This window comes from Syngnathus typhle, linkage group LG2, assembly GCF_033458585.1.
Source record: "Syngnathus typhle isolate RoL2023-S1 ecotype Sweden linkage group LG2, RoL_Styp_1.0, whole genome shotgun sequence".
Classification (NCBI taxonomy): Eukaryota; Metazoa; Chordata; class Actinopteri; order Syngnathiformes; family Syngnathidae; genus Syngnathus; species Syngnathus typhle.
Genome location: NC_083739.1, coordinates 5,751,073 through 5,883,600, shown reverse-complemented (window position 1 = coordinate 5,883,600; position 132,528 = coordinate 5,751,073). Strand labels below are relative to the sequence as shown.

The following is a 132,528-nucleotide window of genomic DNA, read 5'->3' as shown; positions in this document are numbered from 1 at the left end:
AAATTTTTATTCGTGCAAATCATAATAATAATCAGCCCGGTCACATTTTGCCAAGATGGATAGATATGGTTGAAAACAAAATGGAGCCTCACTGGAAAGTCAACTTTACAGCCAGCAGTGTAATCTATCCAAGCATTCCTTCCAGGCTATGCCAAACAGCCTGCTGAATATGAGCCGAGCACCCATTAGATCTCTGTGTTCTATCTCTCAAACCACACACACACACACGCATACACACAGCTGCCAAATTCATTAGTGCAAAATGTCGTGCTTGCCATATGAGAACCTCTTTGCAGTGACATTGCTTCCACAACCAGGCATCTGTATTTCACACACACATGGACACGCACACCCTCTATTAAGGAAAGTCAGTTTGCTTAAACTGAAGCAGGTTACACACTTAGCTCTATTTGGGAAAATTGTATTCACCCCCCCCCCCCCCTTCCTGGTCAGTTACTTGAGGCCTGATTATTGATCATGTGTTGAGGTTTTTTTTTTCCCCCCTTGACCAATCTGCTCAGAAAGCCGTCAAGAGTGACAATCCTATTTGTTGAACCTGTTCAATATTTACAATGGCAAATCCTTATGTGTGTGGTCACTACCAAGGTCATAGCCTAGCGTCTTCTATTTATTCTTCTCCTACAACGTCTTTTTTTTTTTGCAGTCCTTATTTCTTACAAATCGATTCATATGTATTTAAAAAAAAAAAAATGGTCGTACTTGTACTGAAGTGACGTTGGCAAGTAAAGAACCTCTTCAACTTGTAACGTTAAAAAGCAAGGTGAATACATGAATAATGAATTCATCTAAATGACAAAACTCCATGCAGGAGGTATTTCGTTCAATTTATTGTCAAACTGCAGCCTTGGATATAAGAGGCATTTTGTTTGATTCTTTTTCCAGACACATGATTTTACAATTTTATGCATGCACACTCACACACAAATAATGCTGCCATTCCTCCTTGGGCCTCTTGAAAGATGCTAAAAAACATTAAATTATCATCATGATTAGGGATTAAGGTAAAAAAAAAAAAATCGTGCATGTAGCTGCCGCTTCACATCTTTCCCTCTGGGCGCGACCTTCATCCGTTACCCTCTGCCACCTTTTTCCATTGGCTTATTCACATTCACTCTCCCAGATGAGCACTAATAGGAAGGAAATGAGAGCCACATACATGCACACACATACAGCACAAGTCATAAGAAATGTATTTTATTTTTTTTCAAATGTGCAAGCTGTAACTCTTCCTGACTTTTAGTCACCCCGCTGACCTCTTCCCTTTATTAAAATTCACACTCCCTGGCAGTCACAGTATGCAGTCACCTTGGGAGTCGCACAGTCTTTCCCTGCAGATAAAAATGATGACTCGTCTCTCTCTCGCACACATACACAGGCTAGCGCTGTCCTCGTGCCCACTCACACTGTGGATTTCCCCTGTAAACAGCAGTACTGATGACCTGCTCACCCGACCTCCCGCTGAGCTCATGTGTTTGTGTAACTGTCCCACTTCAGTCTACAGAGCCCGGCAAGAAATTCCCTGTGCCAAGCCTGTCCGGAAAGGAATGAAAGTTACATGGAAATAAAAATAATATATATATATAATAAATAATTAATTCATTCATTCATAAAAGTGAAATAAAAACCAAATACTAAAAAATCTAAATAAAAGATTACATTCATAAAGATATGCACACAAATAAATTCCCCATAGGTGGATTTCAGGGTAAACAAAAAGTTAAATGGACCCTTGCAGATTTCATTGTAATATATAATAACCTGTGAATAATTCAACTCACAAAAAGCCTCTCGCATATCCCAGTAACTTATAAAACTAAAAAAAAAAAAAAAAAACAGACAGATGTGACAGAAACGGCACTTTAGCCTCTGCGTAAATGTTTCGAGACAAATAAAGCCACAATTAATTCAAATTTGTGGTAAATGTACTTTAACTTGTTTTGCGCTTTTCCACCGACAAGGTCACCGAAATGCTTCAGCACTGTTTCATCGCTCACCTTCTCGTGACACAACATCAGGAGCAATGTTCAATATCTCACTTAAGGACACTTTGACCCTGTCGCAACGGGCAGGGATCAAACTCACAACCTCTGGGTTAGGAGACGACCACTCTCGCCCTGAGCAACACAACCAATGTGTTAGCTCCAGCACTGATCAAATTGAATGTAAAATTAGTCATTTTTCATGATTCGGCAAACATCCCAATCCAACCTCTTTGCTGAAAATAACTCCAGCACTGGTGTGTCTACACAGATGAATTTTAATGGGTATGATGCTTGAAACTCATCATGCATGCGCTCTCCTCATCCCGCAGCGGCCCCGCCTCTCTGGCGGTGGCGGCATATTGATGTGGCGCGTGAAGGTTAAGCCGACGGTTTAGTGTCCAGGCGTCCGTGACATTCCGCCTCGCCGGGCCGTAATTGACTCGTCAGCGTGAGTATCGGTTCAACCTCGGCTCACCTGCTCCTCTCGTGTCCGTTGGGCTCGTGATTGACAAGTTGCTCTTTTAGTCCAACTCGAGAGTTTTGCTGGTGTTTCTTCCTCTCTTCTTTTCATCTAGTTTGTCTTCAGAGCTCCGTCATTTTCCGTAGTTTCATCATCCTCAGATGGGACTTCCTCTGTTCTGTGTCGGAGCGTCACGTCACGTTAGCGGTACAGGCGTTACACAACTCTGCGGAAGGCAGCTGGAGTTCTCAGGAAAGTTTGCTGCTCATGCTCCAGGCATGCCGTTCTGCATTTGGCTCGATTTCAAGCGTCTACTCCCGCACATTCACCCTGGTATGGAAGCATAGTCTTTCTAAAACGGATGTCGATGGGGTTTCTTCGTGGCCACTCTGGAGTCAAAAACCCGATTCAGCAGCGAGCACATCCCATCATGACCTCACTCAAAACACTCATTACATTTTAATCAGCTTTCTCCACGTCCTTTCTAAGGCGCCGTCTCCAAAAACTGTCTCCGACTGATCTAAGAAGCAGATTAAATCATGTTCGTGGTCATTTGAGACATTTTAGCAGCTTTTGTTTCAATAACGGGTAGAAATTCAACGTTTGCTTTCCTTGGCCTTTCTGACTAAATCCGAAGCAAGCTTGACATTGATTTGTTGTCTCCTCAATGTCTGATGTTGTCACACCTCAACCACTTTGGTGTAATGATGTTGGACCATTTGCTATTCTGGGCTCCCGTTTTGTGTTTGTTCCTATCATGGAAGCGGCGCTGCGGAACAGGAATAATGAAGCGGGCCTGTAAATAATGAATCAAAGGATGCGCCGCTTCAATTAAGAGCCATTTACAGCCTGGTGTTCATGGCATCTTTGGGAAACATGGCGTATATCCTTGAAGGAATCACTCATGACAGCATAACATCATCTCTGATATGAAAATGAGCTGGCTATAAACCACACTGACATGTCACGCTAATTGCTCTTTGACAGCTACACACACACACACACACATATATGATCGTGCCTCCAAAATGTCTGTGTTGCAGAGATAATAGCATGGGACCGGCACACTAATAGCATCTCTATTTTTAGCGTGCCACATAGCATGACAGCAACTGGTGTGCTCTGCTGTAAAGTTATGTGGCTGGATGCAGGTCATTAAAAAAGGCAATGTGGAGCGGAGTAAAGCAAAGTGTTTTTTTTTTTCTCAATCAGCAGTGGATTTTGTTTCTGCCAGTTGCATGTTTTATTGTGTACTGTGTTTGACTATGCATGATGGTTAACAATGTCCAGCATGACGTTAGGGTTAGGATTAGGGTTAGGGTTGCGTGTTCTGTTTACCATTAATAAAGAATGGAAAAAAAGATTGTAGTCAAGAATGTTGCATTTCCATCACTGTGGGAAAAAAATATTCTAAATCAGAGTGTCTTGGAAAAAAAAATTGCATTCCACCTTAAATCTCACTGCATTGGACTGCATGTGAACTCATTTCCTAAAGCTCTCCCATAATCGTCCCCAGTCTCCGGTGTGTCAATGCAAGGCCTTTCAACTCCGAGCCCGTCGATTTGAATTTTTATCATCCCAACTTTGTCTTTACGCACAATGCTCGCTTTGCTTTTATCTGTGAGGAGCTAGCGCAAAGGATTTTGTCTTTAAAACATTTCCAGAGATGCAAATATTCACATTTTGAAAGCTTGGACAGAAAAGCAGCCTGCTCATGAGGATGACCTCGCTATTGTTTACAGCAGCTGCCAGCTCATTGTGTATGCATCGTCTGTGTGCATTGTTGATCAGCTCACTTGCACACAGCAGAAAATGGCAATTCCGGTTCTATAGTCTCCTTATCCGACCTTATTAATTGTCGTGCCACTAAAGCTTCCCTAAAAAGCCGAATGTGGATGCAAGAAGCATTTGTCCTCCCGGACCTGCAGATTGTATCGTAAATGGTTCTGTCTCCGCGGCAAATGCGACAATCAATGGGGATGCCAGTGTGTTGGGCTTTCTCTCTAGCGGCAAAGTAACACAAAAAAAATGAAATTAACCAAAATTGTTTTCTGCCCGGCAGCAGCTGAAACAATTATTTACATTTGGGCTGACAGGAGGACAACCACAGATGAGAAATCCAGGTCTAGAAAATAAAAATGACCTTCCGGGTGAGGAGAGGTCAAACTGCGTCATGCTTTTTACTTTCCCATCTCTGATGACGACAAACTGCGTTTCCAGAAAGTGTGTGTATGTGTGACACCGCAAGTGTGATGGGGACACTTGCAAGTTGGAAAGTTGTTGTCACGAGTCAGCAATGTAACCTCATTGTTGACATTACAACACTGCATGACCAACTGGGCTCCGGCTATATTTGGGAGTCCTATAAAAAGAACCTTGAACTATTCCGTGTGTGCACGTGCATGAGCATGCCATGTTATTTATCATTTTTGTTATGCGCCTGTCTGTCACAGGATGAGACGAGCCAACCATAGTCGTGCTTTTAGCACAATGGTTGTGGTTTGTGACAGCATCCGATGGACTGGGAGCGTATCGAGCTGAATCTAAGCCCCCTGGCACTAACCATGAGGTCATCGTTGATAATGAGCATAACATCGGAACATCTTGTTTAGCAAAACAGGCCTCTCCAAACAATTAGAAGGTACCACCGTGTGACCTTTGGACCCTTGGTGCCCTGGTGCTGGGGATTGGAAATAATGAGTACAGCTGGAGCCGTAACATCAACTGTACGATTTCGGTGCAGTTCATCTGTCTCGACAATTCAATTTAGTTCTGTTCATCTTGTGAAATGGATGATTCTATTATTATATTCTAAGTAACATTTCGGTATTTTCAACTGCCTTAGCAGTTTAATGAGAAGTTTGGGTTAGGGTTGATTGTTGGGTTTTTTCAAAGGCTTTTTACATTCAGCAATCCGGTTGGTTAGCCAGCAAGTATGACGCATTCAAGGCACAGTTTTGACTCATCGTAAAGTCGCTCGCCACATATTGATTGGGCTTTGTGTGAGGGAATCACTTCTTGCGTCTATTCATATTTCAAGTGCATCTTTCTTCTTAGTATTGTCTGTGAAATGTAGCTTTTTTTTCTTGGGTATAGGCTCATGTGTTGAATCGTAACATGGCAAAAAGAAAACTTTCCAAAGACGGCTGGTTCTTAAACTCATTTTGTTAGATTGTGACTTTAATACGAGAGACACATAACCGAAACAACTTTTTATGTGTGAAGCTCGAGTCACGGAGAATTCGGTCACTTTTCAAAATAAAAACATTTTCAGCCTTACGTGATAAATAAAACATATTTGATCGCTTTTTTAATGAATGAATCACCAAACGTGCATTTAGTCATTAGCAACACATTCTGATTGAATTGCTAAAACTTGACTTATTTCAAATATCATAAAAAAACATGCTCTGCTTCTGAATTGTATATGTTAGGGTGATGTGCGGCTCCCACAATTTTAAGGTATTTTTATATTTTCAAAGGGGTTTAAATAAAATTCACAAGGCTCGGGACTACTCCACGCCTGAATCATTATTATTCTTGCTGTATTGGTAACAACTTGTAAGTTCCGCATCATGTTTTTTTTTTTTTTTACCTTGCTCCTTTTGTCTAAATCCTTGTCTTTAAAGTCTATTTGTGTCATGATGCTCTCTGCTTTCCACAAATCTCGCATCACACACTTGTTTTTGCGACAATGCAGATGTTCTGGTTAAAGCTTCCGCATCGACACACACCTCTCAACATTTGCGATGAACAACTCAGAGGCACAATTACAGTACGTGCACACAAATAAATCATGCGCTGTGTTCCAGCCATTGCCATGGCAACTCCAAGCAGTCATCCAAAAACAGCATCAATGTGACAGTTCTTGTCGTTGGGCTGGCTGTCATCCCTTCTTTGGTGTTACTTATCTTCTTCAGCAACCTCTTTTTGCGTCCCAGCTGTGCGTGTCATTGCCAGGAGTATTTGATATTGTTCCTCGTGCACCCACTTCAAGATTTAAAAGAAAATTTCGGTTAAACGGTGGTTTGGAATTGTCTTCTGTCTGTCCTTGTTTTTGACCCCACTTGGTTGCACGCCCACTCCATCTGTCCATTACAGACCGAGGTTCCTTTTCCACGTTGTGGCCCCTGATTTACATGGCAATTGTGTTTTCGAGCCTTAAAGCCCGTGTCCCACTGAGCGACAAACAATTGCGAGTGTTTTCCATTGCAGCGAACGCTGTGACCTTGTCCCAGTTCGTATTGAACATTTGTGAAAGGAGTTGAAAGGTGCCGATCTGGAGAAAGCAGCCTTCAAACTCGAGACACCTGGAGCTCATAAAGAGTGAGGTCCAGAGGTTCCATTGAAAGTTACAAAAATAGTTTGCCATTGCCTCAAACGATTGCAAAGGAAAATATGAAAGAAAAATGAGACTCAAGTGAAGAAAAGCGATTCTTTTAATCAAATTGGCTTTCGCGTCTGTCGGACTATCACTTTTTGTTCTTTTGCACGAGGGGACATTTATTTTCCCAATAAGGATGGTAGGACAAGGACAAAAGGGTGCCCAGGTCTCTAACGAAGGACAGAGAATGGACTGGCAAAGTTTGCGTTCGACAAATCTTTGTTGAAGGAGGGTATGAATGCTTCCCCTCCCCCAAACTTCTGTAGCTAATTTTGTTAAAGACAATTTAAAGGCCATTCAAATCAAAGACAACCCCCCCCCCCCCCCAGACCGTCATTGTTGTTCCTATTGAAAAGAGACAAAGATAAGGGGTGGTGACTGAGACAAGAAGATAAAGTGAAATCAGTTAAGAGATCAGGGCTCATCACTCCATCATTCCATACACAGAAACAGACCAAAGGCTGGGATTTCATTTCACATATCTGCAAAGAGGAGCAGTGTTAATGGGCAACTGTGTGAAGGTCTGGAAGTCTTGCGTCTCTGTTGAGTGCGCGTCAGCACAATCGTGTATCGCTAACTATACCTGTAAACAATTCAAATGTACCAGGTTAATTCAGAAACTAAATTTAGGAACGAAATCCACAAATCGTTTTAGTGAGGAATCAAATTTCTCATCACTGTCTGATTATTAGGTCAGCCAACCAATGTCTGGGGAGGAGCAATAATTTGCTAATTAATTGATAATTCATCCCCCCAAAAAATGTATACAATTATTTGTCTAGACTTTTGCCCGAAGGGGAGAATCCCATTGTGTCAAGTTAGCGGCAAGGGGGTTTAATTTTGGTGTAATCAGATTTATCCTTAACCTCATTTAGTGTAACTCTGCTGGTGGGAGAATGATGTTGAAAATGTGTGCAACCAGTGAGGGAGAATATTCTCTATTTAAATCATTCAAAATTGGGAGAAAAAAAATCATGAATTGTTTCTGGTGGTGATTTAACAGAATTCAGAGGAAAAAATAGTCTTGGACATATTTAAGTATTGTGCTCATCTGGAAATGTATAGCCTCAATACTTCAGAAAAATAGTTTTTAATAGTCAGAGGCCTTAATTGTTGTAATTTCCAAATTTTCATATTATCTTGAATTGTACAAAATGCTTGGATGGAAAATGAAAACACCCCAAGCCACGGAAGCCAAGGAATAAAGTAAATAATAAATAATAAAGACAATAAAGTAACATGCATTTCTTGAGCCCCATTAGAGAAGTATGTGCACACACACACACACACACACACCTGCGCTCAGGCACACACATGTGCAAACACGTGCACACAAACACATTTCCGCTCCGATGGGCAGTAGCTCATTAGGTCGGGTAGTGCAGGTGTGTTCGAGGTGATATTAATTAAGCAGTAAATTAGCTTCACTTTAGCTCAGCTACTTTATTTACAAGATTTGAACCTGCATGCGAGCGCTAATGTGAATGAATGCATTTAACAATGTGTTTCCTCGCTGGCGTACCTTTTGCTAATGAATGCAGTTTGAAACGTGTGGCGAGGAAGATCGGCTGAGGCTGCAGTGTCCAATTGTAGATTGCGTCAATAATAGTAAGACTAAAACAGGTGTGAATACTTGCACAATCTAGTCCCATGAAAGTGTGAGATGACCTCAACTGCTCCTCTCAGATAAACTTGTTTGTTGTGTTTACCCTGTCACCCATTGATCTTCATCCATCTTCACTTTGGTTACACTCGGCTTCACCTGAGGTCACTGCAGGTTCGATAACATATCTCCTCATTCCGTCAACTTCATCTGCATACCTAGGATAGCATGTCATTCTTCCCCTAACCGTTGCGTAGACTCGTGACAATTTACCCAACTTATTGACCATTACTGTATCGTATTAAAACCCAAAAATTTTCTCCAAAGCCGACAGTGCGCCTTATAGTCCGGTGCGCCTTATATATGGACCAAATTCCTAAATTTAAACTGGCCCGAAGCATTGTGTCATGAAATCAATCATAAGTGGCCGGCTGAAGACTATAAATCATGAATCAAAAAGACTATGGATCATTATTTTGTGATTATAAAGTAATTTATTGCGTCTGAAGTTGAAATAAAAAAGATAAAATGGAGAATGATTTGATTTAGATTAAAAATCTGACATGATGCATTAATGGTGCGCCTTATAGTCCGGTGCGCCTTATATAAGGACAAAGTTTTAAAATGGGCCCTTCATTGAAGGTGCGCCTTATAGTCCGGTGCGCCTTATAGTCCGGAAAATACGGTATTTGCTTTTCTGCCGCCAATGATTTAACCATGAGGAAACTCGGAAGACTTTATTGGATTACAGTTCGGCAAGATGGAGTGTCATTCTCCATCAGATTCCATGTGTCTTACATCTCTCTCCCTCCCGTCAGAATATATTAGGCCCCTTGACGCCATTTGATATTCTATATCCATGGCTAAATAATGATGGATCTGTGGCCCGTCTCGTTCACCTGTCTCCTTTTAGTCACGCGTCTTACAACCCAGTCTGGTGTCTAAGATGCTCCACCATCTTTGTCTCCCCCCCATCTTGCCCCAAGGAGACCAAGATGCGCTCCATTTTCCATCCAGTGGTGCATATCAAGGTCAATCAGTGCCAAAGGAGGCACACAAACGCGTGCGGATGCGCGTGCGCTGGCGAGTCACTTAGTCGGCCGACACAGATGTTACCTTTGTGGTCAAAAGGCAGCGAGTGGATTTGGTTCCACTAATGGAGCTGAGCGCATAGCCGTCTCATATTGATAAGATTACCATGGTAATGTGAACACAGCTGGGTTAAAACCTCCCTTCCTCCAAGATTCTTCCGTTTTTGTAATTGTCGTACTAAGTGGCGTCCTCTGGTGCTGCTTGCTTCTTTGCCATCTCTTTTAATATGACTTTTCTTCTTGCATGCCCTTCGCCTTGCCCTCATCTTCCTCCGTAGAAAATCTCTGCCTTTTTTTATCTTCACATCATCCTTATCTCCCTTCTTTTAATTGGCTGACTTTAGTGGAATAATTCCATTGTCGCAAATTCTGCACTTTCCATTTGACTTTGTCATTAGTTTCTCTTCGTGATGTTTCTTTTCTGCTTTAATTTAATGCTCAAGTATTTTGTGATATTTGATCGCTTGTTTTATGGTTTTTTTTGTCTTGTATGTAAAATACTGAGTTTGTGTCATGCTTTGATTGCACTGACATGTTCAATGACACAATTTTTTATTTGGGAGTAAGAAAATGGCTTTTGCAGGGGAACAATTATGTTTTGCTATTTTGCAAATTGTTTTGCAAATTTCTTCTTTCTTTCTCTTCAACTTGGACGCACTCTAACTTGCTGCTTGAGCGAAACTAAAATGTGATCATCCCTTCAGTGACCACCTAGGATGGGCTCCAGCTAAGATGTGATTTTGCTACTTGCTCAAAAGATATGACATAGCTTAGAGCCTTGCTATCTTGCTGACTAATGTCCCATCATCCCGCACAAAAAAAGATATCAGAAGGGTGAAACCATAGCAGCTAGCCATGCGGTGAAAGTTTGACACCCCTGGCTTCAACCCTTCCTTCTCCCCTCCCCCTCGATGAAACAATAAAATCTCACTTTCTCATTAGCATACACTTGTTCTTGAGTGCTCTGCTCTGTGCTTAAGCTTGCTCGAAGCACGATAAAAGCCGCTCGCAGTAAACAAGGCGTGGAGAATGGCATCTTTTCTCTTTGTTATGCACAGCTCACTCCAATGACATCAATTGAGCAGGCCTGAGGGACACTTCAAAATGTTGCTAACACGAGGATATCCTTTTCAACTGGTGCAGGAAACATCTTTTTTTTGTTTTGGTGGCGGTTTAATTTGAAAACCACTCCTGTCTGGTATTGGATCGCCATCTGGAATGTGTGTGTTGCATGCTAAAGTAAAGTAAAGGCTGCGGTGAGGAGAGAAAATGAGTGTTGAAGGTCACTTTGATGTGCCAATAAAGGCACGCAGCGGGCCAGTGGAAGGAGATGAAAAGAGGTCGAACAGACGTAAAATGGGTCCTGGTGGAGAAAGTGAGGAAGATGCGTCCTCTCATCTCTCCCATAGCACACGGTGGATAATGATGCTGCATCATAAAGGAGACTGACTGTCCCTTGCATCCTCGTGCTGTTGCCTGCCCCCATTAGGCCAACTTGTGCATTGCAAATGGACATAGACAGACAGACAGGCAGGCAGATCCAACTATTTGCTTTTTTCCAACTTCAAGCAGCATTTTCAGAAAAATGGAGGATAACATCCAGATGTTTCCATCCAGGCTGTCCAGCAGACGTGGAACCATTGTGCGTCATGTTAGAAAATGCTACAAAGTGCGGTGACAGTGTCACAGTGAAACTGGAGATGTGGATTCACATGCGCATGGGCTGATGAGATCAGAATGAGCTGAAATTTTTATGATCCTACATGGAATCTGGGCCACCACAGACAAAGGCAAAACGACACTAAATATAACGGCTCTGGGATTTCTTCCCCCTCCTTGAACGATACTTAAAATGAGTGAAAGAAATAATCTATAAATATATTTTAGAATATCAAATAACAATTCTGGAGGGTCTTATTTGGGGCTAGACTGACTTTTGGGGGCTGAGAAAATAATTTATAAATATATTTTAATCAGATTCTGGGGGGGGGGTCTAATTTGGGGATAGACGTATTTCTGACCCCGCTACGGAACCCCCACCCCCACCCCTGGTGTAGCGCCATCCTGGGAGACATTTTAGTCTTCATTTAATGGAGCAGTAATAAAAAGGAATGGAAAGTTCTGCACCACTGTCCACTGTAGGAAATCACCACCCTTGCTGTACTTCCAGACACAGTCCCCTTACCCCTATCGTCACTCTCTTTAAATGCTGATAGGGTCAAACCACCACTACTTGAACTAATTTTGAATCTCTCTTGAGTCTGCAATGAACCACTCAAAAACACTTGAACCTTAGCATGCTGACTGGCAAAACCCAATCTTATGATTCTTGTGGCGTGGTGGGCGTCTTGAAGCTGAGCGAGTGAAATGTAAAGGTGGCGGTGTTATCGGTCATGCTGTCAGTCTTCGGGCCAACTTTGTGATAAGAGGCAACATAGCGGCTTGGGTTCTCCTCAGGCTCCCATGAGCGAGTGCAGCTGTGATGAGGTGGGCGACGGGGACAGGCATCTGAATTCTGCAAATTTTCTGTAGTTTCAATTTCTGCCTCTCTTTTGGACTTCAAAAATTTGGATGATTAATAACTTTTTTTCCCCCCAAGTCCTTCAGTGGACTGTTGCCCTCCATTAGCCTGACCTAATGTTAGAGGAGAGCGCATGTGGGGGGGGGCAAAGATGTTGACAAATGGCCGCGAGGGGTATCACATGACCCCTGAGGAATGAGAGTGGGGGTAGCTGTGGTAGAGCATGGAGGTTTTACACTGTCTTACTCTTTATCTCTTTATCAGTGAGAGGGGGGTCAACGCTGAGGTTAAATAAAGGGGTCCCTACCAGCGCCGAGCACATTTCATATTGGTTAAGTGACAAAATCAGGACAAATGATTGGATATTTTATGCCCCGCATAGAGCAAGGAAGGTCCCAATCAGAGTGACAGCTCCCTCGAACCACAGGTGGTCTTACAAAATCAGTGACATGCTGCAAGAAGGCTATAAGTTGATGGCATCTAGTCAACTATAGGTTGGGGTGGGGGAGGGGGCGTAAATATGCCCACACGTGCAGACACACTTGTCATGCAGCCTTCAATCAAGGGCACTGGATTATTTTTATTCCTGCAGGGAATTCGATATCCTCTCTTTCAATAAAGTAGAGAGGAGTTCCTATTGTAGTTTATTCATTCAATTTTGCAATTGCCATGTTGTGAGTTTGTTTAGGATGACCACAAACATCCATCCATCAATTCCCTGAACTGATTATGAACAATTTATTTCTTTTTTTTTTTTACTCTATTTTTAATTTATATTCTGGAAATAAATGAGCAATTTCAACCTCCCCTTTGGTAGCCGGCTGGACTTGATGGTTGTGCTTCTCGGTAATGTGTGCAGCAAAAAAAAAAAGCCAACAAAAAAGCACAGCACACATCAAGTTTATATTTCAATGAGGTCTTTATAGTAACTTTTGTCTGACATCATGCATGACAGCAGCTCGGAATAAAGTTTTGTGGGAAGCGACATATTTTCCAGAACTTTTGAGTCTGTGATGAATCATCCAACCTCAGTGGCATTGGTATGCAATCTTTCAGTGCCTCCCAAAGCTTCTTCTTCCTTTTAAGAATGCACCTAGCCAACTGAAATAAAGATGCCAACGAGGCCTCATTATGTCGAGCCCTTCCATTACATAGTAACTCAAACCATGGGCAAGGCACACGGGTAGGACTTTCTCAGCAGATTATTTTGGGCTCGCTAGTTTGTCATTAGACCGCCGCTGCTCTGAATTTAGCCCCACTGATTGCAGGGCAAAAACTGGGCTGGGCTGAGATGGGTTCCGCTGCGCCAATGAGTCAAGGTCTGTGACAATGGCAAACTTCTTTCATATGCTCTATGGTTAAAAGCCACCATGTGCCATTTGTTGTGCACCCCTCCCCGTAGCCCAGATAGTACCCCACCTTCACACTTTTTCTGGTCTCCTCCTCCGGCTCTTTGCAAACAGCCTTGGGAGGTGTTTGCTTTATTGCATGGCGTGTCTTATCTGTGTGGAGAGCGTCCTATCCGTACTCTGATCGTCTCACGTCTGTTTGTGTGTGGGGAGTGGGGGGGCGCGTGCAACCTATCGCCCCCGATTATCCGGAGCCCGCCCTTCCCCTCTCTCTCGCTCCCCTAAATTCAGCCTGCAGGGGGCGGGGCCAAGGCGCAACGTCTGTAATGCTGCTCCGCTAAAGAACTCTCTCTCTCTCTCTCTCTCTCTCTCGCTCTCGCTCTCGCTCTCTCTCTCTCACATTGACACACGCACAGGACTGTTACGCACACAAGACGCACGCTGGGGACGAAGCAGATCTCAGCTGCTCGTAGAGACGCTCACACATTCTGCTCCGTGCGCTTCACTCTAGTGTGAGACTGCCGCAGACCAGTCCACTTCTGGAAAGGCGACCTCCGTGCGCGTAAATCACGCTTGGACTAAAAGGCGCACCCCGACGCCAGACTGCACGCTCCGCGGATCCTCCCGAGTCCCCCACGCCCGGAGTCAGCCCCCCTTTTTTTGTTTGTTTTTGGGACATTATTTTGACATTTCCTTGAATGTGCTGTCAGAGCATGTTATGAGGCAAATTATAGACGCTTTTATTTGTTTCGTGACATGTAGTTGTCATGTTGATTGAACACGCACTGTGGGATTATTGAAGTCATACCCGTTTAAACACGAAGGGATGTGGAGCACAATTTAGCGACTACGAGTGGAAAGATTGAAACATTGACACCAGCTTTGCGTCTTCCAAGATGGATTTGGTGTGCTCGCTGTTTGGATGGATATTGGCACTGTGTCATGTGGTGCTGCAGGTCAGGGGAGAAGACGGTGAGTTTGACTTACGCTCCTTGTAACATCATTGATGGATTCAAAAGTTCATTTATGTATCCCAAGTTCTCAGTAACTTGTTTTCTATAACATTTAATAAAAAGAATCCAAATAAACTCCAGATTAGAAAACACGCATTGGTGTCCAGAAAACGCGCATGGGGTGTAGTTGATGATCATCGACACCACTGTAATCTTCATCGGGAGGTAAATAAAAGTATTTATCCTTCATTATCGGCTGGCTCGGATGTCTGCCGACCCCCGCAAGCAAGAACGCACCGGAACGCAGGACGAAAAAAAACAACTAACTGCTATCAAATAACATTCAAGTTACCCTTTTACAAAAAAAATATTCTAAATACGCCAAACACATAGTTTTAAATCCTTTGGGGTGTGGAATAACAGCAAATGATACTTTCGGAATTATTTTGAGTCAGCCCAAAACAGATTAATATTCTAATTTAATTCATTTTAGTTGAAATGTGTGAAGCTGTTAAGATTGTAGATTGTCCATGACAAATTATTTAATCATTCTAAAAATGTGAAAAGTTTCTCTTTGTTAAATGATGATTACGAATCATCATCGGAATATAAGCAAATGCAGGCCTAAACTATATATTAAGATAAAATCTGTAGATCTAAATTTTTGTTTTGTTGTTTGCTCTTAGTCATAGGAAGGAGTGGGCAGTATATGACTTCACTGATGATTCTGTTGCCTTTATTGCTTCCTCTTTTTGGCTACCTGTTTCATCAGAGCTCCTCTGGCTGTGTGTGCGTACGTGCGCATGTGTGCTGTGTCTGTTTACTGGCTGTCTATGCACCGCTGATGCTACACAGATGTGGAGCTCTTGGCAGGAACGGCCCAAGAAGCTCCATCCCCTCCTTTTGTGTCTCCCTGCCAAGAGGCTGCCTCAAGAGCCACATTAGAGTCAGCGGCAGAGGCAGGAAGGGAGCAGCCTGAAGGCCGAGCAGGCAGCCTCGGGGAGCCAGTGGAGAGGATGAGGAGTGCAGCACGCAGAGACAGAGTGGGGTGTGGAGATGTGCCGTATCCGCCAAAGCATAACGTGAAGGAGGGAGACTTGACCCCGGGGGATGGACTGTTCGTGCCAGAGGGCAACATCAAAGCACGCTGGGTCATTGAGTTAAAATGGACAGAGGCCGAGCAGATCAGGATTCAAGAAGTGAGAGTGAATTCACAGACAGTGGTTCCCTTGTGATTTGATGCTCCCATGCATATTAGGGCCCCTTTAAAAAGTCATTTTAGCAAGTGGTCTCACATAATAGGAGGGAAGCAAGAAACTGGAGCGGCAACTGAATGACTTTTATGACCATGCAGAAATGTGCTTGGATGTGCACATGTCCATTTTCAAGCCTGCTCACCACTTGGGATGCAGAGAAACTTTGATTCCACACTTGTGCTGTAATCACAATAGCTTGACTCGCTGACATGTACATTAATTACCAGAACCACCAGGATTAATATTGCCTCCATTAAGAAGCTCATTTGCATGTTTATTGAGTGGGCGGTTGTGCAGCGCCTCCACCTATGATATCGGTTTCTCCCAGAGTTGGCTCTGCTCATTTAATCATTTGGAGTTTTTTTGTCAAAGACTCACTTCAGGTTGCTTCTCATTTCCCTTCCTCGTGTTTTCTGCTTTGTTTGTTGTTTGTCTCACGTCTTCCCCAGAGCTGCCCTTCAAATCTTTAAATCTCAGAGGTATCAGTTGTGAAAACAAGGTCACGTCTTAGCGTTACTTGGCCAAGCGGCTTGTTCGATATGAGTCAGGTATGTGCAAGCAAACAGCCTGCCTGCCTCCAGAAATAGACCAGAGCTGACTCTTTCACATGGCTTTATTTTAATGGGGTGGGGGGTGGGAGGGCAGGCTTAGTAGTTGAGAGCACCAAGTTTGCCAGAGCATATAGAATTAATTGTTATTCAAAAGTGGTCTTGAAGCATTAGCGTTGTGAGCCTGGGAGAAAATGAAGCATTCAAAACAGGGGTGGCAACAAATCACCAGAGATTCATGCAGGAAAATATTAATTCTCGAAGAGTGTCCCCGTCTTGTTGTTTGGACACCCTCGCGTGAGGAAAGAGAGCGCCAGGGAGGCTTGGAGACATGATACTGCAGTCAGGTAGTGTTTAGGATTAGGTCCCCGCAATGAACCCCCCCCCTCCTGCAGGCACTGCAGCAACCATCTGTTTACCCGATTGATCCATTGAACCATCGATCACAATGGGCAGCACTGTGCATTTAGCTGATTAGCATGGGGCACTTATCCTGTTAGGAAGGGAAGTGTAGAAAGGAAGAAGTAAAAAACAGGCGGGGGGTTGACATTATCTCTCTTTAATGAGGCTTTTGTTAGTTCCTTAAGGGCGCGAAATGCCGTTTAAAAGTGACAAAAAAAAGAAAACGATTCTATCGTCGTTTCCGGGAGATGATCAGCAGCAGCAAGTGTTGAAAATGTGCAAAGTCGTGTAATGCGCTCCATCCATCCATCCATTCTCCGCAACCTTTTACGGAGTCCAGTTTACTGGTTGAGATTAAAGCTCCGCTGAGCTCTGGACTGAATGGATGAGCGCCGCTCGTTCCCCCGCTCGCTGGGTGATAGCACTTTTTAATTAAGGTGGGGTGGGAAGAGACGAGGGGGTGCTTACACTGGGAATGATGGAGGGATTTATCAGCCTCCCCTCACATTCGCTGCTCATGCCAGAGCGTTACAGCACCCTTCCCAGATAAGGAAGCTAATAGAAATGAGCTCTATATGCAGACATGTGCACATTTTCACAGATAATGAAGATAAGGCGATGGCTCCTTTTGTGCAGAGATGTCTGGATCTGACTGGATGTGGGCGCGCGCACACACAGAGCAGTTCACAATTGAAACGTTGCAATTAAGTCCGTCCATGCGTGTAGAAAGTTTTGTGAGGATTAATTTATGCAGAGACACAGTTGCCCTTGTGCACTGTAAACAGGGAAGGCCAGTTAATTGAGATCAGACTGCTCAGTTTGCAAATGATGCAACTCTAGGAAATGATTGTGAGTCTTTGTTGTGTCCACAAGTGACATGACTAAATGTGGATGTCATTTTTGGATTTAACCAAGCTGAATCACTCACGGGTCAGTGTCGTCCACACTTGTTTGAGTGTGTGTGGTTGTGCGTGTGTACGTACACTTTTCAATCTTCCAATCATCATGAAACTGAGAGTTACTTGGTGGGCAGCTTTTTAAAAAGGCTTCTGCGCCAGGAAGACGTGCACAATACTACACGTGCGCGTCTCTCCTCAAAGGAAGTCATTGCAGCGCTTTCAAATGTCAAAGAATCTTAAGTGTGCCTTTTAAGCACAATAGGAGGTGGAAATGTCAACGCTTGAAGGGTCTATTACACTTCAAGCCTGTGGAGTACCTTTTTTCCCTCCCTTTATTGTTGTTATAGCTGTTTTTTTTTTTTAGAGACATGCAAGAATATCAACCCATTTATGTCAAGAATAAGACTCACTATTTGTCACCATATACTTTTAGAGTTCTCTTGTTTAGGGAATCATCTTGTGATACCCTCTGCATCTCTTGAATGCAATTCAGCGGTTGGCTAGACCAATAGCCGGGACACCTGGGAGTTGTTTCCGGGCTGCATATGGCCCGCAAGCCGCTAATTGAATACCGCAGCTTTACAGTCATGGCCGTATCATTTGCGTATCAAATTTATAGGAGCCGCATACAGGTTTAAACCAAACCTTTGGCCACCACTTGATGATGCCTCTTGGTCTGGCTCCAATAAAAACTAATGTCTGTAAATCTAAGGCAAGGAAAACCTAATTAAAGATCCACAAAGCATGTGGAAGGACTTTATGCATGTTTGTTTTGAATGTGTGTTGACGTGTTTTTCGGGAGATAAGAGCGGCATGTGGCTGAGAAAAGAAACCCTACTTATTACAGAGTTGGGGTGACCACCCAGCTCCACCCCCCGAGCCCCCCGAGACAGACAGTCTGCGTGTCACTTCCTGTCTAAGCCTACAGAGCCATGCCATTGGCAGGCTATTGTTCCTGGGAGAGCGTGATAGGATCGGAGAATGTGTTCTAATGTTTGCAGATTGGCTTGCTGGTGCAACAATTATAGTCGGAGAATGCTCCCCAAGGGGGAATGGGGCGATAAGAGCCTGGGTGTGGAAGGGGCTGAGTGCGAGCGAACGTGCATGTGTGTGTGTGAGGGGACAGCAATTGTGTCGGTGATGATGCTGTATTGTTTTATTAGCCACTTGGACAAAGAATCCACAATGGAGAGGTTTTTACAATTTCCTCCAAACTGACAGGCTAAATTGCTTTCTTTCTTTTACTGTTCATCTGTTGCAGCACATCTTTACTGAGAAGAAACGAGATAATGACTATAGCGTTTATAATCCATTTATGCAAAGCACACAAAGAAATCGCTCCCATAAAGCGTCATAATATCTCGCTAATCAACAGTTACAATTGTTTGCTGCTTTTTAATGTCGCCTTTGTGTTTCTTTTTTGCCAGCGAGCGAGTGTAAGGGCATTTTTGACGCCAGCGAGGCCGGATACATCACCTCCCCCGGATACCCTCTGGAATACCCACCTCACCAGAACTGCCAGTGGGTCATCACGGCGCCGGAGCCCTCGCAACGCATCGTCCTCAACTTCAACCCTCACTTTGAGATCGAGAGGCTGGATTGCAAGTAAGACAGGGAGTGTGTTGACATGTTTGGCCCGTTAACGGTTCTGGCTGCTTTGATCCGAACATTCTGGTCAGTCGTGTAGGAAACTTCAATTGTACTTACAAGCTCTGTGTAAGATGAAGGCCATTAAGTGGACTGTGGTTTTGTTATTGAGAGAACGGAGTACAAACAGCATCGCGCGCATTTGATGGGGTGGATGCGGCCCAAGCTCAACCACAAACATCTTGGCCTCTCCAGCGCTTCTCCGGGGGCAATTATTGGGTAGAGTTCCTTGCTCTCGGGGGCACGTCAGCTGCTCGCAACCAGCTTCGTTTGGCGGTTAAAACAAATGAGGATCACAATAGTAAAGGCTGAATGGAAGGAATTATTTAAAATGATTAAAGTTTGCTGGGGAGGGGGGGCGGTGTCAGAGAGAAGGCAAGAAGGGGAGGGAAGGACAAGAAGCAGAGAATAAGGTCCAGCTGTTTGGATGTGACTGTTGGTTAATTTTCCCAGAGATGTGAGTAATCCAAATCATCTGTTTTTTTTCCCTCAACGAGCGCAAAAACACTTCTTTGTAATCCGCTTTCAAAACTTGGATGGTAATATTGTCTCAGTGTTGGAGAAGGTTCAAATTGAAATCAAAAGAATATGCAAAAATTAATTCTTTGCTGATTTGAAAAATATGTTGCACATTAAATGTAAATTGATAGCTGAGTGAGCTACAACAAAGTCCAATTTAATGTCAACCCAAGCGAAATCTTCCCTGAAAATTCTTTCAAGATGAAAAAAAACCCCAATATTTTGACCAAATAAAGTAATGGAACATATTTAAAAAAAAAAAAAAAAACCTCCCCCTTTTAACTTTTGTGGCTTTTCACCACCAACAACAGATTGGTAGCAGTTGCAGTTTTTCCTTATGCAATGAAGTACGCAAAAAAATGTTAAGCCAGTTGCGTATGGACATATCGCTCACCCCGAGCCTCGACATTCTAAACAGACACAACTATTATCTTTCCCCTTACTTCTGCCTCATTTCTCTGTAAACTATGAACAGATGATGTTACAAACCACCAAAAGCAGCTACGCCAGATCGTTTTATGCTGTCAGATTTTGTTTTTTTCTGATATGAACCCAGCACGGATTTCCCAATCACAGCACGGCACGTTAGCAAAACTACCGTATTTTCCGGACTATAAGGCGCACTAGACTATAAGGCGCACCTTCAATCAATGGCCCTTTTTAAAACTTTGTCCTTATATAAGGCGCACCGGACTATAAGGTGCACCATTATTGCATCATGTCAGGTTTTTCAACCAAATCATTCTCCATCTTATCTTTTTTATTTCAACTTCAGACGCAACAAGTTACTTTATAATCGAAAAATAATGATCCATACTTTTTTTGATTCATTCTTCATAGTCTTCAGCGGGCCACTTATGATTGATTTCATGACACAATGCTTTGGGCCAGTTTAAATTTAGGAATTTGGTCCATATATAAGGCGCACCGGACTATAAGGCGCACTGTCGGCTTTTGAGAAAATTTTTGGTTTTTAGGTGCGCCTTATAGTCCAGAAAATACGGTATTCCGTTTCAAGATGCTTCTCACTGGCTAAAAGTTGGGACAACCAGCACGATGAGAAACTTAAAATATTCGTATTTACTTCTCAACGTAAGTTTTATGAGGGATTCTATCCTGTACGCTCGCCTGAAGGGACGCAGGCCTCGACCTCTGACACACGCCCACTCAGTCTCTGAATGTGTTTGCATGTGAGCGTGGGTGGCAAACGGTGCGAGCGTGTGAGTAAGTCTGCAAGCATGTGAATTTTAGTCAGAGTTCCTGCTCCCTCCATTCGTCTCCTTAGAGTTAGTATGTATTTATATGAAAAATAATTGAAACCTGCTCTCTACCTCGAGGTGCATGTACGCCCACGCGAGCGTCGTCACGGCTAGCTTCCTCGCTTTGCCGGGTCGATTATCAACAGCACTTCCAGTGAGCAGAGGAGTTGATTCGTGCATGTTTGCACGTTCCTCTGTGAGGTTAAGGCGCCGGTGGGGTACAGAGGCTCAAGGCTTCCCCGTCTCAGTGGGGCCTGAGAAATCTGCATGACAGCTGGAAGTTACCTAAAACGCGCGCGGCTATCCTAGCTACCCTTGAACTTGCTGGTAGCGAATGTACACCGCGAGAAGTGCTTGGTCAGCCGTGACCAAAAATCTTTCCGCCTAACATCCCTGCTGGCTAGTTTCCCTCAGCGGGTTCAGACTGCACCCAAGCCACCACGCTGTTGCGGCAATCAAATCTGTAGTCGTATAAAGTAGAGGCATTCCACGTCTGAGGTGGCACTTTAATCCAGGATTTCATTTTACGAGGAGTTTGGCCACATGCCAAAAAGCTATTACCTCCAGCCGATTGATGTGAACTAAATGTAATAAAGGTTAGATGAAATATCAGGCCCCATATCTTTAATGCAATCGGCAATCGGCTCGCCCCGGGATGCACCAGGAGCTTCTTCTGAGCTCCCTCCTCCTTCTTTTGCTCCTCTTCGTCAAAGGAGGGGAGGCTGTGTTATTTTTACCCACCTGAATTAAACATGAAATCTTCCGGAATGACAATACACACACATACACACAGATGTGTGTGTTTTATTTAGTCCCTTTGTGGAATTAAATTAGCCAATTTGCTGCTGCATTTAGCCTGAGGTGTAAACAGTTGTCAATGTATGTTACCTGGTAGTGTGTGCGTGTATGCATGATTACACGTTCCCTGTGGAGGGAAATCTCAGATTCAATAAGTGTATTCTGCTTGAAATGGACAGTCAATAGATAATCACTCACAGATGGATGAAGCAACGCCTGGCTAACAAAGACGGTGAGGAAGAAGAGTCACCAAAGGGACTTGTGGAAATTCAATATCAGACCAGCATTGCAATACCTGTCGTCCTACGACGTTGACGTTTCCTGTCTGAGTCGGTCAAAGATGTAATCAATTATTCGTCTCCCAACGACAAAGATTTGCTGACAAACCCACATCACAGTCTAATTTCGCCATTCTAAAGTCATAGTCAAAACCGCCTCTGCAAACGGCCTGACCCAGGTCATCCTGTCCCTGTGATGAGTGGTGAGATGGGGAGCCGAGACATGAGGACATAGGGAGGAAAAGAGCTGTTTGGTTTGGGCTGGATTGAAGATGGCAGGCCCCCGGGTTCTTTTGGGATTTCGCTCCCAGCATCTTGTTAATATTTCAGAGGCACTTATGGTTTATTAGAGGGGCGGGTGAAGTGTGTGTACGTGTGTTTCTACTTTACACACTCCCCCTCCCCTTATTTAATTCCTGCTTGCGAAAGGCAGAAGCGAAAAATAAATGAAAATAAAAAAAGATGACAGTGCTCTGATTGTTAGCAGACTGTGTTCTCATTTGTTCTGTTGTGGGAGAACAAGAGGAAGTATACAATAGAGCAGAGGCAACTCAAAAATCGACTATTTACTGACACTCATACGCAGCTCGAGCAAGCTGAACCGGAATAAACATAAGCAACAGTAAGTTATGTCTTCAGGAAGTTCAAAAACAACACGGTCAGCCATTTTTAATCCCTTCCTTGGATAGAAAAAATTACACTATACTGCACTGATGTCCAACTCAAGACCCGGGGGCCAGATGTGGCCCGCCTCATCATTTTATGTGGCCCGCTAAGACAAATTGTGCCTCAAATTCGAGTGTCATTACTAGAATTGCAAATTGTCTTCACTTTTAATAATACTATATTTGACCGGTTTTTACTCGTCTGATTTGAAAACGAGTTATTTGTCAGTTTGTTTTGTAGCTTTTACTGTCTATAATATGAGGTGCTCATTTATTTGGGTTGACAGTCATAATGGCCCTCCGAGAGAAGCTATGACTACAATGCAGCCCGTAAAGAAAATGAGTTTGACACCCCTGCTATACTGTGTTAAGTCACCGCTCATGATTCCTAAAGATGGACATGCTCACTCACAATAGTGAGGAGCATTGTCTATACTGGAGAAAAGGTCCCTGGACACCAACAAACAGCTAAAGGCAATTAGTTGTTATGAGCCGAGTGTACATCTGCTGGTCTTTAAGCTGCCCTCCACCCCGTCCAGCCATTAAAAAGACTAGCGGAACTTTTGGACCTGTTAGAAGAACGGGTCCTGGAATGCGGTCAGGTGTGTGCCGGAGACGTGTCAGACGCTCATGCATGTATTCATCAGAGGCTGAGCGCACCGGTCAATAATCGCATCTGAGAAACACTCACTCACTGACGCTAATCCATGACAGAAGAGCGTGAGACAGAGGGAGGGGAAGTGGGAAACTAACATAGAGACCCACTCCAAAATCAATTAAAACCTAATTAGGCTCTCAGATTCTTCACAGGCCTTTTATCCTCACAAAATGGTGCTGCGAACATGAGCGCTCTCCTGTCTTTGTCTGTATGTGCTTGCGTGTTCTACCCAAGAGTGTTTTGCCCTTACATAGCGGAGCAATGGTTATTCATTCTTGGTGCTTTTAGGTTCAGATCGTTTCATCTCAATTCCAGTTCACGTTGAACTCAGCATCATTTTCGTGAGGCTCACTTTTTGTTGAAGTGTGACTTGAATCACAGAATTGAAACCTTAACCTTGTGGGACTTTATTCAAAAAGTAGGCCAAAATCTTTCTTTTCAAAAGGGCGAAATTTACACCAGTGATCAGTGAAAGAACAACAGTCCAGTTGTTTTTGGTGGCGTCATCACATGAGCCCATTGAGAGACGAGCTATTATGTCCAAAAGTTATTTCTCACAGTTTGCAACCATTGCAAGAGCGGTTGAGAGGATTTCCCCTCTTGGCGAGAAATAGAAAATGATTCCTCTGACTGGCCTGTGCAATATTTGCATAATTCAAACATGAACTCATGACTGCATCTGAGTGAGGGTCATATAATCCTGCTTGTGTGTGTTTGTGTATGCGTGTGTCTATGTGTGTGTGTCTGCGTGTAATTGTCTTTATGCAATCACAGGCAGAAGCCAAAGAGAGCTAACTAATTTGAGACGGTCCAGGTGGACTCTGTCTTGACCCCTCAGAATTAGCTTTTTTTGTTCAGGGTCAACTGGCAGGTCAAAGATCACAGTGAACTGTGAGCCCAAACATGTGAAGCATCTTTAGCTTTATTCATCCTAATTTTTCCTTTGCTTAATCCCCTTTGCTGATAATGCCCCTACCCATTTTCTTTCCTAAGCATCAACCACCACCCATTTTAACGAATTACCCAACATGCATCAGTTCACTCAAACTCTGTCCACAAGTAAAATGGCTGTTTTTCCTCACTCTAGGAAAAAAAAAAAATAATAATAATAAATAAATGAATGAATGAATTTATAAAAAAATCTAAAGAAAAAATAATAAAATAAAATGTATAAATAGTATAAAATAAGAATAAATGAATGAATAAATAAATAAATAAATAAATAAATAAATAAATAAATAAATAAATAAATAAATAAATAAATAAATAAATAAATAAATAAATAAATAAATAAATAAATAAATAGAACAACGCAATCACAAAAACAACCTTGGAGGGTTTGTGCCGCAAGCCAAAGCAACAGGTGACCCTAAGGGCATTTTTGATGAGCACGAGCATTAATAAAGTCATTTAAGTTAAATGTACCAAAAACGAAAGCTTTACTAGTGTAGCCTAATTCCGTCTATCCCAGGCAGACATAGTACTTCAGCATTCAGTAAGTTACTCCCCTCACTTTTAATCAAAGTCAGAAAAAGTGCTATCCTGTGTTATCTAAAACAGAGTGGAGTGGAAGGGTTAATAAAAGGATTCCAGTTACTTGTTTTTCCACCATGGGGCTTTCCAGGGTTGTCTGGTACGACTTGAAGAATAAAATGAAGGCAGCGCATCTGAAGCAGCTGATTGACCAAGAGCCGAGGCCGTGGCTAATATAATTACTTCTATCTTGCTCTGCTTGTCGTGCTCCTGAATGTTTTTTCTCAATTCTGCCTGAAGGCTGAAGCCCAGACTGTAAATTTTTCCTGTCTATGTTTTATCACCACTGTTCATTCCATAACTCAATAATTTCTTTGTCTCTTCTTCACAGTCCTCATCTTCTTCCTGTCTTAATAATGCTGTGTCCCAGGTCAAGAAAACAATTAACCTCTCCTCTTTTTCGCTCCAACCCCTCTTTTTTCAACTCAGGTACGACTTCATCGAAATCCGAGACGGGACTTCGGAAAATGCCGACGTCTTGGGTCGGCACTGCAGCAACATCGCCCCGGCGCCAATCATATCCTCGGGTCCCTCCCTCCAGATACGATTTGTGTCAGACTACGCTCACCAAGGAGCTGGTTTCTCTCTGCGCTATGAAATCTTTAAAACAGGTGAGAGGTCCGCTGTCACTAATGTGTGTGGGGGGGGATGCTTTTAAAAATCCAAAGACAACTTGATGGTCCGGAACCAAATCCAGAGAAGTGGCCAAGCATATAGAACATAAGAATAAAACTATGTAAGGAATGCTTGCTTAATTGAAGCGAAATCCATTTCCTTTTGGGGAATGGGGAAGTGGGAGGAGTGAGGGCAGCCTCTTGGAGGCGGACCTCCTCAGGTCAAAGGTTTATGGGAAAAGGCTGAGGCAAGGAAATTGATGGGGACGAGCAGGCGGTTAAATGGAATTTGGTTGAGGCAGCTCAAGTGCACAAGGTGAAGTGCAGTTTGAGTGTGTGCTTTTGTGGGGTTTGTGTGTGTGTGTGTGTGTGCGAGGAGGTGAAATGGCCAGGTGGCCTTGAGGCAGCTGAAGGATTTATGTTCAAGTGAGTTGATTTGACTTGACGTTTTAGGTGGTGCCATTTGAACCAAATATTTCCTCCCTGGAAGCGGTCATGAATTCTAAAAGCCTGTCAGGATTAAAGTAGCCAGCACAAACTTCAAAATGCAGAATTTAGTTGTCACCTCGTACATGTTTTAAGCTTTTGAGACGTGTCACTGAGCCAGATGCCTGAAATGGTACTTTGCTCACAAGCAGGCTTGTAATGTAGCTTAGTGCAAATATTTGACGAATACAACACAGAAGTAAATCAAATTAAATTTAAATGAAAAAAATATAAATCACTTTTGGGATATTTTGAAGAACATTTAAAATAAAGAAAAATACATTTAGGTCCTGCAAATTTCACATAGCTACTTTGAAACTTCTACTCAATTTATATTCTCCAGGGTGACTTTAAATTCTACTAAAGTATTTTTTCTGTCACTATACATGTACTTATGCTCAAGTATTACTTTTTGGTACTTTAACAACATGGTTTAAATGTCATTGTTCAAATGTTATTGCTTTCCAATGTCACAATTGCCACAAGGTTAATCGGATCGGAAATTAGATCTTTTCCAATTGTGAAGAAAAATCCATTGTGTATTTGCGTGTAAACCCACAAATTGCATGTAAACCATCATTACTATGAGAAAAAAAATACACAAATTAAGTTAAAAAATACCAGCTGAAAATCTAAACAAAACCAAAGACGATTAAAATTACAGTAAATGAAAGCTGTGTTGGAAATGTAGTCAACAAAATAATTGCCTATGGCGGTCTATGGAATAACGTTCAGGTTAGCCTTAATTAATTATTCCAAAAATCAGGTCAGGCCAACTAAACAGTATCTTAAGTGTTTATATTATTAATGTATTATTGTTTTCTTCTGTGTTGTCAGTGCTTGGGGATAAATAGGATTCGTGCAAGGGCGTCTGCACATTCACATTCTTTCATGTGGTTCGTCAGCCATATGAAATCATGTGTGACTTGAAATGTACAGGGAAATATCCATGAAAATGGAAATAGGTCCTTGAACGTGTCAATCCAGTCTTAAACACTGACATACTATTTCCATGCTTGTACCAAGATTGTAGCATACATTTGTAGCATTCAGCAGATGTGCGTCATACGAGTTGCACGCGTGGGTCTTTCCACTCAGCATGATACGAGCCTCATACGTGAGCGGAGTGACAGATAAATGCGTAACAATAGAAATTCCGAGGAGTGAAATTGACAGACTGTTGGATGAATAGTCATGAAGGATGTTATGATGACTGACTGATGATGATTATAATGATGAGGAGGAGTGAGGATGTGTTTAATTGCAGCACTTTCATCATCATAGGTGTTTGTCTTCCAGCAGCAGGATGAGGCAGCAAACATACGCAAACACACACACACCATTTCCCAACTGACTTGTTTATTGACCAGGGTGAAAGTAATCATATTTCATTGTCCCCCTTATGTGATTACAGTTATCTTCTGCAACATTACCTTTTTAGAACCTGCAATTGCGAGTGAGGCATATTTGAAAAAAAAAAAAAAAAAAAAAAAAAAAAAAAGGAAAATTTTGAATCACTCTGTAATCGTTTTTTAGGCTCTTTGATGTGCCTGTGTTGTTAAAGGGCGTGTCTTTGTACAGATCAAGATCTCAGTAGACAAATAAATGTGTTTCAGAATGTGTGTGTGTTGACATCCAGACAGCGCCGCTCAGGGCTCAGGCTGACCTCGCCGCATTGCTTCCAAGGACCAGACACTCACATGTGTGAGTGTTTGAGCACACATGTGCCCGTGCTTGTGTGTTGAGCTAGTTGGGACAACTGACTTGTTTTTGTTTGGCTCATTCAACCTTGTTACATAAGCGATGAGTGTAACTACTCCAGGGAGCGTTGGATTGTTTGTGTCAACATGTGCATGCATGTTTGTGGGGATGTTTGTGCTTTCCATGTAGGAGGTGTGGGAGTGCCCACCTCCACCATGACACCCACAAATTTGACCACTTCCACAAATATGCAACCCAAAAACATCCCCACTGTCTTCACCTAAATGGTATACAGTGAAAGCGTACGTTCCCGCCCCCTCACCCCCAAGCCCCCGTGCCCATATTGTTGTGGCCTACTTTACTCTCACTGGTGCGTGCTTAACCCTTTATTCATCTGAGACGACCCCCTCCCCCAACACCCCATCATCATTCGTCCATCCTCACTCAGTCACGTGCCGTTGATGCTGTTACCGTGGCTACTGGAGGCAGACTTACCAGTAAAGCCCGATTTTCCCGCTTCCCCGAAGCCCAACTACTAGAGTAGTATGGGGCCATACATGTCACAGCCAATCCTGAGTTGAAGGCAAAGCGGGGGGCACTTGAGGGCACGAGGTCCCGTCTGTGACCATTGGCTGCCGAGACATGTGTGGGGTGTCGGTGGGAGTGCTGCCAGAGGCTGGAAACCCCCCATTCGCCCTAACACATCATGTGAATGTATTTCTGATGCCTTCACATTGATTGGAGGTCATCCCCTCCGACAATAATGCTGTGCTGCAACAATATATGACTGACTGACTCTTGACTTTTTCCTCATTCCCAGAGACACAATAAGGCACATTTTTAAAGACAAACAAATAAACAGCTCAGAAGAAGAACTAAAATGTTCAATTTAGTTGGAAAAGCTTTTGAGTATAAATTACTGACATTTAGCGGAACAAAGCAAAGAGATATCCATCCTTTCATTTTTTTGTTGTTGTTGTTGTGAAGTGTACGAAAGTCGATCTTCACAACAGCAAAACATAAAACATTTACCGTATTTTCCGGACTATAAGGCGCACCTAAAAACTTACAATTTTCTCAAAAGCCGACAGTGCACCTTATAATCCGGTGCGCCTTAAATATGGACTAAATTCCTAAATTTAAACTGGCCCAAAGCATTGTGTCATGAAATCAATCATAAGTGGCCCGCTGAAGACTATGAATAATGAATCAAAAAGACTATGGATCATTATTTTGTGATTATAAAGTAATTTGTTGCGTCTAAAGTTGAAATAAAAAAGATAAAACGGAGAAGGATTTGATTTGGATTAAAAATCTGACAACAATCAGTCAATGATGCATTAATGATGCGCCTTATAGTCCGGTGCACCTTATAGTCCGGAAAATACGGTAGTTAAATTGCCCAATTGAAAATCTTACGGAAGTTCACCTGACATGTTTTTACAGTGAATGAGCTCTTGTAGGTTAGGCAGGGTTACATGAGAAATAGACTGTCTGAGTGATTGACAAGTGTCAGACAAGCAGGCAGAGGCAGTTACGATACACACAAGACACTGAGGCGAGCATGTCGGTGAATCCTCGGCAGGATCTTTGCGCTGAGGCGGCGAGACGCCAGACAGAAGCCAAGACGGCGAGAGCGCAGACAGGGTGAATCAAGGGGCAAAACCTTTATGGATTTTACCCAGCAACTCAGGCTCTCACCCTTATTTCAGGCTCACACAGACGTGCAGCGTGACCCCCCTCCATTTTAACCAATGACAGCTCACGCCAAGGAGGAGCTTGTATTGGTTAAACATGTGCGCACGAGGTGATGGAGGGAGGTTCCAAGACTTGTTTTTGGCGTGCTTACACACCGTGACTAATGAGCACTAACGAAAAGGAGAAGTCACTCGTGCATACGTGACCTCCTTGCAAGCATGCAAAAGAAAAAAAAGACAACCAAGTGTGGCCAGTTGGTGCACATCGTCTGGAAAACGCAAACGCGGTGGCTCGGAGACATGAAGTCAAGCTGTGCTCACATTGAAGTTTTCGCGAGTCCAGACTGCTGATTTGTGACCTAGTAAGAAACAAGGCTACTGTGTTACTAGGTCTCACACATGCTGAGAAGCTGTCACGCACTCACCTCACATGCCACACATGCAAAGAGAGAAAAAAAAAGCCCGTGGCAAAAAAAGAAAATGCAAGCATAATAATAAAACTGAAAAACAAGCTCACATAAAATGTGACTCACACATAAAAATCTTGCAATCACGCATTATGGTGACAATTACCTAAATTGTGTTTGTTTGTCTCTTTGTCAGTTGACATGCCACTGCAGCATGGCATGGACATCAGGGAGTGTTCTTACCAAAGGAACATCACGCTCCTAAGTCTCCCAGATAAGATCTATTGAGGTGGTTTCATAGAGAAAGAAGTATCCGATTCAAAAGGAACAGTGTGGTTTTTGTCCCGTCTGTGCATTGGTCTGTCGTGGGTATTGGCCAAAAATAAATAAAATCACAGATAGAAGTGGCCAAAAGGGGTTTCGTTTTTGTTTGGGCTCTCCCTTTGAGCTCAGACATGTAGGAGGGTCTCAAAAAGCCAAACTAAAGGAAGAAGGAAGTCCAAGCATGTCTGCTTAAGCTGCTACCCCAAGGAACTGACCCCAGATAAGTGGGAGATAAATGGATAGCTTTTAATATGCTCAGTGGTGTGTGTGTTTATGCATGGTGTGTGGGCCTTGAAGGGAGACGACCTTCAGGATTTCTAGATATGACATCCATGTCGTCTGAAACGACTTAATGACTTTTTACGTCTCTAGATCAGTCATCGTTACATTTTGCATCAAGAACAGTCGGTAACAGTGGAAAGCAGAAAATATCGTTTTGGTTTTGTCCCTGGGTTAAATAAGTTGGGTCCTCCGCCATTATCAAGTGCAGACGGGAGCAGGCAGCCAGCTTGCTTTTATTGGTCTGCCTGATAATAAAGACTCTTGCCTTGTTGGAATGCTGCTGTAGGAATGTGCTTTTAACATGTCTGAGCTCCTGATGCTGGTTTTGTACATTTGGATGCGGCTGTTAACTCGCTGGTTTGGTAAGAACTTCTCGTCTGTTTTGTGATCCACGACTTGATGAAAAATCTTCAATTTCACTCATCAACTTTTGATCTAGTTACATTTAATGCAACTAAATAATCAGCGTTGGAAAAATATATCAATACAGGCGTACTTCTACAAACACTGGAAGGGCTGCAGACGCTCAAGGTGAGCCACACTGCATAAATCTGAATAGCTAATGAGGAGCTGCCGCAAAGGGCTCACTTAGAGCCATTACACGAGGTCTGTGGTATGTTTGACTTCACGAGGAAAGGCAGAGCCCCAGAGAGAGAGAGAGCGAGAGAGAACAGGGAGAGCATTTGAGAACATTTATTTTAAACGTATGCAAAAGCTCCAAAGTCAGTGGCACTGCTAAGGTCCTCAAAAGCCTAGCTTAAAATGATGCGTGTCAAATTACCTCCTTTAAAAAACACATTTGCCTGGAAGCTTTCAAGATTCGGAATGAGGAACAGATCTTTGTTCACATCTTGAAGCAATATGATTATTTTTTAGGATCCAAAAGCTGCTGAAAACAGCACGGTGCCGTGTCAAAGCGCTTATGATTGGCAGGTTTGGAGGTGGGTGGGAGGGGGCGGGGCGGTTGTTTTCATGTCCTACGTAACGTCGGACATACTCTTAAGATGTCAGTGATGAAGTTCATCTGCAAGTCAGATGTTTCTGCCGTTTGATCCATTGCTCTTGTCTGATCTGGATGTTCTTTTTATGACAGATGGCTTCTTCTCATCTTTGTCTCATCTCAGGGTCAGAATTCTGCTTCCGCAACTTCACCAGCAGCTCCGGTATGATCGAGTCACCGGGCTTCCCCGACAAATACCCTCACAATCTGGAGTGCTCCTACATGATCATCGCTCCGGCCGATATGGAAATCAGCCTCACGTTCCTTACCTTTGACCTGGAGAACGACCCGCTGTTGGTGGGAGAGGGCGACTGCAAATACGACTGGTTGGACGTTTGGGACGGCTTGCCGCAAGGCAAGTGTGCGCACAGATGCTTGTAAAGTGAAAATTCAGATTTCCACGCTGCGAGCGCATGGAATTCGTGCATTCCCACGTGGACATTCTGTCAGGAAGAGATCGCTTTGATGTGTAGTGGAGCCTCGCCTCTTGTTCCTTAAGGAAGCATAACTGTAGTTCACCCCAAAGGATCAGCCCTTTCTCATGCCCCTCAATGTCCTTACTCCTTATCACCTTATGTTTCCTTCCTCCCCCAGACGAGAGCGAGTGTCGAGATTTGGCTCCAGTGAAGAATGTCAGGAAATAGCAACCCCAAAAGAGTTGTCATAAAGCTCTTCCATAGAGTAATTGCTGCCGTATCAGTGATGAAAACCACATTGGCATGACTAAATGGTGCTTTTGCACCTCACACTCCATTTGTCTTCTCTTCCCATTTTTTTCCAAAAAGATATACGAGGAGCGCTTTGCTCGAATAATTCCATTTTTGCGTTCTAAAAAATGGATATGATTTTTCAATTCCGACTTGAATTTGGAAGCTCAGGTCGTCGCAGACGTTCAGAGGAGAATTAGGAGTAAATTAAAACCCAGTTGGAGTGAGGCTTGTTCTAAGGCAAGAAAGGGTCTTGGCAGACTAAGAGGGAAGGGTGAAGAATTTGGCGTGCGGCGAGGGAAGCACGTCTTGACTACTGTAATCCTCGCCACTTTGGTGTGCGCGCGCATGTGGTTGATCCCAGAGCAGCTTGCATTAAGGCGGGGATTCGTGTCCCCCCTACTGGGCTCTGGCTAAGACACACAGATGGACTGAGGCAAGAAGAGAGAATCCGTCGGTGGTGGGTGTGGGGATGGCGGCAAGTCATTAGCTATCGCTTAGCGGAATAAAAGTTGATTTTATCTGTAGTATGTCACCAAAGCACCAACAAACAAGAAAAAAAAAATATTTTTTTAAATCAATGAAAGGTCTGTACTTGCTGACTAACTAGATTTGTTTGCCTGCAGTGTCGCCGCTAATCGGGCGGTACTGTGGCACAAAGATTCCTCCAGAGATTCAATCGTCCTCTGGCCTGCTGTCACTTTCCTTCCACACTGACATGGCGGTGGCCAAAGATGGCTTCTCTGCTCGATACAACATGACTCGTAAAGAAGTCAGAGACTGTGAGTGACTTTTTGTTCCCGTGTGTTTGCTCAGTCAGTTTATTTACCTGCTATTATTAAGTCTTCATCTTCCAAGACTCATTTTTCTTTCGGCAACTCTCCCATTTTGTTTTCTTCAGATTCAAATGAACACCACCTCAATCGACTTCTTCTAACTCTGTTTGCATATTGTCTCTCTGTGGATTTATAATCTGCTATTCCATTCGATCTTCCATGACAGCTAAATCCCCATTTTGTTTGCTTTGCTAGCATTTCACTGTAGCTTGCCGCTCGGTATGGAGTCGGGGAAGATCAGCGATGACCAGATCAGCTCCTCCACAAGCTTCTACGACAACCGCTGGTTGCCGCGTCAAGCTCGACTTAACAACCACGACAACGCTTGGACTCCCTCAGAAGACAGCAACAAAGAGTTCATCCAGGTCTGGCAATGCACCTTTCCATTTGCAGAATTGTATTTGCAAAATGCAGTGCTCTGCCACCTAGGCCGAATAATCCTATTAGTAAAAAATCTTACATCTTCATGTAGAATCACCTCCTATGGATGTCGGAATTTTGTGTACTGCTTTTTCAGAACCCTCCAAAAAGGCAACAAAAATGCACGAAGCAGCAGTGGCGCTCAAGAAACTGCAAAGCAATGATAAAGAAGCGCTCCTATCGCTCGTCTCACGCAATCATATTATATACAGTATATTTATATTCATGCACTCGTGCAGGCAAGAGCGGTGTGATGGATGAAGAGGCTTCAGAGCATCCCCATTTTGATATTACGCTATTGATCTTAACTTCTAATGTTCTTCTTCATTTACACACGGTATTGCTCAGATACGAGTGCCACCCCAGTTTCCTGCACGGCAACAATCCGAAGCTGTCCACATGACAAATAGAAACAGAGGCCGGTTCGCTTGGTTAACTACGTCAATCCCGTGCATTAGATTTTCCTCTCCCATCTCTTATTCTCTGTTAAGAAAACATAATGTGTTTTATATTCAATGTTCTCTTAATTCAAGGTTGATCTTCACTTCCTGAAAGTGTTGACGGGGATTGCCACCCAGGGAGCCATTTCGAAAGAGACCAAAAAATCTTACTACGTCACCACTTTCAAGCTGGAGGTCAGCACCAACGGGGAGGACTGGATGATCTATCGGCACGGCAAGAACCACAAGGTACATCGACATACATAAATAGCCCTCTTCTGACTATTTTACAATCTGGAAATTGATAGACTTGGATATGTAGGTCTCTTTTAAAAAATATTTCACTGTTTTTATAAAAAGTATTCGTGGTATCTGTACATGTAAAGGTATCGCTTGTGGTATCGGTATGAGAAAAAATGGTATCGATGCAGTAACCAAACATAGATGACTGCTCAACTACAGTATATTGTATGTGTTTAGTTTTTTTTTTCTAGTTGTTTATTACAAACAGCTTTGTTTCAGTGGAATGTTGGGATTTGTTGAATATTATAGAAAATGGATGGATGGATGGATGGATGGATGGATGGATGGATGGATGGATGGATGGATGGATGGATGGATGGATGGATGGATGGATGGATGGATGGATGGATGGATGGATGGATGGATGGATGGATGGATGGATAATTTTCTGCTTTCAATTTTTTGCCCGTATTTCTGCTGTATTTTCTGACACGGCCCGTGAGCAGCCCATCCTTGGTAATAGTACAAATCAAAACGTTTGACAATTGAAAGATTGAAAACAACTTTGTACTGTGCCAAACTAAAACATACTTCTTGGTGGAAACAGAGCCTGTCTTCAAGAGTGAAACAATCAATGACACTCCTCGAGCTTGTATACCCGGATCGTGACATTGGTTATGTGACAAAAAAAAAAAAAACGACGTGATGGTTAAGAGGAAAATATAGAGAGACTAAGAGATGGATAGATAAGACAAGTACAATGGAGTCCTTTGTTTGCCCTTCTTCTGGGCGTGTTATCGGTAATCATTTTCACATTTCCATACTCGCGTATACTCCAAGTTTATGTATAAATGTATTTACAGTGCAGAATGTTGTTGTCATGGCACATTGGTCTCCGTTCCTCATATCTGGGTTGAGGTCACCGTGGATTTTAAGTAGGAAAATGGTATGGAGGGGGATGGTGGCTCTGTGGAAGGGTTAATCCACCCGACACATGTGCACACACATTTAACAACGTAGACCCCTTGTGCGCTGGCCACTGATTAGTTTGGGTGGGATTGGTGGGGGGTATCGGATGTGGAGATTACGGAGTGAAACGTAGATTTGACTTTAAAAGAAGCAACATCTGTGCAGTTTGTTAGAACTCCCTCAATGTACTCGGCTTTTAAATAAGCCCTGTCTTATCATCGTTTCTAGAGACTCTCGTTCTGAGCCTCTATAAATGACCTGATTATATTTTTCTTAAGTTTAACTTTCCAAATGATTAAAATGAAATGGTGGCAAACAATGATTTGACTGAAGCAGCACTGTGTTCACTGGCCAGGTTCTTCCCGCCGTCCTTGTGGGCCACAGTCAAATCTACTGTGACTGCTAATCCATCATCCACGTAGTGCAAACTCCCGGTTAGCCGTCCTAAGTCCCCCCAAAGAGCCCTTAAGTGGTTGAAGCTCATTTTCTGTCAGGGGGTCCTGTAATGACGAGGATTTTACTTCTGTAATTGTCATTTAACATGGCGCTCAAGAGCAGATTGTGGTTTTGGAGGCTTGCACAAGTGTACAGTGTTTTTGTGGACGTGCAATACATTGTCCAGCTGAGACCCCCATGTGACGTGGTGATTCATAATGACCTCATTCACACATTCATCTTAATCCTTGAGATGTTAACCTACGTATTGCTCTCTCACTAGACATATTTGCGTGTGCATAACAGTCCATCTCAAGGCCCAGAGCAGCAAGCTGGAACCAGTTCCTGCTGTCAACATCTTCATAGCAAGATGGAGGAAGGGATAGGCGTAGAGGTCATGGCCCCACAGGCCTGAGAAAAAGAAAACAAATGGGGGCAGAAGGAAGATGGGAGTGGTCTTGTGAGCACTGTATTGACAAAGAAAGATGGGGTGGGGAGCAAATGAATGAAATATCGGTTCGATAATGTGTTGTGCAGAGATGCCCGCGGGCTCCCTGTGGTGTACTCAGCTTCGAGGAGAGCACTGCTGAGGCCAGGCAGGCTCACTAGTGAGAGGAATGATAAATGAATTTAGATGCAAACACAGCATTTTCTAGAGTGCTAACAACATTTTGTGAAATGACGTCACTTTGAGGTGCACAAGATTGTTTGGTCCATAATAGTTGATCTTCAAAGGCTGCACAAACACCTCCCGTCGTGACCTTGTTTTCGACAAAGGTCATCAATAGTTAAATACCCGTGGTCCACACCCAGTCTGGCCACTGAGTATGTGGATATATGCTGAGCTTCGGCGCTTCGTTATATTTTCATGACTCTCCATTCCAGGAGACACAACATGGCCGCTTTAATTATTCAACTCATCTCGCCTGCATGTGACACAAGCAGGAACCGCACCCCAGTCGTCAGGCAGATTAGAGCGAAGCATTTTAAACGTATTTTTTTTCGCCTCTGAAGAAGCTTCTTTGAAAAAAAATGACAGCGCCATCAACAAGTTAACCCATGAGCAACCATCTGCTTCCCAGAGGCAACGACCTTTAACCTTTGAAGCAATGGGGTCGGGTGCTGCGACAATAGACAGGAGGAAGTGGAGGAAACTGAACCGCCATTGTCTTGCGTCCCCCCACCCGTCTCCTCTTTTCCGAGGTTGTCTTGTCTTGAGAGCTAATTTGTCTCACTGGGTCAGTTAGATGGTAATATTTTGATGCCTAGCCCATATGGAAGGGCAAAAAAAAAGAATCCCAGATATGATCAGTCGATATGGTAAGCATTTTCGGATCCCTTTTTGGTCTGACGTCTGCTGTCCCGTTTCCACATTATGAAACATTCTCATGATTCGTATTTATGGCTTTAATTCCAGCTAATTTGCCATTTAATACTGTGATAGTTTGTTTCCTGTCCCAGTGATAAAGCTGCTCATTGTGCGGCCCAAGTTTTTAGCTCAGCGGTCAGCACTCTCCTCCTCGAAACTGATGACGTGATGGTGGCGCAAGCACCCACATGCAGGAAAACGCCCTTGGTTAAATGTTTATTCTCCAAATCTATCCAGTTGTTCTCTATTCATGGCCGACAAAAACATCCCTCCTAGGTGGGCAACTCCGGTCCTCGAGAGATTCTATCCTGCATGTCCAGCACACTTGAATCACATGATCAGCTTTCAAGTATTCATCTGAAGACATCCCTGTCATCATATCTAGTTTTTCTCGTCTTTCCAAATTTCTGGGAGCGGCAAAGACGTTGCCATTGTGTAAGGGTGTGTGGGTGTTTGCATAACCCCCATAAGAGCTCACATCCACTGTTTGGCCTCTTAAATAAACACGACGGTTGCCGGTCATCCATCCAGGAGCAGACACAGCATAGATGGCCCACTTTTCTCTTCAAACACCGACCGCTTTGTATAACCACTGCTCGGCTTGATTAAATCAAGGCATGCCCGAAATCAAATAAAACCCTTGAGTAACATATTGAACTCCTATCATATGTCCTGTGACTCTGAGACAAAGAATATTGCTTCCCACCAACATGGTGATGTTTTTATAGGCACTTTCAATCTTTTTTGGTTTCTCATCACCCTTCCCTCTTGTAATGCTCGGCCCCAACGCAACGACATAAATGACACTTTTCAGCTAAACTTCCTCGTGTATGGTTTCCTTTCGTCGGGAAAAATGCGCGATTGCAAAAAGAGGACGTTTCATAGGGAAGAGGAAGTGGAAAATTTGTGCCTGTCTGTCAATGAAAGTCAACATGAAATGCCCCCTTGAGCATCCCGGGACTCTTTTTTATCCCCAAAACAGGAAGTAACCCGAGCATGCGGGTTAGTTTTGCCCTCTCGTCCCTGCAGGCGCGCTCTGCCACAAAAGACCAAATAGAGGGAGGGAGGGAATGTTCCTCGAGCAGAGGGGAATGTTGATGCTCTGGGATGGCTTGGATACCTCATCACATCCTGCCCACCTGGGCACACTTCCCGTACTTAATGGCCAATCATGTTTGGTCATGTCAGGTCATGTCTCTTGCACAGCTAGAGGTGTGTGGGAGCTTGTGCATGTACGTGTGAGTGGGTCGCTATAAGATCATCAACCCTCATCTATCCTTTGGCTTTCCCAGCCTCTGAGAGGAACCTTTGACCCCGAAACACAATGACAGCTGGTCCGGTGACATCGGATCCATGTTTGGGTTGTCTACGCTGCGTTGGCCTCCCTGTGTGTGTGTTTGTGTGTGTGTGTGAAGCCAAGCGAAGCCATTCGTTGTGCGATGAAGTGTGAGGAAAGGACAGATAAGGCAAACCCGCATAAGGCATTCAACAACCGCAATCTGGTGTCTTTACTTTTCTTCACAGGTATTCCACGCCAATACGGACCCTGCCGAAGTGGTGCTCAATCGTGTACCGCAACCCGTTCTGGCCCGATTTGTGCGTATCAGACCGCAAACGTGGCGTAACGGCATCGCCCTGCGCTTTGAGCTTTATGGATGCCAGATTACAGGTGTGTAAAAGTTGCTGGTTCAATGTGATGGCAAATAGCTTCATGGAAAACATGACACTTTTTTTTTTTTCACTTTTATAGATGACGTGAGCAAAGCTCTACTGAGTGACACACAAAAATGGTGTCGTGCCTTCAGAAAGAAAGGGCAACTAAATATGCAATAAAATCAATTTAAATGAAAAAAAGAATTCCTTCAACCGTAGAAAGCCGGAAGACTTGCACACATTTAGACTGTCTCACACTCCCCATGCTATATTTTAAACATAGCTCGCCTCAGGCTAATAAAAGGAAAATGTTCTTCTCTTTTCCCTTCCAGTCTTCACTTGTGTCATTTGCTTCTCCCACATTGGCTCTGAGTTCACGCTCCCCCTCTGTTTTCCGTCTCATTCTTTAGACTGTTTTTTGATGCTTCCTCTTTGATCCCTAAGTGTACCCGATCAGGGAATAAGTCGCGATCAATTTTTCATGAATGCCTCAGCGTCCACATTGTGATCCAATTCAACAACTCACCACTGCAAGTGAAGTAACTATTAGCGTCAAAGAAAAAGTACATCCAAACGCTCATCGTTTCTAAATGTCGCGACACACCTTTTGATATGTACACACACACACGTTCAATCCCCGAGCCTTTACTAAATAATTTCTTCAGCCTTTGCATGACATAAGAGCATGAAACTTTGATCTGTGCTCTCTTAAACTGTCAGCACAGCTGACGTCTCCCTTCCTTCCTCCGGCGGCCCTTTCTCACTTCCCGTATCTCCTCCTCTTCTTCCTCGCTCTTGGATGGTGGCCTCAGTCTTGCCTTCCCTCTCCTGCCGCTTTTGACTGCCTAAGTGTCATTCCAGCATACTCAAGCTGTCATCCCCGCCTCCCTTTATCCTCATTTCTTTCTCGCTTGCAGCATCTTTCAGTAGGCAACATCTGAAGTTGTTCCATTCCTCCGGGTGTATTGTATTCACATGCACTCATCCCACTGGTATATACTAATTGTATAGAGTAGGAGCATCTCTATTTCTCGCTAACTCTCTTGGCCTTTGCTCCAGTCTTAACCCCATAGTGCTTAGTGGTCAGTCATGCTATGATGTGGTGGAGCTTAACAACTCCCAGCGGGAAATACGTGCAACAAGTCAAAGACTCAGATGTGTCTGTTCATTCATGAGGTGAATTAAAAAAATGTATTGGTCTGTTTTGTTCAATGTCCATAGATGCTCCATGCTCCAGGCTGCAGGGCCTGCTATCCGGCCTGCTGCCAGACAACCAGATCTCGGCCTCCTCCAGCAGGGACATGATGTGGAACCCCAGCACAGCCCGGTTGGTGGCCAGTCGCTCTGGCTGGTTCCCCTCACCTTCACAGCCCCTTGCTGGGGAGGAGTGGCTTCAGGTACAAATACTGAATTCCCCTTTTATCTAGTGATGGGAAAATGAAGCTTCATGAACCAGTTGTTGTATTCTTTGGCTTCTCTAGATGGCAATGTTGGTTTAATGTGAGGGTTTTAAGAAATGGCAAGTCGGTGGGCTTTCAGCTCTTTACAGGGAGTGCCATCTAGAGGTCTAAGTAAACACAACAACTGGTTCATGAATCATCTTGAAGCTTCGTTTGCCCATCATTACTTTTATCTGACTCAAAAATAAAACGGGTTTCTCCCAATTGTGTTTTGTGGGTATTGGTTAAGTCATTTTTGCTTTTTCCTGTTCACTACCAAACAAATACTACATAATCATCTTGGTACGGATAATTCTACAAGCTGCTTTGAACCATAAAATCATATTTTTCTATTTCATTGTTGATTGGTTCCAGGTGGACCTCGGTGTGCCCAAAACAGTGCGTGGAATCATCACCCAGGGAGCAAGGGGAGGAGATGCAGCAAGTGGAGGAACCACGGACAACCGGGCTTTTGTGCGGAAGTACAAAGTTGCGTATAGTCTGAATGGAAAGGAATGGAATTTCATCATGGACAAAAAGACCAGCCTGCCCAAGGTGAGCTGGGTTGATGTAGTGTGTTTGTTGGAAGTTCCACTTTGTGTAACGCGTTTGCATTTATCTCTTGGAGCTTTTCGAGGGTAACACACACTACGACGCCCCAGAGCTGCGTCACTTTGAGGAGACGGTGGCCCAGTACGTCAGACTGTACCCCGAGCGGTGGTCTCCAGCAGGAATTGGGATGAGAGTAGAAATACTGGGCTGTGACCTTCCAGGTAGGACATTCTGCGGCTCTGAAAACTGGATGTGAAATATGAGACGAGGTTGTAGTTTATTATTTACGCTAAATAAGTTTTAGCGACCGAGGTTCAGACCATCTAAGAAAAATTGGCCTTTGGGAAGGTGCTTCTGACAATAGTCTGTTCGAGAAAGAAAGACCTAACCATTGGAGATTTAAAGAGCTAGCACAAAAGTGTTTCAGCCTGATATGTTTTGAAATTATTTCACCTGGAAAATATGACTATTCTGCAACCTTCCAGAAACATGTGCTGTTACCAGGAGGGAGTGGACGGGGTTTGTGTTACAGGAATGCATCCCCAGAGAGAATTTTGAACATAGTCTGTTTTCCAGATGTGTGGCACACACACACACACACACATTGATACTCCTACATCTTCTTGCACAGGCACACATATGGACTTTCAGTGTTCACCACTCCCTCTGAGCCCGAACAGGATGACACAGCTAAGCATGTCATATACGTACAACATCCTCATCAAGCAAACCACAGCGAGACAAACACAGATATGACAGATATGACATCATGCCCCATTGCATGTGTGACTGTTGTGTTTTTTTTTGCATATTGTGCTTGACGTGTGCAGCACAGATAGATCATCTCACAAATTTAGAAGTAAATGGAATGTACCTCCTGTCTAATATTGAGGGTCACATCTTGTTCCAAACACTGAAGACAGTCTATAAATCTTCCATTTTTTTTACTATTCACTTTTATCCTCAGTTATGCGTGACTAGGTTTTGGTCTCCATTTCATATTTTTAACCTGATACCTGGCTCCTGATGCTGTTTGTAGTAAAAGCTGTGATACTAAAAGTCAAGTAAGATCCTTCTCACCATCCCAACATATGGTTGCATTCCTTCCCCCGAGACCATGTGCGTGGGTTCATAATGTTTTGACGTCTTTTCTCTCATCCTCCACATATCTTCACACGTATATTATATACACCCATCATTGGTTTTACAAACGTACTCTCCCCAAAAATCCAAAATGCATGAGGGTGATTTCAGTCTGAGAGAAGGATTGCATTGCTTACAGGTGCAGCGCTGCAAATTAAATGTCTGCTGCCACAGCATCACAACATAATTAGGGATGGTGATGGGGGAAAAAAAGTAAATGTTTATTTTAATCGTCTCCTGACAATTTAGTTGCAAATGCTGTGTTTTATTTGAATGGAAATATTTTCCAGTGTCACAAAACACTCCTTGGGCAACACACTTAACAAACATGGCACAGTACTGTGCTTAAAAGTTCTTTTTTATGCCAGCAAAACTGCATCGTATTGTTCCAAGCGTTGAAAAAACATTTGGTCCATTCTCTGCTTATTATATTTTTCGGACAAAATCAGATTCCGACTGATTTAGTCTTGCTCATGAGCAGGTGCACCAATTTAAAATCCTCTTTAAATCCAGCTCCAGGCTCATTTCATGCATGACGATGGTTTGCACCATCAGCTGCACCTGCAGAAGGTGCAAGAAGGTCACTTTCCAAAGCACTTACTGTACTTGTACGGTATGTGAAATATTCCTTGTTCTCATCAGGAACTCGGCAGGTCAGGCACGTTCTTTGCACATAAACATCCACAGGCACACAATCACGCAAGTCGGTCTTATTCCCATTGCCCATGACACTCCTGTCACCCGGGAAAGGTCAACACATTTACACTGTGACCTTTGAAAGTGCTGTGCTCTCGGGAGATGGAGAGAATTTTAATGGGCTGTCTTCGATGTGTTTTGACACGCATGTGTGTATTTATTCACCAGCAATAATCAGACATTTAGTTCATTCCAAGGTCTCACACCTAAACCTGAGGGAGCAAATAGTTACACTTGATTAAAAACAGCAAACCACAGCAGGAAAAGCAAAAGGAAACTCTTGAAGCATCCTGCCGTAACGTCTCAGCACGCTGACGGATAAGTGTCTCATTAGGTGGTTAATGACTGGCATAAAGGACGGGGACATAAATGCAGAAGCCTTTGCCAGCTGCGACGGCGCTTTCATGTCAGCCATCTCGCCAGTTGGGGATTGGTCACGGTCCTTTTCACGGGAAGTAGACCAATTGTGTGTCACGCTGCGTTTCTTCCCCTCGGTGCCTTTCACGGTTGTTCAAGGATGTCGCAAGTCATTCAGAAAGAGAAGTCGTCGTCAATAAGAGGCTTGTAATTGGTGTTAAGCGAGACAACATGAGCTATAACTGCGGGGAACTTTACTGTTAATTGAATAGCTCAGAGATGAATGAGAATTTGGTATTTTTTGCAAATTTGTATACAACTGTACTGGCTGTATGCCTAATTTTGTGGCTACAAATTCAAATATTGTTATGAACGTCCTGACTAGTCACCATAAAAAAACGAGACTAGAAACTTAAGCCGCTTGATTTGATCTTTGGAATCACCCCAACAACTATATACACTTGTCAACTTGACCCATCTGCAACCATGTTTTTTATTTCCCCCCCACTTTACATTCTGCCCACAGCCTGCTCAGCACGTGTGCAGCACACGTGGTGTGTTCTAATGAGTTAGATTGTAAGCCTATTTATTTATAGGGTGTTTGCTTTGCTTTATAGTTTGTTTCTTTCAATGAATGTAAAATAATTTCTGACATACCAATAATGTATCTTAGTCATTGAACTGCAGAGTAAAGGCGACACCTGTCAATGTGTGTATTATACGCAATGACATATAGGATGAGACTTCTCAAACTTCAAATAATGGATTTGCCAAAGGAGCTGAGGATCAAGGAATAGCAAATAAAAAATATTTTTCCATTTGTGCCACACCATTGCTTTGCCAGAACCAGTTGCCAGGCAACCAAAGCTGAGAAGTATCAGCCAAGAAATAATCTGCCACATTGCCAGCCTACTCCAATACTCTCAATTGTCATTTTCTCACTTTTAAATGTATGTGTTGAAATAAGCACCAAGGGGTGTATTAGTCCACACTTGTAAACTCGAGCTGGTTGGTGGCAACAAAGTGTATTAGTCGTCAAGAATGTAAAACACCTTCATTCTCCAAAATGTGACGTGAAAATTCCATCCATCCATTTGCTGTTAGTCCATTAAGCCCTGATTCATTTTAAAATGCTCGCCAGTAAATAAAGTTGAGTTTGATGACCCTCTCGTTCCTGCAGAAATCACCACGCCAGCAGACACAGCGACGCCCACACTTCCTGCTCAGACCACCACTGTCATTGCATCCACCACAGGTAGCACCAAACAGTGCTTAAAAAAAAGAGGAGCTCACTGTTTGTTAACCCTCGTGGTTGTCCTCTTCTCTCCTCCACAGCGGCTAGCCCTTCACCAACTGATGGTGTGTGTGACTTTGAGCACGGTCTGTGCGGGTGGATGCATGACCCCAGCGCCCCCCTCCTCTGGTCCCTACACAGCCATGGTGAGTGTCCTCATCCACCTCTGCCTGCTGAGCTCTCAAGAAAGCTGATGTCTCCATGTAGTGAGCTTTTGATGGACAAAAGGTCGACAGGGGAATCGACAGCAAACATGATGTAGCTTAGTAGAGTAACTGTTAGCGCTCCCAATGTTTCTATTTACCCCAGAGTGGCAAAATTCCATTTGGTCAAATCACACTCGCTCAAATGTATTGAAGTTGGATTTATCACCGAGTCGAGACAAGATAGGCTTTCTTACAATTCGTTTTTTTTTTCTCCCCCTCATGCAACTCCTCCTATTTCAGTGTGACCAAGATAATTATTTCAATTGAAAATGAACGTAGACGTGTGTGTGTGCCAGACGTGCTGCTTTGTGTAAGAAACACACACCCAAACACTTGTACTGTATGTGAGGCGGCAGCAGCAAAAAAAAAAAAAAAACTCAGTTGAGGAGATTCCAAAGATATTATATTATTATAGAAGAAGATATTATAGGCTGTAGATTACTGAGTTGTTTTTTTTCTTTAAGGCATTGCCTTTTGTATAAAGTGGAATACATGTTTTTTGATATTTTTTATTTATTTATTAATGTATCTTTATTTCAAACATAGTTAAAACATGAAAATAGGGAAAAAACTAAATAAAACAAATAACACTTTAAAGTTGAAGGTCAAATGGTCTGGCCAAATGAACCCTATTCAAGAAAGATTTAGCTTTTTCCATCTGGAGGGAATTAAACGTTTTTTTTGTTGAACACCGGATAGTACCGGGATCCATCTGATCTCAAGGGAGGACATTTTACTCCAGTGTGACCTATCGAGCGCCACGCTGTCTCTGACGCGGGGCTTCAAAGTGACGTCTTTCAATGCAGCATTCAAGGGTTCTCCTCAGATTAGTCCAAGTTGAAGCTTAGGTGCGCAAGAAATCATTTCCAGCCGTCCACGGGCACCACATAACCTTTGAATTCCTCGCTGATGTCAAAGGTCTGAAATCCCAGTCAAGACAGGATCATTATTTCACCACAAATCACTGTTGATACCTTGTTTCGCTCGTGACCCACAAGCCATCTTCTCCATACATCAACAAGCTCTGAATGAGACACGGTGGACATTTAGCTCAATGAGCGTAGAATGGAATGGAACGGAACGGAACACGATACAATTCGATACAATTCGATACAATTCGATACGATACGATACGATACGATACGATACGATACGATACAATACGATACAATACAATACAGTACCGTCCATTCTTTTTATGCCATTTTGTTTGTTTATTTGTTTGTTTGTTTGTACTACATGCTAACGATGGGCAAATGAAGCTTCAAGATGATTCATGAACCCGTTGTTTTCCAGAGCTCAACAGTCACCTGTATATGGAAGCCACCCCAAAGACAGAGCAGCAGCCAGCTCGCCTCCTCAGCCCCGTGGTGCCGGCCGACACGGGACCTGTCTGCCTCCTCTTTTCGTACCAAATGTGGGGGGAAGCCCAGGGGCACTTGAGGGTCCTGCTACGAGACAGCCACAATGAAGAGACCCTCCTGTGGACCCTAAAAGATGACCAGGGCCCAGTCTGGAAGGAAGGCCGTACCATCCTGCCTCGTTCACCTAAAGACTACCAGGTAGCGATGAATTCCTTGGCTCTATGGAAGCTTCACATGCCGTGCAGGCAGCTAAAAGAAGCTACACTTTGTTTAGAGCTGCATTTTTTACATCCATCACACTGATGTTCTCATAAAATAGTAAGTTGCCTGCAAATAAGGAGGAAGATGATCACAAGTATAGTTGTTGCTTTGAAATTGCAAGCACTCCATTAAGTTTTCATCAAGTCTCCCTACTTCTTGTCCCCTGTGTTCCCTTTCTGCCTTCCTCCTCTCCTTCCATCCTTCCTCTGTTCCTCCCACTCCTCCTTCTTCTCCCCGCTGTTGCTTTTAGGTTGTGATGGAGGGCTTCTTTGCGCACGGCACGAGAGGACACGTCTGGATTGACAACATCCACATGAGCTCCAACACGCCGCTGGAAGAGTGTACACGTAAGTGGCACACGCCCAAACGCAACGGTGGGCCGAGCTGTACTTTTCTCTTCTTAATTTGAGCCACCACCACCATCGACGTGATAAACACCCCCGACATTCCTCCACAAGCATCTTTAGAGAGACGTTGTATTCCAAAACACCCACCTAGTACATAGATGAAAGAGAAGAAGGAGGGGCAGCATCTAAACTCCTCCGGAAAGAAGAAAAATAGCGAAAGTAGGCCATAAACGCCCCGTGGGCCCCGGCGATGCTAATCTATGTTTCATTAGATTTCTATTCTTCTCTTTCTCTTCTTCCTCTATTTCTTATGCGCACAAGCCGGTTGTATTTGTAAACAGAGCTTTTCCCGAGCTGTCAAAGGGAATTACTCGACAGGCTGTTTTCCAAAGTAAACGGCGGAGCGGCTGGTGCGAGTTCAGAGCCAACGCAGCCTCCTTAATCTGGCCTGAGTCGGTCGGGGTTTTGAGAAGGTCTTAAGGAGATCAGAGACCAAGCTGGAGGTGCAGAGTTAGAAACCTGCTTGGCATCCACGCTGCTTTTGCACCAGACTAGCTAGTGTGGAGAAGGAAAGCATCTTGTGTTTGTGTTTTCCTCTCAGCATTTGCATCAGTCATGGAGTGGAGTCTTAACTGCTCAGCAGTCAAGGAAGCAAAAAAAAAAAATGACAACCAAGCTTGGCTCCTTTGACACTCCCACAGCGTGCTGGGGATGCTGCTTATCAGCTAACGGTAGATTTTTTCTCACAGTACGTTGGCGTTTCTGCCACAGGCGCCACTTCCCAAGAATCCCATGCATACACACGCACCACATCTTTGTGCTAGCAATCAAAGAACTTCCCAAAGAGCCCCTGCAGATGAGCTGGACTCTGATAAACATCTCGAAAATACACGCGGTTCCCAGCTCACACAAATTGCATTCTCACAATGGAGCTGAGTAAAAGGCCATAATTCATGTGAGCTGTCTCAGGAATTAACTTACATTTCCTCAGGAGGAGTTTGGTAGTCTTGTGACATTTGTTTGACATTTGGCTAGCTTTTCCCTCATACCTAACTCTCTCCCTCTCTCTCTCTCTCTCTCTCTCTCGCCACCCCCCGTCTTCGGCCTTTCCTCACAGAACCCATCAATGCCTTCTCTCCAGATATGACCGGTGAGTGTATGATGTCACTTACTCTCTTGGCCTTGCTGCTTCTGCTTGTTAGTATCGCACCAGGCTGTGGGTTTTTGCTTGGCGCCACCAACACGTCCCGGCGACAATTTAAGCTGCACAAACTATCACATGGCCGATTACACGGCGAGGTTTTCAGAATGAACCGCAAATGCACATCTGAAGAAAAAAAATACTACGCACCCAACTAATGAATGCCAGATTGTCTTATATAGCTGAGAATATGATTATTTTTGCTCATTTATTGTGTCCCAGTGCAAACAATTAAGTACAAATGTCGGGTGAAAGCAAGCAGTCAGGTATGAGAAAATATCTTTTTCATGATCTCGCTTTTCCGGCTCACAGGCCCAGTCTGACGGCTTTTAAATAACTGTCTGCCTCATGAAAAATATTTAGAGCATCCTGCGGGACGCTATGAGATTGATGTTTGTGCTCTGGCATCTCATAATGTTCTCCAATAAGATAAGAGCTGGGTGGTTGCTGTCACTGCAAATATCACGTGGGCCCACCCTAGCTCTGCTACCCTTTTCTTTCACCGCATCTCCAACATCTCACGAAATAATATGGCCACACAGCAAGCCTGAGCGTCCCTCCGCTGTGCAACTCACCTAATGAATGTGCACATTCTGAAGGAGCAGCAGCAGCCACATGCAGAAATTGAGGCTGCGCTTAAAAACCAGCTCTGCTTCTCTCCTCCAAGCTCTCTGTTGCTCTGCCGGCCTTTTAAGTTCTCAGATTTGGATCATGCTTCATTTCTTTAGTCCATGGATTGTGGATGTCTGTGGAAACTTGGACAGGAGACTTGTTGGAAAGCGCTTCTTCCCAATAAATGAGTTCAATTCAGGGGCAACATTGCGAAAAAGCTTTTGGCTCGTGGAGGAGAGGGCTGACCTGGAGGCTGATGCATGAGAAGAAAGTCACAGTGAGAAAGATGAATAACAGAAGCTTTGTTTTAGGCTTGAAACATATCAGAAAGTCAGTTAAATAACAAATCCAGTATCAGCTCATGCATGATAATGTCATTGAAGGGCCTAACAAGAAGAAAGAAAATCCTTAAATCAGTGTATGCGGATGCTGTTCCACTAATTATTTCAACTTGCTTTCACACCAAGTCATGTGAGTTGTCAAGAAATGCAACAGTTGAACAATTGGACTGATGATCTCGGTGTGAAAATTTGTCCTCCAACCTAAAGATGCATTTATGCACATGGATGCATTTGAATATTTCCTTGGCCTTTGGGTATTTTTTTTTCCTCTTCACTCAGCATGCTTATGCATGCTCAGGTGCACGCCTCCCATTTGGGATCGCATCTTGACAAATGCGTTCAATGTAGCGCCACTCCTCTCATTTCCTGTCGGCCAATTATTGTGTATCTCTCCACCAGGGGGAGGTATTCCCGTGCCTCCCTTCCCCATCCACTGGTATTACATTATGGCTGTCGGGGCCACCCTCCTCATCCTGGCCGTGGCCATCTTGGTCAGAGCTCTTTGTTGCTGCAGACGACACCTGGCCACGCAGAAGAGCCAACAGTCGGTGGCCTATCACAGCTCTTCGCAATGCTTCCAGTACTCAAACTGGTCCTCCAGTATGGCCGCCCCAGGGGTGGAGCCAGTGCTGACAGTACGCTTGGACAGCCGGGACCGACACCGCACTCTCTGCTGAAATGAGCCAATTGGCTCGAGTGTTTGTCCGTGCAGGATGCCTGCCTGCACGTGACGTCGGTGTCACGACGCCAGTCAACTAACTCATCAGTTTACAGCTGCACGGGTGATGGATGGAAGTCTACAAAAACACACGGGTGTACTCGCCACCGGATATCGCTTTGATTGCTTGTTTTCCTCGTCGAGGAGTTTCGTATTGACGTCCGTCACGCTCTGGAATGGAGGACTTGGAGGGATTTATTTATATGAACAGTTTGTTCCGGGCGGGGCCATTGTGTGCCGTCTGGTCTCCTCAGCATGGACTTCCCCATAAATGTGTAGGCTGGCTTTAGCCAACCAGAGCTGCCAAACCACCAGCTAAAAACAAGACACCTGAGACACAAGGATGAAGCTGGCTGTAGAATTGAACTCTACCCTCGCTTGGACTTTGGCCCGCTGTAGTCGTGGTGGTGGAGGGAAGGAGGGAAAGCATCCATTATCATTTCCAAACACGCATGTGCACATTTAAGAAACAACAAAATGCTGCTGGTAAGGCGTCGGTCAGTGATGGATGTCAGTGCTTAGTTTTGATGCTCTTATTGTCTTTGAAAATAAAGCACGTCTCTCCTATCCCATTTGACGCATCGCAACACCCACTTGCGTTGTTCTCTACACATCTTTAGTGCCGCCTGGTTGAAAGTGAAGTTGTGGGTGTTTTCAGTGGGAATTTGCGCCGGCTTGTAAATCGACACAGCCATCATCCCTTTGGTGATAGAGGTGCCTACCATTCCATCATAAAATCAGATGCTGTGTATTGCAGTATATTTTAAATTCAGCCAAGGCACCATGAAAAGCAAGAACATGAGTCTGAGGGATGACATTAAGTTTTTCTTACGGCCATGTCTGGGAGTTGTTTTTCCGAAAAAAATAGCTAATTGATTTTTATCAAAAAAAAAATATTAATTACTGAGCTTGAACCTACTGTGCTATTGATTCGCTAGTAATTAAAAGAAATAAATGAATATTTTTTCCTGTACGAGTGTGCTGGCTTGCCTCTTAGCGGTCACCGAATAATTACTCGGAACCGAGGCTTCAAAACGCAAAATTTCTTCGGGTCTTTTAAAATGAACTGCACCTCTCATGCCACTCTAGGATGCACGTTGACACTTTTAGTAGCTGCTATTTTTTTCTTCTTTGGAGTGGTTTTGGCTGATGTTGTGCTTTTAAATCAGAAGGAGGAGGGACCGGACACCTGGCTTGACACTGTTCCACTTCAAGCCTCCAATATTTGTAATTAGTTAATGGACAGATAACATTTCTTAAGGCTGCGCAGTGCACTTTTCCCTCCCTCTTCTGCACGTCCACCATGTTATAGCCTGCCAAGTTCAGTTGCCCAGGAAACATTTGTAATAAAGCTATTGGCTATCGCAGCCCCTCAGATGGAGATGTGTGCCTTGCCAAGCAGTTACTCCCATTCCTGTACGCCCGCCAAACGCAGCGAGTGCACAACACTCGCACATTTTCACAAAAAAAAAAGTCTTCGCTCACTTAATGCACAGCTCTTAGGGCTAATCCTTTTGATTGTTTTTAAAGAAGGCTTCGTTATCTGATGACAAATTTGCATCTTTATTCACAGTCTTATAAAATCACTATGCTACATGTTGACTGTTTTTGACAGCAATGTATCATAATGATCTTTTCTCGAAATAATAAAGTCATATTTTTCTACAATTTCAAGAGCTGTCCGTCATTGCATTTCTGTCAACACTATTATGTAGCGGCACAAAGGTTTGTTGGTGGATTGTTTTGTGCTGCGCGACAATATTAACACTCGTGGACAAATGTCGATGGGGTCCCCGTGAGGTCCCTGCGGCATTACATGTGAAAATGGAAGAAAAGAAAATGGAGTTGTTAGTTCCTCACAGCTACGATTGTTCCCACTCTGCTGGGAAAACATTCTACGTGATGTTAGATAGTCTGTTTGTTTATCCCGAAGAACATTTGTGATTTTCTGAAATTTGTGAAATTCTGAACTTAACTGTAAGGCAGGCATGCTAATTGCTAATGATGGGCAAATGAAGCTTCAAGATGATTCATGAACCCGTTGTGTTTACTTAGCACCTCTAGATGGCACTCTGTTCACCAAAGAGCTGAAAGCCCACCAACTTGGCATTTCTTAAAACCCTCGCTTTAAACCAACATTGTCTTCTAGAGGAGCCAAAGAATACAACAACTGGTTCATGAAGCTTCATTTTCCCATCGCTACATTACATTGGGGCTGGCCCACATGAAATCAAATTACCTTAAAATGGTCAAATGAAATCAAATCTAATTTCAGGGGCAGCTAAGTGGTTAATTACTTTTGCGCGTGTAGAATTGTGGCAGTGTAAAGGCAATGAATGTTGTGTGCTTCTCTCCAACAGTCAAGACGCCTAATCGGTTTGGAGATGTGCGGCTTGACGGAGGCAGGGAACCACTGGGGGGAGGTAAGCAAATAAGTGGCTTCTTTTGAAATGGATCAAATCCCCACATAACACACACTGGCCCTGTGTTAGGTTTCCATTTTCCAGAATGGAATACAGCATCGCCATCTTTGGAGGCTCCAGTGACTCCAGCCTCAGAGAAGGACAACTCGTGGCTGTACACGTTGGACCCCATTTTGGTCACAATCATTGTCATGAGTTCCCTGGGTGTCCTACTAGGGGCAGTGTGCGCGGGCCTCCTCCTCTACTGCACCTGTTCCTACAGTGGCCTGTCCTCACGTTCCTCCACCACACTGGAGAACTACAACTTTGAACTGTACGACGGCCTCAAGCACAAAGTCAAACTGAACCAACAGCGCTGCTGCACCGAGGCGTGACGAGATACGAGCACATCGGTTTTTGTGAATACCTCTCACTATTGTCTTCACCTTAGTGTCAGCTCATGGAGACAAATTCCTGGACACCATTTTTTTTTTAACACAAGTGAGCTCTCCGTTTCCTATTTTGGGAAAAATGGCACAGTCAATTGTTTTGTGGTGAAAACAACAATGTGAAAAAGACTGAGGTCAGCACGGTGGATTGCTCAAGACCTCGGACATCTCAACATATCAACTTTAGATCCCTGCCCCACCAAAAGAAAACTGTTTTTAAATGATCGTCATAGATTTGTAAGAGTTCTAGTTTTGAAAGTGCACATACTGAGTCAAAATATCGTGTTGGAAAGGTGGTAGGCTAGTTAGCGAGCGTTTTTTTCGGCTCAAATGTGAACATGTTGGCCAAGAGCTTAGCTCCTGTGTCTGGCCCATTGACTTTTTGTTCCATTGTGGACTCTGCTCCTTCTACTAGGCACGCCTTTGCCGTGGTATCTTTAGTCACTGACGTCCGTCAACTTTGTATTTCTGCACTCACTCTCTTTCTGTTTAATGTTTCTGTTCTGGCCCATGGCCAATTAGCCATGGCTGATAAGGAGGGGACCAGGCTCTGAAAGTGGGGTGGGTGAAGGTTAGTGCGGCGGTAATTTTTTTTCCTTCCATTGAATGGGAGAGTTATAGTTGTTGCAGACTGTTCTCAGAAGAGAAGGTCATGTTTTCTTTGTACTTAATGGAGAAAGGTCAAGGAGGTTTGGTGAGTGCAACCTATGGATTGCTGCTGAAGGCAGGAAAGAGGAGAAACAGAGATAGGCTGAGTGACACAACACCGACCAAGCATTCCGCTCTAAACACGGAAGTCCTCATCTTAATGGTATGACCACATGCCAATGGACACACATCAAGCCTTAAACTTTAAATGTTGAGCAGACGTACTGAGAAGACACCAAGGTGAGAGCCAATCCCACTTTGGAAAAGAGAAGCCATGATTTGAAGGACCTATCCCACCATATCAGAAACTATCACTGCACAAATTTTACTCGACTTTATTTGATGTATTTTCATAAAGCAAGGTGGGCATTTGTTTGAAAACACCCTACACATGAGGAGGCTAAGACGGAAAAATGGGAGAGAACGTCATGATTTTGCTGTGACTCTATATTATAAATCTCATAACCAAACACTGATATGATTGCCACGGATTGTTTGGGAAGTTTATCCTTCTATTCAGAGCTGGAAAGTTTCCGCTTTGCTGCTCGGTACAGGAGTTCCATTATTTTGACAGCGACATCACCCAAATGTTATGTACAGTAAATCAGAACACAACTATGAAGTAAGCGAATGGGTAAACCAGAATTATGCACGTAACTGAGCATACTGTCTCCTGTTTGTGGCACAACAAATATTTCTTCGTAATACATCGGTGTTGCCTCCCGTTGTCGGAGCCAACCTGTACAATACAAATGATTATTGTCGTCTTCATTTTCATCGTACCGCACCCCTGATAAATCATCACCGGTGTGAGTACATAGACGTTAGAATGAGTTCCAGTACTTTATTTATGAAAAATTGTGTCGTGTATTACTCTTTTTTTTTCTGCAGTTTTTGGAATATAACCCCGACAAAAAAAGGATTACTGTACTGGGATCCCCCGAATTGTACTATATTTGAGCCTGGTATGAAGTCCATATTTGACACCGTTTTTTTTTTTTATCCCGATCAAAAATACACGCGCACAAACGAGCCCTCTCCTCTGAGGCCCACATCTCTGGACCCCACTGACTCTCTTCAAAGTGCCTTGGAGCCTCGGGGATCCAGCTTGCCTTTGGATCCGGTTCCAGACAGTCGCATGACACTGAGAGTGACCATAATAGCGCTCCCTTTGACCTAGGAGGACCAAACACAGAGAATGAGACCTCCTCTTGCACTGCTTGGACTGCTGCTGCTGCTGCTGCTGCTGCTGCTGCTGTAGTTGTTGTTTTAAAGGGGTCTTTGTACAGAAATGCTCTTTTTATGATTGTTTTGATTATTGTTCTGATAATTTAATAAAGGATTTATACCATAATGGAAAATCAAGCAAGCGTTTTTTGTTTCCTTCACCATCTAACTTTCAAAACTGTCGTTTTTAATTGGGGGGGAAAAAACTCGTGTCCAAACTTATGCTCTCACTACAAATATATTATTTTGTGTTGACTGCCCGCCATACTGGGTCTCTAATCTCCCCATGAACTCCCATTAGTCTGGACCTCTGGTGGCCCTGATTTAGATCGCCGACATCAAAGCTTTGAAGTGTGTGCTATCTCAGTTTCAACCAACCCACCAGCCCCTAACTGCATGCACAAAATTATATGGTACCTTGCAATTACTCTTGTTTCTCTTTTCTCCACTGTGCAGTCTCCCACACATGGATGCATTCATCAGCACGGTCGTTTCTCACCTAAAAGCGAAGCTTGTTAGCAAACACAGATTGTCAGAGCTTCTCCCACTGAATGCCTTTAATGGAGCACAGATTATTTGCACAAGGCTCTTGGGAAGAGATGACGAACAATTAATGAATAGGCTTAAATTAGCTATGCATTTGATTTGCTATTTTGTGCTCTTGAAATGTTTTTTTTTTTCTTCTCTGTTAAACATTCAGACGTCATGGCTTATTTTCTGTCTCAGAAAATTAGAATATTGTGATATTTTTTTTATTTTCTGTAATGCAATTAAAAAAAATCAAAAATGTCATACATCCTGGATTTATTACAAATCAGCTGAAATATTGCAAGCATTCTATTAATTTAATTTTTGTTTTTTTTAATTGCATGACAGAATATAAAGAACTTTATCACAATATTCAGATTTTCTGAGACAGTCCTGTACATTTAACCAGCTACTCAATGTTAGTATGAAATAGTAGCACAGGTTTGCCTGTCAGAGGTGTGCTAAAGCACAACATGCGTGGGTTGACACCTTACAGCAGTGGCGGCAGTTAGCAGGCCGCAGTCCATGACTCGTCAGAGCAGGCCAATTACTGCCTCGGAATAAAACGCTGACACTCACCAGTTCACTAGAGGAGTGTAACGCCATCTGCTCATGAGTTTGATTGATCCCGGCAGAACAGTAATCACCACATCACACAAATAAATGCCAACGGGAAATTACCCGAGTGGCCAGATTGTCATTGTTCCGTGCCACCTTCTGTTTTCTCATGCAAGTCTAACTTAACTTTAGGTTCTTGTGTGTAAGCTTCTGGCTTTTTTTTTTTTTTTTATCAGAATGTAAACTGCAGGGGCCTTTTTCTTTCCATGGTCACATCAGAGAGTTCTTTGCTTCTGAAGCCTTCAAAGAAAAAATCTTGGCGCCATGTAAAGTGAGAGGCCAAATTGCAGAGGGATCCCATTTCGGGGGTTGCGCTAGAGGAAGAAACTGGAACGCATAACAAATTATTTTGGAAGGAATCTGACATTATCGAGATAAAGGAGCAGGCTCACGGGTCATTTCGTAGTCGTTACAGTGCAAGTCGATGGATGCAAATGAAGGCAGCACAGTTGACTCGCAGTAAGCATGTTTGAATATCAGCTCAGGTCCTCTATGTGGAATTTGATCATTTTCTTCATGCTTGTGTCGGTTTTCACTACAACCTCCACCACTCACTACCACCATTTTGGAGAAATATACATGTTAGAGTGACTGTGTGTACAAACTTGGCTATAGATTTGAGTGTGAATGGCAATGCTTGTTTTTCTATCAGTGCCCTGCCACTGGGAGGAAAATAGTCCGTCGATGCTTTGGCCAGCCTCTCACCCAAAGTCATGTAGCATAAAATCCAGTTTAACTGCACTCTTAGGCAAAGCTCGAATGGCTGTTTTCACACATCCACTGTTGGGGGCGGACATTCAGCTTTATCTTTGCATCGACAGGGGAGTAATAATAATAAATAATAGCCATTATCTAAACACTATTTTGTATGGATACGGGCCCTTCAGGTGGTGGCACCTGCTCACTTGCAACCCTAAGCACGATACAACCAAACACAAAATGGACAAGTGATTACCGTATTTTCCGCACTATAAACCGCATCGGATTATAAAGCACACCTTCAATGAATGGCCCATTTTAGAACTTTGTCCATATACATATAAGGCGCACCGGATTATAAGGCGGATAGAATAAATAACTCAACGTTGCGCAAACGTTAATGCAATCATAATATAGTAACACTCGAAATAATGAAAACAATAACAATATATCAATAACTCAACGTTGCTCAAATGTTAATATCACACAACGCAAAATAAACACGTAAAACTTACTTTAATAAATTAGTCCTCATCCACGAATCCATATTGGTCTATATATAAGGTGCACCGGATTATAAGGCGCACTGTTGGCTTTTGAGAAAATTGGAGGTTTTTAGATGGGCCTTATAGTGCGGAAAATACGGTACAAATGAAGTATGTCAAACTATCTCCATTCACAGTAGTACAACTCTATTTAACCCCTGCAAGTAGAAAAAAATAATCATGCAGAATATTAATGACAAAGAATGCCGCCTCTGTAGAGAAATTTCAGAGAGCATAATTTCTCCGTCTTGCATCCTCAAACAGAGTCTGAAGTTGGTAGAAGAGAACCACCTGGAGACGTAACCTCGCCGTGTGTTTCTGCAACATCCAATGCGCTGTCACAAACTGCAGCAGCAATGCATAAACACATGCAGAGACTGACACTTCAGTTACCAAATAGGTCTCGCACTCACATCAGAGCACGCCCACGTCCCAGTGGTCTTGCTGGGAAGGGGGCCCAGATAATCTTGTTGGGTCTGCCAGTGGTTCAAAGCACCTATGTGGGTCAGTGTGTGTATATATATATATTTATATATTTAATATATATATATATATATATATATATATATATATATATATGTATGTATGTATGTATGCCATCAATTGCCAAAATCTTGTAGAGTCTTGCTCATCAATCTCCTTCGTCTGTTCCATTATCACATGCACGCCACCAGAGGATCGTGCCTCCGAAAACAAATACATGGAGGAAATTATGAAGTTCTGCTCACAGATCCAAACTAGGACAAACCAACACAGAGGAAATGAACTAAGGGGCGAGTTTTCTCCAACATATCTGAGACCTGAGTTTGCAAGCCTTTTGTTTATTTTCTATTATAGACTGCAGAGATGTAGTGTGACTACTGATCCTTCCCGATTTGTCCCAGGAAAGCTGCTGTCAGGATTGGCGGGACACTGCTCACTTTGCATCCAAACCTTCTCAAGTGTACTGCCTGTTGATCCATTTGTGGTGAGGCATTTCAAATGCATGGAGCCACTTTACTCCGGTTGTGGCTTTGTTGCATCCATATTTTTGTTAATTTGCTTTCCTAATTTCCTTTTGACATCATACCACAACGCAACATGAATAGCTTCTATTTATCTTCATATGCGTGTCCATCATATAATTGAGAAAAAAAGAACAACTACTTGAACAATCTAAACATTTTAGACACTTGGCACATTCTACTCTGTGCCCTGCCATTCGCCCAGTTTTAGTGCATCCATGAGTTAGGGGAGAACGTTCAGGTCTCTCAAACTCCTTCCTTAGAAAAAAAACAGTGACTGAAAGATTCTACAATGCAATTCTAAAAACAGCTCAAATGATCCAAATAAACTCTTGAGCTTGAGAGACAAAATGGCTACTCTTGTATTTGTCACTCAAATGTTGAAAGGGATCCTGTCGACATGGTGATCTTGTTTGAAATGCTGTCAGCAAATGAACAAACAAGTGTCATACTCTCAGTTTGAAAGAGTTGCCTGTACCGCAGCAAACTGAAATTCATACATAACTGCGTGCAGTATGATTAAATAGGGGTTTGTAGAGTTGAGTTTGTATGTTCTCCCTTTACATTATTATTATTATTATTATTATTATTATTATTATTATTATTATTATTATTATTATTATTATATAATTTTATATTATTATATACACATTTTATACACATTTTATTTTCTTTCAAATAACTAATATAACAATAATAATAAATTCACATGATACAGCAAACACATCCAATATTTTGTGCAGTATTTGACGCATCATGTCGGTATTTGGTTTGCGAAAAGACAACCTGTTCCTGTTTTCTGCCTAACCGTACTAGTCGAGAGATGCAGGGGGCGACGTTACCCCAAGGCCCAAAGAGAATATTTTTAATAAATATATATGTTTTTGATACTCTGTAGCATTCACACAATTGCTGGCAACTAGTTTTAGCTCAACTGCATTCTGAGAATGCTAATTCTGAAATTAAACATGTGTTGACACGTGAAAGTGTGTGCTGTATTATTTCTGAAATGATGTCGGTCTTGTTTTGCTGGAATCCCATTGAACTTATTCATGGTGTGATTATAAACGGGTCATAAGACTCGAGTGCGATTGTTATGGAGAAGAGGGGGGGGGTTGGCTTGTGTGGGATAAGATCCCTGATGGGTGGGTAGCTGATAATGGCACAGCTAATATTTTATGCCTGCTGCTATAATGTGGTGACACACTTCCTTGCTTCTGTGATGGTCACGCATGCACACAATCCTGCTTTTTCGAAATACTGTCAAACTGGAATATTTACACTTCCTGTTTTGAAAGATTTATCCCTCATCTCTCTGCATGTTACCTTTTGAGTGGCGCTCAAAAGCATTGCGTTCCCACAAGGCTGAGCACTCAGAATACACAAAGAGTAAAGGATACATGGACGTGAGAAAACAAATTGTGTGGTAGTGAAATACTCTCTCTGCTTATTATCAAGAAGGAAAGGCGCTTTGCTCGTTTTGCTTATCAGTTCTTCTGGAGCGGCAGTTTGCATCCCCCAAGACATAACAGTACCAGGCCACTGGGACGCACGAAGGAAGTCAAGTAAACACATCATAGTCGAGTAAGCAAGCCACACAAAAGACCTTCCTCCCATGACCAAGGCCACAGAGAAAGACATAAAACAGGCAGAATGGCAAAGTGATCAAATCTCTGACAAATATCACATCCTGTCTTTATTTTGTTGCAACTGGCGTCATCAGGGGATTTTTTTTTGTAAAAGTAAAAATCCCTCCGAGGATGGACACAAGGGAGTGTGCGCCACCTGCCTCCCCTCCAAACGCACCTGGGGAGGAAAAATAACAAGTGGTTAGGTAGATGCTGTCTGTTTTTAAATTATAGAGGATGTGTGTGTGTGTGTGTCCGGCGTGCACGTGTGAATCTGCTCGTGTACGTGTTTTGCAGTAACTGCTAGCCCCCGCCTCTGCAACATTGCTCACCTTGAGTTGTTATGGAAACAACCAGAGATAGGCACTTTACCCTATTTTGCCGATCCTTTGTCCTCGACCTGAGTCCCCTCCCGTTACCATTTTCCATCCTTAATCAAAAAATAATTGTCCTCCATTTCCGTCCATCCTCGACGTTGAAAAGAGCTACCGTTCCATCCATTGTCAGTCCAGAAAAAGATTTCGTAGTCAAGAAACGAGGAACCCAATTTGAGTTGCAGTGTTCAATTCCGACTCCAACCTTCACGTGTGGTGTTTGCATGTTCTCCCCGTGTCTGCGTGGGTTTCCTTCGGGCACTCGGGTTTCCTGCCCCATTCCAAAAACATGCATGGTAGGATGGGATGGATGGGATGGATGGGATGGGATGGGATGGGATGGGATGGGATGGGATGGATGGGATGGATGGGATGGGATGGATGGGATGGATGGGATGGATGGATGGGATGGATGGGATGGATGGGATGGATGGGATGGATGGGATGGATGGGATGGGATGGGATGGGATGGGATGGGATGGGATGGGATGGATGGATGGATGGATGGATGGATGGATGGATGGATGGATGGATGGATGGATGGATGGATGGATGGATGGATGGATGGATGGATGGATGGATGGATGGATGGATGGATGGATGGATGGATGGATGGATGGATGGATGGATGGATGGATGGATGGATGGATGGATGGATGGATGGATGGATGCAGTTGTATTATATATATTTATTGTATATTGTGACAATATTGTGTTGTGACGTTTGGATATCCTTGTGCCCCTTAATCTTTGCCTTCATTTTTTTTTTACTGTTTGATAAGTTTAAGTTTTCCTTTTTGAACTACTGAAATATTTTTGTTCCATATTTCTTTGAGACGAGGGCCTTTGCACTATTCCAATTCTGCACATATAATTCGACACCATTTTCACTTGTGTCTGAGCTTAGTTCTCAGCATGCTTATCTTGGAGTACACCGGCTTCAACTTCTTCGACCATGACCAACTTATGCAAGTTATTAATTAAAACCCATGTATTTGCTGTTAATGCAAGTGTGAAGACTGGCGAGAAGTCCAAGGTGCACCCTACAGCTCACTTGTCCTAATGACCAAGAGAACAAGTGCTAGAGAAAATGGGAGATGGATGCCATTGTGAAAGTAGTGCCTAACACAAAATAAAAACTACCTACCCCACTGTCGCTTCACATCCTCACTACCAAGAAGGTTCTTCTTGTATTCCCAAGACACCGAACCAAAAAAAAAAATCTTCCTGCCCTCAACATTGAGAGTCCTCGTCTCTAAATGACCCTGAAGCCCCCCATCCACCTCCACAGCCACACTACAACCTGGAGGGAATCGACACGACCAGCATGCAATCAGTGCATGTAGCCTCACACACACACATATACACACACAGAGCAGCGCATATACAAGGGTTTGATGGATGGTCAGCTATGGAATGCAAAAAAGCATTATCCATCATTCACCTGCCCTGAGCAAAGAGATACGTTCTTCAAAGTGACACGCCCCCAGCTTGGCACCATCTCTGCTTAGAGCCACCACCTCCTCATTCCACTTGGGTGGTGAGTACAGCAACACATTTTACTCGTGTCGCATCGGAACAAACAGATCCCATCCTCCCACCGGGCATCTGTGGCAGATTACCTACACGTGTCTTTTCTGTATACACTTGTGGCCATTTGTCAAGTACTGCATCCTTTATGGATATGGCAGTCCACACGGAGGCCTGTGGTGAGGTCACAGCAGAGGTTGGAATTTTGTATTTTTCAAGAGCAGATCTTATCCAATGTGGTGGCTGCTGCACTGAAGACTGGAAAAACACAGTTGAGCTATTCCAGGTTCAACGTTTAGTCAAAAACTACGAAAAACATTGTCAAGCTTAAGATGCAAAGGTTTTTCTAAGTGGACTGCATCAACATCTGTTACAGTGTGGTTGCTCCCACATGCTGCCAAGGCCTCAAGTCTCCAAACCATTCATTACAATACCCTTGTAAAGGAGTGTGTGCTGATCTGTAGGGTGGGGTCACTTTTTGAAACAAGCATACAGCATATACCTTGATGTCTTGAGTCCTTTATAAGTTGGATTCAGAGTGTCTGAGACACTGGTACTGATGGGAAAATGAAGCTTCATGAACCAGTTGTTGTATTCTTTGGCTCCTCAAAGTGCCAATGTTGGTTTAAAGTGAGGATTTTAAGAAATGGCAAGTCGTGGGCTTTCAGCTCTTCGGTGAACAGAGAGTGCCATCTAGAGTTCTATGTAAACACAACAACGAGTTCATGAATCATCTTGAAGCTTCATTTACCCATCATTACTATCCTTTCCCATATACTGAATGCTTACTTAGTCAATGGCAAATTCTTCTTTTGTTACCATGATGAATGAAGGCACAGCCCTGGTGTCACAACTTGAGCGGCTTCTACTTGCAAGAGCAGGTCCTTAGTGTGTGTGGGGGGTGCACCCATAAATCCAGTTCAGGCCAGATCACATAATATCGACCTTGTCCGTGGCAGAAAAAAGAATGCCGACCAAGGGTGTGATGCACTGCAGGCATATGTGTAGTAAGCCAGGTGAGGTGGAGGCAAGGAAATAATTCAGAGGAATCTTAAAACAAAACTGAGTGCCAGGAGCCAATATCATAATTACAACATAGTCCCCTCCCCAAAAGCGACACAACAGACTTACGAGACGACAAAGCACCCTCGTGACAAGACACGACTATTAGAATGAGATGACTGAGAGCAGAACTGATGTGACCAAGTGGAGACGAAGACTTCAAGCATACAGGGGCGGCATGAACAAGAGACGGAGGAAGACAAAAACTCGAAACAATCAAACCCACTAAGACCAAAAAAACAAATCCTGTTGTGCTGCTCTTATGTACCAAAGCTCCAAAACTATATTTTGCATTTCCTCCATAACCTCCCAGAGAAAATAAACATGAATGAATGCCCTTTGCTGTAGCTTGGGCCACACAATAGATTGATCACGGCTGAGTGAGTATTAGAGTTTGCAAAGATCCCTTGCCACTGATCTTATGACAAGGACTGACTTCACAAAGCTTCTATCAAGAGTACTACAATCTAACACAACTGAAAGCTTTATTGATCTCGCTTGTGGATAATGAGATTGGAAGCAGCATTCCCAACACTACTAATATTCTTTTCTGGCTAAATCACAGGATTAGATTGATGTGCACATTCTCCTCAACCTGCCACCAACCATATGTGCCGCTCGGCCACAGGGGAAGGAAGATCCGTTTATGTTGGAGTCAGAAAGAACCACAAAAGAAGCAGAACATGAGGGCTGTGATGGGCAGGCCATCACATCTTCAGCGGGACAAAAGACGGAGGTGACAACCAGCCTGTGGACAGAAGGGCCATTTCCACTCGCACAAAAGAACCGTGGCGATGAAGCAGATTACCAGCTCTGTGTGCCTATTGTGAAAGCTTTAGTCTAAATGATAAGATTTTACACTGTGCTCGGTGTGAGAGTTTGTGTGTGTGTGTGTGTGTCTCTCTCTGCCTGTGTGTCTTAAATCCTTTGCACTTTCCCGACAGGAAAAGATGATCCTCTTTATTTCTTTCCTTTCATATGCAGGTATATACTCACTTTCATTTGAGCCTTTCATTAATCCCTATTCAAAGGACAGATGAGACAGCTGGCTTTTCAAGCATCTTTTTTTCTGCAGAAAACTTTTAAATGACAAGGAAACTGCAAATCCGCCTTTCCCTCGACGCTATGAGACACTTCCAAACTATCTGTGTAAAATTGCATTTATATTATGTCATCTATCTCACATAGTACTGTACTTATGTAGCTAGCATTCTTTATCAGCACCTGACGGGTTGTGTGGCCCACACAGCGTGGGTGGTCGGTGATTGAGTTATTCTCGGACACCCTTCATATATTTGTGTTTAGCCCCATCTAGTGACCAAATTGGACTATTGCAGTTATCGTGTTATTCTCGGATACCATTCATATATTTGTGTTTAGCCCCATCTAGCGGCCAAATTGGAATGTTGCAATTTTTACTTGTGTTTTCACATCGTTGTCAGACAATACATTATTATAATTTCGTAACACGTTGAAATAATGTTTAATGCAACATCACACATCACTCATGAGCATGCCCAATAGTTTTATTATCAATCAACATCTACTTTCTAATTAGCACAGAGCCGGTGAACGGAGGCTGCTCAACTCTGACCTCTGGCGGCTGCCTTTATCACCTATCAAAGAAAAATGGCAATTTTGAAACATCAAGCAGCTCACATAAATTCATGTGAATTTATAAAACCACTTACAATCTAAAGCAGTAATAATCCACAGTGAGGTACTTTGGAAGTTCATCGCAGTCAGATGGGACTCCGAGAATGTCGGCGTCTGCTCTCAGGTTGCAGGTCTCAGAAGCAAGCCCATGCAAACAAAGCGCACCTGCAAAGACATTGAAATGATATTTTAAATGAAAGCATCACCAATATTTGAAAACATTTGTATTGGGTGATGCATACTCAACAATAACTTTATATACAGCCGTGGGATTGTTACAATAAATCATCACTGAGGGCTTATTAGTGCAGATGTTTTCATCCAGGCGGCCATATTTGACATTCATGATCATCACTCGTCCATTGTCTGAAGATGACATGGGAAGCGTGAGCGGGTTCAAAAATATGTTTGTGTTTCCAAGTGGAAGGGGGAAAAAAGTACGCTCACTCACCACGTGATGGTATCAGTGTCTCCGTTACACACATACTACTTTCTGATCAAGCCTATGGAAGCGTTTGCAAGTTTTAATACCACACTTAATTCAAAAGATGTTTTTATTTCTAAAAACTAGTCTATTTCTCGTCTTGACACGAGATTGTGATGAATGTTTTGTTTGTGGAATGAGGAAGAAACAGGCAAAATCCACCTGTTTGATCCATCTTCAGAGAGATGAATTTGTCTGCATGTAGTTAATTTGTACAGACATCAAGTCATTATACTGCGATTTATTATGGAGGTTGGTGCGTCACCATTGACTTAACCCAAAGGCCCAAGAAACACCTGAATACAAACAAAAGACTACAAAGTTAACAGGAACCAAAACATGGCAGAAAATAAAAGTAATGTCAAATTTTTCACACAGGGCCTGGTAGCTCTAAAAAAATATTTTTGTGCAATTAATGTATTGTTTTTGCAATTTTTCTACATCTCGTGGCTCAACCACATGAAATGCTGCACTCCAAATGGCCATCAGCATTCTTGGACTGTCTATTTATAGCAATTGATAACACACGTTTAACTTGATAGTATTATCTAAAGAACTCTGTGTGTGTGTTTGTGTGTGTGTGTCATGTAGGTGCTTGTTGGTACGTGTTTCAGGTCAAATGTGGCGGGCCGAGAAATGTGACCTATCAGTGGCCATGCAGCTGTCACGCTGAAGTTAAGGCATTTGGACGGCGCAACGAGAGAAGCGGGACAACGTAATTGCTCCAAAGTTCTGAAGCGGTTTTAAAGGCTCCACATTCACAAAAACCAGGAAGTTGTGGCTCTTGAACATTCCATGTCGAATCTCTGTCTCTCCCTCTCTGTCACCAGACAGAGGGGGGAGTCCAAGTCCTGAAAACGGACCATGCATGGTGACGGCTGCTAATGCTCCATGATCCAGGGCGGACTTACACCTGCAGAAGGACACGCAAAGATGTACTATTTCTCTCCATGGATCTTGTTACTTTAACCCAGGCTTTGCGGGGATGTCCAAAGGGATTCTTATTGGCTGTCAAGGCAAAGTCAGGTGTGTATATTTGCGATGTGGCTATTTTAGAAACAAGTTAAATAGTTTTTTTTTTTTTTTTTTAATCAAACAAGTTCCATGAAATTACTTTTAATTTAATTTTTATTGTTAATGTTAATTGCAGTATTTGGTGTACATTGAAAAGGAATTGAAATTATTAGTAGCTGAATAATTGTTTGTTAGCTAGAGGAATTAAACAATGCATCATTGTAATTCCTTTACAGTAATTCAGGACAGAACATACAAATGTGGATAAACACACATTGCCCAATACAGTTTTGAATTTCCAAATTAATTTTGAAAGTGTTTGTACTTGACCTTGAAAGGTCAGAATAATGTTGATTTAAACATGAGACTGACACACACCGAAGTAACCAAGATGGCCGCCGAGTATCTCACTGAAAAAAACAACCGTCTCATATTGTACTGTATGTGTTTTTAGTTTCCTGCCGGGTCATCATCGGCGTGCCCCGCATGTCTCAAGGTGTGAGCGTTGAAAGAGTATGAGGCCAGCATCAAGTGCCATCCAGATATAAAGTTCGGCCTGATACGGAGTTTATATGGAATCCAAGATGGCTGAAGTCGCAGCATCCAGTCCGAGTGGAAACATGACCAAAGCTACTAGGTTGAAAAACCAGGTTGTCCCCGACCAGGAGCCCAAGCCACCAGTTTTTGTTCGTAAACTCCGCAAGGCCGCGGTGGGAACGGGCTGTGATATCTGTCTGAGGGTGTCAGTGGCAGGTTTTCCAAGACCGTCACTCACCTGGTACCACAACGACACACTCCTACCTCCTATGAAAGACCAGGACTCAGGGGGGTTGTGGATACGGGACTGCAGTATGCGAGACGCTGGCTTGTACACCTGCGTGGCAGCCAATGAGCTGGGGGAGACCAAATGCAGTGCCATTCTCGCCATAATCGATCTTGGAGAAGGTAACATCTTTTTTTACACTAATCTCTATCTATCGATCCATCAATCAATCTCTGTCAACTCTATTCTAATCTATCTATGACAGTTGGCTAGCTAGTTAAACGTAGCTAAACCCGTTACCTAGCCAGACTATTTCAAAATGCTTATGTGACGTAGACAATGAAAGCCTCAAGGATAGTTTTTTTTGCGTGTGTGCTTGTCCCAATGCGGTGATGGCCTAGTTGCATCACCAAAATTAGTTCGTGAGAACTCACAAGCATGTGAGAGATAAATGATCCTGCGCATGTGCACCGGTCTGTGTCCCGATGAGATAAAAATGGACCACCCTCCCCCATGTTGAGATCATTAATGATGGAATTTGAATATCGTTTTTTGTTTTTAAAAGTCATTTAGTGAAAAACTCAATTTTGTCGCATCCAGGTACTTTGTTTTTGGGTCATAGAGTATCTGTAACTTTTCTTTCGCGCCCTTCCATTCTACATAGTTATTTCCGGCACGGTATATGCCTTTCTCAGTCAGAGCTCTGATGTGTGCATTCGTCTCCGATTGCACCAGCAGACATCATAGATAATTATAGCACCGGCGCGGTCAAGAAGTGATGCTGTCACTCTCAATCATGTTCAGCGCCATGACAGCAAGGCCAAGGGCCTATCAATGTGGTTTTTCTGTGAGAGCCTGCTACGTGAGGCAAATTTTAAGCAGCCTTTGTTTTTTTTGGTTTTTTTTTCTCAAAACAAAGAAAGAAACATATGAAGTAGAAAGAATTGTGAGTACTCCAAGGGCAGGACGTTGGATGGACTTAATCGGAACATGCAGACGTGATGAGCGATGTCATGCGGGCCTTCTGTCTGAAGTACTAGCTCCACCCTCTGGCCCATCATGCACGTTCACATAGAGCAGGGGTGTCAAACTCATTTTTTTTCGCAGGCCGCATTGTAGTCATAGCTTCTTTCAGAGGGCCATTATGACTGTCAACCCAAATAAATGTATGAGCGCCTCATATTATATATAGTAAAAGGTACAAAACAAACTGACAAATAACTCGTTTTCAAATCAGACAAGTAAAAACTGGTCAAATATTTAAAAAAAAAAAAAAAAGATATTATTAAAAGTGAAGACAATTTGCAATTCTAGTAATGACACACAAATTTGATGCACAATTTGTCTTCGTGGGCCACCTAAAATGATGTGGCGAGCCGTATCTGGCCCCCGGGCCTTGAGTTTGACACCTGTGACATAGAGCATTGTCATATTTCACTCAGTTTTGTTTACAAAGTGCCAATTGACGCAAAGAAGTTGTCTTACTTTTTGTTATCACTTTAGGATCATGCTCATTGCTCCTGATCTGTTGATAGCGCAAAGAAAATCTCAAATAAGCAAACACTTTGGCTCCAGAAAATCTACCTTTTAACAAGGCCATCTTATTGTCAAAATACTTTTTAAGTACCAGTAAAGTCTTTCTTGCAAGTATGATCTAAATAAATGTTTTTTTAGCTGCAACTTGAAATTTTTCTCCGCCTTTGATTTGGCGGTTCAATTTCCAAGCCTGACCTTGTCTTTTACCTTAGTTAGCTAGCTAGCACTCATTAGCGTGACACACACATTTATTTATTTAATTTTTTTTAAAATTTATTTTATTACACATATTAATTTATTTATTTATTTATTTATTTACCTACCTACCTACCTACCTACCTACCTACCTACCTACCTACCTACCTACCTATCTACCTATCTACCTATCTATCTATCTATCTATCTATCTATCTATCTATCTATCTATCTATCTATCTATCTATCTATCTATCTATCTATCTATCTATCTATCTATCTATCTATCTATCTATCTATCTATCTATCTATCTATCTATCTATCTATCTATCTATCTATCTATCTATCTATCTATCTATCTATCTATCTAGTATCTAATTATAACCTCCCAGGTTGGATCAAGAGTTTTAGGATGGAAATATTTCGATACAGATAAAAATCGGACTAAAATTCCCACGGGTGTGAAACGTTATCCTCGTTATCAGCACCACAGAGTTTACGATTGTCGTCTGAGACGTGTGAGCGGCAGAGTCAGCATCATATTCAGCGTGCTCGAGTTTCCCAGCCCGCGCCGCCCTATCTCAAACAGAACAAGCCATCAGAGGACGGCAGAGGACGTACTGTGTCTTAAGAGGGGGTTGGTCCTATGCTATCGGGGAAAGTCCAGCTCAACTGCAGAGAGCTGGAATCAAAGTTTGGTTGGACAAGCAGAGCACAGGAGGGGACCGGCCATGGGCTGAGGAGTGTTTTGGACTGTTGTGGTCAGGAGGGAGTCACAGGGGACGTTCTAGTGGGCTTCTGTGTGTGGATCTTGGTAGGGTGGAATGCTGAAGAGGGAACTGCTTGACGCTCGCAAGGCATTGAAGAGTGCGAGGGACTCAACCAGCAGACCAAGGAGCAAAAGCAGCCAACGTAAGTTGTTGTTGGGTCCTCTTCTCTTCTCTTCTCTTCTCTTCTCTTCTCTTCTCTTCTCTTCTCTTCTCTTCTCTTCTCTTCTCTTCTCTTCTCTTCTCTTCTCTTCTCTTCTCTTCTCTTCTCTTCTCTTCTCTTCTCTTCTCAAAGTTGTCTTGAGGAACTCCTCCTCCTCCAGTAGGTGATGTGTTTGATTGTTGTGTACCTTGGATTGGTTTCTTTCATTTTTTCTCCTTCAACATAGTCAACCATAACATTTGCTAGCTGGAGGGTAAGCTGCATTGTGTTTGTTTACCGACTAGGCTTGTAGTTAGAGTGAGAGGAGTGAAAATGAGTTACCCCTCTTGTCTCATTACATAACAGGGAAGGCTTAGAATTATAAAGCAAATTTCAGGCTACATTTTTTAGACGAGATGTCAAGGGAAATGTGCAGGAAGCTTTTCGTGGATCACATAAGGACATGGCATGTCAGATTATTTGATACCCCCCCCCCCCCCCTCATCTTGCATGCCGCTCGACATTCTCTAAATGTTACGGTCAAGTGAATTACGGTGCAGATAATTTGATTCCCCCTTGTGACGAGGCAGCTGAAGCAAGATCCGTGGGTGACGCTCCTTGCGGCGTGTCCCTCGCTTTGTGGTCCGTCCCCTCGCGCTTCGCTGGGACCCCACTGGGATTTTGTCAGGATTAGATGGTAGGATCGGGTTGCTCGCCACGTGACACAAATTGAACATGCCACGGCTGAAACGGGTCTCCTCAAAGTCTGCTTTGTGCAAACAGAATCAGGTGACACGAGTCTTACGCAAGGTTAGCTCTTGGCGTGGTCTTGTCATTTAATTCACTCTTCACTTGACAATTTTCTTCCGAATTGATGCCGTAGCATCAGTACAACTCGATTGTCGCACAAGTCAAACTCTGGCCCCCGGGCCAAGTTTGGCCCACAATGTAATTATATTTGGCCCACAGAGACAAACAATGCAACAACTTTATGTGTCAATAATAAAATTGCAAATTGTCTTCACTTTTACGAAATAGAGGGTTTTCTAGAAATTTCTATTACCATTCTTTTTTTTTTTTTAAATAGGAGTTTTTACGATTCTCCGATTCCAAAACTAGTTATGTATCACTTTGTTGTGTAGACTAATTCGTATGTGTTCATTCATTTATTTGAGTTGACAGTTATTATGCCCCTCTGAAGGAAACAATGACTACGATGTAACCCGCGGCAAAAATGAATTTGACAGAAGGTGGTTCATATATACTGCTGACAAAGCGGATTGCCTACACATTGTCCGTCAGTGAAAACTGTATTGATTGGCCTTCTGATGAGGTTTCTTGCTATTAGGCCTCACCTGGAGAAACAATGTAACGAAATATGACTGTACCAAGCCTCCCATTGGAGGAGGGCCCGAAAAGCTGGTGCGATGATAGATATGATGATAGATAGGTATTGATCCGAGAGCATTTGAGCTCTTTCTTGGGGGTGTATTCTCTATCACGTGCATCGATTTCTTTGCTCTCCGCCACCTCCCAGCGCTGATGGATAGAGAAGGAAATCTTGGAGGGGGGGGGGGGTCCAATCCACAGCCATGCTCATGGAATTCATTCAGTCCAGACACTTTTTCAGAGACACACGATGTATTGTGAGGTCATAAGACCGCATCGGTTGAGTGGCTCCAATTCACGAGGAGAGTAAAAGTCATGTTTGAATAAGAAGGTAAACAGCGACATTCCTCACTTGACAACGTCGGGGGAATCCATCTGCCTATAATAGAGGAGCCACCATGGTTACAGATTATTTTTAGACTCATTTGATGAAGACGGCGGAGGTGTGGAAAGCGCAGATGTGTTTGAAAGGACAATTAGGTTTTGCGGGTGCATGGGGAGAGGTAAGAATCACGAGAAGGGGTGATGCTAATGTTCTCCAAAGTGCGTCACTAGGCAGCATTTTAATTAAACCAAAATGGTGACTAACAGTTCCTTGTTTGAGTTTTGCATAGGTCTCTGTTTTCGCATCTGCTTTTAGAAATTGGTCTTCAAATCCCTGAATTCACTTTAAAGGGTCTTTCATACAAGGCAGGTGTCCGAGACGGATAAATAATGGAGGAAGATGGGAATCTTTGGTTTAGAAATAGAATATTTTGTTTTTTGATCGCATTTGCTGTTACTACTTTGAGACAAGGAGTCTTTATTAAGTAAATTAGAATCCTGATATTTTATTTGCGACCCATGTTTGTCTCAACACTTTTTTTCTTTTGATATCTCCATCCCTTCCTCAATTTAGTCTCCTCCATCAGTCACTCGCATCCCCTCCCTGTTTCTGTCTCTTTTGTTTTTTCCGCCTGCTCTGAAGCCAGCGGTTTTGCTTCTCATCTTGCCTCCTCCAGCGTGGGCCCATCTGCTCCCTCCCCCCGCCTCCCCCTTACGTAGAGACGGGGAGGGTGCCGAGTCAGAGCAGGCTGCTGCTCTCATCGGCGGTCAGATACGCTCAAACACAAAGAAGCCTCAGTCCGGTTCCCTCTGGTTCTTTTCCTCCTCCCTCCTTCCCCCTCCGGCTCCGCTTGTCACCGTTACCTCGACGCCACACGGAAGCCTAAACACGGCTGAATCCCATTTTGCAATCTCCGCCACACCCTTTGTTGCTGAGGCAAACGTGTGGATGCTACAGGTAATCTTGTTGTCCATCAGACAGAAAGCAGGATGAAGAAAATATGGTCAAAGAAGAGGTTTCAGGTAAGTCCAAATGAACACAATCTTCTACTTGTTGGACTGATGTTGGGGAGATTTGTTTACCTTTTGAGAGGTCTTGCCACCCACCCCAACAATTGAGACATTGGGATAGAATTGAGTTTATTAGTGGCAGACATTTGTAGGGTGATTTCAGAAAACAAGCAGTTTTGGTGGTTCACTTGTCATTACAATGACAATAAAAAGGCAAGAATTATTTTCATTGCTGCCCATTAGGAATGTTGCTACGGCACACCAAATAACAAGGCCGCCCTATATGAAGCTCAAAGTGTGTCAGTAGGCTACGTTCAAATGCTCTCCAGCCACTCAAGCCCGGATGCTGTGTTGATATCAAAATTCTTTGTTTGTCCATTCACCCGTTTGGCGATCACGACAAACCGCCACACAATAAAGAATAAAAATACTCAGCCAATAGGAGCTCCAAGGAAATGTGAAGAGGGAAGGGGGGGTTATTTTGCTTCTTTCCATCCATTCCAATGATTCCTGTTGAGTCGCTCTTCATGGTTCTGATTGACAGATTGTGGCCTGCTCACGATTGCACACACTAAAAATGAAAACACAATGATTTATGGTTGTGGTTTGCTGTCGGGTGGGACTACGTTGCATTTCACTGAAAGCTTGAATCAGTATTTTGAAGCGTCGAGCTACACCGCTGCAAACTACAACCACACTAAATTATATTGTTGAATTCGTAGTGTCAATTAATATATCAAGTTTCTTAACCTCAACAATTCAGACCTTGTGACGCATCTCTTGAAGCGAATTCCTTAGATTGCCAAGGTATGTTGAGGACAGATGAGCATGAGACATAAATGTGTGGCAAGATATGTCACCAAGATGTCAGCCAGGTGGTAAAAGCCTCAGCAATCTCTGATGCCACTCCAAAGCCGTCTCTGTCATTTGATCAAGGCAGATGGATTGAGAGAACAGGGTCACTGGCTTGAATGACAATTTTAGACTTCGCCTCCACCACTGTAATCTGAGTGTGTGAAGCGTCGGTCAAAATAAAACGCTTAGGTGAAGTCGATTGCAAGGGAGAAATCTCAATCAGTTTAAATTGATTTAAAAAAAAAAAAAAAAGGCCAGGCTTGCCATTATGTTTTGGTAAATTTCTTTTAGAATCCAACCAAACATAGCTGTGTTTTTTTTGTTTTTACAACTGTTTATGATCAATTTATTCTCCTCATCTAACCAGTTTTACTGGAATAATTTAATGAAAAAAAACATTTAAAACAAGTTTTTGTTATCATTTTCACTTTGAGTCAGTGCTAGTTGTTTTTTACAAATTCATACAAAACTGTACAACTGTATTTATATTGCACATTTCACAACTGCAGCTGTAACTAACAAAACATAACAATGATATTGTTACGTATTTACTTTCCAGATTTATACAAAACTGCACAACTTTACATATATCTGTAACTAATAAAACAACAATGATCAGTGCTAGTTGTTTACTTTTCAAATGTATACAAAACTGGACAACTTTTTTTATATCGCACATTTCACAACTGGAGCTGTACCTACTAACAATGATGTTGTTGACATTGAAAACATGACAAAAGCGTCACTTTTGACTAACATTTGTTCTCCGTCTCGTTTACAGAGAAGCGGCCATTCCACGCGGACATTTGGCAGATTTACACATGGTGTGTTGTCATTATGAGCTTTTCTCACATCCTCTTGGAGATTGGTCGAGCATCCTCGGCATCCTCCCAGTGCTGACTTTTGCTGCTGAACAATGTCCGCATTGTCTGCTTTTAAGTGTCCATCAGCGAGAGTGCCTCGTCTGAGTGTACATCCACCCCCGCCATGCGATATCTTTGCAATTTAGCTTCTGCATATCACCCGGCCCCCCTTGGAGATATCGTGTGCTGATTTTTCTTTCGTTTCTCTTGCTTGACCGTCGAGTCAGTAGTGCGGTTCTGACTGCCCTGCCTGGGATTGAAGCTCTTAAAGCTAATTTGATGCAGATGAGCGGATTTACATATTGCCACTATAAAAGACGCTGATGTAGTGATGACTTGAATGCTGATTGTTGGTCTTGCAACGGCTCTCCTTACCATTAGGCCGACCTGCTGGAATTATCTAATCAGGATCTGGCTCGATGGCGCGCGGCGCAATGAGGTGCTCTGACCGCTAAACGTTCGTGTCGGGCCAACCGCTGATTTTAAACCTCGAATGGGTACGAAGAGGATTGGTCGTGCGGGTGAGATGGATGCTGGTTTCCATAGTAACGGTGCTCTCCCGTCTGCCCTCTCTTGCTGCCACTACGGAAGCGAAGTTTTCCGCTCCTGCCGAAAGCAAAGCTACGGTAAACCTGCCTCACTTGATTTATCACGTCTGCTTTTTATTTCTTCTTCTTCCTTTGTGGTTTCATCTTGTGCCGTGGAGATGTTATTTCACCCACATATCAAGTGGCGGGCATGTTTTGATGTTCTCTTTTATGTCATTTGTGGTTTCCACACCTTTTGTGTTTCTCTGATATTTTTGTTTACATGGTGGTCTAAAGTGATGTCATTTTATTTGATTTTAACTCCATGGATGGATATGTTCACACCTTAGTTGGCTTCCTGTCACTCCTTGGCTTGTAACCATTAAAAATCTGTCCTCGTCATCCTTTTCTTGCCTCACCGGTTATTGATGTCTTTTTCTTTTTTCCATTCCAGACTCTGAGAACACAGAGGATGAGACCACTGAACCCCAGATGGAACCCAAAGGAGGGCTGGGGAGACACCAAGACAAGACCGCCTGGGGTGGACCTTTAGGTATTTAAAAAGTATTTTGAGAATAAAATAATTTCATGCACTATCTTAAGAAGAAGTACATTATTAAAAAACCCAACTATAAATGATGACAAATAAAAATTAAATAAATAAATCAGGCAAAGCTAACTGAAAGCAAATCAACAAAACGACCAAATAAAATAAAGCCTTTATAATCAATTCTCTTTCATCAAAAATAATTGATGGCTAGCAATTAATTTTAGGCGTAGTAGTATACACAGTTAAATTATTGGTGTGATAATAAAAAAATAAAAAACTGACCAGACAGAAATAAAAACCTGTCCCTGCAACTATTTTTTTAAAGCCAATTATGTACAGTCCCAATTTCAAATTTCAGTACTCTAAACTGGGTCATGTTATTTACTAATTGTTTATTTCCAAATTGTCATTCATTGATAATATATCGTGAGTCTCAACATAACCGACGCACCGGCCCAGTTTTGGGCCGAAGACCTTCCCCAAACATTCATAGCATGTCGCAAAGAAATTTCTTACTTACTCATGGTCTGACTCAACACAAGGCTGAATTGAAGCTGCCTGCTCTCACGTTCCTTCAAACCCGGCAACAACATGTCTGAATTTAGATCCCAAATATCGACGCCCTTCTCCTCCTCCTCCTCCTCCTCCTCCTCCTCCTCCTCCACCACCACAAGGACACTTCCTTCACTTGCGCTCCGCTCCGTGTTGGCACTTTGCAAGCTTCTGCGTCGGCGGACCGACACCCCACGCATCCCCGAGAGAAACCGCACTGGAAGAATAGAAAAAATATGCGCTGAGGGTGGGAGGAGATGATCCGTCATTTGTTCTCTTTAAGAAGTAGCTTGCAGGCACAACCACAGTACACAGTATGAATGCAAGACGTGCGAGTAAGAAAAAAAAAGAAATTTAATGAATACTCCAGAACTGAAACAGTAAATAATCCCAAAAGTGGATCATTCTCGACTGCGGCATGGATCCATCTATAATTTAGCCATGACCTACAAAACTTGAAATTGACTGCACTTTAAAAGGTCAATCAATAGTAGCATAAGGCGCATTAACACAGCACTCTGCAAAAGTATTGGAAGAGCAATTTGATTTCCTTTGTTTTTTTGTTTTTTTTCCTTGACGTTTTAGATGAAAAGATGAATATGAGACAAAAGTTCAGAATAATAAATAATAGTAATAGAAATAATAATAAAGGAAACAAATGAAGACAATTTGTAATTCCAGTACTGACACATGATGTCCATGCCCAATTTGTCTTTGCGGGCCACATAAAATGATGTGGTGGGCCGTATCTGGCCCCCGGGCCTTGGGTTTCACACCCATGATACAGCTCCATTAAACAACTCAAGACAGAGATGGCAGCAGCAGAGTGAATACTAAAGTCGACAAAAACATTTTCTTTGGCAATTTACAGAAAAGAAATGATCTGATGCATTCCAAACTTTTTGCCCGAAATGTATCGTTTTATCTGAAACCAAGGAATTACTGTGCCGTCCCATTACTTTTGAAGGGCAGTGTATGTTTACAAAAATTCTGTTTTTCCATTCCCATCTTCTTGTGGTCCTTCTAGGCGAGGGGGATCGTATGACGGAATATAACCCCGACGCTTGTGATCGCCGAGCCACCCTTCCAGGCTCTCATGATCCCATCGTGGAACGAGAGCTCCGGACGCTGGCTTCCCGTCCTCCTGGGCCCAATATGGACCCCACAAACCCATCCAGGCAAGCTCCTGGCTCCGCGGAGGGCCCCCTGCCTGTCCGTCACCTGGGTGTCGAGCCGCTGATCCGGGCGTCTCACGCTAACCTGGCGAGGCCCGTTCAGGGGTCAGAGGAAAGTGTTTCTGTCGGCAGTGACTACTACGGCAGTATGTTCAGCCTCTACCGGGGGAGAACTTTCTCCATGCCCTTATAGAGGAGTCCAAACTATCGCCCCAAATTTGAAAAGACGCTCAAGCCAAGATGTCATAAATCAATCTCCACGTGGAATATTTTTTTCCATAGACTCTTTGTTTTGATTCCACACTTTCCTTTGACTTGATGTTGCTACGGGAGCATCTAACTCTTCACCGTCACAACGGCGGTGACGTCTTTTTACTGCACTGTGAGTGTGTACCTGCTGCACGTTTTTTTGGAATCTCACCTTTGGATGAATAATTTTTACGCTTGGGCCGGCATGCGTCGGATGCGGGCCTGGTTGAATATTAGCATGAACACAAACTTCTAATCATGACACGGGCTATTCTTTCTAGGCATGACTTTTTTTTTGGCTGTAACATATTTTTTCTTCACATTTTGATGACATTTCTGACAAGTTCACGTAAGCTCTTACATGTGGCAACTTCTAATTTTATTATTGTGCCAGCTGCACTTATTTACACCCTGAAACAGAAAAATGCGTATTAAGACTAAACTACACGGACCAACACTTGTTCCCTTCTGAAGCTTCTGGCAAATCTTCAGGAGCTCTAAATTCACACCTCATTTCCCTCCAACCCTCGTTCCTCCAGGATTGAGAGTGATGAAGACTCACATGGGGTTCTCCCATCTGCATCCTCAAGCTCCCTTCAACCAAACCACCAGGAAGGCCCAAATCTAGACCAGGATGAACCTTCAAATCAGCTTTTTAAAAACAATATGCCGACCAAAGTGGCTCGTGCAGGGCCCAAGTGCTCCGACAAGATCAAAACTTTTGAGGAGCGAAGGGCGAGCGTGAATCTGCCAGCAGTTGGATCCAATCCCGAGACCGATGTTTCCGCTCAGAAACGAGCGGCCTTCAAGCAACGAGCCTCCTCGCTGGAGGACAAGATGAGCTACTCGCAACGGGTTCAGGGCTACCAAAACAAGTTCAGTGAAGAACTGGAAAGGATCAAAAAGCTCGCTGGCAGCGTAAGCATAAGAAAGGCTCGTTCGAGTGAGCCGCTGGTGACAGACGAGCTAGGTCCCGTTGACCCGCAAGAGACTAAAAAGACAAACGCGAGGGAGTCGACGACAAAAGGAACACAGGAACGTAGATCGGAAAGCTTGACTAAAGTTCCTGAAAAAGCAAAGCCTGACTCAATGACAGACCGAGAGCATTACTCATCACAAGGAAGAATGGGGAATATTAGAGTTGCCATGGAGACAGCACTAGTTCACCAGTTGCCAGGGCAACTATTGCCAACAGCCACAAAGACCACACTCACCAGGTTTGGAGGGAATCATCTCTTCTGAAGAATGCCTTAAAGGGAAAGCTAAAACTATCCAATGACTTGATCTGTTTTTTTGTGTTGTGTAATGCAGAAAATTTCCAAATGCTTTGGTTGTCAACTCAGCGGAACGCCAATCACCCACGCCTTCCGTCAGCCCGTTTCTCAAAAGGAGGAAAGTGGCCATTCCCGCCATCCTGGTGGAAGATGAAACCAGCAAGATTGAATGTGATGCAGGCCAAATGGAGATGAATCAAGTGAAAAGTGGCTCTGCGGGAGGTAATTGTTTGATTTGTGACATATTATTTATCGCTTCAGAGGTTTTGTTGCTTCAAACGTTATATTAGAAAAAAAATGGAATTGCAGCACAGTATGCAGTCAAGCTTAAAGAGAAAGTCACACCAGATTTTATTTATAAGTAAAAGGGCACCCCAAATTAGGTCGATATATTTATAAACAATGTACATTGTAAATGTGGAGTATTTCCTAATTGTTAAATATGTCAAGTTAAAAAAGCTGCCTTGATTTTAAATTTTACTTGAAAATATTAAAGTAAGTATAGAAGTAATGATGTATATAATTGAATACATATTTTAGATTTTACTTCAAAATATTATAAATAAAATAATATAAATATATAATAATATAATTATCAGCAAGAAGCCCATTTACGTGAAAGTGAAATCCAGAAAAGACTCGTTATTTTCAATTATGATAATATAGTAATTCCAAAAGGTTGTCATTTAAATTAAAAATGAACTCTCACTTCCAATGAAGTGGCAAAACCGAGCACGGTTGTTGTTATCTGCTTAATATAATCATTAAAGTAACTTGTCATCTAACAGTCACTTTTTAAGTCCAATTAAGTCTAAAGTAATTCAATTACTATTTCAATAACTGGTAAAGTACCCAAGTCACTTTTTAGGTAACTGTGGCAACAATGATGTGGATGTAGAAATCGAAGTTTAAATCCAAACAAGTAATTTAAAAAAAACAATACCCAATAATTTAGTAATTTAATAAAAAAATAAAAAAGGAATTAAAAACAAAAACAATACCCAGCCAAGTAATTTTAAAAAAAAAACAATGCCCAGCCAGCAGAAAGAGTGGTTACCATGGCAACTCATGACAGGCCAAGCAGCATTGAGAAACCAAATGTGTTGATCGCGTCCATCCTCTGTGTTTACGGATCATGCAGATTTGTCTGCAAATGCAAACGGCCTCACATAGCAGCTCGGGCCCGTCTTGCCATATTTGGCCCGTCAGTCCACCTTGCTGGAGTATTTTTAGCCACCCGCTTCTTCTTCAGGGTAAATGCACACTGCCTCGTGTCCCCATTTGAGTTTTTTATCTGGCTTGATGTTCTCCAGGCAGCGCAAGCTAAAATGATTTGCAGGAAGCAACAGCCTTTTGGTTTTTTTCGGAGCTCCCCCGCACAACATCGCGCAGACGTATAATTGATTCATCTTTCCATCATTCATCTGGTGATCTGACATCGATATCATTTGTCCAAAAGTCAGTGTGGCAGTCAGGAAGCCAGGAAGGTCAGATGTTTTATTTACGAGAAGCTAGATCAGATGTGAGCGGCAGCTTTGTAAGAGTTGGCAGGTATACCTAAATGCCCAGAGGAGAATTTATCTTCTGCAAACGTGACTTCATGAGTTTATTCAGGATCAGTTGTTGAATTTTTAGACTGGATTTTAATTGTCCTTTTTAGATTCCATTACAGTAACTATACAGGAGTCAATTTTATTTTATTTTTTTCATCTGGGCTCCAGATTTTCTTTGTGATATTTGTATGTTGTGACTGTGCCTGTGTGGCTTTTCCTCTTCCAGTCCTCCAATTTCCATGCAGGGTAATTGAGGAATCCAAATTGTGCTTTGCTTAGAATGTAAATTGTTGTTCTCTATTTAACAGTATAGAAAAAGATGGTAGGCTTAAGTTGCTTCATGGGAATCGAGCCCAAGTCAGTCAGTCAAAATATAAATGCCATGTCATGTTACGTCTAATTGGTTTACGTGTTGCGATTGCCTGGTTTTGTTATTTTTAATAGAAATTAATAATCCGATCGAGTCATTAATTGTGCTTTTACAAACGTTTGCGTCAAACCAAGCAAATAAAGCCCAAAAGAGCTTCAGCAGCAGTGCATGAGAAATTTAGTGAGAGTGCCGGTGTTGCTCCGCCATCAGTTAATTCTGACGCAAAGGTTCCAGACAGAGCGTCTGCTCTGGAGCACTGGGAATAAGCGAGTTCATGAGTCAGGCATTAAGAGACTCGTTCATAATCCACTTCGTGCACTGTGCACTTCACTATGCTGCCTCGGCTGATTGTTGGACAAATTAAAGTACAGATTGTTCTGATCTAGAATTTTAACAGCATCTGCTGGCGCTGCTATATTTAGCAACTGAGACGCAAATAATGGACCAAATGTGGCACTTTCAGTTTGAGATTCAAATATGATTCAAACTAGGTTTCCGTTCATCTTCCAGAGCAAATTGTGAGTCTCCATGAAGACTACCTGAGTCCACGGGTGGCGGCCATGGAACGCATTTCTACTCCAACTAAAAGTGTCCATTTTAAGGAGTCTCCCTCTTTCCAGGTAGGGCCCCTCCCAAAGCAGATATAACATCCAGCAAATGTGTTAAGTACTAAATGTTCTGTTTAAAAAAGGTGGAGCCATGTGACCAAGTCGTGATGGAGGGCCAAGATGTTGTCATCTCTGTAAAAGTTGCCGGGCAGCCCAAACCAATGGTTCACTGGTGATTTGTTTTACGAACACAATGGCCAGATGTGACTTCATGCTCAGTTGAATTACCTGCGAGAGACTACGTCACCGTGTTTATCCATCCCAGGCTAAAGGACAAGATCCCGGTGAAGATGGGGGGACGCTTCTCCGTGAGGGTGACGGAGGACGGCTCCGATGAGCTCAGGATCATCTCAGCACAGAGGTCGGACGCAGGGCTTTATGTCTGCAAGCTTGTCAGTGACAGCGGAACAAAGCAGGAGGAGTGCAGAATCGAAGTCAAAGGTGAGAGAGCTAAAATCCATTTGAATGGCATTGTGACCAATTTGTCTGTGCAGTCATCCACATCATAGAAATCCTCCTAAAAAAGGAATCAAAGACCTTTCACTGTTAATGCAAGTTCAAAATGTTATCTATGGAGTCTTCTGATGGATGGAGGGATGGACGGACAGATGTCTTTAATGTGTCCTCAGTCTGCCCCAGCCAAGGCAATAAAAGATTATTCAAATGTGTGTCCTTGATCATCAGCTGCAGCAGAGTTACAGCTGAAAATGATCCGAGAGGTGACAGATCTGAAGGTGGAGGCTGGCGAGTCGGCCATGTTTGAATGTGACATCAGCGGACCTTCAGACGTGGATGTGGATTGGCTCTCCAATGGAAAGCTGATCCAACCGGCGCTGCTTAATTGTAAGATGCATTTTGATGGTCGCAGGTTAGTTCCTTTTTTTTTTGTTCTGCTTAAAATCTCATCAGCTTTGAATGTGTTTCCTCCAGTCTTGTAGAAAACATTATTTATTTATTTATTTATTTATTTATTTATTTATTTATTTATTTATTTATTTATTTATTTATTTATTTATTTATTTATTTATTTATTTATTTATTCAAATGCATTACCGTATTTTCCGCACTATAAGGCGCACCGGATTATAAGGCGCACCTTCAATGAATGGCCCATTTTAAAACTTTGTCCATATATAAGATGGCCCGCGGGCCGGACTTTGGACACACAGCAGGTAGTGGCTCAATATTGGTCCATATATAAGGCGCACCTGATTATAAGGCGCACTGTCGGCTTTTGAGAAAACTGGAGGTTTTTAGGCGCGCCTTATAGTGCGGAAAATACGGTATTTAAATTTTAGTTTAGTACTAGTTCGATTTTTTTTATACTCTTAATGCAAGTATCTTAACACAGAAATTGCTTTTGCTGAATTAAAAGTCACCATTTAGCTTATTATTTGTCTAAAAGCACATCACGTTTTCTTTCAGATGCCGCCTACTGCTGAATTCAGTGCACGAAGACGACAGTGGGACATACACTTGCAAATTGAGCACAGCCAAAGGTAAACAACAGAGCCAATTTGCCTGTTTGATGATGATGAAAAACATTAATGAGGCTCATTTCCTATTCAGACGAGTTGACCTCCAGCGCAAACCTAAAGGTGACCCCCTCCAAGGAGCCGTTGTTCACCCGCAAGCTGGACGTCCTCGAGGTCATCGCGGGTCGCACGGCCCGCTTGGACTGCAAGGTGAGCGGGTCACCGGCGCCACAAGTCACCTGGATGCACTTTGGTAGGGAAGCTCAACTGACTTGCTGCGCTTTTCTATCCAACTTTCAACACGTGTTCTTCAAAGGAATGCCGTCTTTTCTCCTCTCTGCGCCTTCAGAGTCCAAAGTGGAGGAGAGCGACAATGTGTGCATTCTCAATGAGGGCGGGCGTCACTCGCTTGTGATAGCCAACGTCAGCAGTGACACAGAAGGCTTCTATACGGCCGTGGCTCAGAACATTCACGGGAAGGCGGAATGCACTGCTGAGCTGTACATCCAAGAGCACCGGGCGGCGGTCTCCTCTCACATGTAAGACGTCAGCATTTCACGTTACCAATAAATAAATAGATGGATAAATAAATAAATAAATAAATAAATAAATAAATAAATAAATAAATAAATAAATAAATAAATAAATAAATAAATGAATGAATGAATGAATGAATGAATGAATGAATGAATAAATAAATAAATAAATAAATAAATAAATAAATAAATAAATAAATAAATAAATAAATAAATAAATAAATAAATAAATAAATAAATAAATAAATTTCCCACTGCAGCTTCACATGAAAATGACTGATGATACAAATACAACATGCGTATTTGAGCCTTTTATCATGTAAGGAGGAGAGACAATTCTCATGCAAATATCGCTGTTGATGATATATGTTATGTAATTATACCAGCCTCCGGAAAAACAACGGTTCAAATGAATAATTTAAATCCCATATTTCGTTCTAGCCCACCATCTGTGTCCCATATCATAGCAACTTTATATATAAGCACTTAAAGCTCCAGATAGGCCAAAGCTCTCTAAATTTCAAATGTATTAAATATAAAACAAGCAGACTATAAAATATGCATAGGAAGGCACCGAACATGACCATAAAAAATAAACATGCAAACAGTAAGTTGAGTAAAAATATATAGGAGATAAACAAATCTAGTGCAGCCTTTACACCATCTTACCCTGCAGATCCAAACTTGAGAAGATGCCATCCATCCCAGAGGAGCCAGAGCAGCTGGAGAGTGAAGTAGTGAAGAGAACCATGCCGGACTTTGTCAAACCTCTGTCTGACTTGGAAGTGATCGAAGGAAAAGAGGCGGTTCTGAGCTGCAGGGTGACAGGCCTGCCTTATCCGACCATCACCTGGTACCACAACGGAAAGCGCATTGAGAGCAGCGACGAGCGCAAAATGACCCAGAGTAAGCAAAGACGCCAGCGGTCATCTTTGAGTTCGAGGAGGCAAATTTAAAATGCGTGTGTCTCCTTCAGACAGGGATGTCCACACGTTGGTCATTCAAGCAACTTGTCACGCTGATGGCGGCGTCTACAAGGCGGTGATCGCAAACAAACTGGGCAAAGCAGCTTGCTATGCACATTTATATGTTTCAGGTAGCCTCAGGTCGCGCAGAGTTTTTGTTTCTTTTTTCAAAATATAAAAATATCTGTTTGTGCTTTTTGACCAGATATTGTTCCAGATCCCCCTGATGGGCCCCCGATCATAGAGGCCATCACCGGAAAAACGATAAGCCTCAGCTGGAAAAGATCCAAGAAAATAAATCCATCAGATGGTAGTGTATCATTTTTTTTTCAGTCAGAAAAGAAGTCTGTGAAAGTTCAGTCAATTTATAATGTAGACAATGTATGACAATTTGGGTGCTTTGTGCTTTTCTTACTTCGTTGCAGATTCGGGTTCCTTGTCTTATGTGCTCCAGCAGCAACCTCTGGGCTCCATCCAGTGGTCCACCGTAGCTTCCAACTTGAGGGAAACCAGCTACACCATTACCAACCTTTCCAAGGGGGTCCGCTACGCTTTCAGGGTCTTGACCTCCACCGGCAAGACGCTCAGCAAACCTTCACCATCCACAGATTTGGTCCAGCTCCAGGACAGAGGTCAATTCTTAGCAGATGATGACATTGTAGTGAATGCTTGTTTCTCAGCATTCACACAAAACATTTGACCTTATCTAGGACCTTATTTGAGGAAAGCACCCGTGATCATCGACAAACCCGACATTGTGTACGTGGTTGAGAATCAACCCGTAAGCATCACCGTCACCCTGAACCACGTGCACGCCACCGTCACTTGGAAAAGGTAAAAATGATTCCACTTTCATCTCAACGGTCGCTTAAGTGAATATGCTGCAAGATGTTGTTGTGGTGTTCATCAGGAGGGGCGTGGCTTTGGTCAACAAAGCCGGAGTGTGCGACATGAGCACGCCGGATGATGATCAACACACCCTGAAGCTTCAGCGTGTCAGAGCCTTGGACATCGGCCAGCTAGTGGTGATGGCCAGCAACCAGTTTGGCAGCGACCTCTGCACGCTGCAGCTGGTCATGGCAGGTTGGACGACAGCAGATTTGATTTCCTTGCTCCAAAGAAGCAAGAACTGTTATTCTTCTTTACTACACAGTGCCACCAAAATTCGAAACCATCATGGAGGATGTGGACATACGTGAGGGAGAAACCACCCGTCTCGCTGTTGTGGTCGAAGGAAAACCAGATCCAGACATCTTGTGGTACAAGGTACCGGTTACGGCCCTAAATGTCAGCTTTGAATATTTTACGAGATGTTTCGTTGAAATCTTTCACAGGATGATGTGCTTCTCTCAGAGAGCAACTTCTTCACCTTTGTGTACGATGACCCAGAGTATTCTCTCGTGATCCTTAACGCCCACACCGAGCATTCGGGCGTCTACACCTGCACGGCCAAGAACCTGGCCGCGTCTAACTCCTGCAAGGCTGAACTGACAGTTCGCACAGGTCTGGCATGGGATTCCAAAACATCTTTCATAAATGTCCTGAGGCAAACAAACATATGTAAAAGTCTGCATGTTGTCTACAGAGGACAAAGAGGCCATAGAACCAGTGGAAGATGAAGGAACCATTCTCAGGAAGATGCGACGCTTAACAGACTACTATGACCTCCACAAGGAGATAGGCAGGTAGGCGTGTGTCCATCCTTGTGGAGATAAGTCCAAGCAAGCTACGGCTTTCCATAACTAAAGACACAGTTATGACTGACATAGAACCTCAAAAAGTACACAGACCCAAAGTTGGTAGGAACGGTTCTCGAAAGTGGATTGTCGTATTGATTTTCTCAAGAACTTTGGCCAGCAATTATGTGCAGACCATCTCCATGAATGGCCTTTTTCTGCATTTTGACATGCCAGATATTGTCCTACTTTGGACTCCTTCACAAATGCCCAACATTAAGAGTAATGTTTAGTCTTTGCATATCTTCCTAACTAGCAAACAAGAATTCAATTTCGAGTTCTTGGCAGAAGAAACATAAAACGCAGCCAAATGTTGTCCATCATAGGGGGACCTTTTCTTACGTGAAGCGAGTGACTCAGAAGAAGGGAAAGAAGGATTTTGCCGCCAAGTTCACATCCGCACGTGGAAAGAGGAAAGCCCTGGCACTGCGGGAGATGGAACTGCTGTCCGAGCTGGACCACGAGCGCATCGTCTTCTTCCATGATGCCTTTGAGAAGAAGAATTTGGTGGTGCTGATAACAGAGTTGTATCCTTTTTATGTAATTGACAAAGTTATGAAGCATCTCAAAGACCAATCCACAATTGTGCAGTCTGGTTTTCCTCAGCTGTGGCTTGAAGGTGTCACGAGGAGATGTTAGAACGAATATCCAGAAGAACGACAGTCACAGAGTTGGAAGTGGGTTGGCTTCTGCTTTCCCCGACGGTCTCGTGTCACATGACCTTCACGTCATCACTTGTGCATCTCTACAGATTCGTCGATGTATTCAGCAGGTGTTGGAAGGCCTTCGCTACCTTCATGAGAAAGACATCGGCCATCTTGACATAAAGGTTAGTCGCCACAGAATATATAAGACGAGTTTCCGACGACAAGAATTGATCACTCTCGTTGTTATCGGCTTTTAGCCAGAAAACATTTTGATGGCAGCTGCCAACAGTGACCAGATCCGTATTTGCGACTTTGGCAACGCCATCAGGCTGGAGTCCTCCGAGGAGCACTACTCCAAGTATGGAACGCCGGAATACGTGGCACCAGAGATTGTGAACCAAACGCCGGTCTCTAGAGCAACAGACATATGGTGAGCTAGCCTCTTACGTGCCTCACTTGCGCCAAAGCACAATCTCATCACCTATCGTCTCTCTACTGCTTCCTATAGGCCGGTCGCTGTCATTACATATCTCTGGTAAGACATACAGCAAGTGCACAAATTAAAATGTAAGTGTCTCTTATTATGAATCAATGAATCAACCATTCCAGTCTGACAGGAGTGTCACCATTCACCGGTGAAAATGACAGAGCCACTCTGTTGAACATTCGCAACTACAACGTGGCCTTCGAGGAGAACATGTTCTCTGACCTCTGCAAAGAGGCGAAGGGGTTTGTCGTTAAGCTCTTGGTGGTGGACCGACTGTGAGTACTCTCAGATGTATTTAACAGTATGGATGGATTTATTTGCGTAAGTATGGAACTAAGCTGTTTTGGTTCTTTCAGGAGACCAAGCGCCACCGAGTGCCTTCGTCATCCTTGGTTCAAGGTAGCTGCCAGACGTGTTTTATTTAAAATTATAATTCCGCTTCTTCAAAACAGTGATGACCTTTTATCTTGCAGTCAGAAAGTAACAAGAGCATCTGCACGGCGAAGCTAAAGCAGGTTTTGTCTCGAAGGCGATGGCAGGTACAACACACGTTTTCATTATTTATTGAAAAGAAAGAAGGTAGATCGACACAATCTAATGCGATTCAAATAAATATTTGTATCTGCTAGTATGTGGACAATTCTCATCAGTTTGACACTGTCATGGAGTTGATGTTTGAACAATAGAGTGGTGCCTCGGTTCACAAATTTTATTCCTTCAATTGAGTCAGTTGCCTTGCTCACGTTATCAAGGACTTTTTCAGTTGTTCACTTTGTTAGAACTCTCATTCCTTTATTAGCCGCTTTGCTGCTTTTATTGCCTTGTTGTTCTTCAGAATAGTACAAATAGATTTTTTTTTCACCAAGCTGTTTTGTGCAGCGAAATTGAAAACACTTGTCTGTTTTTTTTTTTATTACTTTGTTCTTTTTAATTATAATTAATTAAGCCTCCTAATAACATCATCAAAAGCAATTAGAGCTAAAGACCAGCTTAGCCATCCACTCCTCCATGCCGAGACTTTTTGTGAACTGAAAACACAGTATGAACAAAGTATTTTTAAGAAAAACTCATTTCTTGGAATTTCAACATCAGAAATAAAAATATTGTTCATTAATACCTTTCACACAGTGAATCGTGAGCTTTGTACTTTTGTTAGGGAACAACAAAATCATCTTCATTATGATCTCATTAGATTGTCAAGGTATACCAAATGACGTTCCAGATGATGTAAGCCGTTCTATATCATTTCTCTCCCGATGTTTGCCCTGCAGCGCTCCTTAATCAATTATAAATCGAAGATGGTGATGCGAACAATCCCGGAGCTACTTAACGATGCATCGAGCCATGTGTCCATTGCTGTGGCGAAACATTTAAAAGAAGGCTCCCCGCCACCTTCATCATCCTCCGACTCAGAAGCAGACGTGGATGAGCTTCCCTTCATTCCTATGCCGCTATCGATGTTCTTCTCCGGTTCCAGAGTCTCCTTGAATGAGATGCCCGAGGATGAACACGTCACACGGGGGCCCAATGATATTGCTGATAGAACTAACAACAACCTTGACACAGCTGGTATCAAAGAAGCTGGTAAAAGCGGGACACATAAACCCCAAAACCCAGACGAAGAGATGATTCAACAGACGAACAGAGCTCTACTTAAAAAAGGATTAAGTACGGAGACGGGTGAGTCTCTGACAAAAGCAAGAAGATCCACAATGAGGAGAGGCAGTTCTGCTGACTCGGCGTTGCTTCTTCACACTGACCAAGAACAGGGTGACGTCAACCAAACCACAGAAACGAGCGGCAATAGCCTGAAAAAGACAGTTTCTCTTGAACTACCCAACCGTAGCCCGAGCCCTGGAATCACAAAAATTAGCCAGGAGGATTACGCCTTGAAACTGGAGCTCATGAGACAACGGCTGCTCAGAGGAGGTAGCGTGGATAAAAAGATGAGCGGCCTCCGAGGACCCTTATTTGAAACGCTTGGCATGGAAGATGAGCGACAGACAGGGTCTTTGGATCGCAATCTGAGAAGATCCCGAGCAGGGCCATCCACGCTTACGCGAGCTGCATCCTCTGAGAGTGCTGGACAAGACACACCAAAGACCAAAGTTTTCCAGAAAAGCGCTTCCTTCACTCAAGAAGATTCTGAACCCATGCCCCTTCATCGCAGGTATGGAGCTCCCTTAGAAATCCCATCTAGAGCCACTGAGGGGAAGAAGCTAAAGGAGGCAACCTCCATGTCTGCACTAACAGAACAAACCACGACGGAGTCACCGACGGAGCGCCTCTCATTTAGATACCCAACAGCAGAAGTGGACCAACAGCGCAAACGCAATAATCAGGAAAAAAGGACCAATATACAAAAAGTAAATAAAGCAGAAAATGAGCCAAGATCGTCCGCTCTCGTTACTCCGATAATTGTGATAGAAGACGATGCGGAAGCGCAGGACAAAAGGAAAGCCTATTTAAATAAAGAGAAGGTTACTGAAGATAAAGGAACATCACAAAACACAAAAGCATCACCTGGAAGATCTGACCGAGTGTCTGACAAGTTGAAAGGACATGAGGCCAAAGGCATCGCTCCTTCACCTCAACACCCGGCTGTGTTTGCCAAAGTGGCGACTTCCGATCTATCCTCTGCTTCCACTTCAAACCCGGAGATACCCGGCGTGCCGCGCAACCCGCTACTTCGAACAGATATCAAAGACATTGCCTCGGAGGAGGTCTTTGAAGCCAGATTCAAGAAGCGGGAGTCGTCTTTGACTCGTAGCCTCAAAAAGCTAACCAGGAACAAATCCGAGGAAAAATCACCTACATTGAGCCGTAAGATTGGCGGTGGAGACGATGAGGTGTACAGGCCAGGGCAGAGGGGGGCCCCCCTCGAAATGGTCTCCCGAGGGCTACAAGAAAAGTCCAAATCAGTTCAAGACTTACGGGAAGATAAGGAAAAAGAACCTGACCTAAGCCTTATTGGGAGGTGGTCGATGCGGGGTAAGAGATCGTCAGTTGATAAAGATGCAGAGAACTCAAAGGAAAGAAAGAATCAGGAAAAGGCAGCCCCAAAAAGGGTTACCTGGGCAATTGGTCGTAGTAAATCTTTAGACACGAATGAACAGGAAGAAAGACAAAGAGCAAAAGCTGATGAGTCTGCGGTTTCTGCTATGAGACGCAGGTTCGAGTCCAAAGTGGCTGGAATATCGGCCAAAATAAGGAGCCAGTCCGAGGACAGGAAGGATAAAACTACAGAGGCGAGTCAGACGAAGCAACAACCGAGGAGGCTCACAGATTCGCCAATCCTAGCAATGCGCCAGATGTTCGAGAATAAACTCGCTGGAAATACGACAAAAATCCGCAGTCTCTCAGAACAAAGACAAGATAACACAGAGGAGAAGAAGGCACCCCTGTTTTCTCGCCATCGCCACTCACAATCTGAAGGGCGAGGACTGAAAGGAATGGGCATACCCGAAAATCAACTGGCAAAACAGGCTGGCGTGGCCGCGTCAAAGGAATCCATCGAATCCTCTTCCAGTGTTCAATCTGAGAACGACCGGCGGTCTAGATGGGACAGGTGGGGTCTGACCAAGAGCAAAAAAGACAAAACACCTTCTCAACCTGACCTGATTTTACCCACCCCAAAAAAGGAAGACACATCCCTCACTCGGACGTTTGTTCGTTCCGCTTCGGATTTCCCGCCAGTGTTCCACATCAAACTCAAAGACCAAATCCTACTCGAGGGGGAGCAGGTCACCCTCAGTTGTCTCCCTGCCGGAAGTCCCCTTCCTGACATCACATGGATGAAAGGTCTCTTGCTTCCGTCCTTGAGCTGATATAAATGCTGTGCCAAAGCTCAAACATTCCAAGTTCAAATTTGTTTTTGTTTTGTATCTTACAGATCGGAAAGCTTTGTATACAGATGACCGAATCAGTCTGACGTCCCATCCGGATGGCAGGCAGCTTCTCACGATCCTAAAGTGCAGCCAAAGAGATGCTGGGGTGTACGAGTGTGTGGCTACCAACCCCCTGGCCGCCATCACCACCTCTTGTACACTGACGATAGCGTGTAAGTGTCATCAAAACTTTCAATTTAGCTGAACATTGTCGTATACACAATGTGAGACTATTAACCACATAAGAGTTTGGGGTTGTATCTGGAAAGAAACAAAATCAAACGAGGAACTCACTGTGAAAATCCCTGAGGAACCGAAAGCCCAACCAAAAGATTTGATCCGGTTGATCTGGAGTTGATCATTGACCATAGTCTCGTTTGGTAATCTTTCCCCTTTTCCACAACAATTTAAGATGTTCCCAAACGACCCGGAACCCCTGAAGTCCCTCAGACGTATAACAACACCGCCCTGGTGCTGTGGAAACCGTCCGACACCAAGCCCCCGTGGAGCTACACATTAGAAAGAAAGACGGAAGGTGAAAAATACCCTCTTATATTTGAAACTCTAACCTTCATTTTTTTATTTCATCTGGCATAATTTACGTTGTGAAGCTTTTCCAAAAAGACGCATTTAACATCTTGTAACTTCAGGAGATTCAACGTGGCAAACCGTTACCACCGGAGTGGTTGACTGCTACTACAACGTGACTGACTTACCGCAAGGTGACGTGTTCCGGTTTCGCGTGTTCTGTGTGAACAAGGCAGGACAGGGTCCACCTAGCAACTGTTCAGCTCCAGTCACTTTGGATTCAGCAGGTATCACAGGCTGAAGATGCTTTAAAATATAGTATGTGCCGTAAAAACATTGGATTGTTGTGTTTTGTTGTGGTTAGCTGAAGAGGCTTCACCCGTGGTGGCTGTGGTTAAGACCACTGCCGTACCTGGATCTCCAGCGTCTCCCTCAAGTCTCCCGATCACATCCACCATGACAAATACAACCTCCATTGTAACAGGTCCTAAAAAGGCAACTTCACCAGTGACATCCCTTCCTCCTGCAGTACTGCCATTATCCTATCTGGTTCCAAGAACCATAGAGACCTCTTCATCTCCATCGGCAATCGCAAATATGCATGATACTCCCAAAACGAGCTCTAAACTTCCATCGGTACCATTTGTAGCGCCCAAGCTCCAGAGTCCAGTGAACATTGTGTCTCCTATGACCCAGACCCCAAGCATTCTTGCGACACCTCCTTCAAGCCCCACCAAACCTGCCTTAGCGGTCACTTACATCCCTACCACCGTAGCTTCTATGGCCCCATCTCCAAGTTCCTTCTCCCCTAAAGTGCTGCAAACATCCAGCCTGAGCCCCATTGGTGAAGGGGCCTGTACGCCCACCAGAAGCACACCATCCGGTCGCGTCACACCCTCCACGGGTCTGCGCCAAGGGGTTCCACAGAAACCTTACACCTTCCTGGAAGAGAAATCCAGGTGAGAGAAAAATCAAAGTCGAGAATTTACCATTCATCTTCACGTCCTACATCCAGTGCATAATCCAACTATTCTTTGCCAGAGGTCGCTTCGGCGTCATCCGAGAGTGCCGTGAGAATGCCACGGGCAAAATATACATGGCCAAAATCATTTCCTACAGCCAAGAGAACAAAAAGGAAGTGCTGAAGGAGTACGAGATCCTGAAATCTCTGCACAATGACAAAATCATGGCACTGCACGAAGCCTATGTCACGCCACGTTACGTTGTGCTGGTGGCAGAGTACTGCACCGGCAAAGAGCTGCTGCACAGCATCGTGGACAGGTAGACAGGAAATAAAATGTACACGTGAGTGTACAGTCATTTAAATTCTTTCTTTCTCAACGCTCCACGATACCGTAGATTCCGCTACTCTGAGGACGACGTGGTTGAGTACTTGGTCCAGATCCTGCAGGGAGTCGAGTACCTCCACAACCGCAGAGTCCTCCACTTGGACCTGAAGCCAGACAACATCATGGTGACAAACCTCAACACCATCAAGATTGTGGACTTTGGAAGCGCTCAAAGCTTCAACCCACTTAGTCTCAAGCAGCAGGATTTGGGGGCGGTAACGCTGCAATACATGGGTGAGGGCAATCGTTCACTGAGAATACCAAATTCCTTGGGTATGAGGTTTCATCTTTCTGATAAATGTGCTTGAAGCTCCTGAAATCGTGAAAGGCGAAGTAGTGGGGCCTCCCGCAGATGTTTGGACTGTTGGAGTTGTGACTTACATCATGTGAGTTCGGTATCTAAATGTGCAACTCGCTTTGATTGGTCTACTTTTATAATCAACGCCAAATTGTCTTCTCGTGCACGGGAAGGCTCAGTGGCCAGCTGCCCTTTGATGACAAAGATCCTCAGCGTGTGAAATCCAAGATCCTGATGGCCAAGTTTGACCCAACGAGACTCTACCCCAACGTCTCCCAAAGTGCCTTGGCCTTTGTCAAGAAGACGCTGAGCAGTTACGCTTGGTGAGAAATCTGTTGCGACCTAATCATAATTGTTTACCTACAATTAAGGTATTGACGATTTGCCTTTGATTGGCTGCCATTGAAAGAGATTTCAAATGTTTGTCCGTTCGTGTGTGTGCTTTCAGGGCCCGGCCAAGCACACGCGACTGCTTCTCCCAAGCCTGGCTTCAGGACACTTACATGATGAAGCTGAGGAGGCAGACCCTTACCTTCACCACGAGCAGACTCAAAGAGTTCTTGGTGGCGCAGCAGTGCCAACGCGCCGAGAGCACAACCAAGCACAAGGTGCTGCTGCGCAGCTACCAGAGCACACCCAAGTCCCCGTCAACCGGGCCTGCGTCGAAGTTTCCCGACTCCAAGTGAAATTCACGAGGACAGAGTAACTCTCGGAGGGTTGCCCTTTGGGAATGTCCCATCACTTACGGCTCGGTTCTTCGGTACGACTCCCGAATCGACAGCGGAATCCAACTCGAGAAGTTATCTACTCGACTGCACATTTCCAGCAATCTCTCCCATTCTGAACCAATTCTAAAACAACTCAGCACAAAACATCAGCTAGTGTGTTTTCTATTATGCACCACCCATGCGATTGTATACTTTGAGCTGCTAACTTACGTTTGCATTCACTTCGACTTCTTACTTACAATTTCGATCTCGAAACCAAAAGACTTTTCCTTAAAACTGTTTACTTTTTTTCATGTTAATTTATTTGCATGCGTGTGCGAGTGTAAGCATCTCTGATCACTTTTTGACTCATAAGACGGGAAAAAAGGCGTGTCTTTGTGGTTGCTGGATAAGAATCACACAATTTATGGATCTGTTGTTGAATATTTATTACAGGTAGGGCGCACACTGGTAACTTGCTGTGGTTCTTCAGTATTACACTTAGCTTGGCGAAATTGCGTTTGGCCAGTTAGTGCCTAGATTGGAGGAATCTCCAAACTGTATTTCTTTCAATGTATCAGCCACTTCTAATTCACATGGGATGAGTTAGTTGGACAAACGTTTAGCACCACTGTTGCAAAAAAAAAAAAGTCAGACTGACAGAAACAATAGCATTTAACAGTCGTGTGTGTGTGTGTTCTTCTCACAGCACTACTTTTTCTATGAATTTGGAAGAGTTGTAATTGTGCCAACTTGCTGTGTTTATATGTGGGATATGTTGTTTTTCAGAGACGGTATGTATTAAAGTACAATTTGCCTATTTTTGGTGAGCGCCCCACAAATTTGCATGTAGTCTTTAGTCTTCTTAAATTACTTCATTTAATTACATCAGACCATAAGGATTAAAATATACGTCTCAAGCAAGTTCAACAGAGAAGAAGAAACGTTTTTTTCCTTTTAAAAAAACAATCGTCGCGTATGGAGCCTAAACCTTTTTGACGCTCCCTTGTTGAACCTAGGCAGTTTCAAGGGGACCCCAACTGGGGCGTTTCTGGACGACAACTCCCACGCAAAAAAAAAGCCAGTCTGTCCGCCCGTCCGGTCTGCGTCCTTTGGATGTCACCGAGAATCCGCAATACGAGCAAAAAAACAACTTTAGTATTCTTGCACGTTGTCGTCGAAGACTTTTAAATAACTTCACGCACGAAAACACCCAACCGATGTCAACGTGAGCTTTGTTGTTGCTTGCATGTTTTCCGGACATCCACGTAGAGAACCACAAAATGGTACGCTTCGGAATATGCTTAATACGCAAGAAAATGGAACCGGAAAAGTTTTGAGAAAGTTCGCCGCGAGTTACTTTTAAGGGATCGTCAACAAAGTTGGGTAAGTCAGTAGAGGCCGCGACTCGCTGCGACATTCCCTCACTTTTTTACTGCGCCACTTTAAGTGGAATGGGACGCCTTGAAACCTCCATGTTTGGATCTTGAAACTGCGAGGGGCGCCCGAGCACCATATTGAATCAAAGTTGCCAACTTTGTGACAAATGTGCTGCAAGTTCGCAGTTTCCAAGCAGCGACACCAGCGGCCGGCTTGTAAGCGCGAAATGGAGGAGCTGTAGGCGGCGAGTGGCCAACCTCCGCTCGGCATTCGCTGGTCGTGAATGCAGCGCACAGTCGGGCGCACAAAACCTCAAGTTTGACGCGTGAGCACAGTCGGACGTTATGGACCACCCGTCCTCGGTCATCACGCAGGTCAGCCGGGATGAAGACGCAAATAAATCCGCGGACAGAGGAGACTCGGGTGAGTAGTTTTATTTCTTTCGAAAATATTGCTTTTGGAAAGTTTACTCGCCGCACTAAAGATTGTTTTCATTCATTCATCAAACAAAACTTAACTTGTGAGTCTTTATTGTACGTGATTGTCGTAAAAGTATTTGATCAACAGAGGAGCGTAAACGACTTGCAAGAAGTGAAAGTGTCACTTTGACGCATCTTTCTGCTTATGGCTGCGGGCCTTGAGTTTGTGCAGCGGAAGTGACGACAGCGCCGCCGCGTTACGAGTCTCCCGAGTTTGGAGTAAACAGAAAGTGGAGAGAAGACAGCGACCGCAAAGATTTCTTGCGAACAGAAACGAACTAAAGGCTTGCTCCACGCCATTTTGTTTATATTTGCTTTGTGTTAATGCTGTTGCAGAGACGCAGTCAGGCACATGCAAGAATCTAAGTTAGATTCTAAAGACAGTGTTCAGAATGAAAGTGCAAACAGTTGCTGCGACTCTTGAGCGGACAAAGTGCAGATTTGTTAAGCAATTCTTTTTTTCCCTCATTTTGTCAGCAGCAGGACTTGAATGCGTTCTACTGCTACAGATGAGTTGCCACTCACTTGTTCCCCTTATTTCTGTTCAAGAGTAGCTGTCAATTTTTAATAATCAAACGAAGGGGCAATTATGTATTCTGATGGATTGAGTTTTATGGTTTCCACTAGGGTTGACTAATTACTGGACTACAAATCGACATTGCAATGTAGTAGAATGCAATTTTCAATTTTTCAAAGGATACAATTTTAGGTGGAAATAAACAAAGAACTAAATTGTTTTGGTCATTGGTAGCCCCGCCCCCCGCCCTTCCACATACGTATCTTTGTTTGTTTGTTTGTTTGTTTGTTTGTTTGTTTATAGAATGTCTAAATATGTTCAGTAGTGCAAGTCTACATGTTTACATATTATTGTTTCACAGATTTGTTTGCCTTATTGTTAATTAACTCATTATTTGTTCAATTATGTCCAGCACTTCCTTATTCAGTAAACATTTATGAAATTGTTTTTGTAATAGCTAAATGACTGCAAGTCATTTTTAAGAAAGGTGATTGAAGTAGTTCAACTTTAGTATTCAATTTTCATATGCCTGTATTTTATAATAAATTGGATCTTGAATATTGCATTACAGATTAATTTATTGTTTGTTAAAAAAACTACATGCAAACTTAAGAGGACCTTGAGAAATTGCATGTTTAATCACCATTGCAATATTAAGATAAAAAATGACTCGCAATTACCCAATTAATAATCATCCCCACCAATTTACTAAACCTAATAATCGAACAAGTCAAATAATTCGTGGTTCGGTAAAATCTCTGCCTCGAAGCGTTGCAGTGATCGTTTTTCCACGCAGACTCGTGTCACTCCAGTATTGTTCCACTAGTAGGAATAAAGTGATGGGATGGTGGCGAGCCAGCAGGAAAATGCATAAAAAACAAGGACTGTCCAAAGTTTAGGATCACTTCACAGTTAAGAGAAGTACAATGTGTCTACTGTAGAGCAGATCGAACTAACGTACCACAACAGCACATCTGTGCTCGCCTGCACAAAATATTGATGTTAGCTAATTTAATTTAGCCTTCCACCGCTAGTTAGAGCGTATGTAATGCTCCCGCAAGGGGTCAAGGATCCACAGCTGCCCATACACTTTCAAATCGCTTTATTGTACAAATTTTGACAAAATAAATGTGACAGGCACGTCCATCCCTGAGCTGCCATGAACTCAAGGTACTCAAAATGCAGTCTAGCAAACGGTTAGCCAGTTAACAGCATTCTCATTTGGTGACTCCCACGTGATACAAAACCCGAGTGTGTAAACGCACACTCCACGATTGGAAACAAGTACAGTGCAGCTCAGCTTCTGGCGAGTAAATATCATTGGCTAGCCTCATGTTTATTTTCCAACTGGTATTGTTGTCTGCAACCTCAATTTAAAAAAAAAGAGAGGACACACTATTGATTTTTCACTCCCCTTTAAAGAAACGACTTGAACTGCTGTTATTCGTTTTAGAATCTTTCAATCTGTCCCTGTTGACACAGAAGATAAGCAGTTAGGCCCACGCTAAAAACAAGTTTCACAGCCTCGATGTAAGTAAAATAGCGTGTCTAGTTCCCTAGTGAACTGATACCACAATCGGCTCTCTGTTCACTGTACACACCATTCGATTGCAGAGAGTGTCAATGCAGGTTACTGAGTAATCAGGTGGCCTATCATTACGCGTTCCGTGCCCGAACATCAAGGCCAAATCACTACTTTTGTGTGTTTGCGGGGGCGGCGGGTGGGGGCAGCAGTAAACGCGCAGATTCAAAATGTCAAGCAAGTTTAAAAAAAAAAAAAGTATCCATGATTAATTATTTCGTTGTTGTATGTTTGTTATGCTACCACTGAAGGCAGCACACAGGAAACATGAAATATATTACAATTAATAAAATAATAAAAAAAATATTTTGGTTAAGTCAAGTCAAGTTTATTTGTATAGCTGTTGGTTGTCAGAGATGAGTCGTGCAAGTATTGTCTCAACACTTGGATTGTGTAGCTGCATAAAGCACCAATGCTGAAATGATATTGTAGATAAAAACGTTTCTTCTCTATCTTATAATTGCCTCCATCAAAAAGTACAAATTGCGCAGAGATATTATAATTGGCCTGAGGTATTTAAAAAAAAAAAAGTTGTGTGTAAAGAAGTAACAACTTGAACTACTTTGGGGCTACTTCAAGCTGTGCTCGAACAAGCCGCTTCCTGCGTCAATACCCGCCTGCTTCCTCTTCCTGTTTTGTCCGCTGGTACAGAGGCCAGCAGAGGGTCAGATGGCGCTTGAATGCTAAAGCAGAGGCGGAGGGAATGAAAGCCTTTAGTTTGTTGCTAACACCCTCACGTCCAGCTCAACAGACAGTGGCCATGTTTGGGGCTGAGGGTGTTTGGGCTCAGAATAATATGTGAGGAAAAGTGATCAGGAACCTCCAAACTTCTGGAGAGGTTTTGGTTCTCCCGTGGCTCGTGATTTGAGTCATCGGGCTTGGGCATTGAGCACCTTCGCTTCCTGTGCAGGTTCCACGCCCTCCACCAAGAAGCCCCGAAGCGGTGGCTTATTTTCAATCTTCTCCTGCTGCCTCTGCCGAGACCAGCCGGAGCCCCCGTCGGTCAACAACAACGCACCCCTGCTAGTCGAGGAGAACGGTACCGTCTCCAAGGTGAGTCCCGGCTCCTCCTTCTTCCTTTCAGTCCAGAACCCCAATAAGTCTCGTGAGACAAGTTGTGGCCTTTTCAGATCCAGGTGAAACCGCTGCTGCCGCCTGCCAAGTCCAAAGACGCCGGAAAGGTCTGCGTGGTTATCGACTTGGATGAGACGCTCGTTCACAGCTCGTTTAAGGTATGGAGGGGTTGACCGACGAGAAGGTTAGATAAGGTAGATTTAGATGTTTGTGTGCTAGCAGCTATTAGCTGCTAGCCGTATACAAACATTAGCTATTAGATGCTCGCTTATACCTCAGTTTTGGCTAGCAGCTAGCCAAAATTGAGGTGTGCACACTGGACAAGATTATTATAAAGCACTTGACTATCTCAACAAAACTATAATTTTTGTGAATGTATTCCAATATAAAAATGTGCTTTGGCTCAATTAAAGGTGAGGGAGCACTGGACTAACATAAATAGCCGTCTTCAAATAAACGCAAAACCAGTTGACCTGTTGACATCCTCCTCTGATGTTTTCTACTTTCCTCATACAGCCTGTGAACAATGCCGATTTCATCATTCCTGTGGAAATAGATGGAACTGTACACCAGGTAACCCCCCCACACACACCCTGTTCCACTATTCTTATTCAAATTGTTGAGTGGACAATGTCCTGCCTGCCGGCTGCGATCTGGAGGACGGAAAAAATGGCAATGGCCCGGGCCCGATTCAAGTAATCCAGGATAGGTTCTTTTCTGACAAACACAGCCTATTCCGGATGACTTGGTTCAGGAACGTGGCCCTCAGACGACAACGCCACAGAGGTGGAGAAAAAAACACTGAGGAATGAGTCCCAGTTTTTGCGTGTGTTTGTGAATTACACATTTATATTTAGCCTCATGTGCATGTCCAGCTCAGCAGAATGATCGCATACATCAGGTGTGTCCAACTTCCAAAGGTTGCATACGTAAAATAGTAGCAAGTAGTACGATGCAGGTCAATGACGTCATCAGTCCAGTCAATCTTTAATTTTACCATATCCCCCTGGCTGTTAAAACAAATGATGGCGGGCCGCAAATAGCCCCCGAGCCGTATTTTGGACACCATTGATGTAGGTGATTTTACAGATATTAAAATGTTGCGATTGTAAGATTGTTGAACATAGTTTCGAAACTCCATCCCGGTGAAACTGTGGCCATGGTTTCCAGGTGTATGTCCTGAAGCGGCCTCATGTAGATGAGTTCCTGAAAAGGATGGGAGAAATGTTTGAGTGCGTCCTCTTCACTGCCAGTTTAGCCAAGGTGAGGTGTCCGTCCGTTTCTGTCGCTTTACCGTTTGGGTGTAGCCACGCCCACCACATACCACCTGCACTGCCTGATCTGTTACCCCTACCCTGAAGAAAAAAATTCCAATCTTAAAAAGATTCACTTTTCTGCAGAACCAAGAAGCTGAACAGGGCAAGTTGAAAATAAAAACTCAATTTAATGTGTCACTTCTATCGCCAACATAGTATGCCGACCCCGTCTCTGACCTCCTGGACAAGTGGGGAGCCTTCCGCTGCCGCCTCTTTCGGGAGTCTTGCGTCTTCCACAGAGGAAATTATGTCAAGGATCTCAGTCGCCTTGGCCGGGACCTTAACAAGGTCATCATCGTGGACAACTCTCCTGCCTCTTACATCTTCCATCCTGACAACGCAGTGAGTAATTCTGCTTGGAGTGCCGTTCTCTCGCTCTCTCCCTGGTTTCCTCATATGGCAAATGTGAAATCGTCTTTTGATGTTAAACAAAATCATTCTTGGTGGCGCCTCATCTATTGACAAATTGTTTGCCACTCGCAGGTGCCGGTGGCTTCGTGGTTCGACGACATGTCTGACACTGAGCTGCGGGACCTCATTCCCTTCTTTGAGAAGCTAAGCAAAGTGGATAACGTCTATGCTGTCCTTAAGCACCAAGGAGGGGCCACAAGCTAACGCAATTTGGACAGAACGCCATGAAAATCTCATGTGCCTCCACACACACACGCGCGCGCACACACACACACACACTAGGAGACTGCAGCTTCCACTGCCTCCCCGGATTTTTGCAAACCTACCCCAATGTTGATGCTGCCCCCCCTGGTCACCCAGAAAACTGCTCCACACGAACGTGCCCTTTCCTCACCTCAGGAAGTGGTGAGCGCATGACAACAGATGAGCAAACGCTTAAGGACTTCTTTCCTCTTTCTCTGGACTCCTGAGATGTCACTTTTTACCGAACATTAGCCGGCTTCCCCGAAGGTGACTTTTTTTTTTTTTTTTAAACTTTGCATTCTTTTAGCCCACCGCCACAAAGACAGACAAACCATCCACGGCCCTCGGAGGCATCCGCTACGTGGGTGTAGATTTCCACATCACGTCACCCAGGTCGCAGTTGCTGTAAATTGACTTATGTTTGACAGGCTCGCTTTCATCTTTTCAAAAGTGAAACTTGAACTCTTCGGTGCAGCATTGGAAGTGCAGAACGTGACCTTGTGGCTTGTTTTGTTTTTTTGAATTCCAAAACGGTACACATAGGCTGGAAACAATCTCACGCAAGGGGGTAAAAAGTTTGTTATCGTCTATTTTTAAAGCAACGAAAAATGTCTTGGTCTGTCTGATGTTGTCGAGATCCGTCAGCGCAGCTACAAATATATCTCCGTTGTCTCATTGGTCAGCGGGAATCCCAAGTACTTTGTTTCAGGGTGGTGGTGAAAGAGACCAACCAGGTGCCACTTGAGATGTCAGGTGAGCTTATAGTTGCTTTGTAGCATCCGACACGCCCCTTGGACTTTTTTTTTTTTTTATCCCCCAAGCCCGCTTTTTTTTTTTTTTTTTTTGCAAAAGACAAAATCACACAGATGCAAATGAATGACTAGGGATTGCAGAGATGACAATTAAACCTATCTTTAAGCTTTGACAGTATTGTGCTTTTGAAGATCCTGTCAATCACACTACGTTTTTTTTTTTTTTCTTTTCAACAAAACAAAATTCTAATTCCTTTTGTTGAGAGGGTCCTCTGATGCATTTCCTTATGCCATTTTTTTGGGGGCTGTGGCCAATTCGACTTAACCTTTTCAGTGGTTTTGAACATGAAGCCAAATTTGGCTAAGAAACACCAGCAAGTTACTAAAACGAATCGTACTGTTGTAACATAACAGTAAAATGTTGATTTGGTGTTTTTTTTTATTATTTTTTTAATTTATAGGGCTTTGCCGTTCAAACTTAAAGTGTCACTACAGGGCCGCAACGTTCAGTAGATATGTTTTGCACAGCAAGGAAGCAAACAAATGTCCTTAATATATGGAACATCCATGTGACTGTACTCATGATTTAATAGATGTAATCTAATTTTTGACCTGTTTTATCATGCCATGTTATACATAAAACTCTATGTAACATTGCCTTAAGTTGTTCCCATAAACGCTAAATGAACAATGTTGGCTGTCGTCTTAAGTTTTGCGTCTAAGTGAGGGGTGACTACTCCAAAAGAAAGAAATGCAGATGGGATTGGAGAGTTAATAATAGTTTACTCATCTGCCAGGACAGGTTTGAATTTCAGCTCAGGCCATCTTGTATAGAGTTTATTATTAACAGTGAGGAAGGATTTTGATAAGTCAAATGCAATATTACATCGATAAAGCTCTGCAAGTGTTTACATTTTTAATGATGATTTCTGCAATCTTCCCAGGAGGAAACCACAATGTGACGTCATTGCTGAGCTATTTTTAGAAATTGCCACAAGATTCTTGTGTTGTTACCTAGTGCTTGTGGGAAGTGGAAATATGTTGGTGACGCTCGTTCTAAATGATCCATAAGTGTTAAGTGGGAATGTAAATGGTTCTTATGTGCCCCGTGATTACCTGGTGAGTACCATTCGTCTGGTTGAACTGCCTAATTCCGAGGCTCAACTCTGACTTTTGACCCTATTGAAGTATAGTAAAGTGATGGATGGATAGATACTCAAAACAGAGGTTGCAGAAGTCAAGTAGTTTTGCAAATTCTAGAATTTGGGACTTTCGTGGCTAAAACATATGAGTCTACTATTGGTGAAACTGATCTTGAACTACATGTTTCCACAAGTCTTTCCTGTTAATGTTTGTTTATTATTATTATTATTATTATCTTACGTGACAGTGTTTTATTTGTACCAGTATGCCACATTCTTTTACAGAGTGTGGATTGGGACCAACTGCTGAATCAAGTAGCCTACGATGGATGGCGATTCATTTGGATTTGGAAATATTGGGGAAAAAGAGAACCTGTGAGGCTTACAACCCAAGGAAGACAACACGCAACTCCGACATAAAACTTCCTCCGTCACTATAAAAGCACAAGGACAGGTAAGCTGTGTGTACTTGACAATGAGCTCGCAGATAGCTGGTCAAACAAAAACAGCTAGCTAGCTAGCTGTTGGTAGCTTTATGATGCGTATAATTGATAGACAATACAGAGATTGTTTTGTCAAGATGAGTGGAAAGTAGCAAATGTGGGAATATGGGTTGTTTAACCCAAGTAATACCTTGACCCAACTTGCTTGAAATATCATGGCGACCCAACTGTTTTTTTAGCATTTCCAAAGTTTCATATCATTTGCATTCCTTCACACTGAGAACGGCGCTGCTCTTTGCTTTACCAACATTGAACTTCACTACACCACTCATGTCCACATTGGTGTGCTTCAGCGTGAGTTTATGCACGGTGCCATGGCTCTCCAAGCGGACTGAGGGTCCAGGCTGAACGTTCTCGCCGTTCAACATCCAAACTGGAGGTCGGCTGATAGCTACAGAAAGCTTGCACTGGAAAACCGCTGGTTCATTCTCGTGTACCTCCACATCTTCTAGCTCTTGCACCATCTTAAGCTCTTGGGCTGCGTGTTAGGAATACATTGTTTGTTAATACCAACCAAAACATCTGAACTAAATGTGAGATTGGATTCATGTTCTTACCTTCCACCATGAGTTTGGCTTCAGAGATATGCTCCCCGACCTCAATACTATATGTGCCCTCGTCCTCAACTGCCACCTGCTGGATCACGAGTTTATGGTAGCAACCATCAACCAGGATATCTATTCGATCCGAGGGGACGAGCCTCTCCTCGCCCCGGTACCAGGTCGCTCTACTGCGGAATGAGGACACGGTGCATTCCAGGATGACACGGTGATTCTCCAGTGCTGTCCTGTCCCGCAGTGGCTTGACTATGGACACTGGGAGTTCTGAAGCGAGATGAAACATTTTTAAGATATTGGGCACCTAAATCACGGAGGACTATCCCAGGAATTGTACCTTCCACTTCTAGGTAAGCCGTAGATTCAACGTCTTTGCTAACAAATCTTATTTCTCCAGCATCCTCAGCTTTGACATTGCACATCAGCAAGAAGTGTTTGGTCCCTGAAAGAAAATGTAACATTTCATTGTCTCTCATATCAAGTGGTTGATATATTTGACTTTTGCGGGTGCCAGATTCTTACGCAACGCATCAGTCATGATTGCTGAAAGCCACAGAGAGACTTTAAATCACAGAGCAATTGTTACCGGGAGATGCTACCAGTCAGTCACAGTCTGGAAGTTGAGTCAAATGTGGTTGTCAGCCGGGATAGGCAACCCTGGCCTGACTAGTGTGTTCATTGGTAGTTTTATTCTCGTCCTTTGATACAGTGGTGAACAGTTTTTTACCATATGTCAACTGGGATATAAATTGAACGGGTCAAACGACAGGAAGGCAAAATTATAATTTTCATAGATTGTGTATTGCAAAATAACCTTCCGTGCGAGTCTTGATGGTGCTTGTGGGACGGATCTTGTGGCCATCCTTATACCATTCGCCGCTCACATCGCTCAGGGAAACCTCACACATGAATACTGCGTTCTGATCTTCCTGGATGCAAAGACCCTCCAGGTCCTGCAGAATTGTCAGCTCATGCTCTAAGAGTGAATCAGAGAAAGCATTATAGCGAATCTACAGTTTACAAAGTACATAAGACTTCTTTGTCGTTTCAGACTGACCATAAACCGCCAAAGAACAAGAAGTGCTGCTTTCCCCCACATCACAGGTGTAGGTGCCAGAATCCACCAAAGAGCACTGCAGGATTTGACAGAACTTCTTTCGCCCCATAGAATATATCCTAATGTTCTTGCCTGGCTTCAGTTCGGTTCCATTCTGATTCATTGTTGAAGATAGACAAAGGTATTTCTTATTGTTTCTCCATTTTAAAGTTAATTCTGGATGACGATAATTTTACCTTGAACCATCTGACTTCAACGTTTTGTCGAGAGAATTCGCACTCCAAAGTGACAGGGAATTCTTCTTCCACACGGACATCAACCAGATCTTTTAGGGTGGTAACTGGAGTCTCTGTAAATGTTATCAAGTGTAATCAATCATATTGAAAACAGTATAAACCAAAAAAAAAATCCCCTCCGTTACCTTTGACTGTGAGCCTGGATGTGGTGCGCACCCCTTCGGCTGAGAAGGCAATAGTGCATGTGTCCTCCAGGGCGAGGTTGGAAAGGGTGAGGCCATGCACTCGCCCGTTGGTGCTCACCCGAAACTGATTGTTTGGCTTCACCCGAATGCCATCTTTCTGCCAATTGCCCTCCACGTCAGCGTGGGACAACTCCACCTCAAAAGATGCTGTCTCACGTTCGAAGATTTCCTGGTCAGTCAGGCCTTTACGGATTGATATTTTGCGGGCTAAATAGGATGAGAAGGTATGATTTTTTTCAAAAGTCTTAAAACACTGTCAGAATATCGCCTGAGCACTTACGTTCTACATTTAGCTTGACCTGGGTCCTGTCGTGCAGAGTTTCACAACGGTAAGTTCCGCGGTCTGACAGATTTAAACTGAGAATGGTCAGACTGCGTTTGCATCCATTTTGGTTGAGTGAATATCGAGGCCCGGCCTGGATGACCACCCCTTGTCTCATCCATTGCACTTCACCAGTCTCCAGGCTAATCTCTGTCTCCAGGGTAGCATCACAAAACTCTTCAGCCATGACAGCCTCCATTTTCTTTGTAAACATGACCTGAGCCTCTGAACATGAACATAATATTGCAACACAAATGAGATTTTTTGGGTCAAAAAGTAGTTTATACCAACATTTTGCTTCCAATACATACCTTGGACTCTGAGGCTTGCTTTGCTTATTGTACCTTCAGCTTCAGCTGTGATTTTAGAACAGTCCAACATTTGGCATTTTCTCATCACTAAGGTGTGGCACAAACCATTCTGTGTGATCTGGACACGGTCACTTGGACCGATCACCTCATTGTCCATGAACCAAACCAAATGCACGTCGTCGGGTGAAACCACACACTTAAAGGTAGCGTCCTCTCCTTCCAGCACGGTGATGTTTTGAAGCTCAGTGAGGAACTCAACCACCCGAGGCACTGAAGTGACGCAAGGATGTGTATGAATCATTCATTAAATTTAAAGAATGATGAAAACCCCGAGGGATGCTTACTCTTTACTGTAAGGGTCGCAACGGTGCGGTCATCTTTGGACTCGCAGGCGTACTCTCCAGAATCCTCCCTAGTCAAACGATGTATGGTCAAACTACGTTCCACTCCATCCGCCCGAATGGTGAACCTCCTGTTCGGAACCACTTCCACACCATTCTTAAACCACTGCACATCTGCTTTGGGTTTGCACACTTGACATCGGAGGGTCACCATTCCGTCAGCATGGGCCACAGTGTCTTGCATCGGCCTTGTAAACTTTATCCTCATTCCTGGAACGATCAGATCATATTTTTTCATTCTTATGCTGGGATTCAACATTACGTATCAGATGTCACAACGAAAAATGCTTTCTACCTTTTACCAGTAGGCTGAAGTGTATTTGGTCAGTGTTGACATCACAGGTGTACTCGCCGGCATCCGAGCGCCTCAAAGGCGCGATGGTGAGGTCACGCTGATGACCTTCCATGAGTGCCTGGAAGCGCTCACCTTCAATGGGTGTCCAGTCTTTGAGCCAGCGCACTAGCGCATTCTCCTTGGACACAAAGCTAGTCAAGGTCACACTCTCTCCCTCGTAACCCGTCACAACAATATCATCTTCCTTCTTCAAGAATGTCACCGGAAGCTCTTTAAGAATACCAGAAAGAAATAGCTTGTAAGTTACAGTAGTATTCTGTCTTGTACATCCTGAGTGGTACTTGAGGAGATACCTTGAATCCTAACAATACTGATCATCTTGTCGTCTACTGCATCACATGTGTATTTTCCGGATTCCGAAGGTTGAACATTGGAAATAATAATTTTCCTCAAATTCCCGTAGCATTCTATTTGCGTACGTGAATCATTGACAAGGAGCTTGTCGTTGCAGTACCACTGTACGGGAGCATTTGGGCGAGACACCTCACAAGCCAGGATTAGTTCATCGCCTGCTGTCAACTCCTGGAAGTCGCCATCTTTAGAATTGCCCACAATGGTCACTGGACGTTCTGCGGCAGAAAATGACTTTAAAGTTTGATTTCTCAATTGTGATTTGCTTCAGTGCAGTAAAGGCTACCTTGCACTGTAACCTGGAAGCTGATGTTATCATCTTCAGCATCTAGAAAGTATTCTCCAGAGTCCTCAAGTTCAGCATTGAGAATGACAAGTGAACGAAATGCGCCTTCCTCTTCCTCGCAAAACCTGCCGTCACACTCGATACGACAGCCGTCTTTGTACCATTTGGTTTTGGCATTACTCCTGGAGAGCTCGCACTCGAGCACAATGTCATCGGAAATTAGCACCTTGAGGTTTGTGTCAATCTCAGACTTCCTTAAGATATTCACTGGTGGCTCTGAGGGGAATCACATGTAAAACAAAATATACATTTTATTATAAAACAGTAACGAGTACTGCTGGTTAGCTTCCTTACCTAAAATTTTAACCTCAAAGTCAAGTCTGTCATCTTCAGCATCACAACTATATATGCCAGAATCCACTGGAGAAGGCGAGAGGATTTCAAGGCGACGAAGTAAACCATTCTCTGTGATGCTCACGTGATTATTTTTCTCTATTTCTTGGCCATTTAGCAGCCACTTGACTTCCGCATTGAGACGAGATGCCTTGACTTCTAGTACGACTCCCTTCCCTGCAAAACTCTCCAGCTTCTTCGGTGCGTCTTTAGGCCGGGAAAGTACCACTGGTGGTTCTAAAGGAATGACAAACCGATATTACATCATATTTATATCTTCAGGTAAAAGCTCTTCCTTGTTTCCTACCTGTAATAGTCACCATGAAGGCAACAGAGTCATGTTCGGTTTCACATACATACTCTCCGGCGTCCTTCACAGAGGCTACAGGGATCACCAGGCGACGTTTTACCCCGTCCACTTCCAGGATGAGGTTTGGACCCTCTTCTACTTCCAGACTGTCTTTGTACCATATGACATGAGCGTCCGAATGTGAGATTTCGCAACTGAGCTGGAGCTTGGTGGAAGCCAAGTGGGTGAGTTTTATCTCGGACTCAGTGGGGGAAATAATTCGTACGGAAGGCTCTGAAAATATGAATATATTATATATATATATATACATTTTTTTAATTTTGGAGTCAAAGCTCGGTTTTACCTGTGATAGTCAATTGAAAGAATACAGAGTCCCCATTTGCCTCGCAGATGTATTCTCCCCCATCTTCCACTGTGCTGTGGAGAATGGTTAACCGTCTGTAGGGACCCTCTTTTGTCAGCTGAATATTGCCCCCCTCCTTCACCTCTTCACCGTTCTTGAACCATTGCACCTTCCCGGCAGAGCGAGATAACTCGCACTGCATGTGAACGTCCTCCGAAATGTGACTTTCCATCGAGACATCATCTTTGGGGTCCACAATCATCACTGGGGGTTCTGCAGAGAGGGATTTGTTTGCCTTTATTTGAAAATAACTTTCTTTCACTGTCACTATACTTTTCAACCCACCTCTAACGTTGACAGAAAACTCCATCATGTTGTTTTCCGCTTGGCAGATGTAGCTACCCGCATCAGAGCTTTGGGCAGAGCGGATAATCAACCTTCTCAGGGTTCCCTCTGCCTGCAGAGTAATGTTGTCATTGGGTTCAATTTCACAACCATCTTTAGACCTGCAACGGACGATACAGATTTCTGAATAAAATCCAAAACAACCAGTTTGGTTAAGCAGCAAAAGGTGCAGCAGATGAAAGGACTTCTTACCAGATAACTTGAGCATCCTCTCTGGAGACATGGCAGAGTAGCACCACAGGGTCAAGCTCCATGCTGCTTTTATGAAGGTCTTCGTTGGGGGCTGGAATGAACTCCACTGGAGGACCTGAAACAATGGTGGAAAGACTTTTTACAGATTCTCTGGAAACTGTATCCTCCAGTACCAGAATTGCTTTTATGTTTCTCAGGAGAGAGTTGATGCTCAGACACTTTACCTGCAACGTCAACGGAGAATGTGATGGCATCCCCCGATGTCTGGCATGTATAAACTCCAGCGTGGTGTTTCTCAGCTGATTGGATTACAATTCTCCTCATGTTCCCATCTGATTGGATGTTGAGGACGTCGCTCACCCGGAGCTCCTCACCGTCTTTAAACCAACATACTTTCGCCGAAGGGTGGGACACTTCGCAGTAGAGCACAATGACGTCACCCGTTTTCACCTTCTTGGTGCTATCAGATTCCAGCAAAGGACTGAATTTCACAACGGCGGCTGCAAAGGCACAATGAGGCTTCGTAGTCAATATTATGACCTAATCTCATGGTCACTTTGATAAAGAACAAACAAGAGACTGCTTCACCCACGTTTAACCTTGAGAACTGCCAAATTCCGCACCCCGTTGGCGATAAAGGTTATCTCTGCCTCGTCTTCTGCACCGAGAGTTTCGCGGATAACCAATGTATGCTCCGTGTTGGACTGCTTTAGTGAGTATCGGCCACCGTCTTGCAGTTGAGCACTATTCAGAAACCAGTTCCCAACCACCGAGGCTGACAACACGATGGAAAAGACGGCATTCTCTCCTTCTGTGACCTCCAGGTCCCGAAGGGGACTGCAAATCTTTGTTCCTGGAACTAAATAAAGCCAGAAACATCACTATTGAGATCCAGATTTGTCAGCGGCTGTATTTTCTTTCTCCGTAGTATACAGCTTACCCATATGGACAACTTTTGGAAATTCAACATGGCCACTGCGGCCATATTTGTTGATGCAGCAGACTCTGAAACGGTAGTCCCCCTTGTGTGATACATTGTCACCGCAGATCTCCGTTGAGGTGGCGTTCTCGGAGGTAAAGCATTTCTGCCACTCTTGCGATCCCACTTCCTGTCTTTCCACCACAAAGATGGCGCGAGTAGTCTGGTTGTAGGGTGCAGGAACCCAGGAAAGCAGGGCGCCATTCGGGCTGTCTAGATCCATCTTGACGTCGAGCGGACAGATTGGTGGACAGTGTCTTGTGGCTTTAAGGAAAAGAGACATTTTTTGAATTGCCTACAAAAAATAGTCCAGGTTAGATGAGTTTATAACCTTCTCACATAAAAACGTAACCGGAAACAAAACCCAAAAATGATAACGTACCTCTAACTTTAAGACGTGATGAGGTCTTTGATCTTCCAGTCACAAAAGTCACCACCCCTGAGTCTTGGTGAGCCACGTTGACAAAGACCAGAACGTGTGTTTTCCCAAAAGACTTGAGGATAGTCTGGTGTGACTCGTGCAGCTTGAGCCCGTTTTTGAACCAATAGATCTCCATGTCTTCATCCTCAACTTCCACACAGAATGCAGCGTTCTCACCCTCCAACACCTCCACCTTCCGTGGAAGTTTCCGCACGATTTTACCTGAGAGAGTCACCGTTATTGTGAATGTTCATGTTCAAGATGACCCGGTGGCGAATACCTTTGACCGACAACTCGGCTATGCTCTTTGCCCCATCTGGCATCTCGCACAGATAAACTCCATCATCGTCCATTTCCACATCTTGGATGGTGAGTCTTCGCCTGGTGCCTTGTTGCTCGATCCCATATTTGCTGCATGGCATCAGCTTTTGATCCTCACGGTACCATGTGGCCGGGATTGAGTTATCGGGAACCTCGCATTCCAGAACGGCAACGTTCCATTCCCTTGCCTCCACATCTTTTAATGGATGCTTAAATCGCACATGGGTTCCTGGAGAGTAAAGAGAGGACCATGATTTGGTGTAAAGTACGGCAGCCGATAAAGTGCATCATTAAGTCAGTCTTACCTTTGACTGTCAGATGAACTGCACTGAGAGTGTTTCCCAGAGCGTTGGATGCCACACATGCGTACAGTCCTGTGTCCTGAACTTTACAGTACAGAACCTTCAAGGTGTAATAACCCTCCCTGTCCTCAAATATAAGATGCCGTCTTCCCGCCTGGAGGGGCACACCGTCCTTCTTCCAGATGATCTCCGGCTTTGGCTTCCCTGTGACGAAGCAGCGGAACTTTGCGTGTTTGCCCTCTGCCACGACAAACTTCTTGGCCTTGGATGGACTGACGGAAGACTCCTCCCTGAGCCTTAACAAACTGAGTTTGTCCAACCATTGGCTGGACTTTCTGCTATCCTCTTGCTCTGGAACAGGTTCAACAAGGAGCATGGCACCAGCCAGTGTCTCACCTTTGCAGTTCACGGCCTTACAGGTGTAGACGCCCTTGTCGGGCATGCGTGTTTTGTAAATCTTGAGTTGGGACCAGCCTCCATCTTGAAGGCTTATGCAGAAGTGAGCGCTCTCAAAGATGTCATTGAGTTTCTTGCCGTCTTTTTCCCATTCTACCTCCGGCAAAGGGGTTCCCCAGACCTTGCAGGAGAAGGCGGCGTCCTCTCCTCTGTCCACTCGTAATGATAGGGGCTTGATGAGGAACCTGGGTTTGTCATCGGATATGAAGTCAAGGTCCTGGTCGAACTTATCCCCATGGTCGCCATTCTCTTCCCGGTGGTCACCGTTGTGGAATGTGCCGGTTCCATTAATCTGCCCGTGCTCCTCGACACCGTTAACTTCCACTTGCTGCTCATTTCCCTCCACTTTGAGGGTGGCTGCAGCATAGGTTTCCCCGACATTGTTTTTAGCTTTGCAGATGTATTGGCCAGCATCCTTCTCGCTCACCCCACTGATGCTCAACAAGAAGAACTTGCCCTCCTCTGAGAGCTTGTACCGTCCTTCAGTGACGATCTGGACGTTTTTGCGTTCCCAGATCACGTCAGGACGAGGGTCTCCCCCGATTTGGCACCTGAGAGTGGCGTCAGCCCCGCATTGTACCACCACAGGCCGTGAGTAGCCTAAAACACGAGGGGCACCCCCAAAGATGTCCATGGTGTCGGTCTTTTGTTGTTAAACTGAAAGTGATCTAAAGGAACACAAATGAAACTTGTTTCTAAATGTATCCGTTTAATAATTATTCCATTTCGAGTTGGCGCTGTGACTTAGAAAAAAAAGGCACTCGTGAGCAGACCACGCACAGCCCGTGGTGCTTCAAGTTCAGAACGATAAGTGTCCACGTGCCAGGAAGATTGTGACTTGAGAATATTGTTAAATTCATCGTTGGAGATCAAGCTCGACTTACCTTTTTTGAGAAGTCTCCTGTAAATGCCGGCAACCCGCCCCCTCCCTTCTCAGGCTGGGGACATTTTGTCTCGTTTCAATGATCGATTCCCTTGCGGTGAGAGTTTTTCGGGTTTTCTGCTTTTCATATGGGTAGTAAGTCAACTGTCTTTTGGTGTCTCTGCGCTTTGGCGAGTAAAATAATTGGAGTGTGCGTCAGACATCGACATTGTCCGGCATCCTGGGAGAGAGAGGTGCATTTTGGAGGAAGGGCGCAGATGGTGTCAGGACTTTTGCAGCTGCTCCCACTAGGCTGTAACCCCCCACTCCCAAAACTAAAAATATCCTCCGCTTCCATGACAGATAATGTTAGGCCCTCCGCTATCACTAAAGATAGCGAGGAGGCCGAGATAGAAACGCGTTCCCTGACTTCAACCTCACACGAGGAGGCGGCACAACACAGCTGCTTTGGGGTTTTGTTTTTGCTTGAAGACAATCTAATTGACTTTGAGACGAGTACAGTTGGAGAAAACTTCATTAAGTACACCTGCCATTGAATCGGAGCAAAAAAGCTGTTTATAAAAGTAACTTGACAAAGACAATGCTTGCTTTGAATAGTTCAAGTGATAGATGTACGACAATGTTCGTTTCATATACTGTTGTTACTTTGGGCTGTGACGAGTCATACAATAATGAAGAAATGGTTGGATTATTGGAGTGAATGGAAGAATTTGCAATTTCCCCATGTTTTCTCATGAATGAATGAACTTTATTTATTTTTTAACAATATAAAAAAATTGAAAAATAATTTACATCCGAAAGTAAGAAAAGAAGAAATTAAAATAATAATAAAAAAATAAAATAATAATATGGTGATGATAATTATTATAATAATAATAATAATAATAATGATACTATGGTGATGATAATAATAATAATAATAATAATAATGATAATAATAGTAATGGTAATGATAATAATAGTAATGATAATGAAAATAATAGTAATGATAATGATAATAATAGTAATGATAATAATATGGTGGTGATCATCATAATAATAATAATTTGGTGATACTAATAATTATATATGTTGTATTCAGTCATTTAAATGATGGGTTAGTGCTGGTCGTATCATCATTATCTATTTGTGGCAGGAATTGGCCACTCACAGAACGCAGATTATTCATTCAGTGATCAGCAACGCTTTATGAAGGTCACTGACGTTCTCCTCCATGTGCTCATCCCAGCAGCTGTTGGCATGATGATCAACACCAGGAATCAAAAGCTGCTTGAACTTCAACAGAGAACAGAGAATCCACCCTGACGTCAACAAGTAAGTGTAGTTTATTTCTTACCAGTGACTCCACGTGGGAGCAATCCTCTTGCTCATGGGCGGGGGTATTAGTATGTGTTGAACAGCGTGTCCACTAGATGGCACCAGATATATATTTATTTGACCCCGTGTGTGAGACGAGTCAGTCTTCCGATGTGTGGGTTTAATGAATATGTACACAGCGAAGACAGGTCAGGTGACCTTTGGCCCCGTCTCCACGAAACGGCATGCTGGGTAAAACAAGAGACACTCAGAAAGATGGGGGTGTTTTTTTTTTTAAGCTTTCAAAAAAATGGCAACATGGTGGACCAGTCGTTAGCCCGTTTGCAGTTCTGAGGATGGGCATTGGGATCCAGGCTCCGGTCTCCCCGATTATGCCGATTAAGCATATAAGCGGCCAAAAGGACCACATCTCATAATTTTTTATTTGGTCGACGCCGAGCAGGATCCGTTGATGTTTTCAACAAGATCTTTACGATAAGTCAGCTGACTCCCATGCAGCCAACCGAGAGTGACTTGGCTCAGGTCAGTCACGTAATGTATAAAGGGGCTTTGGCGGCAGATGTGCATTTCAATTACATACGAACGCACGGAGGGCAGATGTGAAGAGACAAGTCGAGCCGTCGCATTGCCTGGTCGCCGCTGGCAACCATCTGCTCTGAATTTTGACCCCTTCAGCAGATGCTTTGCTCCTGCCGCCACCTTCGTGTTGTTGCTACTGCAATTGTAGAGCTTGTTTCCATAGTGTGCTCGATCTTGAGGGACGTGTGACTTTAAGGCTGTGTGTGTTACACATGTGTGTGTTACACGTGTGTGTGGGTTACACGTGTGTGTGTGTGTGTGTGTGTGTGTGTGTGTGTGTGCGTGTACATTGCCCTGGGTAAGATGACAATCACTGGCCTCCAAGTACTCTCTAACACAGCTGCTCATTGTGAAGGGCCCGCTGTTAATTGGCCTCCGGTAACCTACAACTCCGATTAGTGTCACGTTAGTTACTCGTGTGTGTGCGTGTTCACACGTTGAGGTGTGTTTGACAGAGAGAGACGCACGGAATCATAAGCAAGGTGCAGATGTTGGATGAGTGACGAGCTCCTTTTTTAGCAGCCGTCTGTTGCCCCGCCAAACCCCGCCGCCCTCCACCATCAAACGTAAGGCTGCTGTTACCACGGTAACCAATTTGCGGGCTGACAAAGGTGTCCTTTGCTTGAACCTCTCATGGCTGCTTGGAAAGTGAGGCATTCCTTGACGTACCACTTTGAAACTTTTGTGCTTTGGGATGAGCAGAGTGATGTTGCGGAGAGCAATATTTTCCCAACTGAGCCAAGCCACATAAAAAATAAAAAATAAAGCGCGGTTTAAATAAACACTAAATACAGGTTAAAGGTAAAGTATGTTTTGAGTTATTTGTGTGTCAAGAACCTGAAATCCATTTTAATGTTGACCTGTGATGATCATGAGGTTTTTTGTTTTTCCCTCATGAATTAAAAAAAAAAAATCCAGAAGAGAAGCACATTCGCTTCAATGCGCATATTTGTTTTGGTGCTCACTTTCATGTGGGGTTGATCCGATTGCTGTTTTGTGCACGTGCGCACTGTTCAAAGTGGGGATTGGTGACACACACACACACACACACATCTGAATGGCAAGGAGGCAGAGGAGGGAATGATGAGTTACGTAATCCAGCGCACTCGTGGGCCCGATTGAGTAAAAAAGGCTGCAGTAAAATCCCTTGCCGACATCCTGGCGACATTTGCCAATGTGATCATTCATGCGCGTTTCTTCAACATCTTCATTCACCACCGTGTGTCACACTCAGCCAAATAGCTTTTGTGTCATTTCAGACAGCAAGACTAGGCCAGCGCTGTGTTCATGAGACTAAAAGGAATGCGTTTATTCAGAGCAGAATAGGATGAGTTCATCACGAAGATAGCGCTGACTGTCAATGCTCAATTTTTATAATCCCGCCAACATACAAATGCCCTTAATCCCATGTGCATACACACACGCAAACCTGATGAACTTGGCTTTCCAAGTGTGCAACATCATCACACTGGGGTGGGTCGTCCTTAATCCAGAGCTGTGTTCCCTGGATTTTCCCCACCAACTTCATTTCTCCACACCGTGGATACTAATGCACCTCTTTTACCATCGAGGGTGGACCCTGTTGCTAGGCAACACAGCCCTATGGCAGAATGCTTCAGGGTGTGTGAGTGTATGTGTGTGTGTGACCCAAATCAAAACCTCAGATTATTGAAAATAGCAACTTTCCTTGCTGAGGAGTTGTCGACAGTAGTTAGTGCGGGTTCGATTCCACCTTCGACCCTCCCCGTGTGGAGTTTGCTTGTTCTCCCCGTGCCTGCGTGGGTTTTCTCCGGGCACTACGGTTTTCTCCCACATCCCAAAAACATGCTTGGTAGGCTGATTGAGCACTCCAAATTGCCCCTAGGTGTATTGTTTTACAAGCATGGTCACTGTCTTAAAATAGTAATTTGGGAGAGACACATTTTTTAACCAAATATTTATTGCTGCCTAAAGGAAGTACCGTAGACAATTTTGTTGTGTGCCGGGCCTCCGCCACACTAGGTGGCAGTGGAACAGCTTTTAGCTTTTTATTATTTTTCTTTTTTCTATGTAAAAGGTTGTAGAATAGACAAAATCATTTTGAACGCCATAAGTGGGTGATTGCAGGCTGTCGCAAAACCGCACATTTGCATCAAACAATTCTTCTACAGGAATGTACAGGGAGTATCTTGCTTCTCTGATTTATCATAGTTAATAGAGCAACAGCGTCAACTCGGCTAATGTGGTCACATTGGTCAGGCCGAGGCGCTTGCATGATTTTGTCTTGAGCCTAAGTGAGCGAGGAGAGGGGGTGGAGTGGCTTCGGACTGAACTCACACTTTTGGCAATGGCCCCAGTGTTAAAAGAGGCGTATCCATGCGAGTCAACTGTCACCGACGGCTGCTCGCTCTCGTCTGTCTGTGTGTGTGTGTGTGTGTGTGTGTGTGTGTGTGTGTGTGTGTGTGTGTGTGTGTGTGTGTGTGTGTGTGTGTGTGCGTGTGTGTGCGTGTGTGTGTGTGTGTCGGGAGCAGCCGCCGCCGATCAGACAGTCTCCATCCTATCATTGGATCCTCGGTTCCCAAAAATACACAATACATGGTGTTTGTGTGCGTGTGGTGCATTGTGTGTGTGCGCGTGGTCATGCATGTGTGTGCTGGTAGTTTTCCATGAGGGAGGCTTGTGGGGGCTCAGGGGGAAAATCTCATATGGAGGGGAGGAGCTGGTCAAAGAATTTTTAACTTGTGTGTGTAGTGTGCAGTGTGCACATGGATGTGTGTTCCTATTAAAATGAAGACCAAGCAAAAATATGGGAAGTGTGCTTAAGCAGCAGAGCGGAAAACTCCAAAGCATGATGGGGGCCAATGCGTCAGTGTGTGTGTGTGTGTGTACAGGAAATAACATGGTATTGGGCAATAGCCCACTCAAGTCACATGTTTCTTTTGCTGACATTGGGCAGCAATGGAAAGATTGACTCACTGCAATAGCCGAGGACACTAAGAGAAAAGTGAGGATGGTTCGTTTGAAATTTATAATGTACAAAAAGTGACATTTGTTTCATGGCGTTTGTATTTGAAAAAAATGACACCACGATATGAACACAAGAGAGAAAAATGAGAACATTGGTCGAAATGATATCAGGATGACAGAAAGGCTACACAGGACCGAGAGGGATGAAGATTTAGCACACGGGACAAAGAGAGATGAGCGCATATAATCTAATGAGAACACATGACAGAGTGCAAAAATCATGAGATTAGGACACAAAGCACCGAACACACTGGACAAAGACATCAGGATGGATGACGAGAAGATGAGTCACGTGTTGTATGTTATTTTCAGTGTCGTTGCCCACTGAATGAATAATGCACAATCTTTTCACAGCTCAAAATAACACAGCCACTAAAAAGGTAAGCTCACCAAATTTGGCCTAAAATGACAATATTTTGCCAGAACCATCTTGAGTTAGTCGTCTTCCATTCCATTGATCTCACAAAGATGGTGGGTGTTAGAAAATGTCAAGTTCATTTGCTATCTGTCAAGAAAGCAGTGCGCCATTTTGGTTTAAAAAGCAGGACTTTTATTAGCGGTGGAAATGAGCTCATTCATGAGATTCTGAAATACTCATGTAATGCTCGTTGCATTACGTAGCGGTGTCTGAGAAGCAAAACGAAGACAGTAGCTCTTTTGTTAGCGTTGGCGGCTGGTGGCCCTGGCCCCACCGCCAAGCTCGTTTTTTTTTTTTTCATGGCGCTGCTTATGCACTTGCACATAACGCACAAGCTTTGTGACTTGTATAATTCCACATTGGCAGGAGGACAAATAGTCTTGTTGCCTCTGACAGACTAACCTGCTTGTCTAGGATTATTATCTTATTTGTTAATATTGACACAAGAAAATGCTGTTAAGTGCTCCTTCCGAGTCAGGTCGTCAAACTTAAAATCCATCGGTTTATTTTCTATAGGCTAGCGTTTGTGTCTCATTAGGCCACGCCCATCTGACTTTGGGCAACAGGTGGGGAACTCCCTTGACTGGTTGCCATCAAATTGCAGAGCAAATCATTTATTAATACACAACCGTTCGCCGAGTCCTTATTTAAGCAACCATGCGTGGTTTTGGAATGTGGGAGGAAGCTGGAATGCCCAACTGGGGGCCCGAGTTGGGAGTTGAATTTTGACGCTAAACACGCTAGCCACTGTGCCAGCATGCCGACCAAATTCAAAAGTCATCTCTAATTGTAGCCATATAATCCCAGATCAGATTAGGGACCTGTGCATGTTCTGAATTTCACAATCCTCTTCATTCATTGCATTGTTTGAACCCATCAACAATCCAAATCCCATTTATTCTCTTTGAGAGAGAATATGAAGCGGAAGACCAACGTGTGATGCAGGATTTAGGCTACGTTAACATTTTCTTTCCGTACAAATGATCAAACGTTTACATGTTAGCCCAGAACAATATTTGCTCTTAAATCCAATAATACACAAAACAGTGAGTGGCATTCGTTTGCTCAAAAACAGTCCATGACTTTTACCTGTGTCATGATAAAGACAATTATATGAAATTGTTTCAGATATAAATTATAAAATGTTAACTCATTCTTTCCCATTGATGGCTATATAACCTCCATTTTAACTGTGCTGGCAGTGAATGAGTTAAGAAGCTCTCTAAGAATAAATTTAAGAAAATTCTCACGAATGTATTTGTCATGTGAGGAGCACGATTTGGATCCAGAAAGAGACATGACAAGGTTTCTTCAGTGTCTTCTGCATCCAGCCCTGCTTTCTGTCATTACTTTGTATATAGTGACATCAAACCTATATGACATAATAAAGTTGACATAATAAAGAACAAAGCATTCATAGTAATTATTGTATCAAGGAATGACCAGTCACAAAAATACCAGCAAATGAAGCACTCTTTTTATGTTTACAGAAAAATATATGGATAGATGAAAACAAATTTGTACGAGACACTTAGCTTAGCCTTTAGCTTGGTTTGCATTGCTTGAACGTTTGACCTTGGTTTTAAGCGTTTGTGTTTCTGGATCCTTCATTTTTTCCTGCCAAAAAAACTCCGCCAATCCCTCCATGAACTTTATCCAATCATCTGCCACGCTGAAACATTTTCAACCTTTCGTCAAATAAGAGCCAACATTCCGTTATTTCTCAGCGTGACACAAACACCAAGGCTGGGAATTTAGAGCAGCCATGCAAAAGTCTCTGTTGGGCGAAAACCAGGATAGTCTGCGCAATAATCAACGGGTAAGAATATTACTTAAATAGTTTCCGCTACATGTTGGGACATCCTCGGATTGCCTTACTTCTGTTTTCTCTCACGACGGGTTCATGTGCAAGTCACACTTTCAGAATAGGACATCTCTTTTTGTTTAAAGTCTAAAATTATACTTGACATTCACTCGCCATCTTAACACAAGAGGCTGAGAAACACCCAGCTCTTAATACTCCCCTCCCCTCGCCAGATATTCAAGTAATACCAACACAATGGAAGCTCTTTTTGCCTTCAAAACAATGGCGGCGATTGTTCGTAAGCTTCATACATTCTTGGAGAAAAAAAAACATCCTGATTAGAAATAAGAGTCCTTGAGATGTTTCCCCAGAGGAATGTCATGTGAACGTTTCTTTACCGTATGAAAATTCAAAAGTAGAAATCTTTCATTGTCATTCAATTGTGACACACACTCGAGGTTCAACGGGCCTAATCTGCCGTTGATCACGCTTATAGTCAATCAGTGGCTAGCCACTATCACAAAGTTGTAAAACGTAACTTTGGTTTGATTATTAAACATTTTAAAGGTCTATACGCCTCTCGTGGTACAAAGTCCAGAACATGGCAGTATTTCAGCTCGTGGATGATTATTTTTTGTAAACTGAACATTTATTCACAGCTGTGATCTTGCGAAGGGCACATGCTAGCTCTGCGTAGAGGGCACATTGTTAGCTTATATGCTAGCTCTGGGTGGAAGGCTTTGTTTAGGGTTAAACATAACCCACAACCGGTCCTCACGCCATCCGTTGCGACAAATATGGTTTGGGGCTTTGGTCTGCAAATTCCTCAATGAGTAAAAATAAAAAGCCTGGAAAGCGTCACGGCTCCTGCGTGTTTTGAAAGAGGGCGTGCGCTTTTGTCAAAAAGAGGATACGAGCTGCTCATGTGCGACTTGGTGCTCCAGTTTTCACAAACCTTTTCCTGCACGGGGGTCTTATTGTTCTGCAAAGATCTGCTGGCATTATAATTCAGAACTCTGGCTGCTTTTGGCTCTTTTTCACTGCGTTGGCCCGGCTACATCATTTGTGTTGGCTCTGCCTTATAAGATTTCAAAAGAGACAACCGCCCTGCAGCCTTAAACAGGTTTTGCAGCCCCCCCCCCCCCTTGACCCCTCCCCCATCCCTCCACAAGTGTGTGACCGTAAACAGTTTGACGTTTACTACAAACACTTCCAGCCCTTCCCCCTGCCTCCTTCCCTCCCTCCACCAGCAACCAACAAGGACAACCTTTCCTCCTTGCCGGCTTCACTGAACAGTAACAGAAGCTTCTTAGTTTCATATTGGACTCGATCAGGGGTCACTTTTAGCAACTGTTGCCAATTCCTCATTTTTTCCACTGTTGTAAAAATTTGCTGGAATAAATGAAGACCTAGTTGGAAAGATTGATTCTACGTGGGCGCTAAGATCAGGGAACCTCGCACATCCACCATGTTGGAATGTCATAATATTTATTAACTATCCAGCCTTTGTATGTGGAAACACTTTCAAGGACGTTTCTGGGACACGTTTCTCAGTCAGTCAGTAAAGAGCGCTCTTCTCAGCTTTACGGCTTCCTGCTAAGCAAATAAACCATCTACTTCCTGTACAGGTTTCCTGCTTTTGCAGCAACCCAGCTTTAATACAAAACCAATCTATCGCTCCAGAGTAGTAGTTAGTTCAACTTTTTATTTTATTTTTTTTAAACATCTGGTAGTACTAAACTGCTTTTTTGAAACAGACATCAAACCTTTCCTGCCATGTCAGGTTCAGGTATATCACAACATAAGCTTTGCATTTGATCTTATCTCAGCTTAGTAGCAAAACTCGGTTTCGACCTCTGACCCCCGACAGGGAAAGTGACCTTCTCCCCTTTAGGCTCTTTTAGCCTTTGTCATTCAAACACTTAAGCTCACTGGACGTTTACCTCAGAGTAACCTTGAGTTAAAGGAGGCCTAAATTGGGCCAAAGAGTAAGGAGCAAATGAAGGGCAAGATTCTCTTCCGTACTTTGCCGTTAAGTCCCCACCCACCCGCTTTAAAGGCCACCGCTACAACTCACCTGTTCGGTTTCAACCAACCCCTACGCAACCAACCCCCTTCGGTCTCCCCCTTGGTCCAAACTCCTCCTCCGACCCCCCTTTTGCCTGGCAGGTAGGTATAAAGGTATGCTAATTTGAAGCCGCCTATCTTCTCTGCTTGGGCAAGGGAGGAATACGTCAGGCTTGCAGAGAGGGAGAGAGAGAGAAGAGGGAGAGTGTGTGTGAGAGAGAGAGAGAGCGAGAGAGAGGCGGAGTAGGCAAGTTAAAGTTAAAGACAATTGGATTGGCTGCTCTCGGACTGACACTGCAAGCATGGGGCTGGGAGTAAGTATTGGAACTTGTTGCTCACATGCTCTGGCCTAGTTTTGTTGAAGTCTTGCGGTTCACTTTGAGATGAAGTTGAGGCTAAATTTTGCTTACAGTCATGCGAGTCTTTCCACAGTACTTGCTGACTGACTGACATTTAAGAAATAATTAGCACGTGTTTGTTTGAGTTTGTTTGAGTAACAAAGAGACAGACTTTTTTTCACCTCACTTATAGAAAGACTCATTTTGTCCCTTCTTATCTTTTTGATCCAGAGAGGGAAAGATGATTACAAACTGGCCGCCACGTCTGATGGCAACAGCAAGAAAGACAAGAAGGCGAAAGAAAAAAAGGATATGGATGACCTAAAGAAAGAAGTGGATCTGGTGAGTTCTCCGCATAAATAGCCGGAAAAATGTTTGTGAACCCCTGAAGCAAGACCGCCTTGGACGCATGACCCGACTTAGGCTCTGTCACGCCACCGTCGGCTGCCATTGGTTAGTAAGCGCCGTGGCCCGGACAAACACTCGGTTTTGACCTCGCGTCACATGAAAGGAGGCTGTGTGCCCTCAATTGCACAAGAGCTGCTTTGGTAACGTACACAGGCGCCGTCATGTGTTAGTCATTTCGCGCTGTGAGTTATTAAACCTTCTCAGAAGGAAGCAGGAATAGCCGTCATGGGCGCCACAGAGGTGCAAACTTGTGTGAATTAAAGTGTTGCTGCTCTGTGTTGTTGCACAAAAAGGACATTTTGTTTCCCCCCGAGTATGAAAATGCTTTCAAATTTTCTCAAGAAGAAAATGAGAGAGAAGTTGCGTTCACCATTCAGCAGCCTTGGTAGACTATTTGCTAGGTAGGAGGAGCTTTGCAAATCTTCTATCTGTGTTTCCAACAATGAAGGACATTGTGACCTTCAGATACGACAATGTCCTTCAACTAGGTCAGGTCAAGATGTAGTCGTTTGTCAAAACTATCTAATGAATGTAAACTTTTAACAGTCCAACTCCCAATCAGATAAGAAAGTGTTAAAACTATTTGTTTAATTAATGTTTGTTCAATTGACTTGTCTGACTTTGACAAGGTCACGCGGATGAGTGCTTGTTAAGATCAACTTCCGTACGCACTGTTCCATTGTTACCGGCGATCGTTATTGAAAGAGCAACAAAAGGTTACAAATTGCTTCGTCGGTAACATAAAAGGTCATAAATTGGCTCTTTGGGTGAAATATTAATGATTATGAGCTTCGGTGTGTCTCAAAGTCCTCGTAGGACATAGCGGTACCATGACGACTGTATCAACCGCGTGGCGTCACGTCCGATCCTCCCGATCTTTGTGGAAGTCAAGAAACAATGGCAGAAGTAGTGAAACAATGATGCAGCTGTTAATGATTATGTCTTTCTTGACATATCCAACAATGTCTGAAACGGAGGCCAGGCTGAGTTGGACTTTATGTCCTGCTTGAAGATATTTGAATGCCCGTCGAATTTGAAAGTCAGAGTCAAATACAGAACCGGTAGTTCATCATGTAAATTTTATTTTGGTTTTTCCTGGTGGGCGTTGAAACACATATTCTGCGTAGGCGCATGCATGCATGAGCGTCACAGTATCTTCTTGTTCATTCGTGTCGCACTTGGTTACATCACTTTTACTAAGTCAATACGTGAAACAGTCCATAAACCACGCGGCTATTGTTAAATGTACACGAGCAATCTTGCAGAGCAGCTGATATTCTTCAGATGACCTTTTCTGGCTTCTTGCAGCTTCACCTACGTGTTAGACTTTGCAATCTGCAGCAGACACTTTTATTGATGGACTCAGCTTCAAATTGTATTGTATTCTGTCGATCCATAATCCTCATTTTCGTCTTTGAGTTCCCTCTTGGAGACATGACGGTTGATTTTTCTCTTCTTTCTAACTGAAAATACCATTGTGCCTCTTCTCTAGGATGATCACAAGCTCACCTTGGATGAGCTTCATAGGAAGTACGGAACCGACCTGTCCAGGGTAAGTTTCAAACGTGTCATGGATATTTGTAATTAAATGAAATTAGCGGTGAAAAATAGATTGACAAATGATTAGACTAGATCATTATGTATCCGTGTAGGGAAGAATCATTTACATCTTCATGTACATGGCTGCTTTCAATTGAGGAATTTTTTGATGAATTTTGTCAAACAAATTTGAGTTTAGCTTAAGGGTGACCTGGCAGTGATTGAATAAGATCTGATGACAAGGGCACAATACAACCTCACATAGAGCAGACACTGAACTCATGTTGATTACCTACTGAAACTTGATCTGTCTCAGTTTTCCCCTAAACAAAGTCTTCATTCTCATTGACTTTGTCAACTCCCACTTTTTTTTTTTTTTGCTTTATTACAAAAACATGACCTTGACTGAGAGTCTGAGTACATTCTGCTCCGGAATAACACAACCTCTCTCTCCTTGCCACTTTCACACATGTAATTTTGGACACAGCACCTTCTATAATACTTGACGCTTTTTTTCTTTTTTTTAAATCAACCGAGCATGAATTTTCTATCTCCCCAGCTTGCATATATTCACTCGTTTGCTTCATGTATTCTTTCTTATTCCTACGATTGTATTTAGGGTCTGACCTCCACCAGAGCAAAGGAGATCCTTCTCCGGGATGGTCCGAACGCTCTGACGCCACCACCCACTACCCCCGAGTGGGTGAAGTTCTGTCGACAGGTAAAATAAATTCACATGAATTCGGCGTTCACCATTTGGCCACTGTGTTCATTGTGAAAATCTCCTTGCCAGCTTTTTGGAGGTTTCTCAATGCTTCTCTGGATTGGAGCCATCCTCTGCTTCCTTGCTTACGGCATCCAGGCAGCGTCCGAAGATGAACCCGCCAATGATAACGTAAAAGAGTCTTTGTGAGTGTGACAGCCATGTTTTTTTTGGGACACTCTTTGTTGAAACCATTCTTGTTCTTGTAGTTGTACCTGGGTGTTGTGCTTTCTGCCGTCGTCATCATCACCGGTTGCTTCTCCTACTACCAAGAGGCCAAGAGCTCCAAGATCATGGAGTCTTTCAAAAATCTGGTCCCACAGGTGAGTTTTAACTAATCCACATCAGATTAATCATGAAGTGACTTGCCTCTAAATATCAACTGGTTTGTAGCAAGCCTTGGTTATCCGTGACGGAGAAAAGAACAACATAAACGCAGAGGAGGTGGTGGCGGGAGATTTGGTGGAGGTTAAAGGTGGAGACAGGATTCCGGCGGATCTGCGAATCATCTCTGCCCAGGGTTGCAAGGTTATTCTTCATCTCTGGAAACAGACATTTGTTTGACATGCTACTTGGGAGCAGCCAACGTAATTTGGTTTGTTTCGCCCATCCAGGTGGACAACTCCTCTTTGACCGGTGAATCCGAGCCACAGACCCGTACTCCAGACTTCTCTAATGACAACCCACTGGAGACTAGGAATATTGCTTTCTTCTCTACCAACTGCATTGAAGGTCTCGCTTCTGATAAACCACCAGTAAGTTATTCATTTCGAGAACGTTGCATGACTTTTGAAAATCTTTGTTCAGGCACGGCCAAAGGAATCGTCATCAACACCGGAGACCGCACCGTCATGGGTCGCATTGCCACCTTGGCGTCAAGTCTAGAAGGCGGCAAAACTCCCATTGCCGTCGAGATTGAGCATTTCATCCACATCATCACTGGCGTGGCTGTTTTCCTGGGTGTGTCCTTTTTCGTCCTATCCCTCATTCTCGGGTACGGGTGGCTGGAAGCCGTCATCTTCCTCATTGGCATCATCGTGGCCAACGTGCCGGAGGGTCTCCTGGCTACCGTCACTGTGAGTCCCAATTCTTTGCATGACCTCAGTGGGCTCTCTGCAATTCTGCATCTAATCGGCTTCTCGTCTCCAGGTATGTCTGACTTTGACTGCCAAGCGTATGGCCAAGAAGAACTGCTTGGTGAAGAATCTGGAAGCCGTCGAGACTCTGGGCTCCACCTCCACCATCTGCTCAGACAAGACCGGCACCTTGACCCAAAACAGGATGACGGTTGCCCACATGTGGTTCGACAACCAGATCCACGAGGCGGACACGACTGAGAACCAGAGCGGGACATCTTTTGACAGGAGCTCTGAGTCCTGGGCTGCCCTGGCAAGAATCGCCGGACTCTGTAACCGTGCTGTCTTCCTGGCAGAGCAGAGCAACATTCCCATCCTAAAGGTATTAACTTGTTTTGGTTTCATCACTTTGTCAGATCCTGAACGTTTTGGTTTAGTTCACGGCTGCAACAAAAACTGAATATTAGACCACTGATACGAGACAAAAAAATATGCTTTCTTATTATGTCATCCTTAATTAATTGGTTGAGAAGACATGTCACCAATCCATTCATATGAAGGTTTTGATGAAATTCAAATGACTCAGTGAGTTTCTCCGCAGTAAGAGCTAGCAAATAGAAACCCCACCACAAATCAACTGTGCAACAAATTTTCATGAAAGCTTGAAATGCTTTCATAAATAACTTTTGCTACTTGGCAGATATGCAGATCAATTCTTTAATGAGCGCCACCAAACTGTGCAGAAGAACCCCATGGTGCTTGTAACGTGTTCACTGATCTGACAACTTTCGATTGACAGAGGGACGTGGCTGGAGATGCCTCGGAGGCTGCTCTGCTCAAATGCATTGAGTTGTGCTGTGGATCAGTCAAAAGCATGCGAGACAAATACCAAAAGGTTGCTGAAATCCCCTTCAACTCCACCAACAAGTACCAGGTAAACAGCAAAAAATAGTGCCCATGAGCTACTCACCTACGCCCCCTAGTGGCTGGAGTCTTTATATCTTTATGAAGCCATTTCTTGTGTCTTGGTGAACTTCTCACTCGAGTTTTAAATGAGTGTTTACCTGACTCGATTTACAGCTCTCCATCCATAAGAACTCAACCCCTGGAGAGAGCAAACATCTGCTAGTCATGAAGGGTGCTCCAGAGAGAATTTTGGATCGCTGCTCCACCATCATGATGCACGGCAAAGAGCAGACACTGGATGAGGAAATGAAAGACGCTTTCCAGAATGCCTACGTTGAGCTAGGAGGACTTGGAGAGAGAGTGCTCGGTAAGTCCTTGGTAGATCAAAATCCTAAAGTTCTACATCAGTCCAAAAACACCTCCAGTACGTTCAATTAAAAATCCACATCAACCTTTTTTTTTTTAGGTTTCTGCCATTTCAATTTGCCCGATGACCAGTTCCCAGAAGGCTTTGCGTTTGACACCGAGGAGGTCAACTTTCCTACTGAGAAGTTGTGCTTCATCGGCCTCATGTCCATGATCGATCCTCCTCGTGCCGCCGTGCCAGATGCTGTTGGAAAATGCAGAAGCGCCGGTATCAAGGTAAAACTTACCAACCAATTGTCGTTCATTCTATCAATGACCATACCTTTCTCTCCTCCCAAAGGTTATCATGGTAACAGGTGATCATCCAATCACAGCCAAGGCCATCGCTAAGGGTGTGGGCATCATCTCTGAAGGCAATGAGACAGTTGAAGATATTGCGGCTCGCTTGAACGTTCCAATAGCTGAGGTCAACCCCAGGTTTGTACCTACCTCAGACCTTGTGACCGTTGGCATTTGGAAATCCTCACGGCATTCAAATACATCATCTTGCTTAAGATGATCTTTAAATCACTGTCTGCACTGCACTCAGCATAAATGCTTCTGCCCCTGAGTCATTGGAGACAAATAAATCTTCACGTTCACAAACACATTTATCATTCCGCTTGTGTCTCTCAAATTCCTAACTTCGCCGCCCTCGGTACGAACAAAATATTGTATCGTAAAGATCTGTAGCCTGCTTTTCCAGTAAGTTGGCTCATCTGAGGTGAGCTGGCTTTTAGTCACTGTGTCTCTTTCAGAGAACGCTCCAAAGAAGGACACAAAACCCGGCACCTCTGTTGCGAATCTGATACGATCTCAGAAGCTGGCGAAATGCTGGGCCGACTTCAACAGCCATTTTGTTTAGCTATCTGAGACGCGGGACAGCCGCTGAAAAGATCTAAAACCTTGGTCTTAGAGGGTTTGTGGGAAATAGGCTTATGTCAGTGAGATAAAACACCACAACTGCCACTCAAGAGTACAAAGCGATTCAGCGTCAATGATTTTGGGGTTGCGCACAAGTTCTTTTTTTTTCCCCCATTCAGTTTTTTTCTAACCCCATATTGTCCCAAATTTTTGTAAAGTTCTAGTTTTGATTCTTCTCTTTCCTTAATGGTCCTCAAATGGAAGATCTGTCACTCATTCTTTGTGCTTCAACATCAACCTCCATTTTTTTGTTTTCTTCTGCGTCCACTCGTTTCCCATTGATGATACAGAAATGACAGTTCTTTGTCAGCCAGTGAAAATGGGCTGGAAAATTCACATACATTATGGTCCAACCCTATAAAATGGAAACACGAGTATTGTGGTTAACTGAATCAAACTAGGATGTCAACTAAAACTACTTTGACTTCTTGTTCAGGGATGCTAAGGCCTGTGTTGTCCATGGTGGTGAGCTGAAGGATATGACCTCAGAGCAGCTGGATGACATCCTCAAGCACCACACCGAAATTGTCTTTGCCAGAACCTCACCGCAACAGAAGCTAATCATTGTGGAGGGTTGCCAGCGACAGGTCAGACATTCAGTCGTACGCATAACAATTCTCGCCAAGGTGCTGACAGCTCCTGTCGTTCGCTCGTCGCCATACAGGGAGCCATCGTTGCCGTGACCGGTGACGGCGTCAACGACTCTCCGGCTCTGAAAAAAGCCGACATCGGCGTCGCCATGGGGATTGCCGGATCGGACGTCTCCAAGCAGGCGGCTGACATGATCCTGCTGGATGACAACTTCGCTTCCATTGTTACTGGAGTTGAAGAAGGTACTGTGGCGTTTTTAAGACAACCTACATTAAATGTAATCTTATCGAGTAATATTTGTGCTTGTATTCCTTTGGTCAGGCCGCCTGATTTTTGACAACTTGAAGAAGTCCATCGCCTACACACTAACCAGCAACATCCCTGAGATTTCGCCTTTCCTCCTCTTTATCATTGCCAATATCCCTCTACCTCTGGGAACCGTCACCATCCTCTGTATCGACCTGGGAACTGACATGGTGGGTGTCGAATATCTTTCGGTCAGCTTTGGTCACAATTCCATGCCGTTTGTGCCCAGATAAGTAACATTGTTTCCAACCCAACAGGTTCCGGCTATCTCACTGGCTTACGAAGAAGCTGAGAGCGATATCATGAAGAGGCAGCCCAGAAACCCCAAAACAGACAAACTGGTGAATGAGAGGCTCATCAGCATTGCCTATGGACAAATCGGTACATTTATTATGAATGTTCATCTTGCCCGTCCCAGACAGGAAGCTCACCTGCAGTGGTTTTTATCGCAGTTCTAAAGTTGAGTCCTTTTGATCCTCCACCAGGTATGATGCAAGCCACAGCGGGCTTCTTCACATACTTTGTGATCTTAGCCGAAAACGGCTTCCTGCCCATGGACTTACTGGGCATTCGAGTTCTTTGGGACGACAAATTTGTAAATGACCTGGAGGACAGCTATGGGCAGCAATGGGTCAGTGGTTCTCATAGAAGGCGGAGCCTAAGATGACAAATGTGGTCAGAAAGAGACTAAAGATTTTTGTTTATTTGATTTTTTTATCTAGACATATGAGCGTAGGAAGATTGTCGAGTTCACCTGCCACACGGCCTTTTTCGCAAGTATCGTCGTTGTGCAGTGGGCCGATTTGATCATCTGCAAGACAAGGAGGAACTCCATCCTGCAGCAAGGCATGAAGTACGTTCATGGTGGTGTGATGGAACCCAGATGTTTCATCTGGAAAAAAACTGTAGCATCAACAGCACAGAATTAGACATAGACAAACCAACATGGGAAATAACTGTTAATTGTTTTTTATCTCAGGAACCGCATCCTTATCTTCGGACTGTTTGAAGAGACAGCCCTGGCTGCGTTCCTGTCATACTGCCCTGGCATGGACGTTGCCCTAAGAATGTACCCACTCAAGTGAGTAGATATGCACAATCATTGTCCATCCATCCATCCATCCATCCATCCATCCATCCATCCATCCATCCATCCATCCATCCATCCATCCATCCATCCATCCATCCATCCATCCATCCATCCATCCATCCATCCATCCATCCATCCATCCATCCATCCATCCATCCATCCATCCATCCATCCATCCATCCATCCATCCATCCATCCATCCATCCATCCATCCATCCATCCAAACTAACTTCTTGTTCCATGACCTCAGGCCAACTTGGTGGTTCTGCGCCTTCCCCTATTCACTGCTTATTTTCCTCTACGATGAGGCAAGAAGATACATTCTCAGACGCAACCCAGGCGGTAAGACTATCCTCTTCTATCTGCACGCGCTTTAATAGCATCCACACATTTAGCAAAGAAGCGAGGTTATAGTTTGTCATCCTCTCTTGATAGCGAGACGAAGGGTCGTTTTTATAATGCGCTGAAAGAGTGAGGAGCTACTTTTCCTACTGGTCTGACATCGGCATTCAAAACGAGGCTGACCCAATATGCGCATGCATTTATATCATTCAATGCCTCAATGCGGGTCAGCGAGCCGTGGCAGATGGTGGAGTCCTTGTGGGATTCGAACTCTCAACTCAGCCATTGTTGATGCTTGAATCTACCCACCGCCTGAGCAAAACTCGTAGAACCTGTATGCGGGCAGAACCTGTGTGCGGGCTTAGGAGGATGCAGCTGTGTTTCTATACACAATTTGAGTGTGTGTGTTTGTGTGTGTGTGTGTGTGTGTGCTCCATCTGAGCCTTGCAACACACATGGGTGAGTTCTGCCCATCCATGTTGAACAATGTGACTGTCACAATTGCACCCAAAACATTTCTGGCACAGCTTAACATTCAAACAGTTTAAAATGTTTGCTATGTAAAAGGCTCAACAAAATTAAAAAAAAATTTTTTCTCCCTCAACTCGAGGATGACATCATTAACTCAGGGATTCACGCAACATCCGCTAATCTTTTCTGGACTGTAACAGTAATGGCTGCCACATTCACAAGAAGATGATGCTGATATGAACAGTCTATTTTTTTTTTATTTACAAACCAGGAGTGCACAATCATTTTTTTTTCCAAACTGTTGAATTGCTTTTCTAGACCCATATGAAAACCGATAACATACTAGGTAGCTGTAATTTATGCACGCCTGAAGGAAATAACTTCTTTTTTTTTATTATTATTAATCTGCTTTTGCTATAATGCGATCAGATTTATTGATATGACGTCACAATTCCTAATCTCAGCCCCGTAATTACCTGGTCGATAATTATCGTGCATCCATGGAGAATACTCTCCAAACGGCTCTCTGGCAAAGAGGCTAATTGTGTCTCTTTTGATTTCCAGGTTGGGTGGAGCAGGAGACATACTACTGAGCCAAAGTTGGACGTTATGTACTGCCATGTTACATACTAGTTTGAGGCACCACACAGATTCCATCAATAAATTAATTTCTTGATTATATGTCAATAAACAACACCCGACTATTATGTAACACAAGGCTACTTGAGATTTATTTTTGCTTTTATTTGTGCTTGATCTGACACCAGCAAAAGGATTTACGACCTCCTGGAATTGTATGCAAAGTTAGAGCTCAGCAAACAAGGAGAGTATTTAAACGAAACATTAACAGAGTGAGATTCTGCTAGTCCACTAATCATTCCATCTGTTAATCGTGTCAGCGTTATCTAGCACGACCAGAAAGAGTAAGAGAGAGCATGTCAGAGCAATGTGTGTGTGCGCGTGTGTGTGTCCATTATCTCAAGAGCCTGTGTTTGCAAAAGGGTCACACTGTTGAACATTGACGCAACGAGGCCCTCAGTGAAAATGAACTGAGACGCAGCCATCGACTCTTGTGTTTACCTTGGTCATTATTAAGGACCCTTCACTCCTCTTGTCTGTGTAGGTTTTGTAAGTTCATGCACACTGACAGGGACATTATTGCAACTTGAGAGTCCAGAGAATAATAATAATAAGGGAAGGGTGATCGTTTTTGTAATCAGTTATGAAAGGCATTGATTGGCATATGCTGTTAAATGGTCGTTTTCTTATAATATAGTGACAAAAATTCACGATTCTGATAAAGAAACGGTGTCGGCTTTAGTAGAAGTTTATGGCCTAACGGTGAATAACTGAGGAGACTCAACAATGATGCTTAGTGGTGCCAGACAACCCCCTGAGGCAACATTTTAGTAGTCTGTGCCATAAAAGAAACATAAAACAAAAACAAGAAGGATGGAAGAGAATAATGGCCTCAGTTTGGCTGTGGATGTGTTATTGTTGATGCTTTGCTACAAATATGTCTGACAAATCCTCATGCCAGTAAACAATTCAACTAGGGGGAGTGGAGAGAAAGAGAGAAAGAGAGAAAAGGAGAGAGAGCGAGCAGGTCGACATTATCATGCCTTCATCCTCCGTTCACAAGCAGCAGAACGTGCCTGTTGCTATGGCAACTCATTTGAGAGCCCCCCCCCTTTCAGACTCTCTCCTTCCAACATCTAAATAAAATCTATGCTATTTATAGAACAAAACTAACAACACGCAATCGACACCGATCGCACATGCGAAAATAAGAGCTCCCAAACACGCGCACGCGCACAGAACTGCTGCTGGGCACCAATCTGTGGCTTCAGGCGTTTGTTTGGTCATTTAGTGATTTGGAAAGTTTTAAGTTTCCAGTGTCCTAAGCTTCATTGTGAAGTCCACGGCGACGTATCAGAAACATTGTCCGTTTCAGAAAAAGCTGGACAGTGGGCTACTGTGTGCGCGCGCGCTCCGGAACAAGGCAACAAGAAATGGACCACAAGGCTTGCCCATGGTTTGTCAGCGGTATTGGCTGCAGTGTGTTTTAATCTCTAACCAATTGCATCTCAGCAAGGGTGACAAAAGTGGACTGAACATACTGGTGCCAGCATAGCTCTCCCAACGGAGGCAGCGAGCCAGAGAATCCTGTTTGAAGAAACAATGAGCAGGGGCTCCACTTGTCAAGAGAGGAGAACCGTGGATATGCCAAGTGGGCCCCACATCCAAAAGGGGCCAGCCCGTGTGTGCGTGCCTGTGTGTGTGTATGCCAAATTCCGTTCGATGCCACTTTTTCGTGTCACAAAAGAGAAAATTGCTCATCAACGTGTGAATGAGAATTTGGAAACAAGCAAGCTGGCTGCACGCAAAGCGCCATGCACACCAGCTGTCAAGGCGGTTGAGGTGTGGATGAATCAGTCGCTGTGTGTGGTAGGTGCGCACATGATGACTCTGAACATATTTTTACATATATTACATGTGTTTGCAAATACATGCAAAAAAACCCCAAAGTTAATTACTTCAACTTGAGTGCATTGTTTTCCCCATCCATTATAAATAAGGTCTATTCTGATTGCAAGGCAAGATGAAAAAAAAAGGATATGGATAGATAGAGATAGATTAGAGCAAGAAAAACGCCCAATAAATGAGGACGCCCCGCCCTCATCCGTGGGGTTGTCATGGCAAGGAGCATGACGTCACAATGGAAGGAACGCCGTCTATAAGTATGGGACATTGAGCGCGGCCGCTTTCGAGCTCGCAGAGAGGAGCAACACGTGCAGAGCATTTTGGGGGAAAATTTGCATTATTTTAATTTATTTTAATGTGTTTCACTGAATTTTATTTTAAGGTGGATTTCTCCTTGTGAATTTTTATTTAAGAGGGAAGATTCGTCTCATCAGCCATGGGAAGAGTGAGTAGTGCACATCTTTTTTTTTTTTTTCTCCCCTGAATCCAAAAGATGCATTCAAACAAGTGGTTATCAATTAACGCCGATGTTGCAATTAGTCGAACGACAATCTTGCTGATTTTTCGTGTCCAAACACTTCCTTGTTGTTTTCATCGCCTCGCAGCGTTTAACATAAGTTTGCATCACGAAGCGCATGTTGCATAACGTCATGTGGCTGAATACTGATGCTGAGCAACTTTGGCTGTCTATTTCTCCGTGCCAGAAATATTCTGATTCTTTAAGCGTTGCACATTTGGGGCACCTGTTGTTTTCTAATGGGAGGGACGTGCTTACCTTTTTATTGCGCAACTTTATGTAAAGTCCCATCTGCGCATCTGAGATACTTTACCAGTGCACGTCCTCACAAAATGACGTTGTTGAGAATTGATTTCCACTGAGAGGGAAGCAATGGACTCTGTCTACCTGTTTGCTCAACATTGTTTTTGATGGAGTTGCTGTGGAAGTGTCGGGCTCTGCCACACCCCACCACGCTGCGCACCACTAACACTCATTATCGATTCAGCCCGAGGGATGTGGAGCTGCTCGAGGAGAGAAAACAAG

General features: G+C 43.6%; 5 protein-coding genes across 12 annotated transcripts; 4 read left to right on the top strand and 1 right to left on the bottom strand.

Annotated features, from left to right (window-relative positions):
* Positions 1–13,794: 13,794 nt before the first annotated feature.
* LOC133142866 (neuropilin-2-like) lies at positions 13,795–53,804 on the top strand. 3 transcript variants are annotated; one of them, XM_061264472.1, is made up of 18 exons: positions 13,797–14,383; positions 18,897–19,074; positions 25,256–25,437; positions 31,462–31,692; positions 32,671–32,826; positions 33,076–33,245; positions 33,834–33,989; positions 38,281–38,425; positions 39,631–39,806; positions 40,224–40,403; positions 40,477–40,621; positions 43,777–43,851; positions 43,932–44,036; positions 45,393–45,658; positions 45,972–46,068; positions 47,186–47,218; positions 51,301–51,363; positions 51,433–53,804. In XM_061264472.1, the coding sequence occupies exons 1-18, from the start codon at positions 14,308–14,310 to the stop codon at positions 51,735–51,737; spliced, it is 2,739 nt and encodes a 912-aa protein (XP_061120456.1). In that variant the 5' UTR covers positions 13,797–14,307; the 3' UTR covers positions 51,738–53,804. The 3 variants fall into 3 exon arrangements, with proteins under 3 accessions (XP_061120475.1, XP_061120467.1, XP_061120456.1); XM_061264491.1 differs by lacking the exons at positions 51,301–51,363; positions 51,433–53,804 and adding an exon at positions 48,622–50,614 and having other exon boundaries at positions 13,795–14,383; XM_061264483.1 differs by lacking the exon at positions 47,186–47,218 and having other exon boundaries at positions 13,796–14,383.
* A 10,804-nt stretch (positions 53,805–64,608) lies between these two features.
* Positions 64,609–92,947, top strand: LOC133150578 (striated muscle preferentially expressed protein kinase-like). 6 transcript variants are annotated; one of them, XM_061273222.1, is made up of 40 exons: positions 64,609–64,820; positions 65,263–65,753; positions 73,636–73,734; positions 75,311–75,461; positions 76,247–76,924; positions 77,019–77,203; positions 79,415–79,524; positions 79,596–79,684; positions 79,778–79,953; positions 80,197–80,380; positions 80,938–81,011; positions 81,082–81,240; positions 81,337–81,526; positions 82,200–82,429; positions 82,500–82,619; positions 82,694–82,798; positions 82,914–83,120; positions 83,199–83,322; positions 83,399–83,571; positions 83,642–83,754; positions 83,823–83,991; positions 84,074–84,173; positions 84,551–84,751; positions 84,844–84,901; positions 84,976–85,053; positions 85,129–85,301; positions 85,380–85,406; positions 85,481–85,633; positions 85,715–85,757; positions 85,832–85,897; positions 86,630–89,159; positions 89,251–89,418; positions 89,658–89,780; positions 89,896–90,060; positions 90,138–90,732; positions 90,815–91,054; positions 91,133–91,356; positions 91,433–91,508; positions 91,594–91,743; positions 91,869–92,947. In XM_061273222.1, exons 2-40 carry the CDS (start codon positions 65,381–65,383, stop codon positions 92,104–92,106), a joined length of 9,117 nt encoding a protein of 3,038 aa, XP_061129206.1. In that variant the 5' UTR covers positions 64,609–64,820; positions 65,263–65,380; the 3' UTR covers positions 92,107–92,947. The 6 variants fall into 6 exon arrangements, with proteins under 6 accessions (XP_061129206.1, XP_061129211.1, XP_061129207.1 ...); XM_061273225.1 differs by lacking the exons at positions 64,609–64,820; positions 65,263–65,753 and adding exons at positions 70,702–70,948; positions 72,573–72,615; XM_061273227.1 differs by lacking the exon at positions 76,247–76,924 and having other exon boundaries at positions 64,619–64,820.
* A 271-nt stretch (positions 92,948–93,218) lies between these two features.
* LOC133150580 (carboxy-terminal domain RNA polymerase II polypeptide A small phosphatase 1-like) lies at positions 93,219–99,987 on the top strand. The gene is made up of 7 exons (XM_061273230.1): positions 93,219–93,930; positions 96,996–97,138; positions 97,216–97,317; positions 97,676–97,732; positions 98,330–98,422; positions 98,632–98,817; positions 98,959–99,987. Exons 1-7 carry the CDS (start codon positions 93,852–93,854, stop codon positions 99,088–99,090), a joined length of 792 nt encoding a protein of 263 aa, XP_061129214.1. The 5' UTR covers positions 93,219–93,851; the 3' UTR covers positions 99,091–99,987.
* On the bottom strand, positions 99,214–110,928 carry obsl1a (obscurin like cytoskeletal adaptor 1a). The gene is made up of 25 exons (XM_061273229.1): positions 110,654–110,928; positions 109,317–110,437; positions 108,971–109,240; positions 108,652–108,912; positions 108,231–108,533; positions 107,883–108,149; positions 107,515–107,790; positions 107,291–107,405; positions 107,039–107,199; positions 106,694–106,966; positions 106,348–106,623; positions 106,002–106,277; positions 105,648–105,923; positions 105,304–105,579; positions 104,951–105,220; positions 104,599–104,865; positions 104,255–104,524; positions 103,902–104,168; positions 103,562–103,828; positions 103,377–103,489; positions 103,141–103,294; positions 102,898–103,059; positions 102,421–102,525; positions 102,084–102,350; positions 99,214–102,004 (listed from the first exon to the last, which is right to left on the bottom strand). Exons 2-25 carry the CDS (start codon positions 110,401–110,403, stop codon positions 101,724–101,726), a joined length of 6,540 nt encoding a protein of 2,179 aa, XP_061129213.1. The 5' UTR covers positions 110,404–110,437; positions 110,654–110,928; the 3' UTR covers positions 99,214–101,723.
* A 9,043-nt stretch (positions 110,929–119,971) lies between these two features.
* On the top strand, positions 119,972–129,719 carry LOC133169038 (sodium/potassium-transporting ATPase subunit alpha-1). Its single transcript, XM_061300868.1, has 23 exons — positions 119,972–120,157; positions 120,413–120,523; positions 122,082–122,141; positions 122,748–122,849; positions 122,922–123,023; positions 123,101–123,214; positions 123,285–123,419; positions 123,506–123,623; positions 123,699–123,967; positions 124,041–124,349; positions 124,767–124,901; positions 125,048–125,240; positions 125,340–125,515; positions 125,580–125,716; positions 126,639–126,789; positions 126,867–127,035; positions 127,115–127,269; positions 127,357–127,480; positions 127,585–127,730; positions 127,822–127,952; positions 128,079–128,180; positions 128,440–128,531; positions 129,567–129,719. The coding sequence occupies exons 1-23, from the start codon at positions 120,146–120,148 to the stop codon at positions 129,593–129,595; spliced, it is 3,072 nt and encodes a 1,023-aa protein (XP_061156852.1). The 5' UTR covers positions 119,972–120,145; the 3' UTR covers positions 129,596–129,719.
* Positions 129,720–132,528: the final 2,809 nt, after the last annotated feature.

Bases quoted from the DNA above. Each gene is read 5' to 3' on its own strand.
- obsl1a (XM_061273229.1), bottom strand. From the start codon at position 110,403: ATGGACATCTTTGGGGGTGCCCCTCGTGTTTTAGGCTACTCACGGCCT. The intron at 108,913-108,970 runs GTATTCGCCACC...TGACTCTCTCAG, and splicing joins AGCCGAGTTGTCGGTCAAAG to GTAAAATCGTGCGGAAACTT. The intron at 103,060-103,140 runs GTCAGTCTGAAA...ATTCACTCTTAG, and splicing joins TTGTTCTTTGGCGGTTTATG to AGCATGAGCTGACAATTCTG.
- LOC133150580 (XM_061273230.1), top strand. From the start codon at position 93,852: ATGGACCACCCGTCCTCGGTCATCACGCAGGTCAGCCGGGATGAAGAC. The intron at 97,733-98,329 runs GTAACCCCCCCA...CATGGTTTCCAG, and splicing joins TAGATGGAACTGTACACCAG to GTGTATGTCCTGAAGCGGCC. The intron at 98,818-98,958 runs GTGAGTAATTCT...TGCCACTCGCAG, and splicing joins TCTTCCATCCTGACAACGCA to GTGCCGGTGGCTTCGTGGTT.
- LOC133142866 (XM_061264472.1), top strand. From the start codon at position 14,308: ATGGATTTGGTGTGCTCGCTGTTTGGATGGATATTGGCACTGTGTCAT. The intron at 38,426-39,630 runs GTGTGTAAAAGT...CAATGTCCATAG, and splicing joins TTATGGATGCCAGATTACAG to ATGCTCCATGCTCCAGGCTG. The intron at 43,852-43,931 runs GTAGCACCAAAC...TCTCCTCCACAG, and splicing joins TGTCATTGCATCCACCACAG to CGGCTAGCCCTTCACCAACT.
- LOC133169038 (XM_061300868.1), top strand. The intron at 127,036-127,114 runs GTACTGTGGCGT...TCCTTTGGTCAG, and splicing joins TGTTACTGGAGTTGAAGAAG to GCCGCCTGATTTTTGACAAC. The intron at 127,731-127,821 runs GTCAGTGGTTCT...TTTTTTATCTAG, and splicing joins ACAGCTATGGGCAGCAATGG to ACATATGAGCGTAGGAAGAT.
- LOC133150578 (XM_061273222.1), top strand. From the start codon at position 65,381: ATGGAATCCAAGATGGCTGAAGTCGCAGCATCCAGTCCGAGTGGAAAC. The intron at 91,357-91,432 runs GTGAGGGCAATC...ATGTGCTTGAAG, and splicing joins GGTAACGCTGCAATACATGG to CTCCTGAAATCGTGAAAGGC. The intron at 91,744-91,868 runs GTGAGAAATCTG...GTGTGCTTTCAG, and splicing joins ACGCTGAGCAGTTACGCTTG to GGCCCGGCCAAGCACACGCG.